The 144,179-nt window shown below is 41.6% G+C and overlaps 1 protein-coding gene across 2 annotated transcripts; it reads left to right on the forward strand.

Moving 5' to 3' along the window:
- Positions 1–12,892: 12,892 nt before the first annotated feature.
- Positions 12,893–99,240, forward strand: LOC134351070 (PH and SEC7 domain-containing protein 2-like). 2 transcript variants are annotated; one of them, XM_063057110.1, is made up of 16 exons: positions 12,893–13,205; positions 18,111–19,239; positions 53,014–53,122; positions 53,234–53,663; positions 59,041–59,232; positions 66,533–66,613; positions 67,305–67,417; positions 67,976–68,034; positions 70,869–70,958; positions 71,119–71,162; positions 72,173–72,348; positions 77,340–77,410; positions 81,124–81,269; positions 84,615–84,759; positions 88,526–88,669; positions 92,687–99,240. In XM_063057110.1, exons 2-16 carry the CDS (start codon positions 18,199–18,201, stop codon positions 92,930–92,932), a joined length of 3,087 nt encoding a protein of 1,028 aa, XP_062913180.1. In that variant the 5' UTR covers positions 12,893–13,205; positions 18,111–18,198; the 3' UTR covers positions 92,933–99,240. The 2 variants fall into 2 exon arrangements, with proteins under 2 accessions (XP_062913180.1, XP_062913181.1); XM_063057111.1 differs by lacking the exon at positions 12,893–13,205 and adding an exon at positions 15,983–16,253.
- Positions 99,241–144,179: the final 44,939 nt, after the last annotated feature.

Below are 144,179 nucleotides of genomic sequence, written 5' to 3' on the forward strand. Positions count from 1 at the left end.
TTTCCATAATCCAATACAGATCTTACTAAAGCCACATACATTCTCTTCAAAGCTGAACAACTTGCTCCCCATTCCCTACCAGTCAAACATCTCATCACATTTATTACTTTTTATATTTCTCCTCAACTTTCCTGATATGGTCTGCCCATGTTAATCGTGAATCAGATATAACTCCCAGAAATTTAAATGATGCAACCCTTTCTAATTCAACCCCATACATCCTTAACTTCTTCCCTACCTCAACCCTTTTCCTGGTAAAAAATACAGTTTGAGTTTTGTCTACTGAAAATCTACATCCCCAATCATAACCCCACTCCACCACTTCATCAATTGCTTCTTGTAGTTTCCTGATTATGTGGTCCATGTTCCTGCCTCTTTTCCACAAGGCCCCATCATCCGCAAACAGTGACCTACCTATATCCACTGGTACCTTTGTGAAGACATCATTGATCATAATGATGAAAAGTAACGGGCTAATCACACTACCTTGAGGTGTGCCATTTTCCACTATGTACTGTTTTGATAATTCTGATCCAATCCGAACTTGAATTTTTCTACCAAACAAAAAATCTTTAATCCAATTAAAAACTCTCCCACCAACCCCCATCTTGTGCAGTTTAATTAATAATCCTTCCTTCCACATCATATCATAGGCTTTTTCAATGTCAAAGAACACTGCCACTACTGACTCTCTATTTGCCTGGGCCTTCCTTATTTCAGTCTCTAACATAATCACTGAGTCCATGGAATTCCTTCCCTTTCTAAAACCACTCTGATAACTTGCCAGCATTCCCCTTTTCTCAAGCTCATATGATAACCTTTCTGTTATCATCCTTTCCATTATCTTACATATACTTGATGTTAATGCAATTGGTCTGTAGCTAGTGAGCAGCCATGCCCCGGTCTCTGAAGGTATTTATGCAGCCAGCCCCAGTGAGCATCAGCTGCCTCAATTAGAGCTCAACAAGAATAGAAACAGGGTAGACAGGAAAACCTGGAGCAAGGGGCGATGGACCGGACCGTGAACTGGAATATGGACTTCACGGACCGGACCATGACATGAACTCAATTCTGCGAATTGATGAATGTCAACACACCATACATCTTCTTAACAACACTGTCAACCTGCACAGCTGCTTTGAGTGTTCGATGGATATGGACCCCAAGATCTCTCAGATCCTCCATACTGCCAAGTGTTATATTCTGTCTTCAAATTTGACCTACCAAAATGAACCACTTCACACGTCTGGGTTGAAGTCCATCCGCCACCTCTGCATCCTATTGATGTCCCGCTGTAGCCTCTGACAACCTTCCAGTCTATCCACAACACCCCCAACCTTTGTGTCATCAGCAAACTTACTAACCCACCCTTCTATTTCTTCATCCAGGTCATTTATAAAAATCGCATAAGAGGAGGGGTCCCAGAACAGATCCCTGCAGAACACCACTGGTCACCAACCTCCATGCAGAATACGAACCGTCTACAACCACCCTTTGCCTTCTGTGGGGAAGCCAATTCTGCATCCACAAAGCAAGGTCTTCTTGGATCCTAGGCCTCCTCACTTTCTGAAGGAGCCTTGCATGGGGAACCTTATCAAATGATTAACTGAATCCATATACACTACATCCACTGCTCTACCTTCATCAATGTGTTTTGTTACTTCTTCAAAGAATTCAATTAGGCTCGTAAGGTATGACCTGCCCTTGACAAAGCCATGCTGATTATCCCTAATCAGATTATGTCTCTTCAAATGCTCATAACTCCTGCCTCTCAGGATCTTCTCCAACAACTTGCCCACCACTGAAGTCAGACTTGCTGGTCTATAATTTTCTTGGTTATCTCTTATTCCCTTTCTTGAACAAGGGAACAGCATTTGCACCCCTGCAATCCTCAGGTACTTCTCCCATTCCTATTGATGTTGCAAAGATCATCACAAGAGGCTCGGTAATCTCCTCTCTCACTTCCTACAGTAGCCTAGGGTATATCTCATCTGGTGTCAGTGACTCACCTAACAATGCTTTTTAAAATCTCCAGCACATCTTCTTTCTTAATGTCTATATGCTCAAGCGTTTCAGTCCGCTGTAAGTCATCCCCACAATTGCCAAGGTTCTTTTCGCTGGTGAATACCGAAGCAAAGTATTCATTAAGTACCTCTGCTACCTCCTCTGACTCCATGCACACGTTTCCACTATCACACCTGATTGATCCTATTCTCACATGGCTCATCCTCTTGCTCTTCACATACTTATAGAATGCCTTGGGGTTTTCCTTAATCCTGTTTACCAAGGCCTTCTCATGGCCCCTTCTGGCTCTCCTAATTCCATTCTTAAGCTCCTTCCTAGCAACCTTGTAATTTTTTTTAGAGCCCTAACAGTACCTGGTTTCTTGAATGTTTTGTAAGCTTTTCTTTTCGTCTTAAGTAGATTTTCTACATCCTTTGTACACCATGGCTCTTTAACCCTACCATCCTTTCTCTGCCTCAATGGAACGTACCTGAATGTTCCCTGAACATTTGCCACATTTCTGTTGTACATTTCCCTGAGAACATCTGCTCCCAATTTATGCTCCCAAGTTCCTGCCTAATAGCATCATATTTCCCCATACCCCAATTAAATGTTTTCCCAAATTGTCTGTTCCTATCCCTCTCCAGCGCTATGGTGAAGGAGATAGAGTTGTGGTCACTACCTCCAAAATGCTCTCCCACTGAGAGATCTGACAGCTGACCAGGTTCATTTCCTAATACCAGCTCAAATACAGCCTCTCTCCTAGTTGGCTTGTTGACATATTGTGTCAGGAAACCTTCCTGAACACACCTAACAAACTCCATCCTTGCGCTAAGGAGATGCCAATCAATATTAGGAAAGTTAAAATCTCCTATCACAACAACCCTATTATTATTGCACCATTCCAGAATCTGCCTCCCTATCCGCTCCTCAATATCCCTGTTACTATTGGGGGGGGGGGTCTATAAAAACACCCACAAGAGTGATTGTCCCTTTCCTGTTTCTGACTTCCACCCACACTGACTCAGTGAACCATCCCTACATGACTTCCTCCTTTTCTGCAGCTGTGACAGTATCCCTAATTTTCAATGCCATGCCCTACCTCTTTTGCCCCCCACTCTATTCTTTTTGAAACATCGAAAGCCTGGCACAGTCAGCAGCCATTCCTGCTCCTGAGAAATCTGAGTCGCTGTGAAGGCCACAACGTCACAGTTCCACAAATTGATCCACGCTGTAAGTTCATCTGCCTTGTTTATGATACTCCTTGCATTAAAATAGACACATCTCAAACCATCAGGCTGAGTGCATCTTTGCTCTAACATCTGCCTCTCCTTCCTCACAAACTCCCTACAAGCTGTCTCTACTTGTGCTCCCACTTCCCCATCCTCTGCCTCTTCACTTTGGTTCCCACTCCCCTGCAAATCTAGTTTAAGCCCTCCCCAACAGCATTAGCTAATACAACGTATGTGAGTGATGATAAACCTGATTCTGATATGGGTCTCTATTGTGGACCGACAGTGGGAAGGGGGCAGGGAGAGGGGAATCATGGTTGGGAAAAGGAAAGGAAGTGGGAAGCACCAGAGAGACATTCTGTAATGGTCAATAAACCAATTTTTTGGATTCAAATGACCTTGCCGGGTATCTCTGGGGTGGTTGTGTCTGCACCCATGTCATCCCTGCCCCGGCACTCCTTCTCCGCCACCTGACCCACATACAAACCCTCCTGTGGCACTGCACCCTCACTATTCCCAATTTCCTTGGCTCCCGCCAGAATTACAAATTCATTCTCTGCTCCGCATTGCCTGATACAGTGCTTATGTGCCGAAGACTTTTGCACAGTACTGACACCCCCAGCCTCCCCCCTCCCCCCTCTGATCCCAGCTCTCATCCGTGCCGGGTCTTTACCATCCCCTCCGACCCTCAACTGTCGGAGGCAGAACGCTCTGTTCTCAGTAAGGGCCTCACGTTTGTCCCCCTTCGCCCACACCTCAGCGAGTTCCGTGTTCGCCATGATGCGGAACTTTTCTTCCGCCGTCTCCGTCTCCGAGCCTACTTCTTCGGCAAGGACTCTTCCACCCCCACCGATGACCCCTTCTCCCGTCTTCATCCCTCCTCTTCTTCATGGACACCCCGCTCTGGTCTTCTGCCTGCTCTGGATCTCTTTATTGCCAACTGCCGACGGGACATCAACCGTCTCGACTTCACCGCACCTTGTCCCCATTCCAACCTCACTCCTTCGGAACGCTCTGCTCTCCGCTCCCTCCGCACTAATCCTAACATTATTATTAAACCCGCTGATAAAGGGGGTGCTGTTGTAGTCTGGCGTACTGACCTCTACCTTGCCGAGGCACAGCGACAACTCGCGGATACCTCCTCTTATTTACCCCTCGATCGTGACCCCACTAAGGAGCACCAGGCCATTGTCTCCCACACTATCAACGACTTTATCCGCTCAGGGGATCTCCCATCCACTGCTACCAACCTTATAGTTCCCACACCCCGCACTTCCCGTTTCTACCTCCTACCCAAGATCCACAAACCTGCCTGTCCTGGCCGACCTATTGTCTCAGCTTGCTCCTGCCCCACCGAACTCGTTTCTGCATACCTCGACACTGTTTTATCACCCCTTGTTCAATCCCTTCCGACCTATGTTCGTGACACTTCTCACGCTCTTAAACTTTTCGATGATTTTAAGTTCCGTGGCCCCCACCGCTTTATTTTCACCTTGGATGTCCAGTCCCTATATACTTCCATCCCCCATCAGGAAGGTCTCAAAGCTCTACGCTTCTTTTTGGATTCCAGACCTAATCAGTTCCCCTCTACCACCACTCTGCTCCGTCTAGCAGAATTAGTCCTTACTCTTAATAATTTCTCCTTTTGCTCCTCCCATTTCCTCCAAACTAAAGGTGTAGCTATGGGCACCCGTATGGGTCCTAGCTATGCCTGCCTTTTTGTTGGGTTTGTGGAACAATCTATGTTCCGTGCCTATTCTGGTATCTGTCCCCCACTTTTCCTTCGCTACATCGACGACTGCATTGGCGCTGCTTCCTGCACGCATGCAGAACTCGTTGACTTTATTAACTTTGCCTCCAACTTTCACCCTGCCCTCAAGTTTACCTGGTCCATTTCTGACACCTCCCTCCCCTTTCTAGATCTTTCTGTCTCTGTCTCTGGAGACAGCTTATCCACTGATGTCTACTATAAGCCTACTGACTCTCACAACTATCTGGACTATTCCTCTTCTCACCCTGTCTCTTGCAAAAACGCCATCCCCTTCTCGCAATTCCTCCGTCTCCGCCGCATCTGCTCTCAGGATGAGGCTTTTCATTCTAGGACGAGGGAGATGTCTTCATTTTTTAAAGAAAGGGGCTTCCCTTCCTCCACTATCAACTCTGCTCTTAAACGCATCTTCCCCATTTCACGTACATCTGCTCTCACTCCATCCTCCCACCACCCCACTAGGAATAGGGTTCCCCTGGTCCTCACCTACCACCCCACCAGCCTCCGGGTCCAACATATTATTCTCCGTAACTTCCGCCACCTCCAACGGGATCCCACCACTAAGCATATCTTTCCCTCCCCGCCTCTCTCTGCATTCCGCAGGGATCGCTCCCTACACAACTCCCTTGTCCATTCGTCCCCCCCATCCCTCCCCACTGATCTCCCTCCTGGCACTTATCCGTGTAAGCGGAACAAGTGCTACACATGCCCTTACACTTCCTCCCTTACCACCATTCAGGGCCCCAAACAGTCCTTCCAGGTGAGGCATCACTTCACCTGTGAGTCGACTGGGGTGATATACTGCGTCCGGTGCTCCCGATGTGGCCTTTTATATATTGGTGAGACCCGACGCAGACTGGGAGACCGCTTTGCTGAACATCTACGCTCTGTCCGCCAGAGAAAGCAGGATCTCCCAGTGGCCACACATTTTAATTCCACATCCCATTCCCATTCTGACATGTCTATCCACGGCCTCCTCTACTGTAAAGATGAAGCCACACTCAGGTTGGAGGAACAACACCTTATATTCCGTCTGGGTAGCCTCCAACCTGATGGCATGAACATTGACTTCTCTAACTTCCGCTAGGCCCCACCTCCCCCTCGTACCCCATCTGTTACTCTTTTTAATGCACACATTCTTTCTCTCACTCTCCTTTTTCTCCCTCTGTCCCTCTGAATATACCTCTTGCCCATCCTCTGGGTCACCCCCCCCCCCGTCTTTCTTCCCGGACCTCCTGTCCCATGATCCTCTCGTATCCCCTTCTGCCTATCACCTGTCCAGCTCTCGGCTCCATCCCTCCCCCTCCTGTCTTCTCCTATCATTTTGCATCTCCCCCTCCCCCTCCAGCTTTCAAATCCCTTACTCACTCTTCCTTCAGTTAGTCCTGACGAAGGGTCTCGGCCTGAAACGTCGACTGCGCCTCTTCCTATAGATGCTGCCTGGCCTGCTGCGTTCACCAGCAACTTTGATGTATGTTGCTTGAATTTCCAGCATCTGCAGAATTCCTGTTGATTGCAGTAAGTTCGCAAGGTTCGCCATGGTAGGCTCATTCAGAGGGCTTGAGATCTAGGGAAACTTGGCGGTGTGGGTTCAGAATTGGCTTGCCCAAAGCAGGCAGAGGGCAGTGGTAGATGGAACATATTCTGCCTGGAGGTCAGTGACGGGTGGTGTTTCACAGGGATCTATTCTGTGACCCCTGACCTTTGTGGTTTTTACAAATAACTTGGCTGAGGAAGTGAAGGACTGGTTAACAAGTCTGCAGATGACTCCTAGATTGGTAGTGGTTAGGTAGCATAGAAGTTTGTGGTAGATTAGAATGGGACACACACTGAGGAAAGAGAAACTCGAACATCTTGCAGTAACAGGAAAAATTATTGGGAAAAAAAGTTGCGGTCGACAGTGCATGACATTCATGAATTACATCAAAAGATGGACAGGCAAAAGTTTGGAAGAGCTTTTAAAATTTACTTATTGAGATACAATGCAGAGTAGGCCTTTCTGGCCCTTTGAGCACTGCCCAGGAACCCCCAATTCAACTCTAGCCTAATCACGGCACAATTTACAATGAGCAATTGACCAACTGGTACATTTTTTGGACTGTGAGAGGAAACTAAAGCATCCAAAGGAAATCCACGCAGTCACGGGGAGAATGTACAAACTCCTTAGAGTCAGGGTCAGGAACTTGACCCAGGTTGCTGGTACTGTAAAGCGTTGTGCTAACCACTTTACAGCATTATTAGAACTTCTCGGATTAAAGACAGATGGAAGACTATGATTGCCTTTGTTGCACGACTTGGCACATAATGATAATGATGAGAAGGAGACATTAATAGGATTAAAAGTTGGGATGAGAAGTGGAAGATGGACTTCAATCTGAAAAAGTGTAAAAGGATTCACTTTGGAAGGTCAAAGTTGATGGCAGAATACTGGGTTAACTGTAAGATTCTTAGCAATGTGGAGGAACAGAGGGATCTTGGTGTTCACGTTCAAAGATCCCTCTAAGTTGCAGTTGTCAGGATGGTTAAGAAGGCATATGATGTGTTGGCCTTCATTAGTCGGGAGATTGAGTTCAAGAGCCGGGAGTTCCTCAAGAAGGGTCTCAGCCTGAAACGTCGACTGTTTACGCTCTTTCATAGATGCTGCTTGACCTGCTGAGTTCCTCCAGCATTTTGTGTGTGTTGCTGTAGGTAATGTTTCAGCTTTATAAAATTCTGGTTAGATCACTCCTGAAATATTGCATTCAATTCTGATCACCTCATTATAGGAAGGAGTTGGAAGGGTGCAAAGGAAATTTACCAAGATGCTACCTGAATCAGAGAACATGTCTTATGAGGATAGTTGAGCAAGCTAGTGCTTTTCTCTTTGGAGTGAGGAAGGATGGGAAGTGTCTTTATATAGGTGTACAAAATGACAATAGGCATAGATAGAGTGGAGAGGTGGAGACTTTTTCCCAGGGTGGAAATAGCTAATACAAAGGGACATACTTTTCAGATGACTGGAAGAAAGTTTTGGGGGGAATGTCAGAGGCAGGTTTTTTACACAGAGAATTGTAGGTGTGTGGAACGCCCTGCCAGGGATGGTGGTAGAGGCAGATGCATTAGACACATTTTAGAGACTCTTAGATAGGCAAATGGATGAAAGAAAAATGAAGGTCTATGTGGGAGGGAAGAGTTAGAATGATCTTAGAGTAAGTTAAAGTATTAGCAAACATTGTGAACCAAAGGGTTCCATGTTCAGCTTTATCTGTTCCCAGTGTACTGGACTGGCAACATGTGTGAACGTGACATCAGCATCACTGATGCATCACAATGTGTCACAGCTCACCAAAATGATCTGTGGCGACAAGCGAAAGCACAAAGGACACAGAGCAAAGACCTGAATATTCAACATCAAAAATATTCTTAAGGTGGAAAACTTAACAGTAGGAGGAGGGATCTGAAGTTCCACAAGCCAGTCCTCATTATGTACCCCTAGGGTTCCTTTTTGCTTTGGACTGTCACTTTAAGGCACAAGAAAGAACTGAGACTAACTTTTGGATTTCTGCTGAGAGAGAGAGGGGCGGAGTCTGCCTTTCTGCTTGCAGTTACACTTTTACAAGGACACTGACTACTGCTGTCAGCTTCTGGGTTGCCATGGAAAGAGAGAGAGAGAGAGAGGTGGAGTTATTTGATGGACAATCGATGTTATGGTTTCTCTGCAGTTTATTTTGAATATACAAGGACACGCAGAAACACATGCTCAGAGTCAAGATGGATTCGGTCAATGAACGACGCCAGTGAGTGAAGTCCTGGTTTAAACTTTCAGTAGCCCAAAAGGGGTGAGTTGAGATCAATCCTGAGTATTGATAAATGACTCTCACAAGTTTTCTGCAACTAGAATAAGTTTGCAGGAAGAGAAGAGGGGAGAGGAAGGTTTGAAACAGAAGAAACCTAGTGACAAAGAGGTCACTGTTTGGACTCTCTCCTAAGTAGCCCGTAAGGGTGAGTTGATTCCATTCGAATACGAAGGTGTGACTGTCACGTAGTTAATCCACAAGAGTGGGTTCTCTGGTGAGAGGAGTACCTTTATGAATACCACTTGTGTGTTACCCTTGTTTGGGTGTGGTAGTTCACTGAAGAAAGGCACCCCTGTGGCAAATCTCTGTTGGAGTTATTTCGTATGTTGTGGAACTCGATAAGTGGCTATCACGTTGTGTGTTTGGGGTTGGTTCCCTTGAAGGGGGTCCCCTTAGTGATAAGCTACTGTTGGTGATAATCCATATGTGGATTCTGTTTGAGTATCCTGTGGCCTCCACGTTGGAATGACCCATAGCTGAATTCGGGTGTAGTACCACTTGTGTTGGAAGGATATTCATTGAAGATCACAGTTGGTGATATTTCTTGTGTGGAATGGAAGAACTTCAGAGATAAAACCTAGTACTATTGTTATTTTGTATTGCTGTCGTGGAATCTGGAATATCAATGTAATTGCCTTCTCTCGACATTTACCCTGGATTACAAATATCTCTGTCTCATCACCTATTCCGTGATGAACTGAACTTTCATACTTTACCATCTCAAGACTCTAAGCCTTGTTTCCCCCAAGCTCAATAGATTGGGAGTTATATTTGCACACATATATACACGTAACACAGCTAACTTGTTTGATTTATCTGGTTATATATTACTGCATTATGTAGTTATTAATAAAAATAACTTATGTTAATAGCAATACCAGACTCCAAAGTGTTTCCATTTCTGCTGGTTCCTTAACCCGTCACGGGGTACGTGACAGGGGATCAGATGTGGAGAGGGTCCTCAACTTCAAGTTCCTCGGTGTTGTCATTTCAGAGGATCAGTCCTGGGCCCAGCACGTAAGTGAAATTATGAAGAAAGCACGGCAGTGCTTCTACTTCCTTAGGAGTATGTGAAGATTTGGCATGACATCTAAAGCTTTAGCAGACTTCTATAGATGTGTGGTGGGAGTACATTGACTGGCTGCATCACAGCCTGGTATGGAAACACCAATGCCCTAGAATGGAAAATCCTACAAAAAGTTGTAAATAAGGCCCAGTCCATCACGGGTAAAGCCCTCCCTGCCATTCAGCACATCTACATGAAACACTGTCAAAGCAAAGCAGCATCCATCATCAGGAACCTCTCTTCTCATTGCTGCCATCAGAACAAAGGTACAAGAGTCTAAGAACCCGCACCACCTGTTTCAGGATCAATTATTATGCTTCAACCATCAGGCTCTTGAACCAGAGGGGATAACTTCATTCAACTTTGCTTGCCCCATCACTGAACTGTTCCCACAGCATATGGATTCACTTTCAAGGACACTTCATTTCATGTTCTCAATATTTATTGCTTATTTATTCATTATTATTATTATTATTATTATTATTATTTCTTTTGTTCTTCTTGTATTTGCACAGCTTGTTGACTTTTGCACTCTGGTTGTTCCGCCCAGTTGGCGTGGTCTTTCATTGATTCTATTATGGTTATTAGATTTATTGAGTAAGCCCGCAAGAAAATGAATCTCATGTTTGAATCTCTACGGTAGGAAACTTTGTCACATGGTGTGAGCAGAATTATCTGCATCTTAATGTGAAAAAGACTAAGGAGCTGGTGGTAGACCTGAGGAGAGCTAAGGTACCAGTGACCCCTGTTTCCATCCAGGGGGTCAGTGTGGACATGGTGGAGGATTACAAATACCTGGGGATACGAATTGACAATAAACTGGACTGGTCAAAGAACACTGAGGCTGTCTACAAGAAGGGTCAGAGCCGTCTCTATTTCCTGAGGAGACTGAGGTCCTTTAACATCTGCTGGACGATGCTGAGGATGTTCTACGAGTCTGTGGTGGCCAGTGCTATCATGTTTGCTGTTGTGTGCTGGGGCAGCAGGCTGAGGGTAACAGACACCAACAGAATCAACAAACTCATTCATAAGGTCAGTGATGTTGTGGGGATGGAACTGGACTCTCTGACAGTAGTGTCTGAAAAGAGGATGCTGTCCAAGTTGCATGCCATCTTGGTCAATGTCTCCCATCCACTACATAATGTACTGGGTGGGCACAGGAGCACATTCAGCCAGAGACTCATTCCACCGAGATGCAGCACAGAGCATCATAGGAAGTCATTCCTGCCTGTGGCCATCAAACTTTACAACTCCTCCCTTGGAGGGTCAGACACCCTGAGCCAATAGGCTGGTCCTGGACTTAGTTCATAATTTACTGGCATAATTCACATAATACTATTTAACTATTTATAGTTCTATTACTATTTATTATTTATGGTGCAACTGTAACGAAAACCAATTTCCCCCAGGATCAATAAAGTATGACTATGACTGTGACTATGACTATTTTCAGTGAAATATATGTTCTTTGATAATAAATTTACTTTGAATTTTGAACTTTGATGAGCCACCTTCCTGAGTAATTGTGAGTGCAACTGTTACCACTTGGAAATGACTTAGAACACCCCAGTGAGTCTCAGAAGTGCATAATCTCACAAAACAAAAGATTGGTACAACACCATCGACTGAGGTGAGGACAACTGGTCAGATGCTAAGCATAAGTGGAAAGTTTTAGGGAGTTAGGAGTGAGAGATCTGGGCAGGAAATCTCAGGATTTTCCAGCCTCAATAGCTAAAGTCATGAATATTATCTATGTGAGTGGAAACTGAATCATAACAAAGAAGCACAGGCAGACAACATTTTTTTCCCCTGGGTTGAAATGCCTAATGCCAGAGGGCATGCGTTTAAGGTGAGAGGGGGTAAATTCAAAGGAGATGTGTGCAGCAAGTTTTGTGCACAGAGTGGGTGGGTGTCTGGGTGCTGGTAGAGGCAAATACATTAGGGACTTTTAAGAGACTGTTGGATAGGTGTATGATGTGCAGGAAATAGAATATTGTGTAGGCAGAGGGGATTATATTAGTTGGCTATTTGATTACTAATTTAATTGGTTCAGCACAACATTGTGGGCCAAAGGGCCTGGTCGTACTGTTCTATGTCATATGTTCTCTAAACAAACCATGAAATCTTGATTTTAATATGGAACATTCCAACACTTTACAGGCTTTTCGGCCCATAACGTTGTGCCAAAGTTTTAATCTACTCTAAAGTCAATCTAACCTTTCCCTTCTACTTTTAGACTCCATTTTGCTTTCATCCATGTGCCTATTTAAATGTTTCTCAAATGTCCTTAATGTATCTGCCCCTTACATCACCTTCGGCAGCACGTTCCACGCACCCAGCACTCCCGTGTGAAAAAAATCCGACCGACCTCTGACATCCCCCCTCTACTTCCCACCAACCATAAAATTATGGACGCTGACGAAGGGTCTCGGCCTGAAACGTCGACTGTACCTCTTCCTAGAGATGCTGCCTGGCCTGCTGCGTTCACCAGCAACTTTGATGTGTGTTGCCCCTGGTATTAGCCATTTCTGTCCGGGGGGGGGGTCTGTATTTCAAGTCCTCATGCAATTCTTGTACTAAGTCTAAAGGGGAAAGATTACTATATTTTTCTGTACGTTAATATTTTCAAATCAGTAATGTGATGAACTATTCTGCACTCTGGCAACGGGTTTGAAAGAGTTAAATGATCAGTTGACATTTCAGCTTTTAAGGATGCTGATTCATTTAAATACGTTTTGTTTTAAGCGGTGCAGCTCTCCACAACAGCAGGTGTTGTGTTGGCAGGGTTGCATTATTTTTCCGATATCTTGCATGCGAGACCATTTGATCCTGTCAAGCAAACGGAAGCCTCTGACTGTCACTGATGGTAGCAACCATTTTTACACAGGGGAGCGGCAGAACTGTTTTGGAGAGTGTGCACGCTCTGGGGCCACAGGCCAACACAGCACAGCCTTTCAGCTGTTCAAGTCCCGATCTAAATCCCTTCTTGGTGATAGTTGTTCAGCAGCACGAAGAAATCAGTTTAACTTTCCGTAATCTCCTCCGCTCGCCGTGGCTCCTCCCGCTCCACTAATTTTCTGTCAAACGTTGAACTTGCGGAAGGAAGTGAGCATGTGTCAACTTGAGCAGAGACTGAGAGAGAGAGAAAATAGTTTGTTAGAAACTAGGGCAGAGTAGAAAAGTCTGTACTGACTGAGGCCACCCATCTCCCATACGCTACCCCTGCGGACAGCAACACTGGCCAACTCGTCAGGGAACTGGTTTCATTCAGGGGCTATGACACATGGGAAGTCCGACGGGTGAGTTGACTAACTTTACTTCAAAACTAATCTAATCAGATTTAGCAAAAGCGAGGCCTGCTTTTGGTAAAGGTGGTGGATGTTTTAGAAAGTCTCATCTCAAACACACTTTGCAGAGCCTTCGCTAAGGACAACAAAGCGCCTCTCATCCAATTCCCCGTGGACTGGACACAGATAATGCTGGATGTAAAAACAGCGTTCATTTTTGTTCCATTAAAGTTGACTTATTGGAAACAGATAGGAATTCCCCAGAGCATGTCTCACCAAGGATGTGGGTTTGATTTTTTGATCTTTTGAGACAGGTGGTCTCAATATACAGGTGTCATATCAGAAGGCAATGTACTGTATATTCTACCGGCTGCCTTGTATCCCTGTATAACGCAGGGATACAAGATCTGAAATAAGGATTTATCACTCAAGCACTTCTCAAACGCATAGAAGTTATATTCTTAATACTGTAATTTGTTGGAGCTATATTGTAATTTTAGTTGGTCTTAATAATATAAATTTGGGATAGAATGTTGCTAATCCAAATAGTTTCTGACGAGTGTACTTTTTAAGACTTAATGAACATCATTATGAGTTAATAGTTAATAATTATGAGTCATATGACAATAGTTCAATTTCTGCCTGCATGTCTTGATTAAAAGTCTTCTGTGTTTCTTAAAATTTCTAATATCTTCACTCAGAGGGTCATGAAAGTGGGGAACGAGCTGCCAGCACAAATGGTGCATGTGAGCTCAATTTCAATGTTTAAGCAAAGTTTGGACAGGTACATGGATGGTAGGGGTGTGGAGGGCTATGGTCCCGGTGCAGCTTGAAGGGAATAGGCAGTTCAAATAGTCTCTGCATGGATTAGATAGGCCAAAGAGCCTGTTTCTGTGCTGCACTTTTTTATGACAAAAACTTTATGGTTTTACTATCAAACTGAAAACCACATTAGGTCAGGCATTGATTAATGTTTTGACACGATAATTAGAAGGGGCCATTGTAAAGTAACTTTACACTTCAATTATTCTTCTGACAGATCAAATATTACAGTTACAGAGATCATCTTTGTATTTCCTGCTGGATTGAACTAAACTAAACGGAGTGAAACTGAACCTCCAAGTGCTAAACCACCTTGTTTTGATGTTAATGGCGGTGCTGAATCAGTGTACAGAAATGGAGGTTGCCCTCAGCAGGAAGAGAATTGCATCTTGTTGAATCCAAACAAGTGCATGTATTACAGTGTAGGCCGAAAATCTGTCACTCTACAATCTCCTAAATTGCCCCAAATCTTTTCACTAGTAATTTTATAACACATTCTGTATCATTTACAAAAGGGCATGATTTCAGATCTATTTTATGTTTGGGCAAAAGGTTTTATTATAGTTGTAGTGATACAATTTCCTCCCTTGTTAGAAGTACTCACTGAAAAACCACAGGACCTCAGCTACGACAACTTTCATTAGAGTAGGTCTACATAATCAGTCAAATAAGCTGCATATTTTACTTCTAAAGCTAGATACAAGATCAGCAAAGGCGGTAAATACCCTATGTACATCGAGTCTTAAAAAGGCATCCATCTGAAACTTGACATAGTTTGATTCATAACATTCTACTTCAAATTTACAATTATTATTACAGTATTAAGATTGCAATATAACTCCAATAAATGACAGTATTAAGAATATAAATATTAGTTGTAAGTATAAAGATACAATTAAAAGTTCAAAGTAAATTGTAACATTAAAGTGTATATATGTCATCATATACAACCCTGAGATTCTTTTTCCTGTGGGCATACTCAGCAAATCTATAGAATAGTAACTGTAAACAGGATCAATGAAATATCAACCAAAGTGCAGAAGACAACAAACTGTGCAAATGCAGGTATAAGTAAATAGTAGTAAAAATGAGATCATGAGATAATGAGAAAAAGGGTCCTTAAAGTGAGATCATTGGTTGTGGGAACATCTCAATGGATGGGCAAGTGAGTGTAGTTTATCCCCTTTTGTTCAAGAACCTGATGGTTGAGGGGTAGTAATAATAAAAAGAATAATTCTTGAAATAAAAGTTGAAGGGATTTTTCAATAGACATTCTCGAACAATTTAGAACTTTGGAGGTGACAAAAAATGAAAGGCTGTTCCACGGACTGTTGATTTAGTAACAAGGAGATATAGATTTTTGAGCTATCACTAAATAAACAAAGGGGTAATTTGGGAGAATTTGTTTGAGGACAGAATGTTTCATCGCAAAATACGATTGAAGCAGAGAATGATGTCACTTGAACAAAAACTAGATAAATATTTGAAAAGAATGAATACAGAATGACAAGGGGAAGGTCAGGAAACAGAATGAGAACAATTTTGTGCTCCAATTTCTATGAAAAAAAATCTTTTAAGTGATTAATATAGGAAATTTGTGATTCTCAAGAAATTTGAGCATTCCATGTTGTAAATAAAAAATTTAGTTCCTGCATTTGTACTTTTAATTTACAACTTTACATTGTAACTTAAAAATGTAACTTTTAAGTTACATTTAAAAGTTAACAACTTTTAACTTTTAAATGTACAAGTGTACATCGCCTAACACTATAATCTTTGTACTTATTAAAATGAATGCTTCCCAACAGAATGTCCACAAGGTAAGGTCAAATAATAGCAGAACGATTAATGATTTAAATTTAATAATTAGGGTCCAACTTTGCCTCTCTGTGGTCTGTACTTGAATTTCTTAAATGAGCATTTATTTTAATTTTTTTTATTTATTGTGATACAGCATGGAGTAGCTCTTTCCGGCCCTTCAAGCCACGCTACCTAGCAATCTCCTGATTTAATCCTAGCCTAATCATGGGACAATTTGCAATGACCAAGTAATCTACCAACCAGTACGTCTTTGGACTGTGGGAGGAAACCAGAGCACCTGGAGGAAACCCACACAGTCATGGGGAGAATGCAGAAACTCCTTACAGCCAGCAGTGGGAATTGAACTGGGGTTACCTGTACCTACTGTAAAGCGGTGTGCCACCCCTACTATTAATGATTCATCAAAAATGCCAACAGGTAAATAGAAGTATTGTCTCTACATTCCAAGTGTACAAGGTTGAAGATTCAAGATTGCTTATTGTCATTCTTCAGTACGCGAGTATAAAAGAGAACAAAGTGGTTCTCTGGTTCTGATGCAGGTTGAGAAAACACAATAGGCGTAAAGAATACAATGTGTATAGATACAAAAGCAATCCTATAAAACACAATATACAAGTAACACCTGAGGTGGCTTGTTAGCATAGTGGTTAGCACAGTGCTGTACAGTACCACTGACCCAAGTTCAATTCCCGCCACTGTCTGTAAGGAGTTTGTACGTTCTCCCCATGACCACGTGGGTTTCCTCCGGGTGCTCCGGTTTCCACCCACATTCCAAAGACGAACTGGTTGGTGGGTTATTTGGTCATTGTAAATTGTACCGTGATTAGGCTGGGGTTAAATTGGGTGATTGCTGGGAGGTACGGCTCAAAGGACTGGAAGGACGTATTCTGCGCTGTATGTCAATAAATAAATAAATATGCATGGACTGATTGTATGTGCATAAAGTGACTAGATGATGTGGATGTAGTAGTGGTAGGATTAGCTAATAAGTGCAGGTGTTAATCTGCCTCTTTTACAATTGAAATTCCAAAGTACTTCATAGACTGTTGGGACTTCAGGACCACGTCAGACCATGAAAAGGTATATAAATGCAAGTTACTTTTCAAAAGTAAAATTTTTTTAGTCATCTCTTTAAAGACAGTATTGATCTTTACATTTCTGTACAAGCTGGACCATGCCCAAGTTTATTCTGCAGTTGTCGTATCTTAATTTATAAATTAAAATGTTTTTATTTCTTCGACTGCTGTTAATGAGAGAGGTCGGGGAGAGTGGCCAGACAGGTGACAGAAGATCACACCGGGTTCCACTCCTATACCTAATAACTTGGCCATTAAATGTATATTCAATTTGATTCACCAGGAACTCATTCACAGTTGAAAGTAAATTTTATTATCAAAGTACAAATATCTCACCATATACAATCTTGAGATTCATATTCCTGAGGGCATACTCAGCAAATCTATAGAATAGTAACTACAACAGGATCAATGAAAGATCAAGTGGAGTGCAGAAGACAATGAACTGTGCAAATGCAAATATAAATAAATAGCAATAAATAATAAGAACATGAAATAACAAGATAAAGGGTCCTTAAAGTGAGATTATTGGTTGTGGGAACATATCAATGGATGGGCAAGTGAGTGTAGTTTATCCCCTTTTGTTCAAGAACCTGACGGTTGAGGGATAGTAACTGTTCTTGGACTTGATGGTGGTGAGTCCTGAGGCTGTTGTACCTTCTCCCTGATGGCAGCAGCGAGAGAAGAGTATGGCCTGGGTGGTGAGGATCTCTGATGATGGATGCAGTTTCCCTACGACAGCATTTCAAGTACAAATGTAGATGTGCTCAATGGTTGGGAGGGCTTTAGCTGTAATGTACTGGCCCACTAGCTTTTGTGGTGTAATCTGTTCAAAGGCATTGGTGTTTCCATAGCAGGCCATGATGCAGCCGGTCAATTATCTCTCCACCTCTATAAAAGTTTGTCAATTTTTTAGATGTCATTCTGAACCTCAGCAGATTCCTAAGGAAGAGAGGCGCTGTTGTGCTTTCTTCACAATTGCACTTACATACTAGGTTTAGGACAGGTCTTCTGAAATAGTGACACCCAATCTGATATTTGCTTCTTTTTTTCTTTCTTCCTATGGACCTCATTCTAGAAACTGAGCAAAACCTCAAAATACACATTCTCTTTGTAATGTTTATGCAACCATAGTTCAAGACAAGTTGGAACATTTACCAATGAATTTGCAATCACTTAAATTATTACTTTTTCACAGGTCATCATGGCAAATAGCTGACTGTATCTTTACGCACTCCATTGAAATCAACAGCAGACCCTTTGTAACTTCCCTTTGATAACTGAAGATGGATCATTTTGATTCCCTGACTAACATGGAACAAATATCTTCCGCACAAGATTTAGGCAGTACAGAAGGTGATGACAACATTGAAGAAGACAAAGGCACTGGTGCACAAAATCTAGCTCCTCTGAATTGTGACATCTCTGAGTTAATACAATTTTCAGAGTCAAGGACAGAAGTCGGCGGCACTCTACTTGAAACAAACCTTTTTCATATCTCGGCCAATTCAGTTAATGAAATGGAGCCGGGTGCCAACAGTTTCGTGGAGGATCTTGCTGAAGATCTTGGTGATCGTAATGTTATTACGGAAAATCCTTTCTTAAGCTTTGATTTTGAAAACAAAAGTATGTTTGCCCAGAGTGAGAATCCAGATTTAGGACCAATTGAAGGGTGTGTCAGTGAACTAACGGACAATGAGCTTTTCAAGGATTTGGAAGACAAATTAGACGCTTCTAATCGATCTGAAAGCACAAGTTCATTTGAAAGTAATGGATCTACACCATGGGTACAAGCTGTATTACTGACCAAAAACACCAATGATACAGGGAATTATGCTGAAGAAAGTACTGACAGTCTTCTTAATCATTCAGATTCAATGACTACTGATAGCCCGGGTCCATCGGAGCCCTTAACACCCTCTGTCAATGAAGAAACTGATGAGGAATTGTTGAGGGATAAGTCTGAGGCTTTATCCCAGGTTTCTGACGCAGCCACATCTCCTGATGAAGTTATTATGGACCCATCAGATGTTACTTTTTTACAACAGGATGTGTGGCATCAAAACAAAGCATTTATTCCGATTTTAACCACAGAAGTTGCCACAACTGAGGAGACATTGGATAAGAAGTGTGACCCAGATCCAGTGGTAATGCCAAAGAGCTGTGAGCCGATTAGCAGTGAAATGGAAATTGAAGCAGCTGAGGAAGTTAACACAGAAAATTGCTGTCTGATAAACATACAGGATGCAGTGTCTACTCTACCCTCATACATTCCTTTAGTGCATAAGGAGCTGGTGGAATGGAATAACCAACAGATGGAGAGTGAGGTAATGGAATCTCTTTTTAATCAAAGTGGGAAAGATGGAGATTGACCACTGACTTCCCTCTACATCCCTTCTGGAGTGTATTATCCTTCAGTTCCATATTTTATTTAATATGGAATATAATTAAATATCAAATATTTTATTTAATATTTCAATCAGAAGAATGAGGGGTGACTTAATTGAAACCTATCAAATGCTGAAAGGTCTTAAAAGAGTGGATGTGGAAAGGAAGTCTCCTATGGTGGGAGAGTCTTAAGATCAGTCTCAGAATAGAAGGGCATTCTTTTAGAACGGAGATGAGGAAGCATTTCTTTAGCCAGAGAGTGGTAAATCTGTGGAATTCATTGCCACAGATGGCTGTGGAGGCCAAGTCGTTGGTTATATTTAATGAGGGGGTTGATAGGTTCTTGATTAGTAAAGATGTCAAAGGTTACAGGGAGAAGGCAGGAGGATGGGGTTGAGAGAGAAAATAAATCAGCCATGATGGAATGGAGAAGCAGACTAGATGGGCTGAATGGCCTCATTCTGCTTCTATGTCTTCTGGTATAATGGAAGCCCATCTAATGTAACAAACTTAAGAAATTTTGGGAGTCTTAAGATGAGAAGAATGTGTTAAAACTTTGATTTAAAATCTAGTAGCTGTCCTCTGGTGTTGAATACAGTAAGTCAGTGAATAATGGAGGAAAATGATGTAAGGTAAAAGGAGCAGAGATTTGCCGATGTTCACATACATCTCTTTTTAAAGTGGTAGATCAGAATTTCCACTGTTGGGTTTAGGATTAAATGATGTGACTGAAAATTATCCTCTGCCAGAAGCAGGGGTAGATGCGATGGGCTGGCTATGCCAGGGGTCACTGCTGGGTTTAGTGCACAATGCATCTGTTATATTGCAGTAATATAAAATTGCTGTTGGCATCCGGCAGCCATATGATTGGTGCTATAAGCATACTTCTCTGTAGTTTGGTGCTCATTTTACTGCAACACGAAGCAGTCAGTACTGGGTTCAGGTGCACTAACCCTTCAGCGCTGGGCTTTGACAGCACCTTGGTTGTTCTACTAGTATTTCACAATGTCATTTTAGAAAATAACTTCCCAATATCCTGTTCATGGCCAGTAACTCGAGCAATTAATTTCTGTCAGAAGCATATTGAGCCCGTCATATTGTGAAAATGGGCATGCTTCTTACATCAGCAGCTTTTTTGTTTATCTGCAGTACAAATTCCCCTTGAATAAAACAGACCTGTTATAAACACATGGGTAAGATTCTCCACATTCCAAGTTATTTCCTCTAGAGAAATACCAAGCCGTCCAGTCCCTGTGGGTATTTTCATTGCACTGGGTTTTACAAATACACTCATAGTGATCTTTTGAAATGCTCAAGCCACCCTGTCTGGCACCAACAATCATTCCACGGTCAGAGTCACTTAGATCCCATTTCTTCCCCATTCTGATGTTTGGTCTGATCAACAACTGAACCTCTTGATCACGTTTGCATTTTTTAATGCATTGAGTTGCTGATTGGAACATTAGATATTTGCAGGGGTACAGGTGTACCAAAAAAAAAGAGTACTCCTGTTCAGTTGAGTGTACATTCAACTGAACGTGTAAATAATGAATCAAATTTTAAACAGCAGATGTAGCCAGCTTGGTCGCAAATCATAACATGCTTGAATTTTGGATGTTGCTGCATGTTTTACTGACATCCAATTGCAGGAAAGATTTTAGATTTACTGACCAATACCCAAGTCACTCAGCCTGAGCTCTAGTTAGTGAATTGTCTGTTGTTTTCCTCGTCAATATTAATTCAGAAAGAAAACTTACTTTAAGTTAAAACAAATATTCTAATCAGCTCATCTCTTGGTAAATTTGACCGATTAATCAAGCAGGTTTAGTTGAATTCATGTTCAGAGCAGGTTCCATTTTGTAGTATTCTAACCACACTGTTAATGTTTAATTCTTTACTTCCCCAAGTCTTCAGTTCTTATTTTCTCATTTCTCATCAAACCAGTCAAAAGCATAATGAAGAAAGGGTTGCAGGAAATGATTGAGAAAAGAGATGCCGTGGTGAATCTACATCAATATAAAACCACAGATGGATTGCTGTTCTAGCCTCTGCATAATAGGAAGGATGTTGAGATGTTATCAAGAACACAGAGCAGATTTTATACCGTGAAAATGTAAGTGCAAGGAGACTTGAGACACTGGTGGTGATCGTCATTCTGTGGAGAATATAAGGCATTTCAAATTGTGAAACGTTACGGAGGAAGTATTTTGAAATTATGTAGCGGGTGTTAGAAACTGGCTGGTGAGATTAAGGGATCTAGAGCTGGGGTTCCCAGCCTTTTTTCTGCCATGAACTACCATTAACCAAGGGGTCCATGTACCCTAGGTTGGGATCTCCTTATCTAGAGTAAATAAGCGCTTGGTGGCCACATTATTAGGTACCTCCTGTTTGTGGTCTTCTGCTGCTGTAGCCCATCCACTTCAAGGTTTGACGTCCTGTGCATGCAGAGATGCTCTTTTGCACATCACTGTTGTAACATGTGGTTATTCGAGTTTCTCTCGTCTTCCTGTCAGCTTGAACCAATCTGGTAATTCTCCTCTGATCTCTCTCATTGTTAACAAGGTGCTTTTTCCCACAGAACTGCTGCTTACTGGATTTTTTTTTGTTTCTTACACCATTCCCTGTAAACTCTAGAGACTGTTATGCATGAACATCCCAGGAGATCAGCAGTTTCCGGGGTATGCAAAGCACCCCATCTGATACCAACAATCATTCCACAGTCAATGTCATTTAAATCTCATTTAAGATTGCATCTTAACAAAAGATTGAGAGGTGATGAATGCATTGTAGTTGAATGAGAGATATTTAAGGGAAAAACAGACCATTGTAAAAAAATGATGCAGTGTGTAGATGAGGCAGGTGAATAAAGAGAGACAGAATTAAGTCATCAGTTTGTAACACAATGACCTGTTTTTGATCATTAAATGTTATAGTGAAATCCATGTTGCATATTAACTTTCATGGGAATGTATTAAAACATTTTGTGAAAAAGCAATGCACGTGAAATGCTGGAGGAACACAGCAAATCAGGCAGCATCTATGGAGAGGAGTAAACAGCCAATGTTTTGGGCTGAGGTCCCTTCTCAGGACTGGAAGGGCAGAGGGAAGAAGGTGGAGGGAGGGGAAGGAGTACAAGCTGGCAGAGGACAGGTGAGACCAGGTGAGGGGGGAAGGTGGGTGGGGAAAAATATTTGCAAAAGCCACCTAATAGCCAACTTGAGGGTCCTTGTACCCAGGCTGATAGTCACAATTACAAATTACTTTTATATAATGTTTTTAATCTTGCAAACCTGCTTAACAGATGTGAAGTATTAATTTAAGACCTTACATCTTACACTGTCTGCTTTTCAAAGGGGATTGAAAAGCATAAGCAACACACACAAAATGCTGGAAGAACTCAGTAGGCCAAGCAGCATCTATAAAAAAGAGTATAATCCCTTTGAAGGGTCTCAGCCTGAAATATCGACTGCTGACTCTTTTCCATAGGTGCTGCCTGGCCTGCTGAATTCCTCCAGCATTTGGTGTGTGTTGCTTGGATTTCCAGTATCCACAGATTTTCTCTTGTTTGTGATTGAAACGCACAAGTCAGGAATTAGATGCAAGAAAAATTTCAAGTTACTGAATCAGTCGTCGTGGCTATCCCTCGAGGCCGAGGATGATGGTCTTCGTTCTGTTGATCTACTTATGGGCTCTCAAGTGGCTTATGAGACCAATCTTGAATATCCCTTGGAGTATAGTAAAGTCAGTCATCAAGGATATGGCACAGCAAAACTGAATGACCGTGCAAGAAGGGGTCTAGTGAGAGAGGCCACTGGGAGACCTATGACAACTCTGGAGGAGTTCCAAGCTTCAGTGACTGAGATGGGAGAGGCTGCACATCCAACACCAGTTGCCCGGTTGCTTCACCAGTCACAGCTTTATAGGAGAGTGGCAAAGAGAAAACCACTGTTGAAAAAACTCACATGAAATCTCAGCCAGAGTTTGCCAAAAGGCATGTGGGAGACTCTGAAGTCAGCTGGAAGAAGGTTCTATGGTTTGATGAAACCAAAATTGAGCTTTTTGGCCATCAGACTAAATGCTATGTTTGATGTAAGACAAACACCACACATCGTCAAAAACACACCATTCTACCATGAAGCATGGCGGTGGCTGCTTCATGAATGGCGGAGCAGACTGAATGGGCCAGATGGCCTGATTCTGCTCCTGTGTTGTGGGGTCTTATAGTCTTATGCTGTGGGGATGCTTTACTGCAGCAGGCCTTGGAAGGCTTGTGAAGGTAGAGGGTAAAATGAATGCAGCAAAATACAGGGAAGTCTGCAAGAGAACTGTGACGTGGGAGAATATTTGTTTCCCAGCAATACAATGACCCCAAACAAAAAGCCAGAGCTACATAGAAATAGCTTAAAAATAACAAAGTTACTATCCTGGAGTGGCCAAGTCAGGGCGCAGACCTGAATCCAATTGGGAATTTGTGGCTGGACTTGAAAAGGGCTGTTCAGTCACAATCTCCATGTAGTCTGACAGAGCTTGAGCAGTTTTGTAAAGAAAAATGGGGAAAAATTATGGTGTCATGTGCTAAGCTGATAGAGACATGTCTACACAGACTCAAAGCTGTAATTGCTGCCAAAGGTTCATCTGCTAAATACTGACTTGAAGTATGGACACAGTCTGGATTGAACTATGATGTAGCAGGCATATAATAAGACCATAAGACGTAGGAGCAGAATTAGGCAATTTGGCCCATCGAGTCTGCTCTGCCATTCAATCATGACTGATCCTTTTTTCCCCTCCTCAGCCCCACTCCGCAGACTTCTCCCCCTAACCTTTGATGCTGTATCCAATCAAGAACCGATCAAGCTCTGCCTTAAATACACCCAATGACATGCCTCACCTCTGCCTCTGGTAATAAATTCCACAAACTCACCACCCTCTGGCTAAAGAAATTTCTTCACATCTCTGTTTTAAGTAGATGTTCCTCTATCCTGAGGCTGTGCCCTCTTGTCCTAGACTCCCTCACCATGGAAACGTCCTTTCCAGATCTACTCTGTCTAGGCCTTTCAACATTTGAAAGGTTTCAATGAGATTCCCCCCTCATCCTTCTGAATTCCAGCGAGTACAGACCCAGGGTCATCAAATATTACTCGTATGATAACCCTTTCATTCCCAGAATAATCCTTGTGAACCTTCTCTGAATCCTCTCCAATACCAGTACAGCTTTTCTTAGATGAACCCAAAACTGTTCACGTTACTTAAGGTGAGGCCTAATCAGTGCCTTATAAAGCCTCAACATCACATCCCTGCTCTTGTTTTCTAGACCTCTTGAAATGAATGCTAATATTGCATTTGCCTTTCTCACCACCAACTCTACCTGCAAATTAACCTTTAGGGTGTTCTGTACAAGGTCTCCCAAGTCCGTTTTCCTCTCAAATTTTTGGATTTTCTTCCCATTTAGCAAATAGTCTGTACATTTATTTCTACCACCAAAGTGCATGACCATGCATTTTCCAAGATTGTATTTCATTTTCCACTCTCTTGCCCACTCTCCTAATCTGTCTAAGTCTTTCTGCAGGCTACTTGTTTCCTCAACACTACCTGCCCCTCCACCAATCTTCATATCATCTGCAAACCTGGCCACAGTCAGCTGTAGAGGCCAGGTCATTGGGTATATTTGAAGTGGAGGTTGGTGGGCTCTTGATTAGTAATGGTGTCAAAAGTGACGGGAAGAAGGCAGGAGAGTGGAGTTGATAGTAAAGTAAATTGGCCATGATCAAATGGTGGAGTAGGCTCGATGGGCTGAATGGCCTAATTCTGCTCCTATGTCTTATGGTTTATATATGTATATGATTTGGATAAAACGTGGATAGTAAGTTCATAGATAATATGAAGATTGGTGACTTTGTGGATAGTGTTCAAGATTGCCAAAGGATATAGTGGGAAATAGATCTGTTGCAAATATGGTAAGATAAATGGCAGGTGGAGTTTAATCTGGCCTAGTTTCAGGTGTTGCAATATGGGAGATGAAATATCAAAGGACAGTACACTGAAAATGGCAGGAGCCTTAACAGTGTTTATCCACAGAAGAATCTTGGGTTCATAGCTCTTTGAAAGTGGCCATACAGGCTGAGTGTGATTAATTAGGCGTATGGCATGCTTGTCTTTATTAGTCAAGGCATTAAGCTCAAGAATCAGGAAGTTGCAGCTTTAAAATTCTAGTTATGCCGCATCTGGAGTGTTGCATTCAATTCTGGTTACCTTGTTATAGGAAGGATGTGGAGGCTTGGAGTATATGCAGGAGAGGTTTACCAGGAAGCTGCCAGGGTATAGAATATGACAGCAGAAAAACAGGCATTTCAACCCATCTAGCCTGTTATAGCCTGAGTTTCTGATTAGTCCTCTCTACCTGCACCCGGACCAAACCCCTCCATACCTCTCTCATTCAAACTTCTCTTAAATGTTACAATTGATCCCACATCTACCACTTCCCCTGTCAGCTCATTCCACACTCTCACCACCCTTTGATTAAAGAAGTTCCCTCCATGTTCCCCTTAAATATTTCACTTTGCACCCTAAATCTATAAGCTCTAGCTCTAGTCTCATCCAGCCTACATGCATGCATTCACCTTATCTATACCTCTCATAATTTCATATACCTCAATATGAGATCTACCCTTATTCTCCTGTGAAAAAGCCTAGCCTATTCAACCTATGACTCAGATACAATTGATCCTGTTGACATCTGTGTATATTTTCTCTTCACTCTTTAAAGCTTTTTGATTTCTTTCCTGTAGATAGGTGACCAGGACCTCACACCATACTCTAAATTTGGCCTCACTAATATCTTATGTAATTTCAACATAACATCCCAACTCCTGTACTTAGTGCCCTGATTTATGAAGGTCAATGTGCCAAAAGCTCTTTTTATGACCATGATATCACTTGCAAGGAAGTATGGATCTGTATTCCCAGGTCCTTTTGTTCTACCACATACCTCAGTGCAATACCATTCACTGTATAGGTTTTACCCTGGTTTGTCCTCTTAAAGTGAAACACCTCAGACTTCTGCATTAAATTCCATCTGCCACTTTCCAGTCCAGTTTCCTTGCTGGTCCAGATCATTTTGCAGACTTTTATAGCCGTCCCCTCTGTCCACCACTTATTAAACTGATTTAGGGGGAAAAAAGCTGTACTAAGCTTTGAATGTTGTCATTGTGAAAGGTGTGTTTGGAAAAATTTAAGGGATTACATCATTGATTCAGAAGCCAGTATGCACTATAAACAACAATTTAGAATAGTCTTGCACAATGTCCGTATTAAACAGGTTGGAAGGAACTTTCAGTTTTGCTGTTTCATTTTTTGACATCTTGGTATTCCAAGAAATCAGAAGTTCTAACCTGTAGTTTATTGAGTCATTTTGTTCTTTAGTTTACCTCACTATGGAATAGAGATGAGGAGGAATTTTTTTATCCAGATGGTGCTGAAGCTGTGGAATTTGTTGCGGAGACCAAGTCATTGGGTATATTAAAGCGGAGGTTGATATGTTCTTAATTAGTGAGTACGTCAAAGGTTATGGGGAGAAGGCAGGAGAATGGATTTGAGAGGGGTAATAAATCAGCCATGAAGGAGCAGATCCAATGGGCTGAATGGCCTAATTCTTCTCCTATGTCTTATAGTCTTCACGCAGAGGGTGGTGCATTGATGGAATGATCCGCCAGAGGAAGTGGTACAATAACAATGTTTAAAAGACATTTGGGGTAGTATGTAATAGGTTGGGTTGGAGGGATATGGGTCTAATTTGGTAAGCATCATGGTTGGCACCCTCCAAGAGGGCCACAACTTTGTTATTGGGTTTGGAGGCTTGCATGCCTCGATGACCTGGAAAGCTGTGCTGGCTGGAGTCAGGTCTTTACAGTTTGGCCCTTGGTAGGGTCACCCATGTCAAATAGGTCAAAAGGTAGAGGTCAGACTAAGAGTGGTCCACTGGTCCTCCAGGTTCGGGGGTTCAACCTGGGGCTAACAACCCTGACTAGTGAAACAAAATTGTTACGGAAACAGCAATGAAGAATTTTCTACATCTGAGAGCAATGGTATTCCTAAATCTTGACCCGGGACTTGTATGACTGACAGAAGGGAAAATTCAGAGGAAGCTGTTGACATGGTGAAGAAAGCCTGAATAGTGCCAGAAGTGGAGAACCTTCCTTGCTGCCCTAAATGCCAGCACCGTAACAGGCAGTAGAGAGAGAGAGAGAGATGGTTGGCATGACCAATTAAGGCTGAAGGGCCTATTTCTGTGCTGTTTTAATCTTTGATTCTGTAAGAAAGTGCAAAAAAAGCATAATATTTGATCATGTGTCATTCTGCTTAAAGGTCATTCAAAAAGACTCAAAAAAACTTTATTGTCATTCTAACCATACATCAGCTCTGCAGGGCAGAATGAGACAGTGTTTCCCAGGAGCAGTGCAATCATAACATAACAAACGCAACATTAAATAATAAACACAACAATAAATAGTAAAACACAACAGCCACATGTCAGTTAAAATCAAGTTATAAGTGTCCAGTGCAAGTTAAAAGTGTCCAAAGCAGAGTCAGGTAGAGCAGCTATTTAGCAGTCTGACTGCCTGTGGGAGGAAGCTGTTTAGTAGCCTTGTGGTTTTAGTTTTGATGCTCCTGTAACGTTTGCCTGATGGCAGAAGAGCAAACAGTTCATGGAGAAGGTGTGAGACGTCTTTAATGATGTACCGTGTCTTCTGGAGGCATCAACTCTGAAAGAGGTCTTGGACAGAAGGTAGGGAGACCCCAATAACCTTCTCTGCTCCCCTAACCACCCTCTGCAAGGCTTTTTTGTCGACAGCACTGCAGCTGGAGTACCAGGTTGTGATGCAAAAGGTCAGCACACTCTCAACCACACCTCTGTAGAATGTAGTTAAGATGTTAGTGGGGAGTGATGCTTGTTTAAGCTTCCTCAGAAAGTGCAATCTCTGCTGGGCCTGTCTCACAATCCCAGTGGTGTTCCTGGACCAGGTGAGATTGTCTGCGATCTGCACCCCAAGGAACTTGATGTTTTCCACTCTCTCCACTGTGGAGCCGCTGATGCTGAGGGGTGTGTGCTCAGGCTGAGACCGTCTGAAATCGACGATCATTTCCTTGGTTTTGGTGACATTAAGCATCAAGTTGTTATCACTGCACCAGCTCCCTAGGTGTTTGACCTCCTCCCTGTACATTGTTTCATCATTTTTGCTGATGAGCCCCACCACTGTGGTATCATCAGCAAATTTAATGATCAGGTTCTCCTTGAATCTGGCTGCACAGTCATGTGTTAGCAGTGTAAACAGCAATGGGCTAAGCACACAGCCTTGTGGGGATCCAGTGCTCAGTGTGATGGAGTCAGAGATATCCTGCCAACACGGACTGACTGTGGTCTCTCTGTCAAGAAATCCAAAATCCAACGACACATGGCAGTGTTAAGGCCAAGCAGCGACAGTTTCTCCACTAGTCTCTTGTGGGATGATGGTATTGAACGCTGAACTGAAATCAATGTACAGGATTCTGGCATAAGTGTCTTTGTTGTCCAAGTGAGAGAGAACTGTGTGCAGTGTGGTGGATATTGCATCCTCCGTAGAGCGATTTGGACGATAAGCAAACTGTAGAGGATCCAGTGATGAGGGGAGGCTGGCTGTGATATGAGGCTTAACAAGCCGTTCAAAACATTTCATCACTATAGGGATCAGGGCAACGGGACGGTAATCATTCAGACAGGCTACAACTGATTTCTTTGCTACAGGGATGATTATGGAGGTTTTGAAGCATAATGGTAAAATGCAACTTGGTTTACTATTTGCACAGAACGTAGCCAATTAAGATGAATAACAGGATACAGGAACAGGCTAACCACATGGCCGTGGAGTATGGCTGATCACTTCTACATTTGTTGCCCAAAATAATCTGTCAAAGCACATATTTCATGTAATGTGACAAAATGGAAATGTCTAACAAATTCCAATTCTCATTTACGAGCCAATGTGCATCGGAAATTAAAAATTAAGTCATGATTGGTATCAAGTTTCCGCTGGCAACTTTCAGTAGGTTAGGCACCCTCTGTGGAAATGGAAAGAGTTAATGTTTAGTGCCCTTTATTGGAACTGGGAAGAGAGAAAACAAGTTAGTTATGGGTGACTGAGAAGGTGGGAGAAGGATGGTTAGAACAAAGAAAATATCTCTGTGCCGACTTAATTCTTTATGTAACAGATTAAGCTTCTTTCTCTGTGTAATGCGTACTAATGGCAAGGTTGTTGGACATGCCCAATAGTCTAGTTATACAACAGAGTAAAATCTGAGACAAAAAAAAATGGCCAGTTCTGATATAGATAGAAAGAGTCAATTACCTAAAGTTGGAGAATTTGGTATTGATTACAGAGGGCTGAAGCATCCCTAAATGGAAGATGCTGTGGTGTTCATCAAGTTGGTGTTGAGCCCTGAAGCGTTTCTGATGCACTTCAGAAGGAAAGGAATAGATCGACAAGGTAGAAAGTCTGAAAGGTCAAAGACTGAAGTTGGTAAATCCAGAGGTAGAGGCCAAATGATCAAGTCAGTGAGTCTGGGCAAGGGACTAGAGGTTGGATGAGGCCTGCCCTGTGGTTGGGGATGAGGCCTGTCTGTGTGTGCGGGAGGGTGGATAAAGCACCTATTTTGCTGCTGTCTTATTTTGTTTTGTTTTGTTGTTGGCTGCTTGTGTTGTTCTGATGAACCTTGTGGGCATGCCATGTTGTGGAATACGTGGCGACACTTGTGGGCTGCCCCCACAACATCCTTGAGTGTGTTGATTATTAACACAAACCATGCATCTCACTACATGTTTCATGTTAGTACAATCACTTCATGTTCGCCTGAGGGGTTACCTGTTATCTATTAGTGGGTCGTCAGGTGGCTATAGAAGCCAATCTGGGGACTTGGGGTTTCCAGACCTCACAATCCTGCTCCTTTTGCTGCTTGTTGATCCCCTCGTGACTTAATCAGGGATATTAGGGTAGATTCCCTTAAAGGAGAATGCCTGTGCGTGAAATTGTTTAATGTGGTGCACGGGCAGCCGCCATACGGTGCTTGACAGATCGGTGTTACAGTCCTGTGGCATGGAATGTAAGATGACTGGAGGCCCTTTACTGCTGCTGCTTTCTTCCGACTTCACTGCCATTGTGGTGTGTCATCATCTTCCACCAGCTCCATGGCTGAGGTCCTGGTTGGGTTGCTCTTGGAACCTCCTTCTAGACCTTATGCTATGGACCTTGCTATAGATGAACGTACCAAGAGCTATGTGCCCGATGGTTAAACTCCAGACAACATTGCTCTCGAGAACTCACAAGGTGACGATCCGTGGAGAAGTTTCGATGTAGATGTGATCGATAATTCAGAATCTGTAACGGTGAAGCAAAGCACAGACAGATAATGGGTTGGGGGTCAATGGAGCAAGCAGCATGCCACTCAGACACTGCTGCTGGTTGAAATCAGGTTCTTTGTAAAGCAATCATCCAATCTGCCTTGGGTTTTACCAATGTAAAGGAGACTATGTTGTGAATACAGTGATAGTATTGGGTTTGGTAACTGTGAAGTTCTAATCTCAAATGAGGACTTTCAGTCCTATCGGGTACAAGTACAGTGGTGCTAGAAAGTTTGTGAACCCTGTAAAATTTTTTCTATTTCTGCATCAGTATGACCTAAAATGTGATCAGATCTTCACATAAGTCCTAAAACTAGATAAAGAGAACCTAATTAAATAATTAACACAAAAACATTATATTAGTTCATTTATTTATTGAGAATAAATACATGATCCAATGTTACATGTATTTGTTAGAAAAGGTATGTGAACCTCTGGGGTAATGCCTTCGACAAAAGCTATTTGGAGTCAGGTGTTCCAACCAATGAGATGAGACCAGAGGTGTGGGTTGTAGAGGTTTCTTGCCCTGTAAAAATGACACATGAAGTCAGGTTATTAACAGAGCCTGCTCTTCTCAAGAAAGAACTGTTTATGTGCACCATGCCTTGATTGAAACAACTTTCGGAGGACCTTAGAAGAAGAATTGTAGAGATGCAAGATGCTGGAAAAGGCTACAAAAGCGTTCCTAAAGGCTTGAGCGTTCATCAGTCCACAGTAAGAGAAATTGTCTACAAATGGAGGAAATTTGTTACTGTTGCCACTCTCCCGAAGAGTGGGCATCTTGCAAAGATCACACCAAGAGTACAACATGCAATGGTGAAGGAGGTGAAAAAGAACCCAAGGGTAATAGCAAAAGGCCTGCAAAAAATCTCTAGAACTTGCTAAAATCTCTGTTCATGTGTCCACTATAAGAAAAACACTGAACAAGAATGGTGTTCATGGAAGGACACGGCGGATGAAACCACTGCTCTCCCAGAGAAAACATTGTTGCATGTCTCAAGTTTGCAAAAGACCACCTGGATGTTCTACAACACTTCTGAGACAATGTTCTGTGGACAGATGAGACAGAAGATGAACCTTCTGGCAGAAATGCACATTGCTGTTTGGAGGGAAAACACTAACACCAAAATCTCACCCCAACTGTGAAGCATAATGGAAGGAGCATCATGGTTTGGGGCTGCTTTGCTGCCTCAGGGCCTGGACAGCTTGCAATCGTTGAGGGAACAATAAATTCAAAATTGTATCAAGACATTTTACAGGAGAATTGTCAGAACAGCAGTCTGTCACCTGAAGCTTAATAGAAGCTGGATAATGCAACAAGATAGTAATCCACAAGACAATAATAAATCGACAACAGAGTAGTTTAAAAAGAAGAAAATTTGTGTTTTGGAATAGCTGAGTCAAAGTCCTGACCTTAATCCTACAGAAATATTTTGGAAGGATCTGAAGCAAGCAGTTCATGTAAGGGAGTCCACCGACATCCCAGAGTGGAAGCAGTTTTGTAAGGAGGAATGGCTTAAAATTCCACCAAGCCGATGTGTAGGATTGATCAACAGTTACTGGAAACGTTTGGTTTAAGTTATTGCTGTACAAGGGGGTCACACCAGTTACTGAAAGCAAGAGTTCACATACTTTTCCAACTAACACATGTAATATTGGATTATTTTTCTCAATAAATAAAATATACAAGTACAATGTTTCTGTGTTATTTATTTAATTGGGTTCTCTTTATCTAGTTTTAGGACTTGTATGAAGATCTGATCACATTTTAGGTCATATTTATGCAGAAATAGAGAAAATTCTACAGGGTTCGCAAACTTCCTAGCACCACTGTAGCCGCAAATACTCCCAATAAAGGGAGATTATACTGTTACTACCCAATCTTCAAAGACTAGTTCATTTCCCTGTTTATTCTCCAAAGTGAGTTTAGCTACCAATACCCCACTATTTGAACAGTGGGTCCCCTCTTGCTATCAAGGAGAAGATGTTAACAAAATAGTTTAAGACACAGTTCATTTATTTTCAGTGATACATGCTAAAATCCAAACATCATTCTAAAAACACATTTAAAACTCAAAGAGGATTCCTATCTTATCTTGAAACTTCAAACATTATAAAACATTTCCAGATTACAGATAATTTCACAAACCGTTTCCAAAACCCAAAACATAAAGGACAAAGGATTTCCAAAACATGGGTACAATTGCTATCAACTAAAAAGACATATCAAAGATGCAGACAAATGAGTTGTCCATTGCAGAAACTGAAGATGGAGGAATCGATTCTCATTCTTCCATGTTTCTTGATGTTCCTTATCCCATTCCTAATAAGCCTGAGCTGCTGCTCTAAATTTTTACCCTTTTCTGCCATTTTGAGTGACTTCACAAGCATGTGATATTTCCTCAGATATCATCTTAACACAAATGTCTAAGAGCATCTTTTGAAGACATGAATCCTACCTATGTACCGTTAATGTAAAGCTGACTTCTTCAAGTACTTAAACCTTTCAAACTATAAACATATCAGTTATTGATATGCTAAATGATATCCATCTGTTCCTCAAGTTTCCTTGAACTAGGCAACTTAAGAGTCTGCTTGTCTGTTTAAAACAACCCAATTTAAATAAGGAATTGTGTTATACTTTACTCCTAAGCAATAATAAAGCAGGCGCAGCGACTTTTTACAGACAGACTGTCTACAAAATACAGAGCCTATTTGCAAAGCTGTTCTATAAAGACTGCTTTCCATTCACATTTTAAGAACTGAAGACTGACTTCTATTTACAACCAGAAGTTTAAAAAAAACTCTGTTAATTGGAAGTTTACTTAGAACTGTTTCATTTTACAAGATGCTGTGTTTAGAAAGCAAGGTTATCAAAAAAAAAACAAGCAGTGAATATCTATCACAATACTAATTGGTTTAGAAGAAGTGTAAGGCGAATTGATGCTTCACTGGGAAATACTGGATGGCGTCTGGGTGTTGGGAAGGGAAGAGAAGAGATGAAAGCCCAGGTATTGCATTTCCAACAGCTGGATGGAAAAGTGCCTTGAAATGGGCAGTGGTAGGCAGTGATGGAAAAAAAAATTGAAGATTAGCTTTATTTGTCACATGTTCGTGGAAGCCTACAGTGAATCGCATCATTTGCATTGATGACCAACACAGTCTGAGGATTGTGCTGGGTGCAGCCTGCAAATGTCGCCATGCTTCTGGTACTAACACAGCACAGGCATAACTTACTAACCCTAACCCTAACCGTATGTCTTTGGAATGTGGGTGGAAACCCATGAGGTCATGGGAAGAACGTATAAACTCCTTTAGACAGAAGCAGGAATTGGACCCAAGTTGCTGCTGCTGTAGAACATTACACCAGCTGCTCTGTACCAAGCTGCACTAACCACTCTTGTAGTGGAGTTGCCAGACTTACCCTTCATTTTTTACAGGAATGTGTTGCTCCTGAACTCTCACTATTTCATTTGGAGGGACTCCTACTTGTCAGATACAGTTTGAACTGCATGTAGCTACAGTATGTGTATCTAATTAATCCCAGTCTAATTTTACCAGATCCTGTCTGATGATATGGAAATCTTCCTTCCTCAAAATTAGGACCAAAATTTTTGGACCATACTATCTCTTTCCATAAGTACCTTGAAGATATTTTTAGGGAGAGCACAGTATAGTGGGGGAAGGTACTAATCAAAATGCTGTAAGAAAGGAAGGGAAAGGAACATGTGATGGAATCTTATTAGAATTGCAGAAAATTTCAGATGCTGATCCAATGAATGGCGATGCTAGTAGAATGAAAAGTAAGGGCCTGAGTGCTTACAATACAGACCCTGGATCGTTTTTCCTTACAACATCGCTGGTTCTAAAGGCAGACCTATCACCCCTCCCCCTCCCCCACCTATTAATTTTTTCCTGTTCTGCCAACTAATTGTTTCCTGTAATCTATCTCTCCCATGCCCAGTATTTACTTACTGCCCGTTAATCTGCTGGCATTTAGGGCAGCAATGAAGGTCGTCCATCTCTGCCTGACCTTGATCACTCAGATGTAGAAGGATTTTTCATTGGTATTTCCTTTTTCAATCTTTTTATTGATTTAATTTTCAAATTCATAAACATAACAATACTAGTACAAAGAGATTGGGATTACATTATTGGTAATTAACATATGTGAATATAAACCACAGATAACACAGGTATACTAAGCCTCCCAAACTCTTAATATAATTAAACATGATAAAAAGAAAAATGAAAAAATATCGAGAAAAAAACCCCAAATTGGAAAAAAAACGCTAAACTAAACAAAGCTGGGCTATTATATTACCTTGGATACAGTCATTAATGTCATTAGCTCTGCTCCTCTGTCCATATATTTTCGGTTAATAAAAAGGATTCGGGAAAGGTCAAGCTACATCATATGAAAGTGTTGAATAAGTAGCCTCCAAGTCTCTTCAAATTTAACCGAAGGATCAAAAGTGACACTTCTGATTTTTTCTAATTTAAACAAGATATAGTTTGGGAAAACCATTGAAATGTAGTAGGAGGATTCATCTCTTTCCAATTCAATAAAATGGATCTTCTAGCCATTAATGTAACAAACACGATCATCTGTCGAGCTGAGGAGGATAAATAACTATGCTCCATCACTGGTAAACCAAAAATAGGATGAGGTTGTAAATCAATATGCAAAACTGTTGAAGTAATATCAAAAACAACAGGAATTCTGCAGATGCTGGAAATTCAAGCAACATACATCAAAGTTGCTGGTGAACGCAGCAGGCCAAGCAGCATCTATAGGAAGAGGTGCAGTCGACGTTTCAGGCCAAGACCCTTCGTCACACAACGAAGGGTCTCGGCCTGAAACGTCGACTGCACCTCTTCCTAGAGATGCTGCTTGGCCTGCTGCGTTCACCAGCAACTTTGATGTATGTTGAAGTAATATCAAAAATGTCTTTCCAAAAGAGGGCAAGACCAGAACATATGAGTCGAAGAAGCCACCTCAGAATGACATCTATCACAAACAGGACTTATGCGAGAGTAAAAACGAGCTAGTTTAGCTTTAGACATGTGGGCCCTATGCACCACCTTAAATTGTATCAACATATGTTTAGCACATATAGAGGAAAAGTTAACTAATTGAAAAACTTTCTCCCATTTCTCCATAGGTAAGAGAAGTTGAAGTTCCCTTTCTCATTCATTCTTAATTTTATCAGGTATACCTGGCTGTATTTTCATAATCATATCATAAACAGTTGCTATCAAACCCTTCTGATAAGGGTTTAAACCTAAAAATTTTTTCGTGATATCAATTGGATATGAAGTTGGAAAAGTAGGTAGCATAGTATTTAAAAAGTTTCTAATTTGTAAGTATCTAAAAAAAAAAAATGGGATCTGGGTCATTGGTGTTTCCATAACAGTTATATTTGACTAGTCAGTATTATTGGCCCTGAGTTGAACCCTCGAACCTGGAGGCCCAGTGGACCACTCTTTGCCTGGCCTCTACCCTTTGACTTGTTTAACACGGGGAACCCTACCAAGAGCCATAGTATAAAGCCCTGATGGTAGCCAATATAGCTCTCCGAGTCACTGAGGCACGGCAAGCCTCCAAACCACAACAAGTTTGTGGTACTCTTAGAGGCATGCCCAGTAATTCCATTCTTGTTTACTTACCACTGTTGGATCCTGGTGTTCTTTCGATACAGAGGTTCAAAAGTCAGAACGAGGCATAAAACTTGTTGCTTATGGCTGTTTTATTAAGGGTTACAAGAACAAAGAATGAGTAAAGAAGAATTGAGACTGAAAGAAATCGTGGTTGGCTTTTACAAGGAAACTAGCTCATACTAGAGGATAATAACACTCCAGTGATAACAATTCACCTATAAAATAGCCAGATTCAAGTGACGAGACACCCACAACAGGAAAACTGAAAAGCTTCTAGAAAATGTTTCATCACCGTACGAGAAGACATCATTAGTGTGCTGTTAATTGTGGAGTGGTCTCCGAATGCTTGGCCCTAGCTGAATGAAAAGTCTATAAGGGCCAAGCATTTGGTGGCCACTCCACAATTAACAGTGCACTAATGATGTCTCCTTGCATGGTGATGAAACATTTGCCAGTAAATTGCCAAAATTGGGAGAGCAACTCAACCCAACTGTCATCTGCCCAAGCTGCACATCTTCCAAATTATTTCGAATTTCTAGAAAAATACAGAAATAGCTACACTACAATTACTGGAAAATTCACTGAATGATCACAAGTATGTAAGTAATTATATAAAATACAAGCAAGCATCGGAAAGTTAAATTTCAAGTAAAATAACAATTCTGCACCCTAATCCAACAGCTGGGTCATGAGGTGGAGATACATCTCTACCAAAGGAGGTGTAAGGCGCTCCTTCCCTCCGCTAGCCTGCGGGTCACCCTTGGGCAAGGTGCAGCACCTGTTTAACCCCCTAATCAGGGTCACATGAAGCCATAAGAGCAAGTCCTGGTTATGCGACCAGTGATGCCAGGCATACAGTCTCTGAAAAGTATTAAGAATCGCTGGAGTCACCCATCTTGTAACCAAAAGAAGGCAATGGCAAACCACTTCTGTAGAAAAATTTGCCAAGAACAATCGTGGTGATAGAAAGACCAGGATCGCTCATGTCATATAATATGGCACATAATGAATGAATCCAACAGCTCCTACCTGCCTACATTCAGTAGTTAATTAACCATAAATTCCTTGGTTCTTTCTGGTTTTCATAGTACCAAAGACCCAGGCTCAGTCCTGACCTTGAATGCTGTCTGTGTGGAGTTTACATGTTCTCCCTGTGATTGTGAGGGTTTTTGAGTGCTCCATTTCCTCCTACATTCCAAAGGCATGTAAGTTAGTAGGTTAACTGGCCACGCTTGTGTATGAATGAGTGGGTTGAAATCTGGCAGGAGTTGTTGAAATTTGGGGAGAATAAAATAAAGGACATTGAAGCAGAATTAGTCGACTGGGTGGTTGATCTGTGTGGACTTGGTGGACTAAAGGTTAACGTATGAGGAGTGTTTGATGGTTCTGTACTTACTGGCGTTTAGAGGAATGTGGGGAGATCTCATTAAAACCTACTGAATGTTGGAAGGTCTAAATAAAGTGGACGTGGAGAGTCTATTATGGGGGAGTCTAGGACCAGAGTGGGCTGCCTCAGAATACAAGCATGTCCCTCTAGAACAGAGATGGAGAGGAATTTCTTTAGCCAGAGGGTGGTGAATCTGTGGAACACATTGCCACAGACAGCTGTGGAGGTCAAGTCATTGGGTATATTTAAAGTGGAGATTGATAGGTCCTTGATTAGATTAGATTATGAGAACACTCAGTCCTCTTTTTATTGTCACTTAGAAATGCATACATGCATTAAGAAATGATACAATGTTTCTTTGGAGTGATATCACAGAAAACAGGACAAACCAAAGACTAACACTGACAGAACCACATAATTAAAATATATAGTTACAGCAGTGCAAAGCAATACCATAATTTGATGAAGAACAAACCATGGGCACGGTAAATAAAGTCTCAAAAGTCCCCGAGTCCCCGATAGCAGGCAGCAAAAGGGAGAAGCTCCCTGCCATAAACCTCCAGGCACCGTCAACTTGCCGATGCCTTGGAAGCAGCCGACCACAGCCGACACTGAGTCCATCCGTTCGAAAACTTCGAGCTTCCGACCAGCCCTCCGATACAGCCTCCCGAGCGCCATCCTCAGCCGAGCACCTTCAACCTCTCCCCGGCCGCTGAAACACGCAAAGCCGAGGATTTCGGGGCCTTCTGCTCTGGAGATTCCCGTTACCACACAGTAGCAGTGGCAGTGAAGAGGGCATTTCAGAAGTTTTTCCAGATGTTCCTCTGTACTCTCACGTCCGTCTCCATCAAATCAGAATTGTGCACGGTCCCCTACTTGACAGATAACAGACATCTCCACCGAAGTGGCCGGGCACGCTGCGGTCGCGCCGCCATCTTCTCCTCCCTCCTTAGTATGGGCATTCAAAGGTTATGGGGGGGAAGGCAGGAGATAGGATTGTGAAAGACAATGAATCAGCCATGATGGAATGGCAGAGCTGACTTGATGGGCCTAATGGTCTAATTCTGCTCTTATGTCTTATGGACATGTTTCTGGGCTGGTATCTATTCATAACTCAATGACTCTATGAAACCAGAGGACCCCCATGCAGGCAAGGACGGACAGACAAACACCACACAGTTTCAGAGGACCCGATCAAAGCGGGGTCACAGAGAAGCACTTGCTGTATCTCTGCACCACCACAGCTTCAGCAACATCGATTCTATATCGACCCACTTCCTGTTGCCACTCGAACATAGATTTCATTTTCCTGTCGTATCGCTCGCAGTTCCTCTTGAGCTGAGGAGGAGCAGGTGCAGAAATCAGAGGTGCAAAGGGTCTTGGGGAGTCCTGGTGCAAGATTCCCTGAAGATTAACTTGCAGGTTGAGTTGCGAGGAAGACACGTGCAATGTTAGCATGCATTTCCAGAAAACTAGAATATAAAAACAAGGATGTAATGCTGAGGCTTTATGAAGCACTGTTCAGACCACATCTGGAGTACTGTGAGCGGTTTTGGGCCATTTCTAAGAAGGATGTGGTGGCGTTCGAGAGGGTCCAGAGATGGTTCATGACAATGATCCTGGGAATGAAAGAGTTAACATATGAATAGCATTTAATAGCTCTGGGCCTGTACTTGCTGGAACTTTGAAGAATGAGGGGGGAATCTAATCGAAACCTATCGAATATTGAAAGGCTTAGATAGAGTGGACAGCAGCTCACCACAGCCCTCTGAACTGGGCTGATGAAAGCTGATTGGCCTTATGGCTTCTGGTTTCACCACATGACTACATACATCTTCCAGGTGAAGATCCTTCACCTGGAAGGTCTCTGGAGCTTCTGTAGCTCTGGGTTTTTATGGAATGGGGATGCTAGCCCCATGCCCAACCCTCCTCCTTTCGCAGCCGGGCATGGGACCGTCCATGGCAGAGTTTTGATTTGAACTGTTTCTGTTTATTTTTTTTTAATCTCAGTGGGAAACCAACAGCAACCTCTACTGACCCCCAGATTCTGGCTATGATGTCTTTCATGCCCCAAGACTTGACCTTTTTTATTAATACCAGGAAAGTTATAGGATTTCCTGTATCAATCCTGCTTTGGACAGCCTATTGACAATAAGGAAAGTACCATGTAATATAAAACCACTGGAAACCCACCAAGAGCACCAACATTGTACATGAAGGGCCAACACAGCTGGGGAAGGTCAACCTGAAGAGTTTGGGTCAGGGTTCTAGAATAAGGATAAACGGGTCAATTATGAGGACTTGAAACTGGTTAAAAAAAGGGGGAGGCCTCAAGGGCAAAACATTTTGAATGCCGTAGTAAAAGAAGTCTTAATTACAACTGATGATGGAAGACTAAAAGTTGCGAAGAAATTAAATCAGATATGAGGAATAGTAATTAGTTAGTAAAATAGAACAGAAAGGGCAGTACATGTGTGGTCCATTTATTGCTTAGCACAGAGAGTATAAGGAATGAACTGAAAGAAATGCAATTACAAATTCAGCTTACTACAGGGATGTGTCTGCCTGGTGGTCAAGGTCACGAGTTCTGCAGGAAGAAGGAAAAAGTCATAGTGATGGAGAGGTAGACCTGTACGACATAATCACCCAAGTTCATTATCCTGTTCCTGCTTTCTCTCCAAGTTTTTCTTCAGGCTTTACAGCGTCAGCGGTCGGGGTTCAGTTCCCACTGCTGTCTGTAAAGAGATTGTATATTCTCCCCGTGAATATGTAGCTTTTCTCCAGGTGTTCCGGCTTCCTCGCACATTCCAAATACATATGAGTTGGTAGGTTATTTGGTTATTTGGTCATTTGGGTTATTGGGCTGGAAGGGCCTGTTACCCTGATGTATCGCTAAATAAATAAGAACAAAACATCTATCAATCTCTTTAAACATTAATATGACATCTAACTCTCACCTGAATTTGTTTAATAATTTAGTCTCAAATGCTTTCTGGGAATTCCACAGGTTTGCCACTTTCAGGGTAAAGAAATTTCTCCTCATCTCAGTCCTAATTATCCTCTGCCATATTCTGTGTCTGGAATCCTTGGTTCTGGGCTCTCCAGCCATCTGGAACATCTTCACTCTGTGTAGTCCTGTTAGAATCTTTTTTGTTTGATGATATTCCTGCTTACTCTTTAGTAGTCCAGTGAACATGGTCCTAATCACCTCAGTCTCTCTTCATATGTCAGTTCTACCATTCCAGGAATCATTCTGGTCACTATGTGTGACACTTATCTATGGTAAGGACATTTTTCCTCTGATAAGGAGACAACACTCCAGAAGAACATCCTTGCTCTTGCACTTAAATCCTTTTACAGGGAAGACCAACAGATCATCTGTCCTAGAAGTCTTTTTTTTTATGTTCAAGGGTTCCATTTAATGTCAGAGAATGTATACAATATACAACCTGAAATTCTTACTCTCCGCAGACATAGACATAGACATACTTTATTGATCCCGAGGGAAATTGAGTTTCGTTACAGCTGCACCAACCAAGAATAGAGCAAAAATATAGCAATACAAAAACCACAAACAATCAAACAACAATATGCAAACTATGCCAGAGGGAAATAAGTCCAGGACCAGCCCATTGACTCAGGGTGTCTGACCCTCCATGGGAGGAGCTGCAAAGTTCGATGGCCACAGGCAGGAACAACCTCCCATGACGCCCAGTGTTGTATCTCGGTGGAATATGGCCGGAGTCCAACTGCAAAAAGTTCAATATCTGGGCTACAAACACGTTCCTTGAACGTAATATGACCAGGATTGCACCATCCATTGTTAACTAGAACAGCAAGCCCCCCAACTCCTTTATGCTTACCGCTCTCAGTGCACTTCCGGTCAGCCCAAATGGTCTGGAAGCCCTCTGTGGAAAAGTTTTGGTCGGGTATGTCCTCATGCAGCCACGTTTCAGTAAAACACATAACACTGCTCTCCCAAAATGTTCTGACTCCTGGCTAGCGCCGTCAACGCGTCCATTTTATTACCCACCGAACTCCTCTTCTCCATAAGTCTCTGTTGTCTTGACCCGGTCCTCTTTCCTCGCCTTTTAGATCCCCCTCTGCATCCTCTGTGTGTTTTCCTCCAGATTTCAGCTGGGGTGTCCGCTGCTCTGTTCGCTAAACCGACCAGCATAAGCGCAATCAGCTGGTCCCTGGAATAAACAATGCGGCCATCCTGCTGCCCTGCTAATGAGACGTGTCCGAATGTAACTACTTCCAGCACTAAAAACCCAAATAAAACTCTCCCTACCAGCATGTTAGAGAGGGTGCAGCTTCGACGTGTTACCATGAAAAAAAAATACAACAAATAATGTAAGTTAAAAAAGTAAGAAGAAAAAAGTAAGAAAACTAGTTGGACATCCATGAAACAGAAGAAAACCCCCAAAGAATGAATGACAGGAAAACACTAGAACCCCAAATGCCCACCCTTCGCCCCCTCCCATGCACAAGCAGGAGTAAAGCATCAACATTCCACCTCTCCCCCTTTTCCCCACCTGCCTGAGCTGAAGCATCAGCCCCCTTTCCGGAACGTCTGCCTGAAAGTAAGGTAAAGGCAGATTCAATACTAATTTTAAGTTATAATTTGATATATAAAAAGTGATTGAGCTATTCCAAAACCATGGAGAAAATTATTTAACCAACATACATCAAAGTTGCTGGTGAACGCAGCAGGCCAAGCAGCATCTCTAGGAAGAGGTGCAGTCGACGTTTCAGGCCGAGACCCTTCGTCAGGACTAACTGAAGGAAGAGTGAGTAAGGGATTTGAAAGCTGGAGGGGGAGGGGGAGATGCAAAATGATAGGAGAAGACAGGAGGGGGAGGGATGGAGCCAAGAGCTGGACAAGTGATAGGCAAAAGGGGATACGAGAGGATCATGGGACAGGAGGTCCGGGAAGAAAGACAAGGGGGGGGTGACCCAGAGGATGGGCAAGAGGTATATTCAGAGGGACAGAGGGAGAAAAATGAGAGTGAGAGAAAGAATATGTGCATAAAAATGAGTAACAGATGGGGTACGGGGGGGAGGTGGGGCCTTAGCGGAAGTTATAGAAGTCGATGTTCATGCCATCAGGTTGGAGGCTACCCAGACGGAATATAAGGTGTTGTTCCTCCAACCTGAGTGTGGCTTCATCTTTACAGTAGAGGAGGCCGTGGATAGACATGTCAGAATGGGAATGGGATGTGGAATTAAAATGTGTGGCCACTGGGAGATCCTGCTTTCTCTGGCGGACAGAGCGTAGATGTTCAGCAAAGCGGTCTCCCAGTCTGCGTCGGGTCTCACCAATATATAGAAGGCCACATCGGGAGAAAATTATTTGTTTCGAGTGTTACGTACCCCGTAACTGGGTTGCCAAACCAGCAGAAATGGATCACTCAGCTGGAGTCTGGATTACTAGAACTAAGAAAGTTTTATTAAAGAAACAAGCAACACAGTACTCTAATCAAAAGGATAATGAATGCAACAGTTCAGCAATGATAAACATACATGTACACAGAATTCAGATAACAGGATCAATCAAGCTCTATCGTTGTCTAGGGGTAAATGACCAGTTTCAAAGTTCACAAAGTTCAGTTCAGTTCGCAGTAATTGCTGCCGTGGCGATGGACAGTGGGGGGAAGGAGAGAGAGAGCAAAATGAATGAATATTCAAGGCTTCCACATAGACCTTTGCAGTCAGCTTTCGGGCGAGTCCTTTGTGATATCTTCTGAGGTCACCGACCGTGACCCCTCTGTCTCCAGATACGATCATTTCCCTGCGGTGAACCCGGCACCCAGGCAAGGGCGGACACACACCAGGTTCCCACCGATCGTACCTTTCCACCCTGTGCGTCTATGGCCCAGAACTTCCCACCGACTTGTGAGAGACGCACCGCTTCCAGGGTCTTGTTACCTCGGGTGTCGTGTGTGTGTCCTGCCTTAGCGAACCTGTCCCTTTTTATCCCCCTGCTGGGGTATCACCTGTCCATCACTTCAAACAGTTCAGGGTTCAAAGGGGGAGCTGATCTTGACAGCTCTCCTTCCCTCATTAACATCTCCGAATGCTGCTCCGTTGTTTTCCTTATCTCTCTCTCTCCTGAAGACAGGTGGCAGGCCAACTGCTGATTCCACTGGTGCCAGCCCAGGCCAGCTACATCTTAATCTATGTGTATTCTTGTCACACGAGATGCAGTGAAGAACGGGAGCCACATTGACCAGCAAACTGCCTCTTTACCCTTAAACTAATCACGTAACGATTTACAATGACCAATTAACCTACTGACTGGCTCAGCTTTGGGCTGTGGGAAGAAACCAAAGCACCTGGAGGAAACCCTTCCGCTCTTGGGAAGGGTGTACAAACTTCTACAGCGGACTTCAAATCACAGGACTAGGATGTTCCGACGAAGGCTATTCAACCTATTTAGGGTTATGATGGCTGCTGAGGGAGAAATCCTATTAGTCCCCATTCCCACTCTCCATATTTCCCTACACTCTTGCAACTTACTGGAACTCGCTCATACCTTCAATTTCCCCCTTTGATCTTTTTAATGTCATTAACTTAGTGGTAATTAACTGCAGCAAGTACACCTTCCAGCATGTATTTGGGATGTGGGAATGAACTGGAGCACCCGGGAAAAACCCGTACAGTCCACAGGTAGAAGGTGCAAACTCCAGACAGATGACACCCAGGTCAGGATTAGACCTGAACCCTGGAGCTTGATACAGCAGCACCATCGTTCTGGCTGTAAAACAGGGCCCCTTCAAATTCATCAACAGCTTCCTGCAGACAAATCAATTGGCCCCATTCCTCGCTCTTTAATTCCTGTCAGCTGCCTAATCATTCTCTGTCACAGATATCACATTGCCTAATCTACATATGTATCCTGACCTCTCTCTGTGCATCCGCTAACACCTCCAGACATGACACCTGCTACAGATCTGCATGCTTGTCATTGCTACTTCTGATCCAGTTCAGCAATTAAAAAAACGGAAACTGCAGAATAGATATTGCATTTCTAGCATTTGAATCATCTAAAACCAAGCAGGTGGAAAGTTAAAAGGAAGCTGGCTATTAAACTCTTTCAGACAATGAACATTTCTGATACGTATTATCTGCAGGGTTTTTTCAGATAATTGCGGTACATTCTAAAGCAGGCACAATTTCCTGTTCATGCAAATTATTGTGGGTTCTCTATATAGTTTTGGCCAGAACCTCATCAGAAAAGCTTAACACTGTTCTCCAACCATTGAGAGCAAATGTACAACTGGGCTTAAGACAGAGTAGCAGTGGCAAAATTGCAACTCTCCTTTGAGAGGATGTGATTATAAACTCCCCCGTTTCCAAGATATTTATACAGAAACTAAGGACTTTCCTACTATTTCTTCATGATCTCCTCAAGAGTCAGTGATTAAAATGATCTCAACTACCACAGTCTCAGACAGGAAATCAACTCACCCATGATGCTTCTACTGAAATGTACCTTATCTCACGCAAGCCGCAACCTGTCAATTCTTAACACCAGTTCTCACCTTGTGTCTCAGCTAAATATGGATCCTGAAACTAAACAATTCAATACATTTTACCTACCAGGACACCAGTGGATTAGAAATTCATTTCACCAGGTAGAAATGGAAACAATATTTTTTCCTCCTGTTTCACCAGTACATAAGAACACAACATACTGGTGCAATTCTAGTCTGCCATCATAGACAGCATCCTTACATCAGCCATTACTGTCTGGTGTGGTGCAGCATCTTCTCAAAATATACGGAAACTACAGCAAGCTCTCAGGTCTGCAGAAAAGCTCATTGGCTGTTTCTACCATCACTACAGACTTGCATGTGTCCCGGACAAAGGAACAGGCAGAAAGAAATCATTGCAGACACTCACAAAGTCCTTGGGGAGCTCAGCAGGCCGGGCAGCATCTAGGAAAAGAGTATAGTCAACATTTCAGGCCAAAACCCTTTGGCAGGACAGATATCATCTACCCTGAAAACTGCCTTTTCCAAAAGCTCCCTTCTGGAAAGCATTATAGAGCTATTAAAATAAGAACTACACGCCATCTTAAAAGTCTTTTTTCCCAGGCAGTTTATCTGATCCACCATTCTAGTAAGACACACACACACACACACACACACACACACTCCTCCATCTATTACTTCAGTCACTGTACTGCACTATAAACACTTTATATTCTTTATACCACTTTGTCTTCTCGCTGCTGCTATCAGGAAGAAGGTACAAGAGACTTGGGACTCGCAACACCAGGTTTAGAAACACTTACTACCCCTCAGCTATTAGGCTCTTGAACGAAAGTAGATAACTTCACTCAACTTCACTTGCACCATCGTTGAAATGTTCCCACAACCAATGGGCTCACTTTCAAGGACTCTTATTCTCATGTTCTTGATACTTATTGCCTATTTACTTTGTTGTTTCTTCTTTTTTGAATTTGTACAGTTTGTTGTCTTCTGCATTCTGGTTCAAACTCCTAGTTTGGCGGTCATTCATTGATTCTGTTATACAGTAGTTGCTATTCTATAGATTTGAATATGCCCACAAGAAAATGAATCTCGGGGTTGTATATGATGATATTGGGGTACTTTGATAACAAAATTTACTTTATACAGTTGTCTACATTGTAAATACATGCTGGTATTTATGTACTTATTCACACTTTTTTCCACATCCACACTTTAACCTCTAAATTTAGTTTTCATATAATTCTTTATTCTTTATAATTGTTTAATGTTGTTTTTGTTACATGTCATGCCAATACACTGCAGCAAATTCCTAATGCATGTAAATGTATATGGCATAAAGTTGACCCTTGATCCTCAATTCTCCAAGTGCTCAGGAGTATCATTGTATAACGGGTCGAGGTGAGGTAAGTTATCTGTGAGGAATAGAAACAGGAAGTATGTCTGTGAGGCCAGTATTTTGTACTGGGTGTCAGATATGGGAAGCCTAGAAGACTCGCAGCCTCCCGGAAGGCCACATCTGCACCAGGAACATCGAGCTGCAGCTTCTTAGAGACCGTGTTAGGGAACTGGAGCTGCAGCTCGATGACCTTTGTCTGGTCAGGAAAAGTGGGGAGGTGATAATGAAGCAACACACACAAAATGCTGGTGGAACGCAGCAGGCCAGGCAGCATCTATAGGAAGAAGTACAGTCGACGTTTCGGATTGAGACCCTTCGTTAGAACTAAAGAAAAAAACAGATAGTATGAGATTTGAAAATGGAGGGGGGGAGGGGGAGACCCAAAATGATAGGAGAAGACGGGAGGGGGAGGGATGAAGCCAAGAGCTGGACAGTTGATTGGCAAAAGGGATACAAGGCTGGAGAAGGGGGAGTATCTGTATCTGAAACGTGACTGTACTTCTTCCTATAGATGCTGCCTGGCCTGCTGCGTTCCACCGGCATTTTGTGTGTGTTGCTTGAATTTCCAGCATCTGCAGATTTTCTCATGTTTGAGGTGATAGTGAGGAGCTAGAGGCCTACCTGGGGGAAGCAACAGTGGCTGCACCTCTGGCACAGAGTCTGGCCCTGTGGCTCAAAAGGGTAGGGAAGGGAAGAAGACAGCAGTAACACGAGATTCTATAGTTAGGGGGTCTGACAGGCTATTCTGTGAACAGAGGAAAGAGACACAGATGGTAGTTTGCCTCCCAGGTGCCAGGGTCTGGGATGTTTTTGATTGTGTCCACGATATCCTGAAGTGGGAAGGTGAACAGCCAGAGGTCGAGGTACATATTGGTACCAATGACATAGGTAGGAAAAGGGAGGAGGTCCTGAAAACAGACTACAGGGAGTTAGGAAGGAAGTTGAGAAGCAGGACCTCAAAGATAGTAATCCCGGGATTACTGCCTGTGCCACACGACAGTGGGTATAGGAATAGAGTGCTGTGGAAGATGAATTAGTGGCTGAGGGATTGGAGCAGGGGGCAGTGATTCGGACTTCTGGATCATTGGGACCTCTTTTGGGGCAGGCGTGACCTGTACAAAAAGGATGGGTTGCACTTGAATCTGAGGGGGACCAATATCCCAGCAGGAAGTTTTGCTAAGGCTTTTGGGGAGAGTTTAAACAAGAATTGCTGGGGCGTGGAAACCGAACAGAAGAGACGGAGGAAGGAGCGGTTGGCTCACAAATAGAGAAAGCTTGTAGGCAGTGTGGGAGGGAGGATAGGCAGGTGATAGAGAAGGGATGCGCTCAGACGGATGGTTTGAGGTGTGTCTATTTTAATGCAAGAAGCATCATGAACAAAGTGGATGAGCTTAGAGCGTGGATCAGTACTTGGAGGTATGATGTTGTGGCCATTACAGAGACTCGGATGGCTCAGGGGCAGGAATGGTTACTTTGAGTGCCAGGCTTTAGATGTTTCAGAAAGGACAGGGAGGGTGGCAATAGAGGTGGGGGCATAGCACTGCTGATCAGAGATAGTGTCACGGCTGCAGAAAAGGAGGAAGTCATGGAGGGATTGCCTACTGAGTCTCTGCGGGTCAAAGTTAGAAACAGGAATGGGTCAATAACTCTACTGGGTGCTTTTTATAGACCACCCACTGATAACAGGGATATCAAGGAGCAGATAGAGTGACAGATTCTGGAAAGGTGTAACAATAACAGGGTTGACGTGGGAGATTTTAATTTCCCAAATATTGATTGGCATCTCCCTAGAGCAAGGGGTTTAGATGGGGTGGAGTTTGTTAGGTGTGTTCAGGAAAGTTTCCTGACACAGTATGTCGATAAGCCTACAAGAGGAGAGGCTGTACTTGATCTGGTATTGGGAAATGAACCTGGTCAGGTGTCAGATCTCTCAGTAGAAGAGCATTTTGGAGATAGTGACTACAATTCTATCTACTTTACCATAGTATTAGAGAGGGATAGGAACAGACAGGTTAGGAAAGTGTTTAATTGGAGTAAGGGGAAATATGAATCTATCAGGCAGGAACTAGGAAGCATTAATTGGGAACAGATGTTCTCAGGGAAATATACGTCAGAAATGTGACAAATGTTCAGGGGATATTTGTGTACGTTCTGCATAGGTACGCTCCAATGAGACAGGGAAAGGATGGTAGGGTACAGGACCCGTGGTGTACAAAGGCTGTTGAGAACCTAGTCAAGAAGATAAGAAAAGCTTATGAAAGGTTCAAAAAACCAGGTAATGATAGAGATCTAGAAGATTATAAGGCTAGCAGGAAGGAGTTTAAGAATGAAATTAGGAGAGCCAGAAGGGGCCATGAGAAGGCCTTGGCGGGCAGGATTAAGGAAAACCCCAAGGCATTCTACAAGTATGTGAAGAGCAAGAGGATAAGACATGAGAGAATAGGACCAATCAAGTGTGACAGTGGAAAAGTGCGTATGGAACCAGAGGGGACAGCAGAGATACTTAATGAATACTTTGCTTCAGTATTCACTATGGAAAAGGATCTTGGCGATTGTAGGGATGACTTACAGAGAATTGAAAAGCTTGAGCATATAGACATTAAGAAAGAGGATGTGATGGAACTTTTGGAAAGCATCAAGTTGGATAAGATAGGAACAGACAAGGTGTACCCCAGGCTACTGTGGGAGGCAAAGGAGGAGATTGCTGAGCCTCTGGCAATGATCTGTGCATCATCAACGGGGACAGGAGAGGTTCCAGAGGATTAGAAGGTTGCAGATGTTGTTCCCTTATTCAAGAAAAGGAGTAGAGATAGCCCAGGAAATTATAGTCCACTGAGTCTGACTTCAGTGGTTGGTAAGTTGACGGAAAAGATCCTGAGAGGCAGGATTTATGAACATTTGGAGAGGCATGATATGATTAGGAATAGTCAGCATGGCTTTGTCAAAGGCAGGTCGTGCCTTACGAGCCTGATCGAATTTATTGAGGATGTGACTAAACACGTTGATGAAGGTAGAGCAGTAGATGTAGTGTATATGGATTTCAGCAAGGCATTTGATAAGGGACCCCATGCAAGGCTTATTGAGAAAGTAAGGAAGCATGGGATCCAAGGTGACATTGCTTTGTGGATCCAGAATTGGCTTGTCCACAGAAGGCAAAGAGTGGTTGTAGATGGGTCATATTCTGCATGGAGGTTGGTGACCAGTGGTGTGCCTCAGGGATCTGTTCTGAGACTCCTTCTCTTCGTCATTTTTATAAATGACCTGAATGAGGAAGTGGAGGGATTGGTTACTAAATTTGCTGATGACACAGAGGTTGGGGGTGTTGTGGATAGTGTGAAGGGTCTGTCAGAGGTTACAGCAGGACATCGATGAGGATGCAAAACTGGGCTGAGAAGTGGCAGATGGAGTTCAACCTATATAAGTGTGAGGTGGTTCATTTTGGTTGGGCAAATATGATGGCAGAATATAGTATTAATGGTAAGACTCTTGGCAGTGTGGAGGATCAGAGGGATCTTGGGGTCCGAGTCCATCGGACACTCAAAGCTGCTACGCAGGTTGATTCTGTGGTTAAGAAGGCATACGGTGCATTGGCCTTCATCAATTGTGGGACTGAGTTCAAGAGCCGAGAGGTAATGTTACAGCTGTATAGGACCCTGGTCAGACCCCACTTGGAGTACTGTGCTCAGTTCTGGTCACCTCACTACAAGAAGGATGTGGAAACTATAGAAAGGGTGCAGAGGAGATTCACAAGGATGTTGCCTGGATTGGGGAGCATGCCTTATGAAAACAGGTTGAGTGAACTCGGCCTTTTCTCCTTGGAGCGGCAGAGGATGAGAGGTGACCTGATAGAGGTGTACAAGATGCTGAGAGGCATTGATCATGTGGATAGTCAGAGGCTTTTCCCAGGGCTGAAATGGCTAACACGAAAGGACACAGTTTTAAGGTGCTTGGAAGCAGGTACAGAGGAGATGTCAGGAGTAAGTTTTTTATGCAGAGAGTGGTGAGTGCGTGGAATGGGTTGCCGGCAACGGCGGTGGAGGCGGATACAATAGGGTCTTTTAAGAGACTCTTGGATAGGTACATGGAGCTTAGAAAAATGGAGGGCTGTGGGTAACCCTAGGTAATTTCTAAAGTAAGTACATGTTTGGCACAGCATTGTGGGCCGAAGGGCCTGTATTGTGCTGTAGGTTTTCTATGTTTCTAACTGGATTTGGAATTTAATACTGACAAGTGTGAGGTTTTGTGCTTTGGTAGAACCAGCCAATGTAGGTCTTACACGGTGAATAGTGGGGCACCGAGGAGTGAGGTAGAACAATGGGTTCTTGGAATACAGGTCCATAATTCGTTGAAAGTGGCATCAAAGGTAGATAGGGTTGTAAAGAAAGCTTTTGGCACATTGGCCTTCATAAATCAATGTATTGAGTATAGGAGATAGGATGTTATCTGGAAGTTGTATAAGATGTTGCTGAGGCCTAATTTGGAGTATTGTGTGTAGATTTGGTCACCTACTTACAGGAAAGATGTAAACAAGGTTGAAAGAGAAGTTAGATAGATACATGTATGGTAGGAGTATGGAGGACTATGGTCCCAGTGCAGGTCAATAGGAGTTGGCAGTTTAAATGGTTTTGGCATGGACTAGATGGGCCAAAGGGCCTGTTTCTGTGCTGTACTTCTCTATAACTCTAACAGCACAGAGAGAGGAGCAACCTAAATCTTTCCTGGTCATTATGCTTTAGTACATTAATTTATCAGAGGTAGTCTTCACTAACTTTTAATATAAGTTGTCAATTCACCTTTTTACCATAAGCAGATAATTTCTGCGTGAAAAACCTACAAAAAGTAGTGGATACAGCCCAGCCTGTCCCAGGAAAAGCCCTCCCCATCATTGAGAACATCTAGAAGGAGCCTGCCACAAGAATCCAGTATCCATCACCAAACATCTCCACCATCCAGACCATGCAACACTCGGGCCCCACAGGGAAGATATTGACTCCCTTTCTGTTTACCCTGTATACCTCGGACTTCAGATACAATGCTGAGTCATGCCATCTGCAAAAATTCTCTCATGACTTAGCAACAGTTAGGTGTATAAGAGAGGATGGGAGGATGAATGCAGGGCCCTGGAGGAGGACTTTGTCAAATGGTGCAAGCTGAATCATCTGCAGCTCAACATCAGTAAGACAAAGGAGATGGTGATGGACTTTAGGAAGACTAAGCCTGCTCCCTGTTACTATTGATGGGGAGGATGTGGATGTGGTGAGGACTTACAAGTACATGGGAGTGCACCTGGATGACAGACTTGAGTGGAGCACCAACACAGAGGCTGTGTACAAGAAGGGCCAGAGATTCCTCTACTTTCTGAGGAGACTGAGGTCCTTTGAAATATGCAGGCCTCTCCTTCACATGTTCTACCAGTCTGTCGTTACCAGTACGATCTTCTGTGCAGTGGTGTGCTGGAGCAATGGCATCAACATGGGTGATGCCCACAGGGTCAATAAACTGATTAGAAAGGCTGGCTCTGTTATAAGAGTCAAACAGACACGATGGAGGCTGTGGTAGAACAAAGGGCCCTACAGAAAATCCTGGGAATTCTGGACAATGTTTCTCACCCTCTGCATGCCACCTTAACTGAACAGGGGAGCACTATTCGTAACAGTCTAGGACAACTGCGCTGCTCCAAATAGCGCTATATGAGGTCATTTTTACCCTCTGCCATTAGGCTCTATAATAAGCAACCTATAGTTGGGGAAGTGATGACCCCCCCCCCCGTTAGATTGTTTGAGGTAACTTACTTTTTATTCTTTCTACTTCTCTTCTAATATTCATATCTAGGCACTTGTAATGCTACTGTGACACTACAATGTCCTCTGGGATCAATAAAATATCTATCTATGCTCTTTCCTCACTGTTGTCATTGGAAAGAAGGTACAAAAACGTTCAGGAACAGTTATTACCCCTCAACCATCAGACTCCTGAACCAGCGTGGATAACTTCACTCACCTCAATGCTCAACACAACCTAAAGACTTGCTTTTAAGGGCTCTGCAAATCAAAATTATTTACAATTGTTATTATTATATATTTGCACTATTTGTCTTTTATACATTGGTCATTTGTCAATGATTCATCTGTATTTCTTTGTTCTACTGTGAACGCTCATGAAAAACTGAATCTCAGGGTAGTATGTGGTGACATATACGTATCTTGATAATAAGTATACTTTGAAGTTAAAGAAATCAAACATGGAAATATGACTAAAATACTGGATTTTGGAGCTCTTGTTAAGTCACATAAAAATTGGTAATATGTAACCAATGGTCCATTTCTCTTGCCACAGGACACCACCCTCTTCTCTTTTGGACAGCAGACATTCACCGAAGAGTTAAAAGTAACAAGCAGTAAAGAATCTCTGCCCATTTTTTTCAATTCTAAGGAAGCATATGCTGGTATGTATTTGCATCTTACCAGTTCTTAGTTTTTTATTGTGAATATTTTTCATGCTTCTTGTTCTTCCCAGCCACCTCTAATTATTTCTCTTTTCTCTCTGCATGTAAAAGAATCCAACCCTCCCGTGAACATCACTTCAATACCTCAGCCAGTACTTTTCCCTGACAATCAGGATACTTCAGTGAGAGGCACTTCCAGGGATTATGTAGATGATGTTTGCAAAGAAGATGTGTCTACTGATACGCCAAAAACCAGCCAGATGCGGGACTCAGAAAAACCAAAACTGTTACTTTGTGATTGTCAGGAAGCAAAGCAGCCATCTCCAGTAGCCGATAGGGAGATTTGGAACCCAACTATGGATAGTCAGATGGGTTTGCACATAGGCCAACAACAAGAATGCACAGTAATTGGAAAGAAAGATCCAGTCAATTGCAGTTACAATAATGCTGATAAAAACGTTGAAAGAATGGAACTGAGTGACTTGCCTCAAGAACAGGAGGAAGAAGAGAAAGAAGAAACCACAGATGTCATCACTGGAAAGTAAGGAAACTAAAACTCAAGCTACCTTATTTACTTATTGGTCTAACATCCTGGCCAAGGTGATACCTGGCAATGCTGGATAATTGCGTATCAACATAAAGTTATATAGTTACCTATTATCATTAAGCAATGCAACACAGCCAAAATGCTAGAGGAATTCAGCAAGTCAGGCAGCATCTAAGGAGGGAAATAAACAGTTAACGTTTTGGGCAAAGACCTTTCATCGGGAATATATGTTTTGATGAAGGGTCTTAGCCCAAAACGTCGACTGTTTATTCCTGTCCATAGTAGCCACATGACTTCAAATTTAATTAACATTCAACCAAACATTAAAATAGCCAAACGAAACAGTGTTCCTCTGAGGCCAAGGTGCAAAAACATTACCAGCAACACATAGCACACTGTAAATAGCACATATGGCTACAATTTCAGAAAAGCATGCAATCACAAAGAAAAAAAATTATGTAACCCAATGTAGCATGACTACATTGTCCCGTCCAGCTTGTTCTTCCACTGAGTGAACACTGGAAAAGCAGCACTGAGCAAAAGCCAAAGTGAGGGACTGAGCAAACTCTGGAGAGCAGCACCGACAGGAGGGGCCAGCCCCCAGCCTAGCATAATTCCAACACGCACAGCAGAAGCTCTTGCTTTCTTCCCCCGCCGGCTATATCCAAGGCGACCCTGCGGATGGGGCCTAGTCCTCGCCACAACCGTCACAATGCAGCTTCCCTGCTATCAGTCATAGTCATAGTCATTCTTTATTGATCCTGGGGGAAATTGGTTTTCATTACAGTTGCACCATAAATAATTAAATAGTAATAAAACCATAAATAGTTAAAGAGTAATATGTAAATTATGCCAGGAAATAAGTCCAGGACTAGCCTATTGGATCGAGGTGTCTGACCCTCCGAGGGAGGAGTTGTAAAGTTTGATGGCCACAGGCAGGAATGACCTCCTATGACGCTCTGTGTTGCATCTCGGTGGAATGAGTCTCTGGCTAAATGTACTCCTGTGCCCACCCAGTACATTATGTAGTGGATGGGAGACACTGTCCAAGATGGCATGCAACTTGGACAGTGTCCTCTTTTCAGACACCACCGTCAGAGAGTCCAGTTCCAATTAGCGAACGTCAGGCTTGCCAATAAACCAGTGAACCAGACTTGCAGTATTCTACATTACCAATGTCAATGTCACAGAGTTTTGTGATCCTAATGAAAACATCCAAGGTAATTACTCAGTCGTTTGTTAGATTGTGCACCATCTCAGCACAACAGTACACAACAATACAGGCGATTACAGAACAATGATACACAATAAGTACAGCTCCTTGTTGAGTTTCTCCAGCATTTTGTGTGTATTGCTCAAGATTTCCAGTTTCTACAGAATCTCTTGTGTTTACTATTATGCAATGAGCTGAGTAAATTACAGGTTGGGTAACTCACTATATGTATTGGGCGGCATGGGTCATATCACGTACATTATAATCACCAAGTGAGGACATATTCATTTAATATAGAACATACCGTAGAAGAGTACCAATTAGGAGGAAACTATTTAGCCCACTGGGTTTGCTCCAACTCTCTGCAAGATCAATTTCCCAAAGTAACTTGAATTTATGGGGTGGTACGGTAGCGGGCACGTGGCCAAGTGGTTAAGGCATTCGTCTAGTGACCTGAAGGTCGCTAGTTCGAGCCTCAGCTGTGGCAGCGTGTTTGTGCCCTTGAGCAAGGCACTTAATCACACATTGCTCTAGTCTGTGTGAGGAGTGGCGCCCCACACAGACTTCCAATCTGCGCCTTGTAAGGCATGAAAATGCCTGATGCAGGCCTCTTATGGTCTGAGTTGACGTTCCCTCCCCACAGTAGTGTAGCAGTTAGGATAATACAATTACAGCGCCAGCAACCCAGGTTCAGTTCTCACCACTCTAAGGAGTTTGTACATTCTCCACATGACTATGTGGGTTTCCTCCGGGTGCTCCAGTTTGCTCCCACATTCCAAAGACATCTGGGTTAGCAAGTTATTGATCACATGGGTGTAATTGGGCTCAAAGGGCCAGAAGGGTCTATTGTTATATGGTATTTCTTAAACAAATATTTATCCAATTCTCCTCTAAAGGCTTAACTGGATCTATTTCCATTACCCGAGCTGGTTCTGGATTCTAAACCCCAACCACTTATTGTAGAAGAGTTTCTTCTTGTGGTTCTGGTTCTTTTGTCTGTCACGTTTAAAAATAGAAGTACTTATTCCTCAGACAAATGACACAACAATACACCCAGAATCATAACTTCCACCCAGTGTTTCAAGCTCCTCCATCACCTGACTGCTGGTTAAAGTCACCATCTCCTTTATTAGCATTCTTTGATCCACTGACAAGATGAGGCACAGGCACGTGTGGTTATAAGAGCAAATCAGAGCAGGTGAATGACTCATCTCCTGACTTTCCAAAGCTTTTTTAACCATTCAGGAAAAAAAGGTTCAATTGATTGGCACCCGTTCCACTATTTCAAATTCAAATTCATCCATCAATGTTCCACAATGACTGCAGTGTGCATGTTCTACAAAATATGCTGCAACAACTCACCAAGGCTGTGTGTATGAAGGTACACAGTAGGTCTGCAGAGTCTGTCACCTAAACCATAAATTAGTGCACCTGCAAGATCTCCCTGTCACAAGTCTCACATCAACGTGACTTGGAAATATAATGCTATTCCTCCAGGATTATCTGGGCCAGATTTGGAATTCACAACCTAATAGCAATAGTACCACATGATGAAAATGGCTTAATGTTGCCAGTGGAGCATAGGCCATTGATGACCTCTCATCTCCATCATCCAAAGATGATGGTCTGGTTGGAGTTCATCATTATTTCTGTAATCCATTGTAACCACTATACAGGGGATTGGCCTGTACACCAGCTTCATCAGAGCCCTATTGGCCAGCCTTAACTGTTTCCACCTCTCTCGACGGGAATGTAGATTTGGACTTTGAGAAGCAAACTTGCAAGTTAGCACTCCAATTCTTATATCACACAAAAGGAGTACTCTGTATCTCACCACCATTCTGGGCCCTAAACAGTTCTTCCAGGTGAAGCAGTGTTTCACCTGTGAGTCGCTTGGGGTCAATTACTGTATCCAGTGCTCCCAGTGCAGCCTCCTCTACATTGGTGAGATCCAAGTCAAATTGGGGGACCACTTTGTCAAGTACCTTTGGTCTGTCCACCATAACAGCCAGGATCTCCCAGTAGCCAATCACTTTAATTCCACTTCCCATTTCCATTCTATCATGTCTTCCCACGCTACCATGATGTGGCCAAACACAGGTCGAAGGAAAAGCATTTCATACTTTGTCTGGGTAGTTTCCAACCTGAGGGCATGCACATCAATTTCTCTAACTTCTGGTAACCACTCCTCTTGTTGTCCCCCTCACTTTGATTTTCATCAATCTGGTGGCCCTCTCACGCCTTTCCTCCCCCTCCTCTGCCCTTGTGGCCTGCCCATCACCTCCCTCTGGTTCTCTGCTTTCTTCCTTTCTCCCATGGTCCACTGTCCTCTGTGGTGGGGCAGACTCGATGGGCTGAATGGCCTAACTCTGTTCCTATATCTTATGGTCTATATGGCAGTGCTTTGAGTGATTTGATTTTTAAGGGACCATTATTCTTAAACAAGTTGAAATTTAATTATGATGATTTATCCTTGTGCCAGTTAAATACTCAGGTTATCCTAGGTCATATTTTAACAAGTAAAATAGAGCAGCTACTTTGAAGAATAGTGGAAAAGACAGTTACTTCACCCTGCTGTGGTCAGGGAGATGCTCTTTCAGCACTCGTTGCCAAATGGATTTAGCTTTACTGTTCATCCAAGATTTAGCTAGTGTGGTGTAGTGATCTGAAACCAAAGAAGTGAGGGTCATGCAAATGCCTTGATCTTAATGAGAGAGTTTCAACCTCTGTATTATGTGTTACCACATTTGGGCCAGTGCAAGGCTACCATCATATTCATATACCATCATATACCATTCCCATTCTGACATGTCTATCCACGGCCTCCTCTACTGTAAAGATGAAGCCACACTCAGGTTGGAGGAACAACACCTTATATTCCGTCTGGGTAGCCTCCAACCTGATGGCATGAACATCGACTTCTCTAACTTCCGCTAAGGCCCCACCTCCCCCTCGTACCCCATCTGTTACTCATTTTTATGCACACATTCTTTCTCTCACTCTCCTTTTTCTCCCTCTGTCCCTCTGAATATACCTCTTGCCCATCCTCTGGATCACCCCCCCCCTGTCTTTCTTCCCGGACCTCCTGTCCCATGATCCTCTCGTATCCCCTTTTGCCTATCACCTGTCCAGCTCTCGGCTCCATCCCTCCCCCTCCTGTCTTCTCCTATCATTTTGCATCTCCACCTCCCCCTCCAGCTTTCAAATCCCTTACTCACTCTTCCTTCAGTTAGTCCTGACGAAGGGTCTCGGCCTGAAACGTCGACTGCACCTCTTCCTATAGATGCTGCCTGGCCTGCTGCGTTCACCAGCAACTTTGATGTATGTTGATCATATTTATTCTGCATGTTTGGTGAGAGGGAAACTGAAGGATAAAGGTCTGTGCTCCATATACATAGGATCCAATCTGCAGATGATTACTAAGTATACTAAAGATGTGAGAAATAAATATATTAAAGAAATGGTAAGTGAAGGAAGTGACCCAAATCGACCCAACAGATGTTAACAACAAACAGAAAATACTGGAGGAATTCAGTAGGTCAGGCAGCATCTATGGAGAGGAATAAAGAGTCAACGTTTCGGGCCAAGACGGGAAGGGGAAGAAGCCAGAATAAGAGGTGGTGGGAGTATGGTAAGAATACAAGCTGGCAAGTGATAGTGGGTTACTCCAATCGATATTTTGTGGGGCCACTACACCTCAGGGTGTTAGAGTTCGGAGTTTAATTCTGGCGCCAACTGTAGGGAGTTTGTACATTCTCCCCTGAACATGTGGGTTTCCTCCAAGTGCTCTGGTTTCCTCCCATGGTTGAAAGACGTACCGGTTAGTAGGTTAATTGGTCATTGTAAATTGTTCTGTGATTAGGCTAGAGTTAGGCAGGTGGGTTGCTGTGCTGTGCGGCTCTTCATGCTGGAAGGGCCCGTTCTGTGCTGTATCTCTTAATGAATAAATAGCATTCTGGGAAGAAAAGGTATTAAGGGATGTGGGGCTGATATTTCAAAGGGTTTGCTGGGCTGAAGTTTTTTTCATGCCCATATCTTTCAGGCCCTGGAATTTTGTGCTGTTTTCACTGAAATTATGGTGGGAGACAGAGAGAATACTCACATAATTACAAGGTCTTATGTCTTAACAGAACTGTTACTTTATTTGTTTCAATATAGAGATGGTATTCAGAACAAGCAACAAGCTGGAACTCTGCCCGAAACAAACATCACAAAGGAAACAACTGACTTGGAAGCTCTACTAGCTAATGGGAATAAACCGGATCGAGAAGTTGCCATTAAGTTAGCTTACAAGCTTTACAATCTTGACGGGTTTAAGAAGACGGAGATCGCACCCTACATAGAAAAGAAGTATGTCTTTTGCAGAATAATTTCCACAATTCTATTTTGTCGTTTACAGAATTAGTATAAAATAAATGCATTTAAGCAAAAGTGTGTTTAACTGTTAAAACAATGCAGTTCAATTCTTTTCAGGATCAAAAGGATAAGCAGTGAGAAATGGGTTCATTTAAGTACATCGTTATGTATTTAGTCTGTTTCTGCTCTGTCTGTGAAAGATTCCTCTCATTAGTGGTGAAATTAATCTCTGCTTTCCAATACTGACTGTTTCTATCATGAAAAGATCTCTCTCCAGCAATAACATTAAAGTACAAATATGTGTATATCCACTCAACTGAACCATACAGGCCAGAAAGCTGGACTCAGCCAGAACGCTTAGAAATGCTACAGTTCATCTGAAAGTAATTCACTTAATACTAATCTTTTTTTTCAATCTGATTGTCCAACTTTATGGTGGGCTGATCAGTTTAACCCATTTAGTATATCTTGCTGTGTTGGTATGAACCTCAATGAAGAATGATTATTTCATTTGAATAAGGTACCAGAAGACACAGATTGTCTTGGAATACAAGATTCAGAATTAGAGTCAGGTTGAATATCACCAGCATATGTCGTGAAGTTTGTTAACTTTGCGGCAGCAGTGCAACTTGATGATAAAAAAAGAGCAAAAACTGTGAATGACAGTAAATATATAAAAAAGTAGTGAGGTAGTGTTCATGGGTTCAATGTCCATTCAGAAATCAGATGGCAGAGGGGGAAAAAGCTGTTCCTGAATCATTGAGTGTGTACCTTCAGGCTTTATACCTCCTTTCTGATGGTAGCAATGAGATAAGAGCGTGTCCTGGGTGGTGGAGGTCCTTTTTGAGGCACCACTCCTTGAAGATGACCCGGATACTACGGAGACTAGTGCCCATGATGGAGCTGACTAATTTTACAATTCTCTGCAGCTTGCTTCAAACCTGTGCAGTAGCCTCCCCCCACCCCCATACCATACAGTCATGCAGCCAGTTGGAATGGTGCCCTCAGTACATCTGTAGAAATTTGCGAGAGTTTTTGGTGACATACCAAATCTTCTCAAAGTCCTAATGAAAAACCACTGTCATACCTTCTTTGTAGATGCATCAATATGTTGGGTCCAGGTTAGGTCCTTAGAGCTATAGACATAGAGGAACTTGAAATTGCTCACTCTCTCCGCTTCTGATCCCTCTATGAGGATTGGTTTGTAGTTCCTTTGTGAGGTAGCAGATAGTATCCAATGATCTCACAATGAACTATATCCATAGTGAATGCTGATGCAATATCACATGTGCAGGCATTTCTTTGTACTGATAGTGTTCAAGCCAGGGCATCAAGGCAGGGGAGGGGGGATGACTGGGAGAATTGGATCAGCCCATGATTGAATAGCGGAGTAGACTCGATGGGCCAAATGGCCTACTTCTGCTCCTATATCTTATGGTCTCTTCTGGTCTTATGTTCAATATCCCGTCAAATATAGCACCTTAGGAAAGGTGAGGAGGAAAGAAAACAGTGAATGAAGAAAAGAATTGAAGAAAGTCCAAAGGAGAGAAAAAGTTCAAAGTCAAAGTAAATTTATTATCGAAGTATGCTATGGTAGCGTAGTGGTTAGCACAACACTATTACAGCTTGGGGCGTTCTGAGGTCAGAGTTCAATGGTTTAACGTAATATCAGAGAGTGTATATAACATACAACCTGAAATTCTTACTCTTCACAGACGTCCATGAAACATGAAAAAACCTCAAACAGTACAACCCCAAAGCCCCCCCTCCCCCTCCCATGTACAAGCACCAGTAATTGAATCAACCTTCCTCCTCCCCTAATTCCTGTGACCGCGTGGGTTTGCTCCAGGTGCTCCGGTTTCGTCCCACGGTCCAAAGATGTACCAGTTAGTAAGTTAATTGGCCATTGTAAATCATCCTGTGATTAGGCTAGTGTTAAATGGGTGGGGTGCTGGGCAGTGTGGATCATTGGACCCAACAGGTCTGTTCTGTGCTGTAACTCTAGGTAAAATTAATAAATATGTCACCATACACTACTTTGAGATTCATTTTCTTGCAGTTATTTACAGGAAAATAAAGAAAATAATAGAATTATCAAAACTATATTATAAACAAAGACTGACATTATTGATAATTTTCTACAATACCACCTAGTTTAGTATTTTCTGCAAACTTACTTACCATGCCTTGTATATTCTCATCCAAATTACATACAAATAATGAACAAGAAGTATTCCAGCACTAATCCACATGGCGCACTACTAGTCACAGGCCTCTCGCCTCAACCTTCAACCATCACCCTCTGCTTATTATTATTGGGATAATTATGAATCTGGTTTGGTAGCTGGATCCCATGCTATCTAACCTTCCCAGGCAGAACCTTATCAAAGGTCTTGCTGACATCCATACAGTATCCATTACCCTGCTCTCATCTGTCCTCTTGGTTAACTCTTCAGAAAACTATCAGGTTTATCGGATGTGACCTCTCTCACTCACAAAGCCTCCTGACTATCCAAGTGCCTGTAGATTCTGTTGCTCAGAATCCAGTCCAGTAACTTGCCCATCACCGATGTCAGCCTCACCAGCTTGGAGTCTAGGGAGAGGTTGGGCAGGTTTGGACCTTCTACCTTGGAATGTAGGAAGCGGTGGGGTGACCTTATAGAGGTGTATAAAATCATCAGGGGTATAGATTGGGAGGGAGGGGTGAGTCCTGGGCTGGACGTCCTGCTCAGTTAAGGAATGTGAAGCATTTCCCATAGCCTCTCCTTTCCAGGTGTAGTGATCGCTGCAGCACCACTGTTTGGTTTGCCATGCCGGAGGGCACTCACATGTGGCCTCTCCTACACTACCATACCCATAGCAACACCTTCACATGCTGTCCCTGTTCTTACTGAATTTGCTATGTCATGGTGAGACCGGGTGTCTAGGTGGGCAGGCTGGACTCATCAGCCTTGGCTGGTGAACAGTCAAGGAGAAGGACAACTCCGATTCCAAACCCGGGTAGATGGGACTCGTTAGCCTTGCCAGGCAGTCTGTCCAGAAGGAAAACTCCGATACTCAACCTAGAGCCTTGTGGTCGTCACAGTCATTGCAGGTCACTGTGCCATTGTGGAATGTCCCCTGCATAAAGAGTGGAATCAGTCCGCACGCACCAACCCTATATAAACCCACGCAGTGCAGGCAGGAAGTTGGCCCCTACAGTCACCAACAATCGTGCCGTCACTCCTGAGGGCTTTTCTTCCCTCCTGATCTTCCCAAGCGAAGAACCACCCATCTTCATCATCATCATAGATAGGGAGAATGCACACACCTTCTTCCATAGAAAAATAAAACAAAAAATAAGGGGCATAAGTTAGAGATGAGAGGGGAAGAATTTAAAAGGGACCTGAGGGGCAACTTCTTAATGCAGAAGGTAGTGAACATATGGAATGAGCTGCCATGGAAAGTGGTCAAAGCAGATATGAATGGGACGAGTTTCAGAAGACACCTTCATCAACATGGATGAGTTTGGCTGAAAGGCCCACAGTGCTATATAACTCTAGGACACAAATAGGATTAAAGAGTCTTCTGATTACATAACTAATCGTACAACTTGTAAGTATCAATTACAGTGAATTCTGGTTAATTGGTCCATTGGTTCATTGGGGCAACCACTTATTTGAGGTAACTCTTGAACAAAAACTAATCGAGAAAATAGATGGGATTCTCTTCATTTATTTGGGACACTATGCTGCTTAAATGGGACAGAAGACTGTTGCCGAATATTTTCTAACTAGTACCAGTCATTAGACACTACTGCATGCTTAGAGTGAGCAGTTTTTAAATGGCAACAGTTGCATGTGTTTGTGTTCAAGAAACATTTATTTTTGACACTAACAGTTGATGAGAAATAAGCAGTAAGACAATTCAGAACCATTTTGCTCGGTGCGGTTTCAAGCATTCAGGCTTGGAGATGCCAGAAATGGCTGTGGGTGAAAATGAAACAATTTCACTACTTCAGCAAGTTAGGAACCATGGAGAATTTGAAGGTATCAGCAACCATATTGAATGTTACAATGAAAATGAAGATTTGGCGGTTGCAGTCATCGAAAGCATTGTATGAAGACAGTCCATTATCTGCACTAGGTGTCTTTGCTGATTTTGTTCATTTACAGTCAATCAAAAGAACATGGCAGTGTACACTGGATGAAATCCTCCATCAACAACTATTAGGAACAAATACACAGATTAATAGTATCATAGTAGTATTGGTGGTGTTCCAATTTGTTCTGTATTTCATTTAAATACATTGTTTCTTTCTCAGTGAAGGGGTAATTTGTCTTTTTAACTATTTCCATGAAACTTTGGCTTATTTGGGAGCCACTTACTTGGGCCAAAATGTACCGGTCCCAATGTGCCCCAATTAACTGGAATCCACAGTATCACAGTTCAGGGCAAGCAAACATGCAGTCAACTAATTACATTTGTCCTAATGGCCTCAGTTTCACCATCGCCTTTTGAAAAATTAGGACTGTTTCCAATTAAAATATTAAAATCAAAAACAGGGAGTTAATACTACATCAATAATTACAATACAAATGACCCCTCTTAATGAAATTAATTATCTAAAATAACATAATTCAAGCGACTTTTACATTGGAAGTGGGCGCTTACTAATAACTTAGTGATCTGGGGAGTCTGCGGTTTAAGTCTGAAGGTTTAATTTTAATGCTAAGTTTTTATATAGCTTTGGCAAAAGAAACCAGCAAGACTGGATTTTGTAAAGTAACAGCATTACGATTTTAACTTTCACACGTTTACTGATTGTAGCTTTTGATTACCGCCCATTTTAAGAGTATTATTAGGACTTGGCTCCAAAGGGGAGCAAATCTAATTGGTGTTTTGGCAGCATTGTATTTGGTTCCGCCCCTCATTTTTGTTGGTTACTAATATTAGAAAAAAAAATTACATGCTGATAAAGAGATCTCTGATTGCTACAATTACAAGTTTTAATCCCATTTAGGTTTCAGACACCTGAAGTGAGAAAAGAATATGAATGTGTGTAATTATTACTTATTAGGCTAAAATTGTCTCATTTAAATGCATATGAAATGAGCTTAACATTGGTAAAAACATATCTACATAAAACTAACATTGCACTTGTTCAAGTCTTCAGAGAATTAAGCTGTAAAAGTCATTCAAAGATTTATTAAAAATAAGAAATTATTTGAGTAAGTGTACATTTTGTTTTACATTTTGTGATTACACTGCCAAGGAAGGAGGAATTGATGTTAAGTTCCACTCTATCAGTCTCTCTTGTGTCTCTAAAACATTAGAATTTTTAAAATATTTCCAGCATGAATTTAACCAAATCAAGTGTTTTAGTTCCACCAGGATTTTAAAATACCACGTGGGTCTTTGATAGTGAAATTTTTCTACGTATCTAGCAATGCCTCATAGCAGTTGCAGTTTGGGAAATTTTATATCAGAAAAGACAGGCGGTCTCACTATGAATAATGAGTCAGTTTGTGCTCATGTGGGTTAGCACAGTAATCTAGCAATTAGTGCAATCATTTTATGGTGCCAGTGATCACTGACCGGGGTTCCATTCACGCCACTGTCGGTAAGGAGTTTGAACACTTTCCCTGTGACTGCGTGGGTTTCCTCTGGGTGTTCTGGTTTCCCGCCACATTCTGAAGACACACGGTTACAGTTGGTCGGTTGTGGGTCTGCTGTGTTGGCACTGGAAGCATGGTAACAATTCTTGCTGATTTGATTTGATGTAAACAATGCATTTCACCATATATTTCAACGTACATGTGATAAATAAAACTAATCTTTGAAAAAAAATCTAGCTAGCATTGCTACCCCTACCTGCACTTACTTGAAACGGATGCTGAAGACCTGGCAAGGGTGGCCCCCAGGACCCCAAATTCTTGGGAATTCCTGGCAATATGCTCACAAATGTTGCAAAGCAGCAAGGCCCTGTGAAGAACAATATCATCACAAATGGGTTTCACACCACAGCAAAGTTGTGACTAGTCACCACATTATAGGAAAGATGTGTTCTGGATTGAGGATCAGAGGAAATTCACCAGGATCTTCCCTGGATTTTGAACTTTGAACAACCGACCCCAAACTTTCAAGGACTCTTCATCTCATGTTCTCAATATTTATTACTTATTTATTATTATTCTTTCTTTCTTTTTTTCTGTATTTGCATGTTTTTTTGTCTTTTGCTCACTGGTTGAACCCACAAGTTGGTGCGGTCTTTCATTGATTCTATTATGAATTTATAGAGTATGCTCGCAAGGAAGTAAATCTCAGGGTTGTACATGGTGACGTTTATGTACTTTGATTTGTTTTTAACCTCAAACTTTGAACTTGGACTGGTGGACTTTAATTATGGAGAAACATTGGGTAGGCTAGGCCCTTTTCGCTTGGAGTGAAAGAGGCTGACAGGTGATTAAAAGATGCTGTGATAGGGTAGATAATCAAACGCTGTTCCTCATGGCAGGGATATCCAAACACAAGTTGGCATAGATTTAAGGTGAGATGTTGGAAATCTAAAAGGTGGGTTTTCTACAGAGAGTCATTGGTATCTGGAACATGCTGCCAGAGGAGGTGGTGGATTCAGATTCAATTACTATGTTTAAGAGGCATTCAGAAAGACAGTTAAACAGACAAGGCATAGAAGAGTATGGTAGTAATGTGGGCAATGGGATTAAATGTAGATAGGGAAGAAAACTGGTATGGATACAGTGGGTCAAACAGCCCATTTCTCTGCTCAATGACTTTATGACTTTGACAACCTACAAGAGATAATAAGAAGATATCAATTTAAACTAAAGGTTACTAGAAACCCATTTTTGTCGATAAGATAGATTCTTAACCTACAGTTGATAGATTCTTAATTAGTCAGGGCATGAAGGGAATTGGGGAGAAGGCAGGAGAATGGCTGAGAGGGAAATGGATCAGCCATGATCAAATGGTGGAGCAGACTTAAATGGCCTAATTCTGCTCCCATATTTTATGGTCTTATGGTATTCACATTTTCACGTTAACTTTTTCTATCTACTACTTTCATTGCATTGTTAACCTTTTAAAATAAGTAAGCTAATCCTCAAAGAAGTAATACATCAGACAGAATTACATAAATAAATTCACTACTGTTACACACCATCATTCCCAAGGCTGGTGAGCACGGATGTGTTTTAGCTGAATTAACAAACTTTATTAGATTAATTGCAAACATCCAATACCTCCAATAAGCTGAAAATCTTTTTTTCTTTTATCCTCTTTTTTTATCCTTTAGTAATGAATTCAGTCAGATGGTGGCTGAGGAATACCTGCAATTGTTTGACTTCAGAGAGATGAGCCTTGATCAGGCACTAAGGTAAGGTGGGTCTTGGATATCTTACAGATACTCTGGGGTCGTCTATTGTGTCCAGCCCTCCTCTACACTGGGGGACCGCTTCGTCGAGCACCTCCACTCCATCCGCCACAAGCGAAAATCCTGGTCGCCAAACATTTTAATTCTGATTCCCATTCCAATGCAGATGTGTCGGTCCATGGAACCCTGTTGTGTCAAGATGAAGCCACCCTCAGGGTGGCATGAATATGGACTTCTTCCAGTACCCAAATTCCACCCCCCTTCCTCTATACCCCTCTCATACCTTTAACCTCTTCTCATCTGCCTATCACTTCCCCCTGGGTCCTCTCCTCCTTCCCTTTCCCGTATGGTCCATCTCCTCTCCTGTTAGAATCCTTCTTCTCCAGCTGTTTACCTTTCCCACCCACGCGGCTTCACCTATCACCTTCTAGCTAACCTCTTTCCCCTCCCCCCCACACAGCTTTTTATTCTGGCATCTTCCCCCTTCCTTCTCAGTCCTGAAGAAGGGTCTCGGCCTGAAATGTCGACTGTTTATTCATTTCCATGGATGCTGCCTGACCTGCTGAGTTCCTCCAGCATCTTGTGTGTTCTGCTTCTCACAAAATTGTTTTCGCTGAAATTTTATGTTGTACCTGTGAAGATTTTTTAATAAGCTTTTAATGTCAATTATTTTAAATCATGATGTTGTCCACAGAAAATTCCTAATGGCATTTGCTTTGACTGGAGAGACTCAGGAACGGGAGCGAGTTTTACATCACTTCTCAAACCGATACCAGCACTGTAATCCGGACATTATTCATAGCAGAGGTACCAGAGACTGGGTGGGACAGCCTCACTATACAGCACTGTTCACTACATGGTTTCCACATGCTTTTACAGACTGATATAACACGACTGCCTGACAAGTAACATTTCCAGTACTTTTTGCCACCTTACTTTCATCTAATTAAAGCTTTTTATTTGTGAATTGACAGAATTGTCTATCTGGCAAAGAGAAACTGACGGTAAAATTGGATGGTAATCAGGCCCAATTTATGGAGCTAACTCTAAATACGGGAAAATATTTCCCAATACCAATTGAACAGTGAATTGCTTGTAATGCTTTCCAAGATGAGATTTGACTGAGTACATGATGGAGAACAATCGCCAACTCCCAGTTCGCTCAGCACTATAAGATCATTGTTCCAATTACTTCTTTTCTATCTTTATGCATTGTAGATGTGAAAAAGCAGAACCAAAAAATTATTCAGTTGTCAATTGGTGTTCATGCTTCCTACCATATCATGTTTAAACATGGAATTAAAAAGAACAATGACAGTTAAAAAAAAATGCTTGTCTGATTTTATTTCATGTTTTCTTTTGCAGATGCTGTTCACACCATAACCTGCGCACTTATGCTTTTAAATTCAGATCTTCATGGCAATGTAAGTTTCCCAGCAATCTGGCATATTTGTGTATGTGTGTATATTATTTTTATTGACTTTTTGAGATACAGCACAGAATACGCACCTTTGGCCCTACGAGCCACACCGCCCAGCAATCCCCCCTGATTTAACCCTATCCTAATCACGGGCCAAGTTGCAATAACCAGTTAACCTGTCAACCAGTACGTCTGTGGATTGTGGGAGGAAATTGGAGCATCTGAAGGGAGCCCACGCGGTCACAGGGAGAATGTACAAACTCCTTACAGGCAGCGGCGTGAATAGAACTTAGGTCACCTGTACTGTAAAGCATTGTGCTGCCCCGTGTGTATGTATAAAATGTGTGTGTGTGTGTGTGTGTGTGTGTGTGTGTGGTGGGGGGGGGGGTGTCAATATACTGTGCCTGTACAGAGTCAATGTGGAGAGGATATCTCTTCATAGTAGGGGGTTCAAGGACCAGAGGGCACGGGCTCAGAATAGACAGGTGTCCATTTGGAACAGATATAAGGAGGAATTTCTTTAGACAGAGGTGGTCAATCTGTGTGGAATTCATTGGCACAGATGTCTGGTCATTGGGAATATTTAAAGCAGAGGTTGATAGGGTTCTTAATTAATGAGGTCATCAAAGGTTACGGGGAGAAGGCAGGAGAATGGGGTTCAGGGGGATAACAAATCAACCATGATGGAATGGCGGAGCATACTCAATGGGCCAAATGGCCTAATTTTGCTTTTATGTCTTATGGTTTCATATACTGTCAGTCTCTCCACCTCCCTCCCTTCTCTCTCTCCCTCTCTCTGTCCCTCTCATTCTACAGTGCCACTGCTCGCCGAATCCCCCCTCTATCTGTAAGGAGTTTGTACATTTTCTCTGTGGCCGCTAGGGTTTCCTTTGGGTGCTCCAGTTTCCCTCCACAGTCCAAAGAGGTATAAGTTAGGGTTTCTGAGTTGCGGGCATGCTACATTGGTGCTGGAAGCATGATGACGCTGGCAGGCTGCCCCCAGCACAATACTCGGACTGTGCTGGTTGTTGAGAATAAACCTGATTCTAATTCTAACTAACTTACTAATCAGCACATCTTTGGGGTGTGGAAGGAAACAGGAGAATCCAGTGGAAGGATGTGCAAATTTGGCACAAAGGGGCACCCACAAATTATGAACTGTGATGGCGAGCACTTGGTAAACACAATCCTCATACACATGCACACACACCTTGTCATTCTGCAGTTGTTATGCTGAGTGCATGCATTTCAATGTCTTCTGCGCTATATTCTCATAATAGGTCCCAAACCAAGCACATGCACCCAGGTTGACCACACACAGCAAAATATTCAATTTCTTTATTAATGGGGATGTGTAAATGTGCTTAATATTGTTTGTGTTCTGTATTTAAGGAATATACTTGTTTATTTTGAAATATGATTATAACTACATTTTGGGTGCATCATATTCTAATTCATGTGCAGTCTTAAATTAACTTTGTGGGTGATTAAAAATGGTATGTCCTCGTGCCTAATGAACAGAGCTCTTTGCCCTGAGTAGGAGAGAGAGATTGGGGCCGCCAGGAGTTCACACTTGACAAAGTACGGAGTTGTTATTGTGTTTTCTTTTTGTATTGACAAGTTTTCGCTTCATTTTAGCTAATTTTGTAAATTTGATTTTTAGATGCACCTAATAAACACCCTTGCACTAAAATGCTAAGCAACTCCAACCATTTTTCCTTTGGTCGTAACCTATTATCTAACAAGAACAAACCTGGGTCATTGGCGCTACGAGGCAGCAGTGCTATCTGCTGCTCCACTGCCACCCATTTTCCAATATTTCTGAACATCAAGGACACTTACATAGAACATTGAAATTTATATACATTACAGACTCACAATGTTGTGCCAACCATGTAACCTACTCTAGAGAATGCCTAGAATTCTTCTAAGCTCCATGTACCTATCTAAGAGGCTCTTAAAAGACCCTATTGTATCTGCTTCCATGACTGCCACCGGCAGTGCGTTCCATGCACCCACTACTCTCTGTGTGAAATACTTACCCCTGACATCCCCTTGGTACCTGTTTCCAAGCACCTTAAAATTATGCCCCTTCGTGTTAGCCATTTCAGCCCTGGGGAAAAAGCCTCTGGCTATCAACACGATCGATGCCTCTCATCATCTTATACACCTCTATCAGGTCACCTCTCACCCAACGTCGCTCCAAGGAGAAAAGGCCGAGTTCACTCAACCTATTCTAATAAGGTATGCCCTCCAATCCAGGCAACATCCTTGTAAATCTCCTCTGCACTCCCTCTGTAGTATCCACATCCTTCCTGTAGTGAGGTGACCAGATCTGAACACACTTCTAAACATTAAAAATATTTGGCAAGTTTGGGGTATGGCTTAGCCATCTGCCAAGGAATGGAGCAACAGTCAAACTGCTGAAGCGCTCAGTGGTTGAGCAACATCTGTAGGAAAGCTGGTACAGGGTTTTGACCTGAAACATCAATGTTCCTTCCATCCCACACGTGCTGAGTTCTTCCAGCAGATTGCCTGTTGCTCCAGATTTCAGCATCTGCTGTCTCTTTTGTCTCCATTTAGAAATGGAGATCTGCAGAATGGAGGTTTGGGGGTTGGGGGTTGGGGGCGGCACGGTGACATAGCAGTTAGTGCAACACTACTACAGCACCAGTGACTTGGGAGGAATTTATACATTCTCCCTGTTACTCTTAGATAGGCACATGGATGAAAGAAAAACAGAGGGCTATGTGGGAGGGAAGGGTTTGATTGATCTTACAGTAAATTAAATGTACTATGTTCTATACTTCCTCACTGCTGGTATCTTTTGTTCTTTAGAATCTTGGCAAAAGTATGTCCAGTCAAGATTTCATAACTAACTTGGAAGGGATGAATGATGGGAAGGATTTTCCAAAAGACTTTCTTAAGGTAACAATTTAGATTACTTTTTTCTTCCTGACCTGCTGCGTTCCTCCAGCAGTTTGCTGCTTGCTCCAGATTCCAGCATCTGGTCTCCTGTGTTGTAAACTGCTTGCTCACCGGCTGTCTCTGCTGAACTTTCAAATAATCCTCTATTTCTGCTTTCCAGGGTCTGTACCATTCAATAAAAAGTAAGAAGCTCGAATGGGCCGTGTAAGTACCTAACAAAAAGCCCCAGAAACTGGAGCTATTTATGTCATAAAGCAAGTTATCTTGTCCAATTGGATACATGGAGAAAGTCAAAAGAGGGATATCATGTCTATACAGAAACTGTTGAAAGAAATTAGGTTTATACAGACTCCAGTGAAGATTATCAGATCCATGCAGTAGTAGGGTCATGAGAGCTGGACAGTCACTCCACTGGCAAAATACATCAGATCACTACAGAACTGATCCATACAGGAGCTAGCAAGGAAATTCAGTTTCATAGAGAACGTAGTGAGGGGTATCAGGTCCATGTACCTGTAGAGCCCAGATTGGAACGTCAGATCTCCACCCAGCTCAGTGAGGAACGTCAGGTGTAGATGGTGTCAGACATCAGATTTATGCAGAACTCAGGCATGAGTCTTTAGCCTACAGCGAATCTTGTAAGAGAAATCAAGTTGATATAAAAGGTGTTTGAGTCTTAATCCAGTGAAAGCCCTAAGGAGATTAGGATAGGAGATCAGGCTTATACAGAACCAATCTAGGTAGGGACAGGCGGATTAGTACAATCCAACAAATACTGTAATTATGCATTTAATTAATGTGGTAACGAATGAGTTCCATTTTTACAAGTCCATAAGTAGACTTTGTCCATAAATTGGAAAATACATAAAAATCACTCAATATGGTAACTGTACCTTCACAGTATGGTAAAGAATGGCACCAAAACACATAAGATTGATAAGAAAGAACACTTACTAAAAGTGGAGGGGGGGGGGAACTAATGGTGCTGTTCATAGTAATGAATGGTACATCAAACTTTTGAATTTAGTGTAGGTGTGTCTATAATCTGGCATTCTTAATCTGAGGATGGCTTGTAATATGTTCTCAGAGCAACTGATTATGATGCCATCCTGATGGATCAAGTAGTAACAGATTGCATTAGCTATTATTAAAATATTCATCATACAGAACCAGATCAGATTAAAATCCATCTTCTTTTTCGTTAATTATTCAAGAGATGAAGAAGAGCTGCAGAAATCCATCATGCCAACGTCAGAAGATACTATCAACATAACAGGTGTGACAGACAAAGGCAGCCCCTTCATGGAAGTCCCACAAGATCACAAAGCTCCAACCTACAAGCAAGGATTTCTCAGCCGCAAGTTCCACGCGGACACCGATGGCAAAAAAAGTTAGTGATTTTTCCCTTTCACTGTTCCAGTTGGAAGAATCCCAGCACTGTCCACTACTATAGAAAGAGAAACAGAGGGAGAAGTAAGGAAGGACCTTGAGTTAACATTATAACTATAGTGCATTGAAGTGATCGTCCATATTTCCTGCTCATGTCCCATGGTTAGAATTGAACCCACCACCTCTGAGTCAGAGTCAATGTGTAACACTTCATGGCTGTGAGAAAGGGGGATGAAAACAACAGAGATCTCAAGCTTTGTGGAGGTTAAGAAAGGGGATTAATTTGCACAAACGTTCTACATAATGGAGGAAATTGTAAGCAGTTGTCAGAGACCAAAATGAGACAAGGGCCAGAGAGTAAGAACAATATACACTTTGCTATAAATAGCACCAAAGTACGGTGTAGTTGTCGTTGTATAGATGAGGTATAACATACTATTGAGTTGGGTTAAATAACAAGTAATTCAGCCAGAGGGTGCTGAATCTGTGGAATTCATTGCCATAGATAGTTGTGGAGTCTAAGTCATTGGATATATTTAAATTAGAGGTTGATAGGTTCTTGATTAGTAAGGGCATCAAATGTTACGGGGTGAAGGCAGGAGAATGGAGTTGAGAGGGTTAATAAATCACCCATGATTGAATGGCAGCGCATACTCGAAGGGCTGAATTCAACTCCTATGTCTTATGGGTAAGCAGCTTTCAGAGACCAAAATGGGACAAGAGGCAGAGAGGTAAGAGTTATCAGCATGTTGCTATAAATAGCATCGAAGTACAGTGTTGTTATCATAGTGTAGGTGAGGTGAGGTGAGGGTTGGATCAAATTACGATAGAAATTTAAACATCACATGATAGATTTACCTCATGCAAGCATGCCACCTCTATTCCTATATAATTATCTGCCCTGGGTCTTCTACAGAAACATTTGCTATCAGCAACAATTTGAAAGCTGCTTCTCCCAATTTGAAAACTGTCACTGCAGATGGCCAAACAAATTCACCTCCAAGGCCTCAAAGCTGCTGCCATGGCAACAAGCACATAGCAATGGCTACAAGTTACAGCGGAAGGATGTGGGTTCCTGGGTGGTTGTATGCACAGTGATAGCTTGCTCTGCTCAGGGAGAGTGCAGTCAGAAAATAATTCCTTGCACGAACTTAGAGATGAATGTGACACAGCACTGTATGAGAGAGGTTGTAAAATTTTAAGGGTACAAGGCAAAGTGTTTAAGGAGGACATGAGGGGGAACTTCTTCACTCAGAGGGCGGTGAGAGTGTGGAACGAGCTGCCAGTGGAAGTGGTGGATGCAGGTTCGATTTCGACATTTAAGAGGAGTTTAGATAAGTACATGGATGGGGAGGGGCATAAAGCGCTATGGTCCGGGTGTGGGTTGATGCACCAGGCAGAATGGCAGTTTGGTGTGGACTAGACGGGCCAAAGGGCCTGTCAGTGTGCTCTATGACTCTATTTATAAGATGATGATCTGGAGAAAGTGTTAAATGGACTTTCCAATGATATACATTTAGAATTACTTGTAGGAATCAAAAGAAGGGAGTGGAATCTTTTTTGTAAAAGTAATCAAATCATGTCACTAACTTATGACCTTTTAGATTCAGATGATTTCATTAAATGGAAGCACAGAAATCTTTCAGCCCTTTAAATTTGCTCCATCTTCCCATATGACTAGGGGATTGGGACCACTACTCCTCACATTGTCAATGATTTAGATAAATGAATTGATGGCTTTTTGTGGCAAAGTTTGTGGAAGGTACGAAGATAGGTGGAGGGGTAGGCAGTGCTGAGGAATCAATGCGATTGCAGCAGGTCTTAGACAAATTGGAAGAACGGGCAAGAAAGTGGCAGATGGAAAGCAGCATTAGGAAATGTATGATAATGCATTTTGGTAAAAGGAACAATAGTGCAGGCTATTATCTAAATGGGGAGAAGGTTCAAACATCAGTGATGCAAAGGGACTTAGGAGTCTTCATGCAAGACTCCCAGAAGGTTAATTTACAGGTTGAGTCTGTGGTAAAGAAAGCAAATGTAATGTTGCCATTTATTTCAAGGGAAATAGAAGATAAAAGCAAATAGAGGATGCTAAGGTTTTATAAGACACTAGTCAGGCTGCACTTGGAGTATTGTCAACAGTTTTGGGCCCCATATCTCAGAAAAGATCTATTGTCACTGAAGAGTCCAGAGGAGGTTCACAAGGATGATTCTGGCGATGAAGGGGTTAACATATGAGGAGCGTTTGGGAGCTTTGGGTCTGTATTCACTAGAATTTAGAAGAATGCGGGGGGATCTCATTGAAACTTACCAAATGTTGAAAGGACTAAATAAGGTGGATGCGGAGAGGATATTTCTTATGGTAGGGGTATCCAGAACTAGAGGGCACAGCCTCAAAATTAAGGGGTGACTTTTTAGAACAGATGTAAAGAGGAAGTTTGTTAGCCAGAGAGTGGTGAATCTGTAGAATGCTCTGCCACAGACTGAAGTGGAGGCCAAGTCCATGGGTATATTTAATGCAGAAGTTAATAGTTTCCTGATTGGTCAGGGGATCAAAGGATATGGTTAGAAGGAAGGTGTATGGGGTTGAGAGGAACCTAGGATCAGCTATGCTGGAATGGCAGGGCTGATTTGATGGGTTGAATGGCCTAATTCTGCTCCTATGTCTTATGGTCTTATGATACATCTGCTTCAGAGATCTTTGCCCACATCCTTTAGTGTTCCATTATTCTCCAATTGTTTCAACTTCAATCACCATGATAAACAATGAGCTGAAATCTGTCATACAACGCTCTCATTTCTGAGGTAGCCCAACACTTAAAGAAAAGGGTTACATTTTGATCTATCAGTCAACGAGAAGACATACCATTCAAAAATAGGAACTGCAGCATCACCTTCTAAGTGGAGAGGCTTTTGAGTTCCTGAGATCCCAAGAGCAACGCCATCTGGAGTGTAGCTGTCTGGCGCTTATGGTCAGTAATGGCGATAAGATCAAGGGGGAGGTTCTAGACAAAGACTGATACAACGAAGAGCTCAGCGGCGGAGCTGGTGGCAGATGATGACACATCACAACGGCAGTGAAGGCTGCAGCATTGAAGGGTCCCCAGCCGTCCTGCAATCCACCTTGTTCTTATCTCTTGGGTTACTTGTAACAGTGTCCAGGATAGTAAATGCCCCTAGAATGCAGGGCAATCCTATAGGACATAGGAAACCCCGGGCAATCATCTATTACATATTGCATATTTGCATACAACATGCCTAATTTTATCCAAAAAAATTGCATTTTTCACTGCATTGGTGGTGTTCATCTGAAAATTTGCTTGGGAATCTCCATATACAATAATGTGAGAACATGTAAGGATCATTGGGCAAGTATAGTGGCATCAAACAATTTATATGTTTTGATGTCATCTACAGAATTCTTCCTTGCAGCATAAGCCCTATCAAAGTCAAGCAGATTGTAACTGGATGGCTGAATGCTCTGTACATCAATATTACTTCCAAGGATCTCCACCTTGCATGTGCCTGTGCAGGAGAATCTGAGATGTCCATCTCATGAGACGGCACTATAGTGTAGTGGGTGGCGTAATGCTACTACAGCACCAGTGACCACCGATCAGGGGTCAATTTAATTCCCGCCATTGTCTGTAAGCAGTTTGCATATTCTCTGTGTGGCCACATTCCTCCCACATTCCAGATATGGGTTAGTGAGTTCTGGGCGTGCTATGTTGGTGCCAGAAGTGCTGGCAACTAAGCACACAAACGACATTTCACTGTGTTTCAATGTACATGTGACAAATAAAGCTAATCTTTTATCCATTAACTTCCAGACTGCATCTCCCCAAATCACACCTCTTGTGGTTTTCCCCTGTCACTCCCACTTCTGCCTCACCCATCCCCACTACAATATCCCCAAGCTTTCAATCACCCTTCCTCAGAGGCCAATTGAATTCTTTCATTAATGCTACCATAGCCGAGGAAGCAGAGGGAGGACGTCTCTGTGCTCAACACTGAGCCTCAGCTCTCATTTGTGAAAGAATTGTGTAGCCACAGGATCTACATAAAACTGTGTGAGGTCAGATTCCAGATTCAGATTCAGATTTCATGTTCATTATTTATCGTACGTACATGGAAACATACAGTGAAATACATCATTTGCGTCAACAACTAACACAACCTAAGGATGTGCCAGAGGCAGCCTGCAAGTGCCACTACACGTTCCAGTCCCACATAACACGCCCACAGTGCTCGGCAGGACAACACTGAACACAACAGAGACCTAAAGAAAGCACGGTTTTAACATAGAAAACCTACAGCACAATACAGGCCCTTCGGCCCACAAAGCTGTGCCGAACATGTCCTTACCTTAGAAATTAACTAGGATTACCCATAGCCCTATGGTTTTCTAAACTCCATGTACCTATCCAGAAGTCTCTTAAAAGACCCTGTCGTATCCATCTCCACCACTGTCACTGGCAGCCCATTCCACGCACTTACCACTCTTTGCGTAAAAAAACTTACCCCTGACATCTCCTCTGCACCTACTTCCAAGCACCTTAAAACTGTGCCCTCTCATGCTAGTCATTTCAGCCCTGGGAAAAAGCCTCTGACTACCCACATGATCCATGCCTCTTAGCATCTTGTACACCTCTATCAGGTCACCTCTCATCCTCCGTCACTCCACGGAGAAAAGGCTGAGTTCACTCAATCTATTCTCATAAGGCATGCTCCCCAATCCAGGCAACATCCTTGTAAATCTCCTCTGCACCCTTTCTATGGTTTCCACATCCTTCCTGTAGTGAGGTGACCAGAACTGAGCACAGTACTCCAAGTGGGGTCTGACCAGGATCCTATGTAGCTGTAACATTACCTCTCGGCTCCTAAATTCAATCCCATGATTGATGAAGGCCTCTATTTCATGCTCTCTATTTCAGTAAAATTGGCCTCAGTGATGCAGGTTATTTCTAATTCTTGCTTTCCTGTGATCCACAGCACCCTGGGGAAAGAGAAGCTGGAAAACTTTTTATGCTGTATTAAAGGGAACAATCATCTACCTGCTGAAGGTAATCTCTCAAATCAGGCCTTGAACAACTCTCAAACTGCTTTTCAGCCTGTAGCATTGATATTTCTGTTTTTGATATTCTAACTAAGTTCAATTCATAAACTCAAGATATCCTGCAGATGCTGGAAATCCAGAGCAACACACACACAATGCTGGAGGAACTCAGCAGGTCAGGCAGCATCTATGAAAATGAATAAACAGTTGATACTTCGGGCCAAGACTCTTCATCAGTACACACACTCAGAGGCCACTTTATTAGGTACACCTGTACACCTGGCCATTAATGCAAATATCTAATCAGCCAATCATGTGGCAGCAACTCAATGCATAAGAGCATGCAGACATGGTCAAGAGGTTCAGTTGTTGTTCAGACCAGACATCAGAATGTGGAAGAAATGTGATCTAAGTGACTTTGACCCTGGAATGAGTTGAGTGTTGAGTGTCTCAGAAACTGCTGATCTGCTGGGAACTTCATGCAAAACAGCCTTTAGTGTCTACAGCGAATGGTGCAAAACACAAAAAAAAATCCAGTGAACAGCAGTTCGGTGGGCAAAAAATGCTTTGCTAATAAGAGAGGTCAGAGGAGAACCAAACTGGTTCAAGCTGACAGAATGGGGATAATAACTCAAATAACCATGTGTTACAACAATGGTGTGCAGAAGAGCATCTCTGAATACATAATGCATCAAATATTGAAATGGATAGGCTACACCGTACCAGAATACCATAAACGTACACCCAGTGGCTACTTTATTAGGTGCAGGAGGCGTCTAATAAAGTGGCCACTGGGTATAAGTTCAATTCACCATTTACTCATAACTCAACTCATTTCTCCTCAGAGCTTCATCTATGGAATTCTTCATCTTCTCTCACCACATTCCGAAAGGAGGAGTAAAACTGCATTCAAAGTGTGATGGTTTGGAAAAGAGAAGTCTCCTTCTATTCTATTCAAAAAAACATGAAATACAGAATTCAATTGCAAGTTGTTAACATTTCTGAATTGTTAGATATGAATTATACCAAGTACATCCAAGTTTTCAGATTTAGTACTAGATCACTTCTGAGGCGACCTGACCAGTTCTGACTGCAAATCTCCTATGGGAAAAGAAATCAGCGTCGGTCAAATGACAGAGCAGAATTGATTGGCCAAATGGCCTAATTTTACCCCTATATCTTTAAAGTCATGGTAAAAATAACAAAATGGGAACACTGTCCCTCTATACCAGCTTTTCTTTCTACGAATCTACAAGGATATTAATAATCATTCCCTAACATACTCTATTATGTCAATGGGGCTTTGATCAGATTTTAACTGAGGTCTAATTACAACTTGGCAGACCCAGAAAGGCTGCAGATGCTGATGGTCTCAACCCAAAACATCAACTGTCCATTTCCCTGTATAGACTGATCCACCGTGTTCCTCCAGCATTTTGTGTGATGCTACAATTTGGCAGGGGTAGGTTTGCATCTGCTTTTAAGCCAATAGGTGCCACTTTAGCAATTCTAAAACCTTTAATGGGCGTAGGGAATGAGAACATTGAACTATCTGGCCAGTCATGAGCCCGATCAGACTGAATATGTTCGTCTCTAGTGGTCAAAGTTGGACATTTCCTATTTTTGCTGCCCTATGTGAAATACGGAGCCTTCGGTACTGGAGCATTCTGTTAGCACCACCTAGTGTCCTTTCATTGAACTACAGATAAAGAATGAAGAAAAATTTAGGAATATATTGTAACTCAGAAGCTCTTCAACAAATTTGAAGCCCAGGAATGGAAAAGCCTACAGAAAGTGGTCTGTGTAGCCCGGTCCATCACAAGCAAAGTCCTCCCCACCATTGAGCCCATTCTCATGGAGCGCTGCCACAAGAAAGCAACATCCCTCATCAAGGACGTCAGCCACCCAGGTCACACTCCCGTCACGCTACGACCATCGGGCAGGAGGTACAGATGTTTGGGTCCCACACCACTAGGTTCAGGAATAATTATTACCCTACAACCATCAACCTTCGGATAACTTCACTCACCTCATTCTGAACTGATTTCCCAACCTACAGACTCACCGTTAAGGACTTCACAACTCATGTTCTCAGTATTATTTATTTTGATTTGTGCCATGTGTCTTTTTTTGCACATTGGTTGTTTGTCAATCTTTTTTTATAAACTCTATTGTATTTCTTTATTTTCCTGTGAGTGCCTGCAAGAAAATGAATCTCAAGGTAGTATCTGATCACATATACGTACATTGATAATTAATTTACTTCGATTTTGATTGTACTAAATTTCACACAGTGTTGGATCATTGGGAAGTGCTGAACGACCTCTACCCTTCTTCCATTATTATTTTTAATTCAACAGTAAGTGCAATATATTTTAATATCATATGTCAGAAATGAAGCTGAATCAGTAGTAATATTTGTGGAGTTTTTAAACTGAACCAGATGGCATTCGGGAGATACGTACTATAGATCTTATACATGCTAAATCCCATGTTACTAACACAATTTTGTAGTCCACTTAAACTAATCTACAGTGAACATTGCAAAATAATAGAACAAAATAGTACTATTTTGAACCATATTTTCTCCAAGAGTTTTAATATACCTCCTTTTTCACAAGGGAATTTAAGCACCAAATAATTCTAAAACACTGAAACACAAAATCTGAAGGCATGGTCAATGAGATAATGATAAAGTTCAAAGTAAATTTATTATCAAAGTACATATATGTTACCACTTACTACCTTGGGATTCATTTTCTTGCAAGCATTTATAGTAAAAAAATACAATAGGATTTTACAAAAAAAAACTATAGATAAATAGACAAAGACCAATATGCAAAAGAAGACAAACTGTGCAAGTAAAATTATTATTGGAAACACTAGTTATAAAAAGTCCTTGAAAGTGAGCCTAGGTCATAGAATGAGTCAGAGTAGGGGTGACTGAAGTTATCGGTTCAGGAATCTGATGGTTGTAGGGTAATAGCTGTTCTTGAACCTGACTGTGTGAGACCTATGGCTTCTGCACCTCCTACCCAATAGTAGTAGTGAGAAGAGAGCATGGCCTGGATGGTAGCGATCCTTAATGATGGATGCTGCTTTCTTGTGGCAGCACTCCATTTAAATGTGTTCAATGGTGGGATGGGCTTTGCCTGTGATGAAGTAGTCTGTATCCACCAATCTATAGACCTTTCCATTCCTGGGCTTCAAACTTACTAACACTCATTACTGTAATTTTCTCAAGGACACTATGTGGTGCCTACAGAATGTTCCAGTTCTGAAGGCTATGTACTTCACAGTGGGCAGACCCTTCTCAGTCTGAAACTTTGACTCTTTGTTCCTCTCCATAGATGTTGCCTGAACAGGGGTTCCCAACCATTTTTGGGCCCCTAGTTGTGAATCCCTGCTCTAGAATAACAATAAATCTCACTGATCCAGTGGGGCAACCAGAGATCAAATAGAATCTGGCTACTCTGAAAGTATGTTGAGGAATGCCAGCTAACTCTAGAAAAGCTGTAAAATTAAACCAGTAAAGGAGATCCTGGGTTTTAAAGCTAATCCTTAAAACTACATCAACCCACATTGCAATATTTCTTTGTCAGTAAGTGTGAGTTGATAAAATCTAAAGTTGCATCTACCTTGGTTCTGTTGTCAAGGTGTTCTTATCTACTCTCAGTCCTAGTAACAACATGAAATGCATTATTACATTACTCTTGCCAGGATGAGTACAGGCCTGACAAGCAGTCATCAGAGGAGGCGATCAGCATTCACCACTCACTGGCAATCAAAGCTGCTGAATATAACAAGCGCCCTCATGTTTTCCGTCTGCAGACAGCTGACTGGCGAATCTTCCTGTTCCAGGCTCAGTAAGTATCATATCAGTTTTGCTGTGACAAAAATGCTGAGTGAATCCTAGTACCTTCGACACTCCTCTCCCAGAGTGCCTCTCAGTTATTATTAATTATTGTGGAAATAAACTCCAATAGGTCTAAGTATCCAAAGTGAATTCAAATGTGCAGCTTAATCGTTGAATAATTTTGGTTTCCGTGCTTAAATATTAGCTTTATTTGTTACATGTGACATCAAAATATCGAAACATACAGTGAAATGAAAAGGGATCTAATGCTTTCCCAATGTATATGATGAAATGTATATAGTGAAATATGTTGTTTACGTCAATGCCCAACGCGGTCTGAATATGTGCTGCGGGCAATCCACAAATGTTGCCACACCTCCAGCGCCGACATAGCATACCCACAATTAACTAATCTTTACTAACTGGTTCAAACTTCAAAGTAAATTTATTATCAAAGTACATATATGTATTTACATATACATTATGTTGGGTGGCATGGTAGCGTAATGGTTAGCACAATGATTTACAGTACAGGCGACCTGGGTTCAATTCCCGCCACTGCCTATTTGTACGTTCTCCCTGTGACAGCATGGGTTTCCTCCGGGTGCTCTGGTTTCCTCCCACAGTCCAAAGACTTACCGGTTGGTAGGTTAATTGGTCATTGAAAAATGTCCTGTGATTAGGCTATGATTAAATTAGGGGATTACTGAGTGACACAACTCGAAGGGCCAGAAGAGGCTATTCCACGCTGTATCTCAATAAAAAAAAATTAAAAGATACAACCCTGAGATTCATTTTCTTATGGACATTCACAATAAATAGAAAAATGCAATAACATCAATGAAAGATTGCACCCAACAGATGGATAGATGTGCAAAAGACAATAAATTGTGCAAATACAAAAGATATGTAGATAAAATGATAGATATATAGATAAATAACTAAGTAAATAAGCAAGCAATAAATGTTGAGAATATGAGATGAAGAATCTTTGGAAGTGGGTCCATAAGTTGTGGGAACAGTTCAGTGACGGGGTGAGTGAAGTTATCCCCTCTGATTCAAGAGCCTGATGGCCAAAGGGTAATAACAGCTCCTGAACCTGGTGGTAGCATTACCTACAGGTTAGTCTGTTACAGTAATTGGTCACATGGGTGTAATTGGGTGGTATAGGCTCATTGGGCCAGAAGGGCCTTTCACCGTACTGTATCTCTAAAACAAAGTGGGAGTAAATTGGAGCATCTGGAGGAATCCCACACAATCACAGGGAGAACGTACAAACTCCTTATAAACAGTGGTGGGAATTGAACAACTCTCTGGCACTGTAAGGCATTACAGTAGTTACTGTGCTGCCATACCACCCCCTTTATGAATCCCTATGACCAAGAAGGAGATCATTTTGACCCATCGAGTGATACTGTTCCACAACTTATTTTGTCCTGTAACCTATTCTCTCCACGTTCCCGTCATCTACTCCCAGGTTGTCAGAATCAGGTTTATTATCACTGGCATATGTCGTGAGACTTGTTGTTCTGTGGCAGCAGTACAGTGCCATACATAAGATGTACTATAATTCGGTTTCCTCCCACACTCCAACCAGTTGGTAGGTTAGTTGGTCACATGGGTGTAACTGGACTCATTGGGCCGGAACAGCCTGTTACTGTGCTGTACCTCTAATTTTTTTAAAAATAAAACGTTATAAGGATCTTCTGGACAAGTATGGGGTGTTGTACTTTTGTAAGTCAAATGTATCCCGAAAGTATACAGTAAATTGCTGGATCCTTGGGAGCAATGATGTACAGAGGATTCATGGAGTATAAATCCATAGTTTCCTGGAACTGGCAACGCAAATGGATATAGCGTACTGTATAGTTACCTTTATTTGTCGAGATACTAACTATATAAGTTGGCAAAATATGTTGCATCTATGTAAAACTTTTGTAGTATTGTGTGTAGCTCAGGTTTATGGTTACCAGCGACCGGGGTTGAATTCCTGCTGCTGTCCATAAGGAGTTTGTATGTTCTCCCCGTACCTATGTGGTTTTCCTCCAAGTGCTCCAGTTTCCTCCCACAGTCCAAAGACGTACTGGTTGGTAGGTTAATTGGTCATTGTAGATTGTCCTGTGATTAGGCTAGCATTGCTGGGCAGCGCAGCTTGAAACTATTTCGAGCTGTATCTCAATAAATAAGTTGTAGGAGGGATGTGGAAGGTCTAAGAAAGGTACACCAGGATGTTCATGGATTAGAGAGTATTAGCTATAAGGAGAGGTTAGACAAACTTGGATCGCTTTCTGTGGAGTGTAGGAGAAGGAGGGGTTATAAATATTTAAAATTATGGGAAAGTAGAGAGTAAGAGTCCTTTCCCTGGGTGGAAATGTCAGATACAGAAGAACATGGATTTAAGGTGAGAGGGGAAAAGTTTAAGGATATTTGCACTGAAGTATTTTATATAAAGAGTGGTGGGTGTCTGGAACATACTGCCAAGGGAAGTGGTGGAATCAGATATGATCGAAGCATTTAATTGTCACTTGGGTATGTGTAGACCCAAGGGATTGTCTTAAGTTAGCATCAAGGACGGCATAGATATTGTGGGCCGAAGGGCCTGTCCATGTGATGTACTGTTCTGTTCTTTCAAACTAATAAATTCCTCGGTTAGTCATGATGAATCAGTTTTCAGAACAAGTTTTATTTCTCAGTGAAATTAATAATCACTAAGAATTAATGAGTATTTCTTTAAATATTTTATCATTGTTTATAAACCACCAAAACTATTGATTTTATTTTCCAATTAACCTTAGCTATCTATCCTCATAACCATGAAACTCGGCTTTTCACAACTATAAATGTTAAAGTGTAGTTTTAGGCATGGGTGTGTTACTCTTAAGTTGAAGGTAAAATTCTATCTAACTGTGAGCACTTACTGTGAAATTATTCATTAATCATATTGCAAAATATTTGAAATAACAACCTCACTGGTTGATTCAAACACATTTTAGGAGATGATCCTGAATGCTTTCTATAAAACTAGTAATTCCATCACCCAGAGTTTACAGCAGGAGTTAATGCCTGGTAAGAGAAGAATTATGGAAACTATGAGTATTGATTTCCAGGGATGATATCAACGAGCATTTCCCATCTCTGGAAAACACAAGCCAGGGTGTTGTTCATTATGAACTCTATTATAATGCATAAGCACAATATTTCAAGACATGCTTGGAGCAAATTGTGGACGTTCTGAGTAAGTCGTACCACCAGATTTACAGTTTCCTTCAGGCCTGAAATTTACCTTGAAAGTGATTATATTTCAATTACTCAAAGTACTTCAATAATAACACTGCCTTTCTGTCGTCCCCAATAGAAGTGCCGAACAGATGTATTCCTGGATCACCCGCATCAATCTCGTGGCTGCTATCTTTTCCTCACCGCCATTCCCAGCAGCTATTGGATCAAAGAGGAAGTTCAGTCGTCCAATTTATCCAGCCACTGCCTCTAAACAGTCAGAGGTACAGTCCTGTGTGCATTGATATAATTCAGTTTTAGTGTATTATTACTACCAAAGTGTTTGTTTCCTAAGAAAATAGCAAAATATCAAAATATAGTTCTCTGAGATCTTGTAATAGCTGGTGGCAAAGTGGAGCTACTTCTCTACCAAAGGAGGTGTAAGGCGCTCCTTCCCTCCGCTAGCCTGCAGGTCACCCTTGGGCAAGGTGTAGCACCTGCTTAGCCTCCCCACTGATGAGGGTCATGTGAAGCCAGTGGAGCAGGTGGTGGATGGTCATATGAGCAGCTTGGTGCATATCACAAGTCCTGGTTATGCGACTATTAACGCAGGCAGACAATCAGTGAAGAGTATTGATAATGGTTGGGGTCACCTGTCTTCTAAAGACACTGTGCAAAAGAAGGCAATGGCAAACCACTTCTGTAGAAACATTTGCCAAGAACAATCTTGGTCATGGATAGAGAAAAGAATAAGCTGATAGAAGACCATGATGACAATGTGGCACATATTGAAGATGATGATTGGGTGACATTGCTCACAGACTCAAAAACGTTCACTTTCCCAACTTCCTTTAATTACCATACTCTCCATAAAATAAAATTACATATTCTGTGCTTTGGTTTTTCCATCTCTCTTATTTTCCGAAGCCTACAAGTTGCTTTTGATGCTTTCTATAAATTGGTATATCTTTGACCCTCAATTATTTATTTTAAGTTTGTCTCCTTTAGTTTGTTATTTATGTGTGATTCATCTGTAGATTTTATCCTTATCTTCATAATTATCATGTGCTATGCGTGTTACGTGCTTTACACCCTGGTTCGAAGAAACATTGTCCTGTTTCTATATACATTATATGGTTATATACATGTACATAGTTAGATGACAACTTTGACTTGACTTTAGGGGGGTGAAAGTTATACATAATGTTCTTGCCAATACTTACCCTCCAACCACAGTTAGTAAATAAAATGAATACCTTGTTTCTACTTATGGTTATTTGGATTTAAGATGATAAACTCACTACTTTGCATAATTCTTCTAAAAGAGATTAGCTTTATTTGTCACATGTACTGCTACTCTACTGTCCTAATGCTTCCATATCACTCTACTGCAACTTTGCTTAATTTTGTTTATGTTGTCAGGGTAGAGCTAGAGAAATCATGAGGAATTGCGTATTGCAGGGGTGAACACAATTCCAAGCAACCTCCATGTCATTGGGTTCCTAAAAAAATAGTGGTCTGTGTTGTTACGTGAAGTTGTGTCATTTTACACTTATGAAGAAATGCAAGTTGAATCAATTTTACATTTTGTGTTTTGTTACTTTTTCTTCTACAAATAAATTCTGTAAAGATAAAGTTTATTCGGATTCTCAAATTTTCAGCTAGTGACTTGTAAGAGCAAATTTCTGTTATTCAAGCAGGTATAACATGGGGGTTGCCCTTACTGGGATGATACAGAAGTCAGAATCCTCCAAACATCTATGTTTTTCTGCTTATAAAAATTGAAGATTACAAATCAGTTCAAGGACTCTGAAAGCTGAATTTTGTTCAAGTTCAAAGTACATTTTATTGTACACATAAATTATACAAACCTTGAGATTCTTCTGCTTAACAGAAGACAAGAAACCCAAAAGAACCCAACTACACCCAATGCAGAGAGAGTGAGAAAAAGAAAAAAAATCAGATCAAATCATGCAAACAATAAAGCAAGTGTCAGCATTCAGAACAAAATTGAGCCCATGAAACTGAAGCCAAGAGCAGGCAAAATGGGCCCATAGGCCATCACACAGAGGCCTGCAAAGCTCACAGTCACTAAGCCCACATTTTGTGTAGTATGAATGAGATGTACGTACATTAACAATAAATTTAATTTGATGGACTGAAGCAAAAATTAGAGGAACCCTTTTCTACTTTGATTACTCACTGCCCATTATGCCACTGGCATTTACGGCAGCAATGAAGGTCCTCCATTTCTGTCTGTCCATACTATCACACACGTATATAGAAGAATTCTTCATTGCTGTTTCTATAACAACCTTTTTTAACAGTCTGGGTTGTTAGCCCTGAGCTGAACTTGGAGGACCAGTGGACCACTTTAGTCTGGCCTCTACCCTTTGACTTGTTTTATATGAGTGACCCTACCAAGAGCCAAAGCACAAGTACCTCTCTCTAGCCGACATAGCTCTGTGAGTTGTTGAGACATGTAAGCCTCCAAACCCTACATAAAGGTTATGGTTCTCTTGGAGGTTCTACTTTGATTAGGGCAAATAAAAAAAAGAAAGATTCATATAATATCTTTCATGTTCTTTACAGAACATCCCTGAGCACTTTACTGTTAATGATGTATTATTGAAGAGTTGTTAAAGGGTAATCTACAAAAGACAACTCACAGCAAATTCCCAAAAATTAAAAAGTGGTAACTATTTACAAGGATGTTTCTGGGACTTCAGGACCTGAGTTACAGAGAAAACTTGAATAGGTTATGATTTTATTCCCTGGAGCATAGCAGGATGAGGGAAGATTAGATTGAAGTGCACAAAATTATGAGGGGGAAAGATAGGGTAAATGAAAGCAGGCTTTTTCCACTGGGGTAGGGTGAGACTAGAACTGGAGGTCATAGGTTAAGGGTGAAAGGTGAAATATTTAAGGGGAACTAGAGGGAGAAGCTTCTTCACTCAGAGGGCGGTGAGAGTGTGGGACAAGCTGCCAACATAAGTGGTGGATGCAGATTTAATTTCAACATTTAAAAGAAGTTTGGATAAGTACTTGGATGGGAGGGGTATGGAGGTCTGTGGTCTAAGTGCAGGTTGATGGGACAAGGCAGAGTAACAGTTTGGCATGGACTAGATGGGCCAAAGGGCCTGATTCTGTGCTGTAATGCTCCATGATTATGACTAAATAGTCTGTGTTGTCAGGTACAATAGCAATGATTAAGAGGAATTTTAATGGGCAGGGGAGGGAGGAATATGGACCAGGCACAGACAAATGACATTAATTGAAATTGGCATCATAGTCAGCACAGATATCGTGGGATGAGGGGCCTGTTATTGTGCTGTGTAATCAGAAGCAGGTTTATTATCACCAGCCTATGTCGTGAAATTTGTTGTAAATAAATAGTTCAATTAAATAAGTAATGCAAAAAAAAAGGAATAACAAAATAAAAAAGTATTGAGGTAGTGTTCATGGGTGCAATGCCCATTCAGAAATCGGATGGCAGAGGGGAAGAAGCTGTTCCTGAATCACTGAGTGTGTGTCTTCAGGCTTCTGTACCTCCTTCCTGACGGTAGCAATGAGAGCAGGACCTGTCCTGGATGATGGGGGCTCTTAATGATGGATGTCGCCTTTTTGAGGCATCGCTCCTTGAAGATATAGAAAGGTTAAAGGTATAGAAAGGTTCTTGAAGATACAGAAAGGTTAATTTCTAAGACAGAGAGGTAAAGTTAAACTGCACTGCACTTTCTCTGTGCCCGCTACTCTATCTTGTGCATTTTGTTTATTTTTCCTTTTGTACTGCCTCAATGTATGGTATGATCTATCTAGATGGCCTGCAAACTGTAACTTGGTACATGTGACAATAATATATTAATAACCAAAGGCACTTACAGTCACTGAGTTGAATAAGGATGCATATTTTAGATTGGGTACAAATAGCAGGGGAGCACGACGGGGCAGAAGGCTACCTTCTAAATAAGACACCTGCTAGTGGGCTTCAATTAACCTAATGCTCCAATCTCTTGACATCTCTACAATAAACTTCATGCTTTGTTTCAGGAGGCACAGCTTGAATCCCATGATTCCATGTTGCAGTCAATTTTAGACGATCTTGATGATCATCAACTGAATGTTCCCGACAAGAAGAGCAAAGCAAAGGAGTTTGAGGAGTACAAGTTGAAGCAGGAGTATTTTGAATACGAGGTACAAAGTTCAAAGTACATTTATTATCACAGTATGTATACTATATACCGGCCATGGGTGTAGTGGCATCCGCACCGAACTTTAAGGCGAGTGGTTCGAATCCATCTGGCTCCTTGCACGCTTTCCGTCCATGCTGGGTTGAGCAACGAGCTAGCAACTCAGACTCATAAAAAAAACAGACAAAAATGCTAAAGAAATAGCAGTGTTGCCACCCAATAGGCCACAAAGCATGGAAAGGAACAACAACAATTTATACTATATACAACTTTCAGATGTGTCTCCTTACAGGCAGCCACAAAACTCAGTAGAATGCATTACATAAAGAAACCCGTCAGACACCTAACGTGCAGGGGGAAAAAAACAAGTCGCGCAAACAATAGAGGTAAACAAATAGCATTCAGAACTGAAGATCACTAAAGTGAGTTTGCAGCCACGAAGCCGATCTTGGAGCCTGACGGTTGCAGGCCACAGCCTCTGGTCAGCACAGAGATGAGTAAACCTCCTGAGCAGTAAACTGAACACCAGCCTGTCCCTCTCCTCCGGCCCTGGCACCCTGACCTTTCCAATCTGGCCCGGTACTTAAATCAGCCAAACCTCAGCTCGTTCCTTGCTCTCGGGCTTGGACTCCACCACTTTGATTTAAAAATACTGTATACATAGCAGATCTTTGATTTGCCGAATGTGTTTATACTAATGAAGGTGACTTGCTAAAGCTGCCATAATCTTCACACCTTCCGGAGAGATAACCCAGATTGTGTAGGATCGTGTGATCTCCCAGAGGAAGGTCATACATTTAGTGCCAGTAGATTCTGAGCAGTTGAATACTGATTTTCCAAATTTAAATCTCCTTTTTTTGAAATTTAACTAATGAACTCCAGGAATTGACCCCTTTAAATGTAAGCACTGTGCTTGAAAGCTAGAGCAACACATACAAAATGCTGGAGGAGCTCAACAGGTAAGGCAGAATCTATGGAGGGGAATAAGCTGTCGACATTTTTGGCTGAGACCCTTCTTCCGGATTGGAAAGGAAGGGGGAAGAAGCCAGGATAAGAAGGTGGTGGGGAGGGGGGAGAGGATGAAGTGAGAAGCCAGAAGGTGCTAGGTGGAAAATGTAAAAGGCTTTAGAATATGGAATCTGAAAGAAGAGGAGAGTGTGCCATGCGAGAAAGTGAATGAGGAGGGGAACCAGAGGGAAGAGATAGGCAAGTGAAGAGAAGAGAGGAGCCAGATTGGGGAATGGAAAAAGGGACTAATTACTGGAAGTTGGAGAAATCTACGTTCATGCCATCAGGAATATGTGTTGCTTCTCCAAACTGAGACTGCCCTCATTGTGGCAGTAGAGGAGGGCATGGACCGACATGCCGGAATGGGGTTGGAGAGTGGAATTAAAATGGTTGGGCACTGGGAAATCCACCCTGTTGCAGACAAAGCGAAGGTGTTTGATGAAGTGGTACACCAATCTACAATGAGTAATTGTAGAGGAGATCATACAGTAAACACTGGATACAGTAGCTGAACCTGACAGACTTGAATGCTGGCACACCAGTATTCTGAAATAGCAATGCACAAACTTAGGTAGTACAGTAAGTGCCAGTAGAGTTGGGTGAAGATGAATTGAGAGGAGAGAGTATTTCATTCACTGCACCAAACAGTCCATGTTGTCACTTTATAATTTTTTAAAAATTATTATAATTTGGCTAGAGTATATAAAAATAGAAAATTAGCTTTTTTAAAGTAATTAAAAGTAAATAAATTTAGAGCACATAAAGTGGGACATAATTGAATAGGAAGCAATAATTCTGAAAAGTTATGCAGATTCTCAGGAAGAAGCCCCATCTCAACATCAGCAAATTCTGAATTTCCAGAATGATGCTTGGTTTTGATATTATTAGAGCTGTGAAAGGAGAGACTAAACAACCAAAAGACCCAACCACTAACCACAGCCACCACTTACTGTTGCCCATAATGTTCCAGAATATATGGATCCCAGATTGGCCTCTACAGTCACCTGAGAACCCATCCATAGATAACATGCTCAACTCGCGTGATCACAATACTACTGTGCTAATTTATGAAAGGTAGTAACTAACTAAAGTAACAATTTTCTTCACAATAATAACAGTGATTTCAAGAAAACCATTTGATTGTTTAATACTGAAACGGCAGAACTATTGCATTAGAGAAGTCTAAATTTGAAGTATCATATAAAATTCTAAGAGGGAAGTACGGAGTTAAGACTAAACCCACTTCTCTAGGTGCCAGTCCCGAATCTTGTATTTACACAACATCAACTACTTTCTAAATGCATTGAGAGCTTCATTCTTTGGTGCCCTTTTAAGAAAGAAGCTTTAGTCCCAACCACAGTTTGGGAGTATTTTCTTTCGTCAACTTCATTCCATTCAAACAGAGATCATGGATTAAAAGTGAAAGGTGGGAAGTTTAAGGGGAACACAAGAGGAAACTTTTTCACTCAGAGGGTCGTGAGAATATAGAATGAGCTGCTATTGTAAGTGGTGCACGTGAGCTTGATTTCAACAGTTAAGACAAGTTTGGATAGGTACATGGATAGTAGTGATATGGAGGGCTATGGGCCTGGTGTAGGCAGTTTAAATGGTTTCAGCATGGATTAGATGGGCTGAATGGCCTGTTTCTATGCTGTGCTTCTCTGTGACGCTACTCCTCCTAATTATTATCTTAAATAAGACCATAAGACATAGGAGCAGAAATTTGGCCATTTGCCCATCAAGTCTGCTCTGCTATTTGATCATGGCTGATTTATTTTCCCTCTTAACCTTATCCTCCTGCCTTCGCTCCATAACCTTTGATACTCTGACTAATCAAGAACCTATTAACCTCTGCTTTTAGTACCCCCAATGATTTGGCCTCCACACTGTCTGTAAGGAGTTTGTACTCTCTCCCTGTGACTGCGTGGGTTTCCTCTGAGTGCTCTGGTTTCCTCCCACATTCCAAAGATGTAAGGTTAAGGTTAGTAGGTTATGGGTACACTATGTTGGTGCCAGCAGTATGGCACCACTTGCAAGCTGCCCAGCACATTCCCCGTACTGCATTGGTCATTGACACAAACTACAAATTTCACTGTATGTTTCAATATATATGTGACAACGAAAGCTAATCTTTAACCATTTAAGAAAGGGTGATGAATGTTAATTTAATCATTGCTGGAGGATTCAGGGAGATGAATGAGAATTGTAGAGAGGAAAAAAATGTGCTGGGGAAAAATAAATTGGCAGATGCCGAACATAGTTATGTAAACGAGAATGCTAGAAATACTCAGCTGATCAGGTAGCATCAGTATAGATATAAAATCTGAATTATTTTACAGATGACCTCATATCAGAACCACATGAAGCAGTTAATCTTCCAAGGGATAGCAACTATTTGTTTTGTGTTTAGCATGAAGAATGGGGAAAAACTGGAGAATTGGGGAAACCAGGATAGGGAAGAGTGGATGGTGGGGTTGGTTTGTATTTGATAGACTTTGAATCCTCAGGTCATCTCTGCACCTGCTCCAGCATTATCAAATCCTTCCTCCAATGTGGAAATCAAAGCTGTACATAATGTTTTAGATACTCTTGTGCAATCTATAATACACACAAGAGATCCTGTAGATGCTGGAATTCCAGAGTAACACTCAATACGCGACAAGGCAGGGTTAGGCAAGGGTTAAATCAGGAGAATAGCTGGACGGCATGACTCAAAAGGCAGGAAGGGCCTACTCCATGCTATATCTCAATCAATCAACAAATAAATAAATAAATATGCATGTGCTGGAGGAACTCTGCAGGTCCAGCAGCATCTATGGAAAGGAAAGCATTCTACGTCCTGATGGAGGGTCTTGGTCCAAAACGCCGACTCTTTATTCCTTTCCATAGATGCTGCCTGACCTGGTGAGTTCCTCCAACATTTTCTGTGTTTTACAATTTGCCCTTATTCTTTCGAAAGTGTCACTCACCAAACTGCTCGAGAACAATTTTCAAATGCATTTACTATTTGCAGAAATGCCGGATTGAAACCTACGTGAAGCTTCTAAAAATCAAGCTGAAAGAGCACACTGATGACTTTGACAAACTGGATGCTCAGTTGTTTAGCACCTTGGAAGAAGAAGGAGGCAACCTTAAAAAATCACATTCCAGCCCATCCCTCAACCAGGAAGAGGTACCGATTGTCAAGGTGAAGAGAAATGTGTCAGAGCGGAGGACATACAGGAAAATTATTCCAAGCAGGCATAGAAAATTAATTTAAAAAGAATTGTTGTAGAGCAAAACTTTGTTTAAAACACATTGAGGCTGTTGAAAGACTCTGGTAACGAAATATATGAAGAAAGTCAAGAAAATATTATACAAGATGGTAGTGACCAACACAAGAGTTGGGGGGGGTATTTTATTTTTGTATTTTAAATTTGTTTTATAATGTTTATGTAAGCACATCCTGCATTTTGAAAATGTGACCTCCTGGCTCAGTCACACTGAGGAACCTATTCACTAACTGAAAAGAGTTTGGCAAAGGCATAGAGGGCCAAAACACTGTCTAAAGTGATACAGAGTTCGTGTTCACATAGGCAAGAGATTCTGCAGGTGTCCAGAAATCCAGAGTAACACACACAAAATGATGTTAAATCAGCAGGTCAGGCAGCATCTATGGAGAGGAATAAAGAGTCAGCGATTTGGACTAAAGCCCCTCATCGGGGCATTATTTCATGGTCTGTGTGGCGTGACTAACCATAAACAAGGCAGGTTTACAGCCAGTGGCTGCTGGTCACTAATCTTACTGGATTTTTTTTCTCTCTAGCATTGTGCCTTATGCCCTTGCAAGGCTCTGGGCCACCAGTCATCCTTTGTCATATATGTGATAGGTAAGATAAAAGCAGGGTGAAGAATCCTGTTAGCCATAAATATTACAGATAAATTGAACCAAAGGGCCTGTTTCTGTGCTGTAAGGTCCATCTATCTGCAGGCTTGAGGCAAAATCTCAACGATATTTGATGGTATTGCCCTCCATCTTCAGTGATTCATTCATTAATGAAAGCAACTGTTGTCAACCAGTGATCTCTACTCTGGTAAAGTGTCAATACTGTATTTGCATGTATAAAGCGGAAGAAAAACCAAAAATTTTTAAAAAATTGAATAGTTTAGAAAAGCCAAACAGATGGCTGCCATGCAAAGTGTCACAGGACTGCAGTCAGAACATACCAAAACAAAACTATTATTTGTTCTTTTCAGACATCTCTACTAGGTTTACGTATCATTAATAGAATAGAAAAGAAACAAAGAAATGCCTGCAGGTTACTGATACAAGTTGCGTATTGTGTTTGCTTTTGATTTAGGTCTAGCTTTCCTTAATTGTATGGTTCTGTTTTGTGATGCTTGAATTTTATCAGAGGCAAGGCAGCAGAGATACCTCAACTTTGCACAATCATGTATTTTATGCTCAGCGGCTTCAGTGGAAATTAAATTGGCAAGCAATGTAAAATGGTTTGCAAATTCAACATTACCAGTTTTATACTACTGCATCAAATCAAAACAATTCCTGCACACTGTGCACTTTGTACACTTTCCTCCTTGCTTAAGACAGAAACCATATAATTATCAAATATACGAAATGGCTACTCAGTGGACAAACCTAGTGGGTCTAAAGTTAGTCTGCCATTTGGAGCTAATAATGTATATGGAGAAAGAAACTGCGTGGATAATTATTTTTTTAAAAAGGCACCTTGTTAGCTCACTCATAATGGAAGTGGCAATGAAAATAGGTTCCCAACCTATTAGATCAATCTTTTAAGCTTCTCAGGTGAGCTGATAGTAGTATAGCTTTGTACCTGGGTGTTAATAATACAGAAGCTTTTGCACTGGAGCCAAACCCTATTATTAACTGGGGGGGGGGGGTGGCACTGTAGTGTAGCTGTAAGCACAATTCTTTACAGCACCAACAATTAGGGTTCCATTCCTGCTGCCATCTGCACATTATCCCCATGACCATGTGTGTTTCTTTCAGGTGCTTCAGTTTCTTCCCAAGTTCCAAAGACGTACGGGTTAGGGTTAGCAAGTTATAAACATGCTATGTTGGCGCCGCAAGTATGGTGACACTTGCGGCCTGATTCCCAGCACATCCTTGGACTGTGTTGGTCGTTGATGCAAACAACACATTTCACTGTATTTTCTGGTGTACATGTGACAAATAAAGCTAAGCTTCTTTTTTAAATCTTTTTTGAAATGAAATGTACACAATTAGCAGTGCTGAAATGTATTTCAGAATTTCTCAGGAACTGCGATACAGTTATTGCTATAAAGGATCCAGCAGCACTTAATGGGTTTAGTATCGCACATTGGCCTACAAACTCTTAATGAGGGTAAAGGAAAATATAACGTGAATATCCAAGTTTGAATTATCTCAAGATTTCACTGCACCGAGGGTATTTTATTTCAAAGCTATAATTGTTTCTGTGTTTTAAAAATCCCTTCAAGAAGATTTAACATAAGGAAGATGTCTGTTATATATCTGTTCTACAGAACAAGCCCACTCTCTCCTACCGACATTAAGGTCTGCTTTTTTGTTATTTTTGATAAGATGTTTTCTTTAAATGGGAAAACCAGCTGGTTTAAAGCTCAAGCTTTTAATACTTGGGCACAGAATTAGCATTTAACAAACTCAAAATCAAACCCAAATTCCATTTCAGAGGAGAACAGGAGCCAGATTTACATTTCTAGCAAAAACATTGCAAAGACCAAAGGAGTACTTAAAGTGCTCACCACCTAAAAGAGGGGAATTTAAACAGACTGACATTCCAGCTGGAGGCCTCCTGTACAAACATATTAGCACAGATTCAATGAAGGGGATCATCTGAAATGTTGGTGTGTCTATCCGTTCTCACTTGTTCAAGGACCCTCGATGTGTTCCTGGTACAGGGTGGTAGAGGAAAAGAATAGAGAGAACTGCAATCAGATGATACGAAAACTATAGATAAAATTGTCATTTATATCAGTGATCCGGATAATAATGTGGTTAACCGGATCAGCAAATTTGTGGATGACACCAAGGTCATGGGATGTAATGGACAGTGAGGAAAGCTATCCTGGCTGGCAGAGGAATCAGCATCAGCTGAGAATGGGCTGAAAAATGGCAGATGGAATTTAATGCAGATAAGTGCAAAGATTTGTACTTCAGTAGGACCAACCATCTTACACAGTGAATGGTAGGGCACTGAGGATTGTGGTAGAACTAAGGGATGTGGGAATACAGCTCCATAATTTACTGATAGTGGCGTCACTGGTAAATGTGGTCAAAAAGAAAGCTTTTGGCACATCGGCCTTCATAAATCAATGTATTGAGTACAGGAAATAGGATACTATGTTGAAGTTGTATAAGACGTTAGTGAGGCCTAATTTAGAGTATTGTGTGCAGTTTAGTCACCTACCTACAGGAAAGATGTAAACAAGGTTGAAAGATTACAGAGAGAATCTACCAGCTCTGGAGGACCTGAGTTATAAGGAAAGATTGAATAGGTTTGTATTTTATTCCTTAGAACATAGAAGATTGAGAGGAGATTTGATAGAGGGATATAAAATTATGAGGGGTATAGATAGAGTAAATGCAAGCAGGCTTTTTCCACTGAGGCTGGGAGGGACTACAACCAGAGGCTGTGGGTTAAGGGCGAAAGGTGAAAAGTTTAAAGGAACATGAGGGGAAACTTCTTCACTCAGAGGGTTGTGGGAGTGTGGAATGAGCTGCTGGCACAAGTGCTGTATGCGAGCTCAATTTCAACATTTAAGAGAAGTTTACCTAGGTACATGGATGAGAGGGGCCTGGAGGGCTATGGTTCAGTGCAGGTCGATGGGAGTGGGCAGTTTAAATGGTTTTGGCATGGACTAAATGGGCCGAAGAGCTTGTTTCTGTGCTGTACTTCTCTATGACTCTATAAACCATTCTGGGAAAGTTTCAACTTTCCCTTCGGGTATTTTCCACCAAACATTGGTCGTGCCGGGACTGAGCTTCCTTCGCATTCTGTCTGCTGATTGGAGCAACAACAGTTTGGTCCTGGCAGCACCCTTCAGCTGTCTTTACTGTAGGGGAGTAAAGCGGACAGAAAACAAAATAACATAATTGCAGAATAGCTCAAGCAAACTGCATCTGCCCACACCTGCATTTTCTATTATCTTCAATATGTTCTCCATCTATTCAGAGCTTAGGTTTAGTCACTGCTTTCCAAATGATTGCTAAATCATCACCATTTGATCTGCAACTGAATGTGCATGTCTGCTGGATTATAAGAAACTGGATCTGTCTCTTGTGCCTGCTCAGTTATGAAATCCACCCCCTTTCATTAACCCCATATTCCTTCAATCCCTTTGTGAGAATCTGCTTTAAATGTACCTAATAATTAAGCCTCCTCTATTCAATAGGTGGAGAATTCCAAAGGTTCACAGTATGGTAGTTCGGCGGTTAGCCTTTTGCTTTACAGCGCCAGCGACCACCGATCGCCCTTCAATTCCCACCGCTGCCTGTAAGATGTTTGTGCATTTTCCCCATCACCATGAGTTTCCTCTGGGTGCTCAGCTTTCCTCCCACAGTCCAAAGACATTCTGGTTTGGGTTAGTGAGTTGTGGGCATGCGACGTTGGTACTGGAAGCATGGTGATACGTGCAGGCTGCCCAGTACAATCCTCGCTGATTTGATTTGCCACAAACAACGCATTTCACTGTATGTTTGAATGTTTCGAAGTACATGTGACACATAAAGCTAAAGATACAGATTCACTACCCTCTGTGTGAAGAAATTTCATGGGATATCCCAACCACAGGAAGCCTCCCCGTACCTACACTGTCGTGTCCCGCTGGAATTCTGTGCACTTCATTTCGGACCTATTACAGGCTCAGTCTGCTTCATCTCTCCTTATGCAACAAATCCACCCCCACCCCCTTCCCCTCCCCACCAACGAATCAATCTGGCAAATTTATATTTCTCAAAGCAGGGAAACCAGACTTGAACACAAGATTTAGCCTCACCCAGACTCTTGGAGAAAGATACCTCTATTCTTGAACTCAAATTCGCATGCAATAAAGGCCAGTGATTTAATTGGACAGAAGCGCCACGTTTCAGCTCTCCTCACTTAGCTCGTCTGTCTGAGAATAAAACCGTTAAAGCTTATTGATCTACCCCGGGATTATTAGGGATAAGTTTTATTTCTCTGATTTCCCTTTTAGAATCCAAACAATGCCCAGAATCTAATACTGACAAATGAACCCAAGCAGTCCCTAAAATTATTACAATGATTTCACCTAATGGGATAATATCACATGTTGTTCAGTAGCCAGGCTTACTGACGGGTACAACAGTGAACAAGTGGTTATCAATTTTTGTTTCATCGACCTGTTGTTTTTGCTGGTCTCCAACAGTTTATTTTCACTGGCTTAAATGCAATTAATGAGTTTTTTTTGATCATAGGCCTTTCAAGTTAACGAAGTCGCGGCCCATTAGCTATCTGATAGCTAGAGGTGAAAATAACGGACCAAGTTTTGTTTTGTAGTTGGGATTCAGATAACATGCATTTGTGTGTTGTAAGGGTACAGTTTGGCTACAGAATGGCACTGTGAGAACTGCAGATTCAAGGGTTGAAACTAGAGAAATGTTTAAAAAGATGTACAATTGTAAATGCACAGGGTATTACCTAGTGTTCTCAAAATGGTCTCGATGGACAAGAGAAAATCTGCAGATGTTGGAAATCCGAGCAACACACACAAAATGCTGGAGGAACTCAGCAGGCCAGGCAGCACCTAGGAAGAGAGTACCATCGACGTTCCGGGCCAAAGCCCTTCAGCGGTGTCCGCCCAGTTTCGGCCCAAAACGTCGACTGTACTCTTTTCCATACATGCTGCCTGACCTGCTGAGTTCCTCCAACATTTTGTGTGCGCTGCTCTTGCTTGATGGAGCCACCAGACGGCAGTCTCTCCCTTTCAGTCTGTTCAGAAGGCGCCATCTTCAAATGCAAATTACAGGGGGGAAAACTGGAAATCTGAAAATGCTGGAATTGTGCTGTTAGAAAGAAGTTTTAAAGAAATGTACTGTTAAAATGAATATTTATTTTCAGAATCTTCATCGGAATTGGAAACTGATTTCTCATTGCTAGAAAAAATACTGATGTGGAATGCTAACTCAATAATCACTGTATTTCCAGCACTTTCTTGTTTATCTGTGCATAAATGCATCTCAGGTCAAGGGATACTGTGTGTAATATACAGACAAAAATAGAGTGGCAATATCAAATTTCTATTTTTTCAGTTGAATGGAAAATAATTGTGCGCTATTTTAGTCAAAAAAATTTTGCCATATGGTATTATTTTAATAAGAGTTCTTTAACAAAATGTCTATATAATAATGGTTTTAAAAGTCCTTTTTAGTAGCTAAAAGCTGTTAAATAAATAATGATTTCTACATTTGCACATTTTCATGAAAGACTGTTGTATTATTTCTACACACTAACTTCTGGCTATCAGTAGGGTAATGCATCCTTTTGGCTTCACGTTCTCTGCTTCCCATTCCCATTCGGATATGTCCATACATGGTCTCCTCTACTGCCATGATGAGGCTAAACTCAGGTTGGAGGAGCAACACCTCATATACCGTCTAGGTAGTCTCCAGCCCCTTGGTATGAACATAGAATTCTCCAACTTCTGGTAATTCCCTCCCCCTCCCTTCCCCTATCCCAGTTTCACTCTGCCCCCTCCCCCAGCTGCCTATCACCTCCCTCATGGTTCCGCCTCCTTCTACTACCCATTGTGTTTTCCCCTATTCTTTCTTCACCTTTCCTGCCTGTCACCTCCCTGCTTCCCCTCCCCCACCCCTTTGTCTTTCCCCTCACTGGTTTTTCACCTGGAACCTACCAGCCTTCTCCTTCCCACCCTCCTCCCACCTTCTTTATAGGGCCTCTGCCCCTTCCCTCTACAGTCCTGACGAAGGGTTCTGGCTTGAAACGTTGACTGATCATTTCCACAGATGCTGCCCGACCTGCTGAGTTCCTCCAGCGTGTTGTGAGTGTTCCTTTTGGCAAACATTATATCTACACATTAAAAAAGTTCCAATTACAACGCTCCATATCGAGAGGGCAGCGGTGTTGGAACAAGGTGGGAGTGAACACTTTGATACATAGTTGAAGTAAAACACACCCACGACTCCATGGATGCCTCACACTCCACAGAAACATAAAAGGTAAAGTTGGTCCCTTTTAACTCCTGTCAAATCCAACCACGAGAGATTCTACAGATCCTGGAAACCTGGAGAAACACTCACCAAATGCTGGAAGAACTCAGGTCCTGATGAAGGGTCTCAGCCCTGAAATGTCATCTTTTTATTCCTCTCCATAGATGCCGCCTGACCTGCTGAGTTCCTCCAGCATTTTGTGGCGTCCTGCCAAATTCAGCCTTGGTTCTCTTGTTGAAACTTGGATTGACAAGAATGCTGCAATCATTCACAGACTTTCAATGCACTCAGGAATTTTGTACCCAAACTCAAAATGTTTATTGTCAGTGTAGCCTCAATGAATCTGTATGTCTATGGCTCAGAGCTAATTTAGTTAAGTGTGTTACATACATGTGAACAAAAGATCAAATCCTGTTTTGTTACTGAGGTTTAAAATGTAATTTGTGTGTAGCACAAGTTAACTTCTCCACATAAAATAAAATATAGGCTAACTAATAACACTTTTTGGAAGATCTCACCGTTTCTCTTTCTGCAATGATGTGATTGACGACACAAGCAGATGTACTACGTCTGGAGAGAAGTTGGTGGAGGGTGGTATTGTGACAATTTGCTGATTTAAAGATTAAAATAGACTGGCAAAATTTCTGCTTCAGACCATTTTTATTTTAGGTATACCCGACATAATTGATCTTACTTAAAAGCTTTCTACATTGACAGTTAATACAACTTAAGTTTCACAGCTGCAGTCATAAAATATTCTCTGTGTTAGTTAAACTGTTGGATTAATTGTTTGGGTGATAGGATGGAGATACATCTCTTCCAAAAAAGTGTAAGGTACTCCTTCCCTCCACTAGCCTTCAGGTTAGACTTGGGCAAGGTGTAGCACCTGCTTAGCCCCCTGATCAGGGCAATGTGAAGCCATGGGGCAGATGGTCATATGAGCAGCTGGTACAAATCACAAGTCCTGGTTATGTAACCGCTGACACCCGGCAGACAATCTCCGAAGAGTATTGATAATGGCTAGGGTCACCCATTATGTAAAGACACTGCCCAGATGAAGTCAATGGCAAACTACTTTGCCAAGAACAATCATGGTCGTGGAAAGACCATGATTGCCCACATCATAGGACACGGCACATAATGAATGCACAGGTTAATTGGTTGAGGTGGTGCCAAGTGTGATTCTAAACTGCCTTTTCAGTTTTGCGGAGGATCACACAAAATGCTAGTGAAGAACAATTGGAGGGAGTTCACATAGAGTATAAACATTGCCATGGATCTGCTGGGCCAAATGATCCTTTTCTCTATGAAAACACTTTACAACATTGTTAACTTGGTTAGACCACACTTGGAATATTGTGTTCAGTTCTGGTCACCTCATTATAGGAAGGATGTTGAAGCTTTGGAGAGGGTGCAGAGGAGATTTACCAGGATGCTGCCTGGATTGGACAGTATGTCTTATGAGGACAGATTGACAGAGCTAGGGCATTTCTCTTTGGAACAAAGGAGAGTGAGAAGTGACTTGACAGAGGTGTACAAGATGATAAGAGGCATAGATCAAGCGGACAGCCATTGATGTTTTCCCAGGACAGAAATGGCTAATATGAGGGGGCATAATTTTAAGGTGAAGGAAAGTGTTGAGGTAAGTTTTTGTACACTCTGACTGGTGGGTGCGTGGAATGCCCTGCCAGAGGTGCTGATTGATTCATGAGGGATATCTTAAAATTGGCCCAAGGTTGATAGAAAAATAGAGGGAAGGTTAGATTGATCTCAGGGTTATAAATTTGGTACAATATCATGGGCCAAAGGACCTGTTGTATGTTCTAATATTAAATGTAGGATTCTGTTTCAGTGCAGTACTGAAGGACACTACATTACCAAAGGTTCTCTCCTGCATCTGAGAACAAAATGGAATAAGAGAGGACCATATTTCCTCTCATCCAACTTCACTATTCAATAATGGGAGAATTTCTTCACCAAACCCACTTTCTCATCCTACCTGTATCATTCGATCACACAACCAGTTTTTGAAATATACATCTAACACTTCAGAGTAGGAAACTGAAGAATTACTTTGTTCCAAGTGATGACATTCCAATCTCAATTATATATGACCAACCCTTTATTCTGACACCATTACTCCTACTCCTGGACTACCCAGTCAATTTCTCAGGATCAACCCTATTAAACCCAAGGAAACAAGATGTAATTCATTTCAGTAGTTCACAAATATTGAGTCATTCTTTTAGAGTCAAGAAAATACAGGATAATCCTTCCAACCTCTCCTCATAAATAGCCTTCTCACCCCAGCATTCAATCCAGTAAATTGTCTCCATCACTTCGAGGGATAATTCTATCCTTTTTCAGAGAGGAATAACAAACACATATAAAGCATTAAGGTATAATCTCACCAATGTCTTACGTAACTGCAGCAAAACCTCCCTAGACTAGTATTCCAACTCCCTAAATGATGGCTTACACAACATTTACCTTCTTAATTACTTCCTGAGCTTGCAAAGCAACATGGACGTGTGAATCCCTCTGAATACCAACATTTATCTCATCTAAAAATTTATTCTACTTCTCCACTCTTCACACTAATGTAAATGATTTCAAGCTTCTGATTCCTTTCATTAGTTAATCCTAAAGACATGCTAATATATTGACAAAAATACAATAAAACATATTTGGTGCAACTACTTATAAAATTCCTCCTAAAAATCCAAATGATCTGCACTCACTGGTTTCTACTTAGCTCACTCTTATCTACTCCACTAGCTGCATTATAAAAACCCTTTCATAGATTTTTCCAAGATGATTTTCCTTTTACCACCCAACCTATCCTTCTGTGGTTTTCCAAGGGTCTGTTACAACAACTTTAGTGATATATTTTAGCTTTTGCTTTTTATCTCAGGCAAAAATGTGTATTTTCCTTATATTCTGTCACTCGCTTCTTTCTTACTCCAAGTTCAAAGAAAATTTATTATCAAAGTACGTGTATGTCACCATATACTAACCTGAGATTCATTTTCTTTCAGGCATTCACAGTAGAACAAAGAAATACAATAGAATCAATGAAAAATTACACACAAAGACTGACAAGCAACTAATGTGCAAAGGAAGACAAACTGCAAATATAAAAAATAATTAATTAATAAGTAAATAATACCGAACGCATGAGTTGTAGAGTTCTTGAAAGTGAATCTATCAGTGTTGAGATGAGTGAAGTTGACCACACTGGTTCAGGAGTCTGCTGGTTGTAAGGTAATAAATGCTCCTGAACCTGGTGGTGTGGGACCTGATGGTTGAGGGGTAATAAATGCTCCTGAACCTGGTGGTGTGGGACCTGATGGTTGAGGGGTAATAACTGTCCCTGAACCTGGTGGTGTGGGACCTGATGGTTGAGGGTAATAACTGTTCCTGAACCTGGTGGTGTGGGACCTGATGGTTGAGGGGTAATAACTGTTCCTGAACCTGGTGGTGTGGGACCTGATGGTTGAGGGGTAATAACTGTCCCTGAACCTGGTGGTGTGGGACCTGATGGTTGAGGTGTAATAACTGTTCCTGAACCTGGTGGTGTGGGACCTGATGGTTGAGGGGTAATAACTGTTCCTGAACCTGGTGGTGTGGGACCTGATGGTTGAGGGGTAATAACTGTCCCTGAACCTGGTGGTGTGGGACCTGATGGTTGAGGGGTAATAACTGTTCCTGAACCTGGTGGTGTGGGACCTGATGGCTGAGGGATAATAACTGTTCCTGAACCTGGTGGTGTGGGACCTGATGGCTGAGGGATAATAACTGTTCCTGAACCTGGTGGTGTGGGACCTGATGGTTGAGGGTAATAACTGTTCCTGAACCTGGTGGTGTGGGACCTGATGGTTGTAAGGTAATAAATGCTCCTGAACCTGGTGGTGTGGGACCTGATGGTTGTAGGGTAATAACTGTTCCTGAACCTGGTGGTGTGGGACCTGATGGTTGAGGGGTAATAACTGTTCCTGAACCTGGTGGTGTGGGACCTGATGGTTGTAGGGTAATAACTGTTCCTGAACCTGGTGGTGTGGGACCTGATGGTTGAGGGGTAATAACTGTTCCTGAACCTGGTGGTGTGGGACCTGATGGTTTTTGTACCTCCTGCCCGATGGCAGCAGTGAGAAAACAGCATGGCCTGGATGGTGGGAGTCTTTGAATGATGGACGCTGCTTTCTAGTGGCAGCACTCTTTGTAGATATGCTCAATGACTTTGCCCGTGATGGAAATGTAAAGTTGTGTTTCATCTAGAATTAAAAAATCAGGAAGATAAAATCCAATGCGCAGATGCTATGTCTGCCGCTGCCTCTTTTAAAAACCCAAGTGAGTGTGTCATCAAATCCACTTTACCAATGACTATTTTTTAAACTAATAATCACTACTTCCTCAGTCTCATGTACTCTTTAGTCCACCTCAATTCCTGGTTTGTTTGTTGTAACCTCTATCCTGAAAGTAGGCATTTGTTTAAAATACTTACCCTTTCCTGAATTGCCTCTATGATTTCTTCTGACTTTGATTCTATGGAACCCCAGTTTACTTTTAGAAATCTCTTCCTTTCTATATGTACAACCTCTCATAATCCAGTTATATATATTTTGATTGTTTCTGTTCATGCACTATTTTCCCTCTTTATTTATTTCATGGTCACACTTTGCTGATAGTTACAATCTGCCCAATTCTGAGATTATCAGTTAAAATTAGTCAGCTGCTCCCTCAGAATTCCCAACAGTCCATGAACACTATCTCATTATTCCTCTTTTATACTATTTATTCATCTTTGTGATCTACAGCAATTCTCACATCTTGCACTGTACTGCTGCCGCAACTAATTTCACAACAAATGTCGGTGATAATGAACCTGATTCTGATTCTCCATATCAAAGCGTAACGTCACATCTTCCCACATTACTTTTCGCTTGGCACTTCCTCGGCCAAGCAGACATTTACGTTCTCCTCCCGGCTTAACTTCCCACTCAACTTTGGATCAATATCAGAATGGATAAATTCAACAGTGCTCTCAACACAATTACGAATGTAGATTGTATATGTAGCTAAGGATCTAATAGTTTCCCTTCTAAGATTCCTTTAATTTCATTTTTCTATAGTTCCATCCCTGACTGCGTAGTTAGCCCCCACTTGACCACTGTTTTAGAGTCATATCATTATCATCATCTAATGCCTGCTACACTGTTGGCGTTCAGGACAGCAATGAAATGAAATTTTGTTTTACCTGTCAGGGTTGTTAGCCCTGAGCTGAAACCCAGAACCTGGAGGACCGGTGGACCACTCTTAGTCTGGCCTCTACCCTTTGACCTGTTTGGCATGACTGACCCTACCAAGAGTCAAAGCACAAGGCCCCAACTGCAGCTAACATAACGCTCCAGGTCACTGAGGCGACACGAGCCCCACCTAGTCCATGCCAAACCATTTAAACTTATTTTTATTTCCCCGAGGGAATTACACAACGTCAGCCCTTTCACATTTTGTACACCAATACCATTACCCACATAGGTTCAATGTTATTGGACTAAGCTCCTTTGCCTCCTACTCTCTTTACTTCATCCTTTATTTTCAAGGCTATCCCATCTCCTTTTCCCACATTACAGATTTATTCACATTGAACACTCCATGTTTGATAAAAAAAATTCCCCTGGGACCTTGGCCACCATTCTTCCCTAAATCAACAACTTGGAAATACTGATTAACTGGTAACTGACTGCGTGTAAAACTGCTGCTGTGCTTATATGTGCCATTAAGTTGAGCAATATAATTAATTTAATGTACAATGCTTCAGAATACAAGACACACTATTCTTTCATTCTCTTTGTTGCACAACACATTTTAGTTTACAAGCTCATCGCTGGAGGAAAAAAATATCAAAGCTTTCAGTAATTTTTTGGGTTTTAAAATCCTATACATTATTACAGTCATTTCGACAGCATATTTTCGATAGGAAACAGATAATATTCAATCAGTTACTTTCCCCAAGCAGTATGTATGATCAACACCTCCTCTCACTAACCCACACTGCGACCACTACTTTATCATTTCCTTATGTACAGACACTCCTGTGCCTAGTGTCACTTTATAGACGTACAATCATCTATGTACAGAAGCTATCTTATGTATTTGCATTTATTGTAGTTTTTAATTATTCTGTTCTTTATCTTAGTTTGTTTTTGTATATGCTGCTTCACATCTGGAGTAACAATTATTTCATTCTCCTTTAGTGGAAATGAGATGAAAAACAATCTTGATCTTGCACCTTGAATTTTAAAGATCATTTCACTGATAAAAGAATTCAAAACCTCTTTTATAGTTAGTGAGGTAAAACTGGCAACTGCAATCACAACAGGGGACCAGCACTCCAGAGCTGCTTTTTAAAATATGCTTCATTGTGACTTTTGTTTCTGTGTTAGACTCATTAAGAAAACAAACAGAGCAACCCAAACTTCATTAGCCCCCTATTAACCCGGCAGGAGCACCATTTCAGGCTCCACTTGGCTCTCTCTTATTCAAAGATTAGCTTAGAGACACTCAAAAGGAGACAGCAAGAAACTCTTAAAAAAGGGATTTAAAACTTTGGTCAGCAGTTTGAATGTTCTTCCTCACTGCACAAAGTAATGATTAGGCGAATAAAGTGAACAATCACCGAAAAGCCATCCAGTACACACAGCGGCATTATTTTTTGCAGGATTTTATGTCACGCTGGCTGGTTGCACTGTAAAAACTGTTAATGAAGTGATTCTACAAAGCAGGTCTTTTATAAGAAGAGCTTGAGACTGACTCCAGCTTGGTCCAAGGCTGCATCACCTTCAGAAATTCAGCACCAGGGATGATTGTAGCTAAGTTACTTGCTCCAAACTGTTACACATAAATTATACAAATGGCTTATGCCATTCAAAACAACTAGTCTATGCCATTGCAAGCTGTTCTTTCATTAAAAAATTCCTAAAATAAACCAGCTAAAATTAGCGTATGGAATTCCTGGCTTTATAAACAAGGTTAGAATCAGAACTTCAGGCCTTAACCATCTACAGTACACAGGAACATTCAATGGACCAAATATTATTGGAGGTATACAAAATTATAAATGAAAGGTAAGGTAGAAAGTAAGAATCTATAGTAAGACAGAATCAGAATCCAGTTTTATTGACATATGTTGTGAAATTTGTTGTTTTGTGGCAGCAGTACAGTACAATACATAAAAAGTACTATAAATTACATTAAGAAATATATACGCAGTATAAACAAAACTAATGCAGAAAGAGAGCAAAAATACTTATTTACTGCTCATTACGCAGACTCAGCAAAGCAAGTAACTTCTTCAGATCAATGATCAACATACGGGGATCAACCAAGTACAGCGTCCACACCAAGGTGAGGCTATGCCAGAGCTGTGTTCTGTCCGCACTCTTGTACGAGTCAGAATACTAACATAATACAGAGAGCAACCTTGCCAAGCTATCCGCATTCCACACCATAAACCTCTAGAAGATCCTCTGTATTTTCTGGCCAAGAAAGATGTCCAACCACTTCTTACCCCTTCAGTGTCATCAAGAGGACATAGCCACAATCATCGCCAGGAAACATTGGAAATGGATTGGGCACCTGATGAGAAGATGACAAGGCAACACTTTATTGGACCCTTGAAGGGCGGAAGAAACATGGGAGACCAAAGACAACTTGGTGCTGTACCATAGAGGCAGAAATGAGGAACCTGGGGCACAATAGAGAAGATGGTCAAGGACAGACAGAGATGGAGGACCTTCATGGCTGCCCTAAAAAAAAGAGCAAAAATAGTGAGGTAGTATTCATGGGTTGGTTCTTTGTTCATTCAGAAACCTGATGATGGAGGGGAAGAAACTGTTCCTAAAACATTGAGCGTGTGTCTTCAGGCTCCTGTACCTCTTCCCTGATGGGAGTAATGACACCAGACAAGGTCCTTAATGGGAGTCCTTAAGGATGGATGCCACTTTTTTGAAGCATCACTAAGGAAGTCTCGATGAACCTTTATGAAACACTGGCTTGTTACAGGCACTGCAATTTAGTGATGTGGATAGGATGGAGAACCTGGGTTTGTTCTTCTTAGAGCCGAAGAGTATGCAAGGACATCTGTCAGAGATACACTCAGTGGTCACTTCATTAGGGACACCTGTATACCTGCTCATTAACACAAAGACCTAATCAGCCAATAGTATGGCAGCAACTCAATGCATAAGAGCATGCAGACATTTTCAAGGGGTTCAGTTGTTGTTCAGACCAACAATCAGACTGGGGAAGAAATGTGATCTAAGCGACTTTGACTGTGGAATGATTGTTGGTGTCAGACAAGCTTGTTTGGGAATCTCAGAAACTGATCTCCTGGCATTTTCACACTCGAGTTTACAGGGAATGAAGTGAAAATCAAAAAAAAAATCCAGTCAGCGGCAGTTCTGTGGGCAAAACACCAGGAGAGGAGGTCAAAGGAGAATGGTCAGACGGGTTCAAGTCAGACAGTAAGTCAAATAACCACACATTACAACAGTGGTGTGAAGGTTATCTGAATGCACATGTCGAACTTTGAAGTGGACGGGCTACAGCCGTAGAAGACCACAAACATACACTGAGTGACCAGTTTATTAGGTACAGGAGGTACATAATAAAGTGGCCACTGAGTGTATTTTAAATCAAGAAGGGTGTGGGCAGAGGAACTAAAGGGGCACTGTTCCTATTGGAGGAGGAACCAAGGACCAAAGGTCACAGAAGTAAGTGATTGTCAGAAGAATCAGAGGTAGTATGGTGAAAATCATTTTCTATGGCTGCAATCTGACATGCACAAATAGGAGAAATAGCAAACGGAAGATTTAATTATAGTACTGGGAAGTGATTCAGTATAGCACTCAAAGCTGATTTTAACTTCTTAAATGGATAAAAAGAAATGTGTTCAGCAGATATGATAGGCCAAATGGTCTCCTTCCACACAGTGATTCTAAGATGTACAATACACATACGTTTCACACCTACAAACAACTGAAAGTTGGCTGATCATAAAAACATCACTGCAGGGAAGAAGACACAAGTGACTGCAGGCGCTGGAATCCAGAACAGGAGTTCCCAAACTTTTTCATACCATGGAGCCTTACCAAGTAGTCCATGGACCTCAGGTTGGGAACCCCTGATCTAAAGCAACAGACAAGATTCTAAAGATTAGCTTTATTTCTCACATGTATATCGCCCCTGTCAAATCATTTTGCAAATACTCTGTAATACATTTATTTTGTAATGCTGTCAATAGGAGAGGCTCAATTACTCTGGCCAACAATTTTTTTTCCAAAGTGTTGCTTTCCTCAGAACTTTTTTTGTTTATGATAGACCACTTGAAACTGAAAACAAATATAACTTCAACTACTTGTATCACATAGGAATTTCGAGAAACAAGAAATTAACCTTTATTTGAAAATAGTCAAGTCAAGTCGCTTTTTATTGTCATTTCGACCATAAACTGCTGGTACAGTACACAGTAAAAATGAAACAACGTTCCTCCAGGACCATGGTGCTACATGAAACAACACAAAACTATCACTAGATTAAGTGAGACAACACAAGGCTACACTAGACTACGTAAGGCATCACAAAAACTACACTAGACTACAGACCTACAAAGGACTACATAAAGTGCACAAAACAGTGCAGGGCAGTACAATAAATAATAAACAAGACAATAGGCACAGTAGAGGACAAATTACAATATAATAATAAATTATGTAGATGTCAGTCTAGTCTCTGTGTATTGAGGAGTCTGATGGCTTGGGGGAAGAAACTGTTGCACAGTCTGGTCGTGAGAAAATATTGTGTTTAATTGCATAATAGTGCTGACACTTTGCAATTGTTCAACTAGGCTAAAAATATTTTGTTGATGATTTTCATTTGTTCTCAGTGCCTGAGGCTTCTTGCTTCTGTGTCCAACAATAATCAGCCAGCATTGATGGATTCCAGTTGCCCTGATACTGTATCTCCATGATCGCAACGTCCGAGTGGAACCTTCCACTGTGCTCGTCACTGACAGCACCAAGATTTGCAGGGAAGAAGTCTAAATGGGAATGCAGAAAATGAATCTTCAGTGACTTCATGGTTTTGTGTGCCTGAAACATGTTGTCAACGAGCTGCACGTAGTTTAGTGCTCTGTAGTTGCCAAGAAAACTTTCAACAACATTCTTGAATGCCTTCCATGTGATTTTCCTCTGGTCCCATTTGAAGTTCTTCAAGTTACCTGTCATTGTTGACCTGTTTGATTTGTGGGCCAACAAAAATGCTTTCCTTCATCTTGGTGTCAGTTATTCTGATTTGAATTATGAATTGAAATAACAAGTATAGACGATTTTAAAAAAATGGTGCATGACAGGTAAATGTCATGATTTTCATGATCAGCAGCTCAAAATCCATAAAATACACCCAAATGTATTCAGGAAGCAAAATTGTTATCATCAGTGTTACTTATCACAAGTGCTCTGTAAAAGGTACAGTAATTTGACCAAATTAGGCTTGCCATAGCAGGCAAGCATTAGGATCAACTTTATGTGCCATATACATTTTCATGTACAAGGAATCTGCAGCGGTGTGTTGATCAGGGCTTGACATGCAACAAAAAGCAACATCATTCAACAATTATAAGTAATCTTAAAAATTCAATTCACTTATTATCAAAGTATGCATACAGTATACCGCCATAAGATTCATCTTCCTCATAGACAGCCACGAAACAAAGATGAACCATGGAACCAGTTCAAAGCAGGAAAAAAATGAGCAAAGTAAAAATAGAGGTTAAAGTACAGATATGGAATAAAATTTGCATAAATGACAAAATGTGTTTACAATGTACAGCACTATAAAAAGTCATTTAAGCTGTCTACATTGCAGTGCAGTGATAAGGGTAACAGATATGGGAAGTTGTGGGGGACTAACTGGAATGGTTGATCAGATTAACAGCCTGAAGGAAGAAACTTTTAAGATCATGTGAAGTTTTTGTTTTAATAGCCCTCTGGTGCTCTTCAGAAGGGAGCTTTTGGAAAAGGCAGTTTGCAGGGTGGATAGTGTCTGCAATGATTTTCCCTGCCTATTTCTTTGTCCTGGACACATACAAGTCCGACAGCATTTGCCATTTAATCCACTGGAATGTCCATACTGATTGACTTGTCCAAGGACCCCACATGATTTACTTATTTTATTTCTTTAGCGATACGGCTCAAAGTAGGCCCTTCTGGGACAATTTACGATGACCAATTAACCAACGCAGTAAATCTTTGGACTGCAGGAGAAACCGGAGGACACAAAGAAAACCCTTGCCTTCCACGAGGGGGCGGGGGGAGGGACGTACAGAGACTCCTTACAGAACGGCGCCAGAATTAAACTCCAAACTCCAGAATGCACTGAGGTGTAATAGTGTCGCTCTAGCCACTATGCTACATTGCACTTTTTCTCCCACTGTCCTGGTCCTCAAACCAATGGCTGACACTCATGAGGCCTGATTTTCAACACCTTCCTCATAAGCCACCATCAACTCAAATCACAATGCTACAAATCATAGGAGCAATATTAGACCACTTGGCCCATTGAGTCTGCTCTGCCATTCAATCCATCGGGTCTGCTCCACCATTCAATCATGGCAGATTTATTTTCCCTCTCAACTCCATTATGCTCAGTTATTAAACTGAATGACACCCCATTCACCTCCAACTCAGATCTGGCTTCAAACCTCTTCTAAACCATTAACAACCCATTACTTACTCAGTGGCAACACACACAAAATGCTGGAGGAACTCAGCCGGTCAGTCACGCAGCATCTATGGAAATGAATAGAGAAGGGTCTCGGCCTGAAACATCAACTATCTATTCATTTCCATAGCTGCTGCTGACCTACTGAGTTCCTCCAACATTTTGTATGTGTTGCTCTGGATTTCCAGCATCCACAGACTTTCTTGTGTTTACCATCACTTATTCTGTCCAGCCTAATCTATGACTATGAACATCACTGATGCTTTTGGATGCACCAGAATTTCTAGGCCATTGTGATTGCAGAAAAGAAAGCTGCCTCTTTCCACATCACACGCTGCAAGTCTGTTACCAGAACAAATCAGCTTCACATTGCTAACTCGAGGCCAGTTTTGAAAGGTATCACATATGGGAAGATTTCCAATAATCTGATCTCTGTCCTGGTAAATGGAGATACACCAAGGTAATGTTCTGTGAAGCTGCTCCTTCACCCTGAACAGGTTGCACTGTCAGTTCATTGCCTGCAGGTGGGGAAGGAGAGAAATGGGACATCATCCAAATGAAACGGAAAGGAAGTGCAATTAGTGCTTTAAAAAACGTGTATAGGAACCAGCTTCTGAAACTGAAGGGCAATGTGGACTGGTAAAATGTTAAATATCAGAAATGCAAGTGGCATTCTGAATAGTGGGCACATTCATGCCTTGTTTCAAGACTCTCTCTATTAACTTAGAGGGAGTGTTTACACCAGCAACTTGCCAAGCAAATGGGGTTCACTCTGAGAAAATTATACTGCTGGATAAACATGCAAAATAGATTTTAAAAATGATTTTACACTGTGCATTTGATGTTAAGTAGCATACATGTGTTACAAATATATTTATCCTGCAATGGCACTCACCCACTCAGCGGTTATTAATTGAATCTATCGTTATGTGAAGCTACAAACTACTCACTTTGATTATTGTAGAATGCTGCTACCTCGAACTGTATCAATATATGTATTGCCCTTTCTAAATACTGAACATGCAGCTCACATATTCTATAGTATCTAAAGATGCTGATCATTCACTCCACTCTCATTTAGTAACACAAGAGAATCTGCAGATGCTGGATTCCAGAACAACACATAAAATGCAGGAGAAACTCCATTGCCACAGATGACTGTGGAGGCCAAGTCATTTGGGTATGCTTAAAGCAGAGATCGGTTAGTATGGGTGTCAAAGATTACGGGGAGAATGCAGGAGAATGGAATTCAGAGGGAAAATAAATCAGCCATGATTGAATGGCAGAGCAGAGTACTATGGTTTTCCTGATACAACTCATCCTGACATGAATTTCGTTTAAAGATTTGTGTTTATTTGCCAGTACCTCCAGTTGAATTTTGCCTTTTTGTGTGTTTTCCCCCTAGCCGTCAGTGTGTGGTTTTGTATTGCCATGTGCTCTTGTTTGTTTTCATGCCCCATGTGCTCCTGTCCCCGCTCCTGCTCTACTCTGGCCTCTGTATTAGTAAGTACTCCACCTCTCACCTGTTCTTCATTATTACCTGTTTCGCTGCCACTTCTGTCTCATTGTGCTCCACCTATCATCTGCCTCTCTGTTTATTGCTCAGTGTATTTCAATCCTGTGTTTTCACCTGTTTGTTGCCAGATTGTGCCAGTGAGTTTTCCTGAGCCTTTCCAGCTTTCATACCTGTACTCTGTCTGTCTGAATATTGACTCTGCCTGTTTCCTGATTCTGGTTTTTGGATTTCTCTGGATGTTTTGATCTCTGCCTGAACTTTGACGCCGACTTTGTTTGTACCTTGGGATTTGTTACTCAACTAATATCACTGTGTGCACAGTACTGGGTCTGCGATTGGATCTCTGCTCCAGCGTCCTGACATTATTTCACAAAGTACCTGCTGTTTTAACAAACATCTCTCCCTTCACTTTTAAGACCACAAGACTATAAGATATAGGAGCAGAATTATGCCATTTGGCCCATCGTGTCTGCTCTGCCAGTTCACCAATGCATTCCCTCTCAGCCCCAATTTCCTGCCTTCTCCCCATATCCCTTCATGCCCTGACTAATCAAGATTTTATCAGCCTCTGCCCAATGACTTCACCTCCTCAGCCGCCTGTGGCAACGAATTTCGCAGATTTACCATTCCCTGGCTAAAGAAATTCCTCCTTATCTCCATTCTAAATAGGATGCCCCTCTATACTGAGGATGTGACCTCTGGTTTTAGACTTCCCCCACCACAGGAAACATCCTCTCCACATACCCTCTATCAAGGCCTTTCACCATTCAATAGGTTTCCATGACGTTGCCCAAAGCCATCAAACATTCCTCATATGACAAGCCTTTCAATCCCGGAGTAGCATCTATGGAAAAGAGTACAGTCGATGTTTCAGGCCGAGACCCTTCAGCAAGACTCCAGCTGAAGGGTCTCGGCCCGAAACGTCAACTGTACTCTTCTCCATAGATGCTGCCTGGCCTGCTGAGATCCTCCAGCATTTTGTGTGTGTTACTTGAATCTCCAGCATCTGCGGATTTACTCTTCTTTGTGCTTTCCATCCCAGAATCATTTTTGTGAACCTCTTTTGAAACCTTTCCAATGTCAGCACAACATTTCTTACATAAGGCGCCCAAAACTTTTGAGTTGAGAGAAGTTGCTACACTTTCCTTTTCATGCCTGATGGATCAACATGCAAAGGAAATATGCTTTTAAAACTAGTTTTTATAAGGCTGAGCTGGTCTGAACACTGGAAGCATTGCTTTCATTTCAGATGCTACCTGAGTTCACAAGCCCCTACTCCTGACCCAGAAGGGAAATGACACTTAGGGCCTCCTTAAAGAAGCAAAAGAGCAGAAAATGAAACAATCAGTGCACTGGAGCTATGTGGACAACCAAGTCAAGGAGATTTGTGCTGCTCACTAAGGAAACATTCTACTTAGCAGATGAGTATGTAATGGTTGAGCTGGGTGGGACTGTAGTACTTCAGGGCACTTCACAGACTCGTTAGTTAATAGCAATGCAAGCCAGAGCCTTGATGGATGGGATCCTGGCTGTGGAATCAATGGAAGCTTATTCAATTTTACTTTGTAAATTTGGACAGCATTCCAGCAAACATGAAAACTCTGGTCAAGTTGTAAAGAGGGAGAACGTACCCAGCTTACAAAGGGAGATAGAGAAAAACCAAAATTCAATTTTGATGAAGAGTCACCGACCTTAAATTATAACTCTGTCTGTTTCTTTCTACTGATGCTATCCATCGTTTTGAATATTTCCAGAATTTCCTGCAAGTCCAAGGTTAATTTATTATTGAAGTCAATGTATGTCATGATACACAGCCCTGAGATTCATTTTCTTGTGGGCATTCACAGTAAATCCAAGAAGCACAATAGAATCAATGAACGACTGCACCCAACAGGACAGATAAACATCCAATGTGCAAAAGTCAACAAACTGGGCAGATAGAAGAGAAAAAAATAATAATAAATAAATAAACAATAAGTATCAAGAACATGAGATGAAGAGTCCTTGAATGTGATTCCATAGGTTGTGAGAACAGTTCAGTGATGGGGCAAGTTAAGTATCCCCTTTGGTTCAAAAGCCTGATGGTTGAGGGGTAATAACTGTTCTTGAACCTGGTGGTGTGGGTCCAGAGGCTCGTGGACCATCTTCCTGATGACAGTAGTGAGAAGAGAGTAAGGCCTGGGTGGTGGTGGTGGTGGTGGGGGGGAGTCCTTGATAATGGATGCTGCTTTCCTGAGACAGATGTGCTCAATACTGGGGAGGGCTTTACCCATGATGGATTAAGCCATATTCACTACTTTTTGTAAGATTTTCTGGTCAAGGGCATTGGTGTTTCCATACCAGGCTATGACACAACCAATCAATATACTCTTTTCCCACACGTCTATAAAAATTTACCAAAGTTTTAGTTGTCATGCTGAATCTTTGCAACTTTTAAGGAAGTAGAGATGCTGCTGTGCTTTCTCCGTAATTGCACTTTTGTGCTGGCCCCTGGACAGATCATCTGAAATGATAAGACTGAGGAATTCAAGGTTATTGACCCTGTCCACCTCAGATCCCCAATGTGGACTGCCACATAGACCTCTGGTTCCCTCCTCCTTAAGTCAGTATTTCTCTGTCATCTGTCTTTATCACTCTACATGACAGCAAGTTCCCAGGTTTTCACTCTTATGGTGAAAATGGAAAGGCAAGAGCATTAAAAACGCAAACACGAGGAAATCTGCAGATGCTGGAATTTCAAGCAACACACATAAAAGTTGCTGGTGAACGCAGCAGGAGAGATGCTGCCTGGCCTGCTGCGTTCATCAGCAACTTTTATGTGTGAGGCAAGAATATTGACTGGTTAGATATCAGAACCGGAATCAAATTTAATATCACTTATATATGTGGTGAAATTTGTTGCTTTGCGGCAGCAATACAGTTCAACACATTAAAAATTCCATAAATTACAATAAGAAATATATATTTAAAAAATGAATTAAATGAGTAGAGCAAAGATAATGAGGTAGCATTCATGGGTTGGTTTATTGACCAGAAATCTAATGGTGGAGGGGAAGGAACCATTCTTAAAATGTCGAGTGTGTGTTTTCAGCTCTTGTACATCCTCCCTGATGGTAGCAATGAGAGGAGGGGGTGTTCTGGGCAGTGGGGGGTCCATAACGATGGATGCCAAATTTCTGAAGCATCGCCATTTGAAGATATGCTCGATATTGGAAAGGGTAGTTCCTATGATGGACCTTTGCAGCTCTGTGCAGCTTTTACTGATCTTATACAGTGACACCTCCACACCAGACAGTGACACAACCAGTTAGAATGCTCTCCATGGTACATCTGTAGAAATTTACTAGAGTCCTTGGTGACAGACCAAATCTCCTCATTCTTCGGGAATATGACAGCACTGCCTCTGACTGGAGAACCTAACTATAGTCCCACATATTATCAAGTAACTATACTGTGGACCAGAAATGCAACTGGGATCTCCTGTACAATTCAATACAACAACATTCACATACATAATTCAGTGAAATGCTGCATTTACACAATAAAAACAGTAACGGAAATGTAAGGATAAACTTGAGCATCAATAAAAATAACTCAAAACGACTTTCGATAGTTAATAAAATAAACTATTTCAACTAGTTAAGGCTCCAGCCTTTGCTGCAAGGATTTATTTTATAATATATTTCACACACAAATATTTCTTACAGGGAGCGTTGTTACAGTGTTAAGGCAAAGAAATTAACTCATCTTTAGCATTTAATAGACATATCTAAAAAAATTTGCAAGCAAACAGGAAATTTAGCTGCAACAGACAGAGAGTTCAGTGAGAAGCTTGGGGGCTGGTAGAAAACATTTGATACAGACTCTGAAAGACAGGGTTGCTGGTTTGTTCAAAAGCTGTGTAACACTGTGCTGTGTGTTTGCGGGATCATATGACAGCCCTAAGAAACAGTGTCAAAATAACTCCTGTCATTTCACATACAGTGACGCCCGCAGGATACCTTACCTCCTGGTGTGTGTGGGTCATGCCCCATTTGTTTCCTGTCACTTTTGATTGGATAGTTACGAAGTGGAGGAGTCAATGGAGACTGCTCGCCATCCATCAGTATGCTTTCTTGTAACCCAGGATTTCTTTTTAAAGGAGCCTTCTTAAATATGAGTACAAACAAGCAAGTCTGACAAACCTGCAACATAACATCAACACTAAACATTCTGGAACTGACAATGGAAATAACAGTAATGCACACAAAATGCTGGAGGAACTCAGCAGGTCAGGCAGCATCAATGGAAAGGAATAAAGAGCTGATGTTTTAGGCCAAGGCCCACCGTTCAAAGTTCGAAGTAACTTTATAAACAGTATTGTGCAAAAATCTTGGGCGGGCACACACACATATATGTGTATGTATATATTTATATAGGGTGCCTAAGACAAGTGCATAATACTCCAGTAATTTTGTGTAATACACTGTACTACTGCAAATTTCATGTCATATGTGTATGATGATAAGCTTGATTTGATAAGGGTCTCTATTGTGCACTGAGAGTGGGAAAAGGGGAAGGAAGAGAGAGGGAGTGGGAAGCACCAGAGAAACATTCTGTAATGATCAATAAATCAATTGTTTGGAATCAAATGACTTTGCCTGGTGTCTCTGGATTAGATGTGTCTGCTCCCTTGTCACTCCCCGCCACTGGTACTTCTTCTCTGCCACCTGTCCCACACTCCCTCCGCAGTGCTCCGCCCTCACCATTCCCAACATCCTTTGTTCTTGCAAGATTTACAAACTTGCTCTCTGCTCCACATTGATAAATACAGTACCGTGCAGAAGTCTTAGGAACCCTACCTACAGTGGCACGCAAAGGTTGGGGCACCCCTGGTCAAACTTTCTGTTACCGTCGTCGTCGTGGCTATCCCTCGAGTTCGAGGATGATGGTCTTCATTCTGAAGAAGTGGCCCACAGAGTGAAGATGCCTGTGCGTGTATTTGTTTAACGTGTACTTGATGTTGCACTCTAAGAAGCACACGATACTTCACAAATCAACCAATTGATTCCAATGGCATGGAAACCACGACGATTGGAGCTGATGGATTTGTTGCAGCCTTCATCCGCCCTTCACAGCCGTTGAGTTCGAAGTAACTTCATCCGCCTGTTCCACCGTTGAGGTCTCGGTTGGATTGTTCTTTGTCAGGGACCTCACCCTTGACCTTACAGCCATGGGTGACTCTACCAGGAGCATAGCTCCAGACGGCATTGCTCTCGGGATCACAGGACCACACAAGCTTCTCCACCACGATAAGGTGACAATCCACGGAGAAGGTCACTGTGAATAGCTAAGCGAGTAAAAGATGAACTGATTTCCAAATGGCATAAAGTTAAAAATGACACGTTTCTTTAATATTTTAAGCAAGAAAACTTTTTTATTTCCATCTTTTACAGTTTCAAAATAACAAAAAAGGAAAGGGGCCCACAGCAAAAGTTTGGGTACCCTGCATGGCAGTATGTAGTAACACCCCCTTTTGCAAGTATTACAGCTTGTAAATGCTTTTTGTAGCCAGCTAAGTCTTTCAATTCTTGTTTGGGGGATTTTCGCCCATTCTTCCTTGCAAAAGGCTTCTAGTTCGGTGAGATTCTTGGGCTGTCTTGCATGCACTGCTCTTTTGAGGTCTATCCACAGATTCTCAATGACGTTTAGGTCAGGGGACTGTGAGAGCCATGGCAAAACCTTCAGCTTGCACCTCTTGTGCTAGTCTATTGTGGATTTTGAGGTGTGTTTAGGATCATTATCCTGTTGTAGAAGCCATCCTCTTTTCACCTTCGGCTTTTTTACAGACGGTGTGATGTTTGCTTCCAGGATTTGCTGGTATTTAATTGAATTCATTCTTCCCTCTACCAGCAAATGTTCACTGTGCCACTGGCTGTAACACAAGCCCAAAGCATGATCGATCCACCCCCATGCTTAACAGTTGGAGAGGTGTTCTTTTCATGAAATTCTGCACCCTTTTTTCTCCAAACATACCTTTGCTCATTGCGGCCAAAAAGTTCTATTTTAACTTCATCAGTCCACAGGACTTGTTTCCAAAATGCATCAGGCTTGTTTAGATGTTCCTTTGAACCTTTTGAATAGAAAAAGGGTCCAAACCTCCAATTGAGGCCTCACCAGTGCTTTATAAAGTCTAAGCATTACATCCTTGCTTTTATATTCTAGTTCTCCTGAAATGAATGCTAACATTGCATTCGCCTTCCTCACCACAGACTCAATCTGCAAATTAACCTTTAGGGAATCCTGCACAAGGACTCCCAAGTCACTTTGCATTTTTTTTTGTATTTTCTCTCCCTTTAGAAAATAGTTAACCCTTTCATTTCTTCTACGAATGTGCATGACCATACACTTCCCGACACTATATTCCATCTGCCATTTCATTGCCCATTCACCTAATATAAGTCCCTCTCTAGCTTCTCTACTTCCTCAAAACTACCTGTCCCCTCACTTATCTTCATACAGGCTACAAATTTTGTAACAAAGTTGTCAATGCTATCATCCAAATCATTGACATATAACGCAAAAAGAATCAGCCCCAACACAGACTTCTGTGGAACACCACTAGTCACCAGCAGCCAGTCAGAAAAGGCTCCCATTATTCCCACTCTGCCTCCTGCCAATCAGCCACTGCTTTATCCATGCTAGAACCTTTCCTGTAATACCATGGGCTTGTAGCTTGCTAAGCAGTCTCATGTGTGGCACCTTGTCATAGCCTTCTGAAAATCCAAGTACACAACATCAACCAATTCTCCTTTCTCTACCCTGCTTGTTACTTCTTCAAAGAATTCCAGCAGATTTGTCAGGCAAGATTTTCTCTTGAGGAAACCATGCTGACTACGGCCTATTTTATCATGTGCCTCCAAGTAGTGAGACCTCATCCTTAATAATTGACTCCAAATCTTCCCAAACACAGGGGGGTCAGACTAACTGGCCTATAGTTTCCGTTTTACTGCCTTTCTCCCTTTTAGAAGAATGGAATGACATTTGCAATTTTCCAGTCCTCTTGAACCATTCCAGGATCTAGTGATTCTTGAAAGATCATTACTAAGGACTCCTCAATCCCTTCAGCCACCTCTTTCAGAACTCTGGGGTGTACACCATCTGGTCCAGGTGACTTATCTAATTCAGACCTTTCAGTTTCCCCAAGAACCTTCTCTCTAGTTATAGTAACTTCACACACTTCATGGCCCAACACCTGGAACTTCCACCATGCTGCTAGTGTCTTCCACGGTGAAGACTGATGCAAAATACTTATTCAGTTCATCCATTATTTTGTTGACTCCCATTACTACCTCTCCAACATCATTTTCCAATGGTCCAATATCCACTCTTTTACACTTTATATATCTAAAGAAACTTTTGGTATCCTCTTTAAAATTATTGGCTACCTTACTTTTGTATTCGATCTTCACCTTCTTCATGGCTTTTTTAGTTGCCTTCTGTTGGTTTGTACAGCTTTCCATCCCTCTAACTTCCCACTAAACTTTGCTCTATTATATGTACTTGGCTTTTATGTTGGCTTTGACTTCTTGTTTAGCCATGGTTGTGTTATCTTTCCTTTACTTCTTCCTCTTTGGGAAGTATATATCCTGTGACTTCTGAATTGCTTCCAGAAATTCCAGCCATTGCTGCTCTGTCATCATCCCTGCCAGTGTTCTTTTCCAATCAATACTGGCCAAATCCTCTCTCATGCCTATGTAATTCCTGTTACTCCACTGTAATACTGATACATCTAACTTTAGCTTCTCCTTCTCATATTTCAGGGTGAACTTGCCCATATTGTGACCACTTTCCCCTCAGGGATCTTTTACCTTAAGCTGTCTAATCAATTCTGGTTTATTGCACAACACCCAATCCAGAATAGCTGATTCTTTAGTGTGTACAACTACAAGTTGCTCTAAAAAGCCACCTCATAGGCACTCTAGAAATTCCCCCTCCTGTAATCCAGCACCAACCTAACTTCCCCAATCTACCTCCATATTGAAGTCCCCCATGACTATTGTAACATTGCCCTTTTGGCATGCATCTGCCAATCTTCAACTGTGCTGCAAGTTATTCCGTATACTATGCGCTTTCAGATACAACACCTTCAGTCCTGTATAAATGCTTTTCAAAGTTGTCACATCATGCTCAACCATTTGATTCCTTTGTCTGAGGTCTTACCAACATCTGCCTCCATGACCTCTCTGCTAACTGTTCTGCACTCTGGTTCCCATTGCCCTGCAATCCTAGTTTACACCCCACTGAGTCGCATTATCAAACCTTCCCGCAGGGATATTAGACCCCTCCAATTCAGGTGCAACCCGTCCCTTCTGTACAGGTCCCACCTTCCCTGGAAAAGAGACCAATGATCCAAAAATCTTATGCCCTCCCTCTTATACCAACTCTTTAGCCACATATTAAACTGTATAATCTTCCTAGGTCTATCCTCATTAGCACTTGGCATGAGTAGCAATCCTGAGATCACAACCCTGGAGGTCCTGGCCCTTAACTTAGCACCTAACTCTCTGAACTCTCCTGGAAGAACCTCATCACTCATCCTACCCAAGGTCATTGGTAGGATGGACCAATGACTCCTGGCTGTTCACACTCCTACTTAAAAATGCTGAGCACTCTATCTGAGATATCCTGGATCCTGGAACCCGGGAGGCGACATACCATCTGGGAATCTCACTCTTGCCCACAGAACCTCCTGTCCGTTCCCCCGACGAATCCCTATCACCACAGCATGCCTCTTCTTCCCATCTGAGTCAGAGGCAGACTCAGTCCCAGAGACCTGACCACTGTGACTTTCAGAAATAGAAATCTAAAAGAAATTTTTAGATTTCAATTGAAATCTAAAAGTGAAAAAACTGAAATACTGGAAATCTGCAATAACGTCCCAAGGGCCTCATATGCTAATTTTAAATGATGTGATGATAGGGACAGCCAATTCATAGTCATAGTCATAGTCATACTTTATTGATCCCAGGGGAAATTGGTTCAGTAGAAAGAGGAGACAGAATATAAGGTGTTGTTCCTCAAGTTTAGTTGGTTCTCTCACTTGCTACTCCTGAAGGAAATTCCCTACATTCAAATGGTTTCTCTCTCCCCCCCCCCCCGCCCCCGAGGCTGTTGGAGGATTGAACCAGAGTCTTGGGTCTTGGGCAAGGTTTAATCGATGCAGTTTGTGGATTGGACACTGTATTTCACGTTATGATGTGTTTTTGGTTTCTAGTTGCTCCTTTTTTGTTGCTATTTTTTAGGCAATTTTGAATCAGAGTGGCCTGCAGATAACAAACACTGAGCAGAACTGAATATGCTAGATTCTTTTGATTTTATGTTTTATATCCTGTGTTTTTTTACTCATATTTTTTGTTGCTGTTTGCCAGATTTTTTCTTTTGCATTTGGGTGTGGTTTGCTGTTTATTTCTTTGTTTCGTGGCTGTCTGTGGGGAAGACAAATTTCCAGACCGCTCCTCCTCCCACGCACAAGTAGCATCAAAACATCAACCTGCCACACCCCCCCACCACCCCACCATGCAAGCAATAGCAAAGATCCCAAAGAGAGCATGATCCAAGTCCATCAAAAACTGCAGACCATAACTCAGCACTTCAACATGCCATAGGCTCTCTCTCTCTCTCTCCCTCTCACTCCTTCTCTCCCCCTCTCCCCCCTCTCTCTCCCCAACAAGAGAGAGAGATGTATCACTCCTGTCACAGTAAGGGTGAAACCAACAACTTGCTGTTTCGATGTTACAGTCTGCAGCATCGCTTATTCGAGTTCACCCAACTCAGGAACCAGCAGACTCTTCACCAATAAGAGAGAGAGAGATCGCCTGAGTGTGGAGGGCTCTGATAACCGCACCTGCTGTTTTTATATTCCGATCTCCTATGTTGCCTCACTTGGCAACACCGCCATGAAATAGAGTCATCCACGGGGCCATCCAAGGCCACAATCTGAAGCTGCATATCTTCCAGGCCACTCCTAGAGATACTGAAAATGGCCACTCGGCGAGCTCCGAGAGCGGGAACTCACCCCCATGAAGAGCCACAGTTTGAGTGAAGCTGTAGGTCACAGACTCCGACAGGACCCCAGCCACCTTGAAAAGGAAAGAAGAGACATTGAGGAGAGGAATTTAAGCTGTTTCTTAGATGAACTTGAAGAAGTCGCCCTCTAGCATCACCTTAGCTCCTCCCATTGCTAAACTTAACTCCTCCCAAATAAAAATTCCTAGAATTTTTATTTGGATTTTATCCATGAGTAGGTTTGAATCATAATGATCTGCAATGCATAACTTGCATTTATCCTTGAATTAATTATATGCAGACACAATTCTGGAATATCTAGGCTGTGTTCAAGGTCTTCTCCCAAAGTCAACTTGTAACTTAATTCATCTAACTACTTTCAAGCAATTTTTGAAGTGGAAACATGATTTTACAAAACAAAAAAAGCAACTTTGGATATTTTGTTGTTAAGGACGTTCATCAGTAAAGTAGATCTCATCAAGGCATTCCAGGATAAGAAAAACTTTCAATTGTTATGCAGAGATCATTGTATACCTGAGTTACAGTAAGCTTGATTTCAAATGACTGGAGCCATGTTAAACCAATATTTTAATACCAGGTTGGACACTCAAAGTGAGAGAGAATTGAAATTGACTGTTTATTTCCTCTATAGATGCTGCCTGACTTGCTGAGCCTTAGGACCCGCACCATCAGCTTCAGGATGATATTCTTCAACCATGAGGCTCCTGAACCAGTATGGATAACTTCATTCACCACAACACTAAACTAATCATTGCACATAACCTATGGACTCACTTTCAAGGATTCTACAACTCATAGTCCCAGTATTGTTTGTTTGTTTATTTCGTTCGTGTTTCTTTATATACTTGCACAATTTCTCAGTCTTTGCGTGTAATTTTTCATTGATTCTATTGTACTTCTTTGTTCTACTCTGAATGCCTGCAAGAAAATGAATCTCAAGGCAGTATATGGTAGCATATACATACTTTAATAATAAATTTACTCTGAACTTTGACAAACAGAAGTGGAGGAAGTTTACCAAAGAATTAAGTTTAATAACTATTTTGTTCCAATAAGGGAAAAATGTATTTTCCACAATGTGCTTTAATCTCCAGCCAACAATCAAATTATGTTCTGAAAAGTGTCAACACAATAATGATACGTGTAATCATTACAACCTCTGGACCTTGATAAATGTTTACTTTATTGGTGCTGCCAGGAAGGAATGGAGGGAGGGCAGAAATGGCAGGCATCCAGAGTGAAGACATAGTACATTCTGGCTGAGTAGTTAACTTTCAAGACTTGTAGCCTCAGTTTTGGACCACTGGATCTGGAGGTGCAAGTTTGAATACCATCACAGCAGAATTTAAATTCCTGTAAATTATGAATTAAAATGAAAATACAGGTGTCAGTAACCAAAACCACAAGACTAGCAGATCATTGTAAAAACCCGTCTGGTTCCAATACTTCCTTCTGGAATGGCAATCAGCCATCCATATCTGCTTTGACTTATATGTGACTCCATGTCGACCAGTTCTTAAAGTTTTCATTTTAGAGGCAAGTTAACGTTTCAGAACTCATCTAATGAAGCTCTTTGACCTAAAATGTCAACTATTTCTCTTTCCCCAAACATAGCGTTTTGTTTTTCATTTTTATTTAGAGATACGGCTCAGAACAGGCTCTTCCAGCCCAGTGAGCTGCGCCACCCAGCAACCCACCCATTTTAACCCTGGCCTAATCACAGGACGGTGCAGTGCTGTTGCATTCGTCAACAGGAACCCCCATCACCCTGGCAGTGCTCTCTGCTCGTGGCTGCCAGAAGGTACAGGAGCCTCAGGACCCACATCACCAGTTACTACCCCTTAACCATAAAGCTCTTGAACCAGAGGGGATAACCACTCAATTTCACTCGCCCCATCACTGAACTATTCCTAAACCTATGGACTCAAATTCAAGAACTCTTCGTCTCACGTTCTTGATGTGTATTGCTTATTTTTTTTTGTATTTTTACAGTTTGTTGTCTTTTGCACATTGGTTGTTTCTCTGTCCTGTTGGGTGTGGTCTTTCATAGATTCTGTTATAGTTCTTGAATTCATTGAGTATGCCCACGAGAAAATGAATCTCGGGGTTGTATATGGTAACATATAAATATACTTTGATAAAGGTACAGGAGCCTCAGGACTCTCACCACCAGGTTCAAGTACAGTTACTACCCCTCAACATCAGGCTCTTGAACAAAGGGGGATAACTACACTCATTTAAGGACTCTTTTATCTTGTTATTTCATACTCACTATTTAATTGCTATTTATTTATCATCTGCATTTGCACAGTTTGTAGTTCCTGATGTTTACAGTTACTGTTCCACAGATTTGCTAAGCATGCCTGCAAAAAAATTCTCTGAATCAGAATCAGGTTTATTATCACCGGCATGTGATGTGAAATTTGTTAACTTAGCAGCAGCAGTTCAATGCAATACATAACAGAAGAGAAAAATAATAATAAATAAAAATAATAATAATAAATCAATCAATTACAGTATACATATACTGAATAGATTAAAAAACATGCAATAAATAGAAAGAGTGTATATAAGAAAGTGAGGTAGCATCCAAGAGTTCAACGTCCATTTAGGAATCGGATGGCAGAGGGGAAGAAGCTGTTCCTGAATCACTGAGTGTGTGCCTTCAGGCTTCTGTATCTCCTACCTGATGGTAACAGTGAGAAAACGGCATGCCCTGGGTACTGGAGGTCCTTAATAATGGGTGCTGCCTTTCTGAGACACCACTCCCTAAAGATGTCCTGGGTACTTTGTAGGCTAGTACCCAAGATGGAGCTGACTAGATTTACAACCTTCTGCAACTTCTTTCGATCCTGTGCGGTAGCCCCCTCTCCTCCATACCAAACAGTGATGCAGCCCGTCAGAATGCTCTCCGCGGTACATCTATAGAAGTTCTTGAGTGTATTTGTTGACATGCCAAGTCTCTTCAAACTCCCACTGAAGTGTAGCCGCTGTCTTGCTTTCTTTATAACTAAATCGACATGTTGGGACCAGGTTAGATCCTCAGAGATCTTGACACCCAGGAACTTGAAACTGCTCGCTCTCTCCACTACTGATCCCTCTATGAGGATTGATATGTGTTCCTTCGTCTTACCCTTCCTGAAGTCCACAATCAGCTCTTGTCTAACAGACATTGAATGCCAGATTGTTGCTGTGGCACCACTCCACTAGTTGGCATATCTCACTCTTGTACGCCCTCTCATCACCACCTGAGATTCTACCAACAATGGTTGTATCATCAGCAAATTTATAGATGGTATTTGAGCTATGCCTAGCCACACAGACATGTGTATATAGAGAGTAGAGCAGTGGGCTAAGCACACACCTCTGAGGTGCGCTGGTGTTGATCATCAGCGAGGAGGATATGTTATCACCAATCTGCACAAATTGTGGTCTTCCGGTTAGAAAGTCCAGGATCCAATTGCAGAGGGAGGTACAGAGGCCCAGGTTCTGCAACTTCTCAATCAGGATTGTGGGAATGATGGTATTAAATGCTGAGCTATAGTCGATGAACAGCATCCTGACATAGGTCTTTGTGTTGTCCAGGTGGTCTAAAGCCATGTGGCGAGCCATTGTGATTGCATCTGCCGTTGACCTATTGTGGCGATAGGCAAATTGCAATGGGTCCAGGTCCTTGCTGAGGCAGGAGTTCAGTCTCGTCATGCCCAACCTCTCAAAGCATTTCAACACTGTCGATGTGAGTGCTACTGGGCAACAGTCATTAAGGCAGCCCACATTATTCTTCTTAGGCACTGGTATAATTGTTGCCTTTCTGAAACAGGTGAGAAATTCCGCCCGCAGCAGTGAGAGGTTGAAAATATCCACGAATACCCTTGCTAGTTGGTAGGCACAAGTTTTCAGAGCCTTACCAGGTACTCCATCGGGACCTTCTACCTTGTGAGGGTTCACTCTCTTTAAATACAGCCTAACATCTGCCTCTGAGATGGAGATCACAGGATCATCAGGTGCAGCAGGGATCTTCACAGTTGTAGTTGTGTTCTCCCTTTCAAAGAGTGCATAGAAAGTATTGAGTTCATCTGGTAGTAAAGCATCGCTGCCATTCATATTGTGTTTCACTTTGTAGAAAGTAATGTCTTGCAGACCCTGCCAGAGTTGTTGTGCATCCAATGTCGCCTCCAACCTCATTCGAAATTATCTCTTTGCCTTTGAAGTAGCCCTATGCACATCATACCTAGTTTTTAGAGTTGTATGAGGTGACATATATTTACTCTGATAATAAATTTTACTTTGAACTTTGAATAGAAATAAAAATACCATCTTTATTGCAGATTTCCTGCACCTTCTGCTGATCGTTACTGCATCATTATCCCACATCACTGTATGATCGAAGACTCAACTGCGATTTTAACATTTGTTTATTTGCTTAATTCTTGTCAGTACCTCCAGTTGAACTTTGTATTTTTGTGTTTTCCCCCTAGCTGTCAGTCTGTGGTTTTGTATTGCCATGTGCTCTTGTTTGTTTTCATGCCCCATGTGCTCCTGTTCTAATCTGGCCCCTGTATTACCGAGTACTCCACCTCTCACCTGTTCTTCATTATTACCTGTTTTGCTGCCACTACTGTCTCATTGTGCTCCACCTATCATCTGCCTCTCTGTTTATTGCTCAGTGTATTTTAGTCCTGTGTTTTCACCTGTTTGTTGCCAGATTGTGCCAGTCAATTTTCCTGAGCCTTTCCAGCTTTCATATCTGTACTCTGTCCGTCTGAATATCGACTCTGCCTGTTTCCTGATTCTGGTTTTTGGATTTCTCTGGATGTTTTGATCTCTGCCTGAACTTTGACGCTGACTTTGTTTGCACCTCGGGATTTGTTACTCAATTAATATCACTGTGTGCACAGTACTAAGTCTGCGATTAGATCCCTACTCCAGTGACCTGACACTTCTTTACTCAGCTTGTTATTCACTTGATTTATTTCCAACTAATTCAATTCCTTTGTTCATCAGTTGACCCTTTCATTCTCCATTACGTCCACCTTTGTATTTTTTCTGGTTGATTTCACCCTGCTTCCACCTTTCCTTTCCAGTCGTCGCTCCCATTGCTCAGGTAGCACATCCACCTGTTCGGACTGCGCATGCGCTCCTTCCCGTTAGTCACAGGAGCCCCGAGGGCGTTTCGTTTTCAGCGCATGCGTACCAGCAAGCGCTCTCTCCTGTTGATCCCTTCTGCCGGAGCAGCTGCGTTTTCAGCGCATGCGCACCAGACCGCGCTCTCTCCTGTTGATCCCTTCAGCCGGAGCAGCTGCGTTTTCAGCGCATGCGCTAATGCTGAAACGCGCCAAAATCTGAACGGAAGACATCTGCCGGACAGCTAAAGGGGACGTTGATTTCAAAACTTTCAACTACGCTGTTTTCGTCCTGGAGAATTCAAATGTATTGCATAATGCAGAAACAATAACGAGAAAAATAATAAACAGTCTCCTGAAGTTCACCGAGATACTGGCTCCACACACTTTCCTCGATATTCACAGAGGCTGATTCCGCATACTAACCGAAGCTGTATTTTCCGGGCTCCCTCGCCAGTCGTCGAAGTTCCAGATCCTATATTCCCCTTCCATCCACCGGGGTCCAAGTTTCCATGTCACCCGGAGACATTCCTGTTTGTTGGAAAATTGTTTAATACTGTGCAACACTTGGAGGAAAAAATAAGTTATGCTGAGGTATTATTATAAATAACATATAATAGTAAAGAAAATTTGCCGGTCTGACACCAGCAAACTCCCAAATATGATGGATTGTCAGAGGTTACTGTATTTAGGTCTGATGTGATAGAGCAAACCATTGAATCCAAGTAGTCTGTCAATATTTAGGACCCCAATTCCACACTAGTATTTCCAGTGATTCCACTCCATCATTTCTCATGTTTCCATCCAATTTTACTAAATGCTTTTCACCTTTAACCACGTCATATCAGAGCAAGTTACACATCTGCAAATGAACAGTAATTGCTTGTTTGGGTTATTCTGACATTTTCAAAACACAACCTCTACCAGGAAAACAAGGCTGCAGCCACGTGGGTACACCACCACCTTTAGCTCCCCTGCTATTTGTACATATTGGCTGGAAGTGTGGTGTCACTTGCGGGCTGCCCCAGCACAATCCTTGCTGATTTGATTGACGCCAATGACGTGTTTTACTGTATGTTTGATGTATATGTGACAAATAAAGCTATTCATCATCATTTAGCACACTATCATGGAAGTAAATCACTGTTCTTTCATTGTTTCTGAGTCAAAATCCTGAAAATTCCCCTAAAATATTGCTGGCATGCAAGGTGGCCCTGTGTTACTTTCTCAAGGCAATTAGCGACAGGCAATAAATTCAAGCCTTCCTTATGAAACACACATCCCGAAGAATGAATATATAACACTTATATTAATAGTGAAATGCCAATGTATTTCATTGGTGTGGAAATACCAATGCCTTTGAACAGAAAATCATACAAAAATTAGTGGATTCGGCCCTGTACATCACAGGTAAAGCCCTCCCAATCTACACCTGCATGAAATGCTGTTGTAGGAAAGCAACACCCAGGCCATGCTCTTTTCTCGCTGCTACCATCAGGTAGAAGGTACAAAAGCTCCAGAACTCACACCACAACTGTCAGGATCTTGATCTAAAGGGAATAACTGCACTCACTTCCCCCATCATTGAAAAGTTCCCACAATCAATGATCTCACCTGAAGGACTCTTTACCTCATTATCTCATGTCGTTGTAATTTATTGCTATTTATTTATACTTGCATTTGCACACTTTGTTGTCTTCCGCACTCTGATTGATCTTTCACTGATTCTGTAATAGTTACTATTCTATATATTTGCTGATGATACCTGCAGGAAATGAATCTCAGGGTTGTATATGGTGACATGTGTGTTCTTGGGCAGCACGGTAGCATAGTAGTTAACACAACACTTTAAAGTACAGGCGACCCGGGTTCAATTCCCACCGCTCCTGTAAGGAGTTTGTACGTTCTCCCCATGACTGCATAGGTTTTCTCTGGGTGCTCTGGTTTACTCCCACAGTCCAAACATGTAGCTGTTTAAGATATGTTAAAATATGACAAATCAAATGTAGATAACTATAAGAAAAAGCCAAACTGAATACAGATAGCTCTTTCATGTCTTTCTAGAATGTGGATTGGATATAATTTTATTGAATCAGTGAACACTAGTTGTATACAGATGATCCATGTAAAACAAATGCACTATAGTATTTGTACTACACCATCAACTTTGTTATAACATGACTTTGACCAGGAACTAGAGAAAGACTTAAGAGTTTGCTTTAGAAATTGACAAGCAGATAAAAAAAAACTGTCTTTGAAAAGCACAGTTCTGGAATAAAAGGCTCTTCACATTTAAACTCCCTATAGTAATCAGACACAATTATTTCTTAAGAACACAGGTTGCTAATTGCATTGCCAAAGGACATGGAAAATTAAAAAGAAATCGCTTCTATTGATGCTTGTACAAAGATGCTTCATTCAATAATGTCACATCCAGTCTTTAGTTTGTTTAGCATCTTTACTTTTGAAAATCACATGGGAAAAATAACTTTCTTATTTCAAGTCTGAAGTTCTAGCCCCACACGTCTTTTACCTATTGGCGCAATTGTTTATTGTTTATAGAATGCAGTTTTCTATAATATGATGTTTCTTGTAACATTACAATAGAACTTCCTGTATAAAGACATTAGAGAGGAAGTGAAAAACTAAGAGACTATATGGGAGTAGACTGACTGCTAACAAAAGGAAATCCAAGAGTCTATTACAAGCAGGGGTAGCACAGTAGCATAGTGGTTAGCACAACACTTTACAGTACAGGCGACTTGGATTCATTTCCCACCACTGTCTGTAAGGGGTTTGTACGATCTCTGTGTGACTTTGGGGATTCAGGAGCAGCAGCTAGTAGAGGTGCTGCATCACAAAGTGAGAGAGCTGGATTTAATCCTTACCTTGACCACTGTCTGCATGGTGACTGTTCATTCTCCCCAAAACTGCATGGGTTTACTTTGGTTGCTTTGGTTTTTTTGCACATCCTAAAGCCGTGTGTGGGTTAGTACTATAGATTGCCCCTAGTATGTAGGTATGTGGCAGAGTCTGGGGTGCATTGATGAGAATTTTGAAAAATACAGTTAATGTAGGATTTGTGTAAATGGATGGTTGTTGGTTGATGCAGACTCAGTGGGCTGAAGTCTCCTTTTCCATAATGACACTACTATTCTAGGCTTCAACAAAAAGGCCAATTTTTATTGCCCATTCCTTACTGCTCTTGAGGAAGTACCCACCTTGAACCACTGCAATCCTTCTGGTGAGGTGAGGGGAGTTCCAGAATTTAGATTCAGATATACTAAAGGAACAACAATATATTTTTAAGTCAGAAGGTTGTTTGACTTGGAAAGGAACCTGCAGGAGTATGGTGTTACATCACGCCTGGTGACCTTGCACTTCTTGATGGTAGAATTCATAGTTTTAGATGAGTAACGACAGTACATTTTGGAGTTGATGTACACTTCTCCCATTGTGTGATAATGGTATAAGTAATTAATGTTTAGGGTGGCAGAGGGGTACCAGTTAAGTGGGTCTATTGTCCTGGATAACATCAAGCCTCTTAAATGGCATAAGAATGGTGTATGGTATCACAAACATGCTGTGGGAACTCTTTGGGATTTCAAAGCATAGAGATTAGAGGTTAGCTATGTTTGCCACATGTATATCAAAACATCCAGTGAAATGTGTCATTTGTGTCAATTCAAATCCGCGACGATTATGCTGAGCAGCGCACAAGTGTCACCAAGCTTCCAGCACCAATACAGCAGGGCCACAACTCAGTATTCCTAACCATATGTCTTTGGAATATAGAATGAAACTGGAGCACCCAAAAGAAACCCATGTTGTCACAGGCAGAACAAACAAACTCCTTATAGACAGTGGTTGGAATCGAACCCTGATCTTACAGCTGTCTCCGTAAAGCGTGCTAACTGCTACGCTGCTGTGCTGCCCCTTACCACACTTACTGCAGGATACCCAGGATCTGCTTGCTCTTATATCAGCAGTGGTTAGGTAACTGGTCTAGTTGGGTTTACGTTCAAAGGTGACTTCCAGGATGTGGATTGATGATGGTAATACCATTCAGTATCAAGGCTAGTTGATTAAATTTTCTGTTGTTAGTGATTGTTGTTGCTTGGTACTTTTGTAATAAGCCTTACTGTACTATTTATAGTTCATGCATATTTTTCAGGTCTTGTTGCATGATGTTATCATAAGGGCAAAGTCATTGATGACGAACTGAAGATGGTTGTATGCAAGGATACTGCCACGAAGAAGGCTTGTAGTAATATTCTGAGCCTGGGACAATTGATCTCTAACAATTTTGTGCAAGGTAAGGCTCACAACCATTGGAATGTCTTGCTTTCGATTCCTATTGAATTCAATTTTCCCAGGGTGTCAAATGCTATACATGATCCTGGAATCATACAATGTCTACGGCATAGAAAGAGGCTATTCAGCCCAACATCTCTGCCCAGGCTCTCAACCAGAGCAACTCACTAGTTCCACCCAGAAACTTCTTCCCATAAATTAATTCTGGTCCCTCTTTAATATTTTCACACAATGAGGCAATCATTGAGCACAATAATCTGGCCTATCAGTGTGTTTTATAAAGCTCCAGTATAGCCTCCCTGCTTTTATACCATATACCTTTATAATATTGATATTGGATTATTATTATTATTGCACATACTGAAATACAGTAAAAAACTTTTGTTTTGCATGCTATCCGCCAGATCATCCTTTGTATAATTACTTAGAGGTAGTAAAAAGAAAACAGAATGTTGCTTTTACAGAGGAAATGCAGTTCAGGTAGTCTAAGGACCACAATGAGGTAGACTGAGAGATGAAGAGTTCAAATTTATCATGTAAGAGGTCTGTTCAAGAGGCTGATAATAGTGGAATAAAACCTGTCCTTGAGCTTGGTGAGTCATGCTCTCAAGAGTTTGCATCTTCTGTCCGATGAGAGAGGATAGAAGAGAGAAATGACTGATGTAGGCAGGGCCCTTGATTTTGTTAGCTGTTTTTCCAAGGCACTGGTAAGAACAGATACAGTCGATATCGGAGAGTTCGGTTGTGCGAAGGACTGGGCTGCATTGTGAAGATCAAAAAAATTCAGATGTTGGAAATCTGAAAAGAAAACAGAAAATGCTAGAAGAACTCAGCAGATCAACAGTATCTGTGCAAAGAGAAACAGTCAACACTTGAAATTTATAATCCCTCATCAGAAATGAGAAAAAGAATTGTGTATAGCTTATTAAATGATTTTTCAACCTGCCCTGGCACTTTCAGTGACTTGTGTACCCACGGACCAAGTCATTCTGCTCCTGCATGTTTTTAGGACAGCATTAAAGATGAAAGAGTTTAAAGACTATCTTAATATTAATCAAGATTGATACAGTAAAATGTGTTTGCATCAACAACCAACACCACCCAAGGATTGTGCTGGGGGTGGCCCACATGTGGTGCTGTGCTTCCAGCACCAGCATAGCATACCCTAACTTACTAACCTAACCTGTACATCTTTGAAATATGTCAGGAAACATTAGCACCTGGAGGAAAACCACGAGGTCAAGGGGAGAATGTACAATTCCTTACAGACAGCAGCAGAAATTGAGCCCTGTTTGCACCTGCTGGTGCTATATTTCCCCCGGGATCAATAAAGTATAACAATGACTATAAAGCATTATGCTAATGCTACGCTGCCATGCTGGGTGTACTTTCCATACCGTCTATTCTCATTCTTCCTTCCAAATGTATTACCTTACACTTATGCATATTAAACTTCACCTGCCACATATCTGCCCATTCCATCACCCTGTCTATAGGTTAATTCAATTTATCACTAACTTCTTTACAATTTACAATATTCTTAATTTTATGACTTCAAATGCTTTCTTGACACCAGTGGCAATCATTTTTAGCTCATCTCTAGAATTTAGCTTTGATAAGGTCTGGAGCCAAGTAGTTGTAGTGATACCCTAATAGAATATCAATGTGCATGTTATTGGTGAGTGCTGCTTGATATCATTATTGAAGTTCAAAGTTCAACGTAGAATTTATTATCAGAGTATATATATGTCCCCACGTACAACTCTGAGATTCTTTTGCTGCTGGCATACTTAGCAAATCTATAGAACAGTAACTGCAAACATCAGAAATTGTAAACGAACTGTGCAAATGCAGATATAAATAAATAGCAATAAATAACGAGCATGAAATAGCAATATAAGAGAGTCCTTAAATGAGTGTAGCTATTTCCTTTTGTTCAAGAGCCTGATAGTTGAGGGGTAGTAACTCCTCTTGAACCTGGTGGTACAGGTCCTGAGGCACCTGTACCTTCTACCTGATGGCAGCATGGCCTGGGTGGTGAGGATCTTTGATGATGGATGCTGCTTTTCTACAGCAAAATTTCACGCAGATGTGCTCAGTAGTTGGGAGGGTTTTACCCATAATGTACTGGGGTGAATCCACTACCTTTTGTAGGATTTTACTGTTCAAAGGCATTTGTGTCCCTATACCAGGCCATAATACAGCCAGTCATCACACTTTCCACCACACATCTATAGAAGATTGCCAAGCTTTTCAATGACTTGCCAAACCTCCGCAGACTCCTGAGGAAGTAGAGGCCCTGTCGTGCTTTCTTCACAATAATATTTATATGATGGGTCCAGGACAGGTCCTCTGAGATAGTGACACCCAGGAATTTAAAGTTACTGACCCTCTCAACCATTCTCTGATGATTACTGGCTCGTGGACCTCTAGTTTCACTCTCCTAAAGTCTATAATCAAATCCTGGGTTTTATTGACATTGAGGTTAAACTAGAGTCAGGCATATATAATGAATGGCAAGGGCCTGGGGAGTGTGTTGAACAGAGAGAGCTGAGCATACAAGTACATAGCTTCCTGAAATTGATAACTTCAATAGGCAGTGTGGTGAAAAAGGCCTATGAGTAGAAGAGTTGGAATGTTCTGTTACAGTTGTACAAAATGTTGGCTATGCTGTATTTATTTGGAGCATTATGTGCCATTCTGGTTGCCATGCTACAGAAAAGATGTAAATGCCAGAGATTCTGCAGATGCTGGAAATCCAGAGTAATATATACAAAATGTTGTAGGAGCTCAGATGGTCAGACGGCATCTATGGAGAGAAATAAACAGTTGACATTCTGGGCCAAAACCCTTCATTGGACTGGAAAAGAAGGAAGATGAAGCCAGAATATAAAGGTGTTGGGGAGGGGAGTGAGAGGAGAAGGAGTACAAATTGGCAAGTGATAAATGAAATCACATGAGGGGGAGGTTGGGTGGGTAGGGGAAGGGATGAAATGAGAAACTGGGAGGTGGGAGGTGATAAGTGAAAGGGGTAAAGGGCTGAAGAAGAAGGAACTGATATGAAAGGAGAATGGACCATGGGAGAAAGGAAAGAAGGGGCATCAGAGGGAGATGATGGGCAGGGATAGAGAAGAGAAAGAGTAGTGGGGGGGGCAGATGGGGAATGGAAAATAGAGAAGGGGAAGGGGGAAGAAATTACCATAAATTAGAGAATTTGATGTTCATGCTATCAGGTTGGAGGCTAAAGATGTGATTTAGCCAGAGAGGGTGCAGAAAAGATTCATAAGGATGTTGCCTGAATTGGAGGGCCCAGATCGATTACGTGTTAAATTTCTGAAGTAAGGGTGGTAATTGCTCAATGGTTGAGAGGGTTTTACCCATGATGTACTGGGGGTGAATCCACTACCTTTTGTCGGATTATCCAATCAGAGGCATTTGTGTTCCTATACCAGGCCATAATGCTTGGTATAGATTATCTGTAACCTTTCAATTCAGTCTAGAGAAGGAACTGGTGCCAGAGGACCAGTGATGGTGCAAATGTTACAGCTTTATTCAAAAGTTAATCTAGCAACTATAGAGCAGTCAGTCCAACCTTAGTGATAAAGAAGCTTCTGGAAAAAATAATTAGAGACCAAATTAATTGTCATTTTTACACGTATAGGCTAATTAAAGTCAACTAGCACAGTTTTAATGAATAAATATTTTTTGATGTATCAAATCAAGATAATATAATAATGCAATTGATGCTGTGTACATAGACTTTCAAAAAGCTTTGGTAAATTTCTACATTATTGGCTAATCAGTCAAGTTTTCGCAAATAGAATAAAAGTGGCAAGGATACAAATGTGCCATAAGGGCAGGAAAAAAGTTGTTTTTGATATGAAAGTATATAGTAGCATTTTATAGGAATTGATGCTTTTCTTGAAAGATATTAATAGCCTTAGTCTTGGGTTAACAGGAGACAATTTCAAAATTTATAAATGTCGCAAAACTTGAAAGGGTACTAAACAATGAGACAACATATCCTTTAAGAGGATATAGGCTGATGTACAAGTAGCAGATGAAGTTTAACACAAACTAAAGTGAAGTAACATTTTAATAAGAAGAGTAAGAAGAAGTAATATAATCTAAAGTGTAAAATTCTAAAGTAGTTATAATAAATTACAAGCAATTCTATGCTTTATAATTATAGCAGCATCAAGTATGGAAGCATCAATAATATAATTAACCTTTATAAATCCAGTTCAGCCACAATTGGTGCCCAGTTTGGGGAACTGTCATTTAAGATGGTAGTGGAGCATTAGAGAGGGTGTATTAAATTGTACTTAGTGGTTACAGGATCAAGGGATTTCAGTTACATGGAAAATCTGAAAAAGTCCAATCAGAGCAAGTTGAGAGAAGTTTTCATTAAAAAAATACTCAAGGCAAGATAGAGAAAATGGTAGAGGAAAGATTCAAGAGCCTGTATACAGACACTTAAAGTTGATTGACAAAGAAGCCAAATAAGATTTGATAACGTAAACATGAGGAATTCTGCAGATGCTGGGAATTCAAGCAACACACATCAAATTTGCTGGTAAACGCAGCAGGCCAGGCAGCATCTCTAGGAAGAGGTACAGTCGACATTTCGGGCTGAGACCCTTCGTCACGTTGTACCATCCAAGCTGAGAGCTGAAGTGCTGGAGGAGCTAAATGCTGGTCATCTAGGCGTGGTCAAAACGAATGCATTGATTTAAAGTTTTTTTTTTGGTGACCTGGGATAGATCTGCAGATAGAGCAGCCTACTATGTTTAGAATGTCAATATGTCCAGAAGAAAGGTGTCCAGAACTGTCAGAGCCACTTCCTGCAGTCCCAGAGTCAACTGCTATAATCACCGTGGAGGAGGCCCCAGAACCTGAGATTGTTTCACAGCCACAAGTCTCACCTGCCAAGCAGAGTGACCACCCTTGTCAGGAAAAACATTATTCCTCAAGAATAAGAAAGTCTCCATAGCGATTAAATCTTTAGGTCTGAATGGAACAAGTTAACATTTCTATGCTGTAGTAGAAGTCTATATAGTAATTGTGTATACTGTATGTACAATGTATTTTATATATAAAGTTGAGATATATGGATTTGGAATTTATAGCTAAGCAGGGAGGAATGTTGTGTATTCAATATTTGAGTAATATTGTAAATATATTGCTTGATTAGCCATTATTTGTTATTTAAGTAATTCATTACGGGTTATACTGTATGTAAAAGTATGTGCATGGCATACGTCAACATGTCACCACATCTTATGTGCATGCCTTGCTTTAAGTAAAAACAAAAGTATATAAGTTATCCCAGGCTCTCCCATGTTTTTAATTCGGTCAGTTTTGGAGTTACAAAACCTAACAGTGTCCAATTCCTGTGATTATAATTTTTGACCATAAATTGTTGGAGGTAGATTAAACACAGTCCATTTTAGTATATAAAGTAATTGTAAAGTAGCTTATGGATTGACTTGCAAGGTGCAGTACCACAGATGAGTCACAAATACTTGACACTTAATTGCCCTATGTGAAGACCTTGCAAACTGCTTAGTTCTAGGAAAATAAACACTTCCTTCAGTTAATCCTGACGAAGGGTCTCGGCCTGAAACGTCGACTGCACCTCTTCCTATAGATGCTGCTTGGCCTGCTGCATTCACCAGCAACTTTGATGTATGTTACTTGCATTCCATTGATGCTATATCGAACATAGAACACTATTGTACAGCACAGGCCCATCAGCCCATGATGTTCCACTCCTTAACCTACTCTAAGATCAATTTAACCTTTCCCTCCTACATAGCCCTCCATTTTTCTTTCACCTATGTGCCTACGAGTCTCTTAAATTTCTCTGATGTATTTGCCTCTACCACTATATCCCTGGCAACATGTTCCATGCACCCACCATCCTCTGCCATCCCTCCTATACTTACCTTCAATCACCTTGCACTTTGCACTTTGACTTTTCTGTTCCTTACAGTACAATAATGACTATGTTTCACTGAAGACAGAGTTTTCTGGTGATGAAAATTGCAACAGAAATCTTCCTGATTTGCATGTGACGATACAGTTTCAACTGTTCTGCAGACTCTTAACACTCTCTTCCACATACTGACATATGGGCCCTTGTTCCTGCCCCTGTTTTCTGGGGTAGGTGAAAGAGGTATATTTTCATAGCAAAGAAGGACCTCCACACCTGCCAATTCTGCCATATCTTAGAAAGAAATCAGGAAGTAGTGTTTTCTTTTTTAAAATCTGTATATTGTTGAATTTATCCAGATCATTGAGTTCTCAAATTTCATTTAAAACCCACGTCATTAAGTTCCAGTTCAAGTTTAATTATCATTCAACCATACATGAATAGAGTTGAATGAAAGAGTGTTACTCCAAGGACCAACGTGTGAAACATACTCAACACAAGGCATACACAACACGTCTAAGGTAGTAAGCAAACATACAGTCATGCAAAAAAAAATTATAGATAGCCCAAGTCCCTGAGTGACATGTCCCACAAATTGGTGGTGCAGTTTCCAGCAGTCTGCAGACGAATGCATGCGTGCAATTCACCTTGTCACTCTACAGATCGAACACTGGAGAGCAGCACCAACATAAGATGCCAGCCCCCAGTTGAACATGGAAGCCTTGCTACATTGCCTCCAGTATCTCCTCTTTTGGACTGCAGTGGCAGGCAAGCTCACAGCTTAAGGCCTAGTCCTCGCTACATCTGAGGCCAAGCAGCTCCCCCACCGTCTGTTGTGCCAACAAAAAATGGAAATGAGCCTGTGGCATCTTAGATTATCAATGTCCAAAGGGTCTTGCGATCACAAGAGAAGCATCCCAAACAATCACCTGCTGTTACACTGCAGGCCACCTTCATGCACCAATTCTGAAGTCTTCCTGTAGCAGGCAGCAACACGGTCCACGTCAAGTCCAGCTCCTCTACTAATGAGCAGCTCGCTAATGGAGTAGACCTGCAGTACCTGAAGTTCTTAACATCCAGCATTGTCTTGCGATCGTAAAAAAAATGATGTTTAAAAAAGAAGAATATACCTTTGGTTGGCCCCTGAGTGGTCACTATGTCCAAGCACACCCCCATCTTACTGGAAGTGCTGGTCTCATCTAGATTGGTGGTAATGACATCTCAATCGGCTGGAGAGTTTGCAGAGTTGAAATCATACATAGTTCGGAGAGTTGAAATCAAACAAGAAACCCATTTCTGAGATTATGTTGGGAAGTATTCCCAATAGAAATGGAATTATGCATGGTTTTGATGTACTTGCTAGTATAAGGGACCACAAGTATTATGATATTTTCACATGAAGAAAATGAACAGTTAATGGCATCATGCATGGTATGGTGTGGCAGTAAGAGAAGGCTCAGGGTACTTACCTTTAGGGAGAGAGAAAAAAAAGTTGTCAGGCAGTGCAATCCAAGTGGGGAGCACACTTTATTCTTGGATTATAAGTATCATGACTTGAAAATTCATCTGTCCGATCTCTTTGTTGAATTGTTATGAGGGACTTAACAAAATGAGGGAAGTCATTTTAAAAGTAGGTGTAGGAGTCTTCAAAAATGCAATTCAATTATCAAATGTGTGGTTACACTTTATGGAAGATGAGTGGAATTTGCTAAATTATTATATCCCAGAAATAATTATTTTATTGGTTATTTTAAGTTTATAATTGGTAAGACCTTATACCAGTAATGATGTGTACAAACACATTCAGTAAGATGCCCATTAGACTTGGCGAGCGTCCTCCCATTCCTAATTAGGAGCAGTTTGGGCACATTCTGCTGATGCAGAGATAGTGTTTTATACAAATGCCATAAACACTTAGACAAGTTGGTGATGCCACATTGATTTCTTTGTCCAGCTCCTACACACAGGCAGTCAAGATTCTAAACCACAACAGTTTTTTTCTGTCCTTTTAATAGTTACCTTTCTAAGGACCAGTAAGCAATTTCTCTGAGCCATGTTACACACTGCTGATATTACTGTGTTTGTCCTTTGTGTTTTCAGACTAATTAGGTATGAGGAACAATATGTTGCATCAAAAGTCATTTAAGAAATCAGGTTTCAAATAAAACAAGGCATGGGAGGTCTGCCATATTGCTCTGCACGGCTTAGCTAATGAGAAGTGACAATGATTTTTTAACTTAATTAACAATGAGGAATTCAGGAGTCAACAAACATTGGAGGCAGCTTGAAATTACTTTTAGAGCCCAACTAGAATAATATTAGCTAGGTGGCTTACTTAGAATATCTAGATTTTCTTCATGGGATTTTCATTTTTCCCTTAATTAATTATGCTGCAATTTATCCATGATGGAATAGAAATTGGACTGTATGCATTACTTTATGACTGAAAATAGATTTAACCAAGAGTAGAATGCCATTGTTGCTACTTCCTCCATGCATCTCAGTACTCTGGAAATCGTTCAGGCAATATCAGTCGGGATATGCATTATGGTTTGGACAAGTTTTTTGTGTCAGATATATATGTAATAACATCAATCCTCTTGAAACACTTCTTTCTGAGCATTTACAATTTAAATTAGATGACATTGATCCAAGGAATCACTGTTATTTGGCAGTCACAAGTCAAGGCACTGCTGGTTCTCAGGCAAAGTCAATGAAAAGGGCACACACTGAAATGTCAAACTTCTGCAGACAGTTACAGAATTCTGTGAAGGCTGTTTCTATGGATAAAAAAAAGTCACCATAGGCACTTGTGTTTGGCTGAACAGCCAAATTTGCACTTGGAGAAAATGCGCATTAAGTGTTTCCATGTCCACTTCCCTGTTGTGCTTTTAGAATGGGAGCAACAAGTCAGATATTTGCTAATGTTACTTTTAATTCCCTCATCTAAATCATTAATATATATTGTAAACAGCTGCAGTCCCAGCACTGAACCCTGCAGTACCCCACTGGTCACCGCCTGCCATTCCGAAAGGGACCCGTTAATTGCTACTCTTTGTTTTCTGTCAGCCAGCCAATTTTCAATCCATGTCAGTATTCTGCCCCCAATACCAGGTGCCCTAATTTTGCCCACTAATCTCCTATGTGGGACTTTATCAAAGCCTTCCTGAAAGTCCAGGTACACTACATCCACTGGCTCTCCCTTGTCCATTTTCATAGTTACATCCTCAAAAAATTCCAGAAGATTAGTCAAGCACGATTTCCCCTTCGTAAATCCATGCTGACTCAGACCAATCCTGTTATTACTATCCAGATGTGTCGTAATTTCATCTTTTATAATTGACTCCAGCATCTTTCCCACCACCGACGTCAGGCTAACCAGTCTATAATTCCCTGTTTTCTCTCTTCCTCCCTTCTTGAAGAGAGGGATAACATTAGCCACCCTCCAATCCGCAGGAACTGATCCTGAATCCATAGAACATTGGAAAATGATTACCAATGCATCCACGATTTCTAAAGCCACCTCCTTAAGTACCCTGGGATGCAGACCATCAGGTCCCGGGGACTTATCAGCCTTCAGACCCAACAGCCTATCCAACACCATTTCCTGCCTAATATAAATTTCCTTCAATTCATCCATTACCCTAGGTCCTTTGGCCACTATTACATCTGGGAGATTGTTTGTGTCTTCCCTAGTGAAGACAGATCCAAAGTACCTGTTCAACTCGTCTGCCATTTCTTTGTTCCCCATAATAAATTCACCCACTTCTGTCTTCAAGGGCCCAATTTTGGTCTTAACTATTTTTTTCCTTTTCACATGCCTAAAGAAGCTTTTACTATCCTCCTTTATATTCTTGGCTAGTTTACCTTCATACCTCATTTTTTCTCCGCGTATTGCCTTTTCAGTTACCTTCTGTTGCTCTTTAGAAGATTCCCAATCCTCCTGCTTCCCACTCATCTTTGCTATGTTGTACTTCTTTTCTTTTACTTTTATACTGTCCATTACTTCCCTTGTCAGCCACGGCCTCCCGTTACTCCCCTTAGGATCTTTCTTCCTCTTTGGAACGAACTGATCCTGCACCTTCCACCTTATTCCCAGAAACACTTGCTATTGCTGTTCCACTGTCATCCCTGCTAGGGTATTGTTCCATTGAACTTTGGCCAGCTCCTCCCTCATAGCACCATAGTTCCCTTTGTTCAACTGTAATACTGACACTTCCGAGTTTCCCTTCTCCCTCTCAAATTGTAGATTAAAACTTATCATATCATGGTCACTACCTCCTAGTGGCTCCTTTACCTCGAGGTCCCTGATGAAATCCGGTTCATTGCGCAACACTAAATCTAGAATTGCATTCTCTCTGGTAGGCTCCAGTACAAGCTGTTCTAAGAATCCATCTCGGAGGGACTCCACAAACTCCCTTTCTTGGGGTCCAGTACCAACCTGATTCCTCCAGTCTACCTGCATATTGAAGCTGGGAGTGAGGGAGGAGTGCAGAAGTCTTTTTAGACAGTCTGCAATGATAAATAACAAGGACACAAATAAGCTATTTGCACGATGATCAAATTGCAACTGTTGAACCAGGGTCTAACACCCCTTCCTCTCTGTTGTATCTGTTGCTGGTTTTGTGCTGCCATGGAGATTATCACTTAGAGAACTGAAGTCCTGTCACTGTTGTGTGCCTAACTTCTGGTACTTGCTTGAAATTCACAGAGCAAGTATGCTGACTTATCCTACTATCCATATATGAAAAAAAGACTACCTCTACTTATCACAATGAATATTGGTTAATTTTCCAACAAAATATCAAATGGCAATTACTTACCACACAAAATATGGAGCTAATGAACTTCTGTGGGTGCTTTTAATGTTTTCACATATTTGTCTTATTTTCCTTTGCTTGGTGTAATCACTATTAGCTTCAAGGATACAGTCCCTTCACACAATTAATTTCTCAAATTGGCGTACTATCACTGCATTATAGGATGACAGTATAATGTGACAGATAAAGTATTAAAAGTAAGCAATATTACAATTTTGTTGGCTTCTCAGCTAGATTTTTGGTTGTTTGAAATAATCTTTTGTGAAAAATTTACACTATACAATCAAGGTAAGTAATGTACTGTAATTATCATTTGATTTATCACTAGCAAGTAATTGTTATGGGTAAAACCAAGTTCTTTAACTTTGACCTTTGTCTACCAAATATTTCATCCCTCATTTCTTTCGTAAAAGTTAACCCTTACAAGGGTGTAATTCCATTGCCATGGTTTGCTCTCCATTTACTTCTTTTACAACTTTACCATATTAAGTTTTGCTGCAGCCCAAATAAATTAGTAATTCTAACAGCAATAAATGAACCTTAGTCAAAATGAAGAGTCCTGACTAATTTATCCCTATGCCAACCTTAACCCAACTAGCGTTCTAATTTCACTTCAAGTGAGACGATATCTCAGTATGGACCAAGAATGGAAGATAAAGCTATCCCCCAACACCCTCCATTCACTTCCTTAGTTCGCTTATTTGAGCTAAAACTTTTAATTGTGATTCCAAGTCAAATGTCA

This window comes from Mobula hypostoma, chromosome 8 (genome assembly GCF_963921235.1).
Source record: "Mobula hypostoma chromosome 8, sMobHyp1.1, whole genome shotgun sequence".
NCBI classification, from domain to species: domain Eukaryota; kingdom Metazoa; phylum Chordata; class Chondrichthyes; order Myliobatiformes; family Myliobatidae; genus Mobula; species Mobula hypostoma.

Excerpts from the sequence above, each read along its gene's own strand:
- LOC134351070 (XM_063057110.1), top strand. The coding sequence starts at position 18,199 with ATGGATCATTTTGATTCCCTGACTAACATGGAACAAATATCTTCCGCA. Across the intron at positions 68,035-70,868 it reads ATTCAGATCTTCATGGCAAT|AATCTTGGCAAAAGTATGTC; the intron begins GTAAGTTTCCCA and ends TTTGTTCTTTAG. Across the intron at positions 77,411-81,123 it reads CAATCATCTACCTGCTGAAG|GATGAGTACAGGCCTGACAA; the intron begins GTAATCTCTCAA and ends TACTCTTGCCAG.